Consider the following 144179-nt stretch of genomic DNA (forward strand, 5'->3'; position numbering starts at 1 on the left):
AGTATTCTGAAAACAGTCTTGCAGCATTGATTCTGTCCAGCGCCTCACTATTCTCTGTGTTGGTGGCTCCCTCTTGAGTTGCTGGTTGTAGGTGGGGAGTAGGAATGGCCGAAGTGGAATGGCTTTGTATGTGTCCCGGATACTTATACAGTTGAAGTCGGAAGTTTACATACACCTTAGCCAAATACATTTAAACTCAGTTTTTCACAATTCCTGACATTTAATCCTAGTAAAAATTCCCTGTCTTTGGTCAGTTAGGATCACCACTTTATTTTAAGAATGTGAAATGTCAAAATAGTGATTTATTTCAGCTTTTATTTCTTTCATCACATTCCCAGTGGGTCAGAAGTTTACATACTCAATTAGTATTTGGTAGCATTGCCTTTAAATTGTTTAACTTGGGTCAAACATTTTGGGTAGCCTTCCACAAGCTTCCCACATTAAGTTGGGTGAATTTTGGCCCATTCCTCCTGACAGAGCTGGTGTAACTGAGTCAGGTTTGTAGGCCTCCTTGCTCACACACGCCTTTTCAGTTCTGCCCACAGATTGTCTATGGGATTGAGGTCAGGGCTTTGTGATGGTCAATCCAATACCTTGACTTTGTTGTCCTTAAAGCCATTTTGCCACAACTTTGGGGTCATTGTCCATTTGGAAGACCCATTTGCGACCAAGCTTTAACTTCCTGACTGATGTCTTGAGATGTTGCTTCAATATATCCACATCATTTTCCTGCCTCATGATGCCATCTCTTTTGTGAAGTGCACCAGTCCTTCCTGCAGCAAAGCACCCCCACAACATGATGCTGCCACCGCCGTGCTTCACGGTTGGGATGGTGTTTTTCAGCTTGCAAGCCTCCCCCTTTTTCCTCCACACATAACAATGGTCATTATGGCCAAACAGTTCTATTTTTGTTTCATCAGACCAGAGGACATTTCTCCAAAAAGTACGATCTTTGTCCCCATGTGCAGTTTGCAAACCGTAGTCTTGTCTTTTTTATGGCGGTTTTGGAGCAGTGGCTTCTTCCTTGTTGAACAGCCTTTCAGGTTATGTTGATATAGGACTCATTTTTCTGTGGATATACAGTTAAAGTCGGAAGTTTACATACACTTAGGTTGGAGTCGTTAACTCGTTTTCAACCACTTCATCTGTACAAACAATAGTACGCAAGTATAAACACCATGGGACCACGCAGCCGTCATACCGCTCAGGTAGGAGACATGTTCTGTGAAAAGTGCAGATCAATCCCAGAACAACAAAAGTATCTACAGTTGAAGTCGGAAGTTTACATACACCTTAGCCAACTACATTTAAACTCAGTTTTTCACAATTCCTGACATTTAATCCTAGTAAAAAATGCCCTGTTTTAGGTCAGTTAGGATGGTCATGTCTATGCTAATATGGCAAAAATAGCTAGCTAGCTGACCAACAACTGTAACAATGTATTTGAGAGACAACAAGAGCTCATTGAGCAAATGTATCTATATCTTCAATAAAACATAGGAGACGAAATATAGTTTACATGTTGTCAACAATCTAAACCAACCCCGTCTGTTTTGCCCCATAGTTGCGAACACGTCGATTTGTTGCTAAACAACCAACCGGTCTATACAAACACTGTGGCGTCAAATATGGTACGTCAAATAGGGAATAGTAGCCTAACTGAAATTACTGTAGGTCTATATCCTCCTACATAGTCTAATATGAATGAAGCATTTCTTCCAGTAAAATAATACGCCATGTAAATGTGTGCTCCGGAACAGGAGTGGAGAAATGTAATTTATTTATTTCAGCAACTTCAGAGAATTAATGCGCGGATAGGTTGTTTCACTATCAACGTCATAAAAGCTGATAGCATTTTAACTAGAGGTACTTACGGTTCCAAAAAGTTGGACCTGTTCTGATATGTACCTGGGGATTTCCCACCCGGACCCGATGTGCATATATTACATTTTTAAATATAGAGACCCGTTCCAAATGGAATCGAGGACAACTAGACACATTCCGTAGAGACTAGGTCGGATCCAGATCCCATCCAAGTGTAGAAAGCAGCAGAAAACTATTTTTTTAAACTACTTTATTAACCGGAGCTGATAAATCGCGAGAGGGAGAGAGGCGCTAGCTAACGTTAGCTAGCTAGGCTAATTGAGGCTGCAGTGCATGCACTTTCTCATCCTACAGTTACAAAAAACAGCTCCAATCAAATAGTAAGTAGCAGCGTACCTGGCAAAGGCAGAGATTTGATTTCTTTATGCTCACTTTCATCCATTGTACAGGACGCGAACAGGTGACTGACGTTTCGATGTCAAGCTGAGGTCTTCCTCAGTGACCTGACCATTGCACTTAGCTCTTATTTATAGCCCATTGAGACACAATGTAATATATATATATATGATAATGTTTTAAAGTAAATGGCAAATTATAGCACAAAATAATAAGATGAATAGTATGTCTCGTTAATCAATAGGACATGTCAAAATATACATAGATTATATTTTGGTGTCTGTGAATCCGGAGACATTATAGAAACGAGGACAGTGAAAGATAATTGTTTAGCCCCTTTGAATCCACAGTGTCTAAGCAGTACTGCCAGAATGGCTCTCTTTGTTTTAGTTAACGTACAATGTCACCACCTCTTGGTGTAATTTGGCTGTGTTCTATGGCTACAAAGCGTAGGGAGGAAGGTGAGCCATGGTTGGCTTCAATGCAGTGGCACGCAATAGCATAGTCTGTGTTTTTATTTCGAATAGCAGGCTCATCAATCCACCTCCAGGCCACCTGAGGAAGTTCAGTCAGAACCGCAACAAGAATATTCAGTGATCAACATATCACCAGGGTCTCTCACTGATGCCCAGTAAAGGACTCTCTTTATCACCTTCTGATAGGATAGATCATTTTACATTAAAAGTTGACACTTTCAAATGTATTTGCCAATTACATTTAAATAAGTTATTCTGTACTAATATGCATTTGGTAGCATCCAGCTACCAAAGATGGGTGACACTTGGCTCCCAGGCCTGCCCAATGGTAATTACAAGTGTGGCCACTGTGTATGTTGTGACAATACGACCAACACTGAAGTTTTTTACCAACCGAGAACATGTAAAGCATACAAAATTCAAAGCTTCATTAACTGTAGCACCACAAATGTCATATACATGCTCAAATGCATCTGCGGGTCTGCTTATAAAAGTAGCCACCCTTTGCCTTGATGACAGCTTTGCGCATTCTCTCAACCAGCTTCATGAGGAATGCTTTTCCAACTGTTTTGAAGGAGGTCCCACATATGCTGAGCACTTGTTGGCTGCTTTTCCTTCACTCAGCGGTCCAACTCATCCCAAACCATCTCAATTGGGTTGAGGTCGGCTGATTGTGGAGGCCAGGTCATCTGATGCAGCACTCCATCTCTCTGCTTCTTGGTCAAGAACTTTTGACTGGTACTGTATGCTTGATTGGAAAATGTGGTCGGAGACTTCCTCCCTGCGCTTTGTAGCCCTAGAGCACGTCTACATTTCACCAAGATGTGACATATGTAAACTAAAACAGAGAGCCATTCTGGCAGTACTCCTTAGACACTGTAGATTCAAAGGCGCTAAACTAACATTTTTCACTGTCCTCGTTTCTATAATGTTGCCTTTATTTTTTGGGGTCTCTGTGTCTCCGGATTCAAAGACACCCCAATATCACTTTTGTATATTTTGACATAGCCTATTGATTAACGAGAAGTCAGCAAGTTCATAAAACAACGGCGGAGAACACTGAGCGGGAGAGCATGCTCTCGAAGACGGCGATAGGAACAAGGCATCCGACACTGATAGTGTTATGAAATGTATTTTTCCCAGGCTTGGGGTCGATGAGGTGGAAGGAAGGAAGTAGATTACGAGTGTGAATCTGATGAAGCTAGCAACCATAAGGGAGATGGTGCGTCGAGGAAGATTGGCGTCAAGTACGAACATAATGAGTTGTACTCCAGTCGCTCTGGGGGTGAATTGGAAGTGTGTAAGAATGAATTACCTGTGTTGGCAGGTGTGAAGATCTCAGAACGCGAGCTTCATGGTAAAGATGAATCTGGTTCGGTAGGAGTGATTTTTGGAGAAAGTGCACCACTCAGTTTTGGCTGGACCATATGTGCTTTCAGGTTGGGTGCGGTTGAATTGGTGAAGGTAACCTGAAGTGGACTTGTGATGATTGTGTTTCTTCCATCCAGAGGGAGCAGGTGCCACGCAAATGGGAATGAGACCTGTTCTCGCTTTGCTCTCAGGAACAGTGTGCCATTGAAAGGAGTGAGTGATTACTGTGAGGGTGGAGCTGGATCAACTAATGTTGAAGGTTCCCGGTGTCTGTGATGCCCGCCGCAGACCCGGTGGCGAGTGTGGGGAAACAAAGAGTCACTGCCTGTTCTTTTAAGTTTTGATGCTGAGTTGTTACCCGACAAAGTAATGTTAGGATATGTCAGTTATCCTGTAAGAGCTTTTGTGCCGATTCCACTACGATGTTTCAGGTGCCAAACTTATGGTTGTTTCAGCAGTGTGTAGGAGGGAGATTCCTAGATGTGAGAAGTGTGCAGGAGGGCATGGGACAAAGGATTGTGAAGTATTGGTGAAAGAAGCAGTGTGTGTTAACTGTATGGGTGCCCATGCTGGGGATCAGAAGTGCAAGAGAAGCAGGTGGAGGTTTCCAGGCTCAGAGTTGTACAGAAGGTGTTTGCTGAGACAGTGAAGAAAGTACAGGAAGATGGGTCAAGGGTGAGGGATCCTAAGAGGCTCCCGGTGAGTAGTAGACTTTTGCCCGAATGGAATATGCTTCAGGAAGGTTGGCCTTTTTAGCGTTCGTTGGCAAGGTTAACTGTACTGCAAATCAGAGAAAATAGTTGTGGCAGCTGCAGAGAAGCACTTGGGTTTGAGATTGTACTGCAGAAGAGTTACAGGGTGTGTTAAATGGTAGTGTCCCGTCAACCTGGTGTATGATCAAAATAGTGGGTTTTTAACGAGTATAAGGTTAGTTGGCAGGGTAATTTATTTTCCCCTTTTTGTATCAAAGTATAATACATTTATACTCCAGTACAATTCATTGGTGGCCAGAAATGCACCATTAATATTGGATGCCAACCGCCGTTAAACCTCACCGAAGGAGGTTCCTAATGCAGAGGACAAGCTCCCTGTGAAAAAAAAATACCAGTCCAACCATGTTTTGCACGATGTAAGAAAAAAAAAGACTCGCTAAGGTTTTTCGGTTGTTTAACATGTCATTTTCTTAACCAATCTATGGGGAGCCTGGAATAAAATAGAAACACTTAAGCACAGGCCCTTGTCTGAATTAGTTTTACCAAAAAAAAGGGCATTTTCTATCGCCCTATTTGCGGGGTCCCTCAGATGGACGGTTGCGGATGAACGAATAGCTGACCCATTCGTCACTAAATGCTACTTGTACTTGATGAAACACAGGCATGTTATAGAAAAAGATGTCCAATTTGACAATTTTCACCAGCTTTTTAACTGGGTTGAGCGGCCGCCGGGGAGGGGAAAACCTGTATGTCCTGCTAAGCCACAAACTTGAGGACTGGTTTGTTTGGGGGTGGAAAAAAGGTAATGACGCCGATACAGTGGAAAGCTTTAATCATTAATTTTATTTTGCACTGTCACCCAGCAATCACGTACAGTATACACAGTTTAAAATAGGTTTTCAAAAATAAAATGTTTCATAAGTCAAGCCATTTACAGTTAGTACATGGCAAACATCAGATTAGTACAGTTCTTCCCAAACAAGGAAGTAAGTTTGACAAACTTCCAATGAACCTAGAAAATAATCCTATTAAAACAAATATAGCATTTAAAAAGCTTGATTTAATTCTCTACAGTGTAATATTGCCATACAAATACAAGCATTACTTTAGGCAAAAAGGAATATGCAGGGTGGCCAAAAATACAATTCCCGGTCAAAACCAGATTGCTTGCCCTTTCTAGGGACAGAGACTAGTTTAGCCCTTCTTTGGTCTAGGTCATCATGTAGCTCATGAATGGGGGAAACATGGTCATAGAGCAATTTCATTATTAATTATAATTTGGGTGATCAGTGGAGCTCCAACACCAAGTGGCTGGATAATCGTCTCATTAACAGTGAACATCAAATTGAAATAGTAGTTTGAAATTAGCATTCATCTGAAATTAACATTGACTGAAATGGCATATACTTAACCCTTGAAATGTATACATTGGCCTTATTCAAGCTGATGGCCTGTGGTGTCCTAAGAAGATATACTGTATAATAGAGCATGGCAATTGGGACAACACTGAGTGGTTATACATGCAGTCCATCACCCATGACACCTACTGTACAAGCAGGTATAACCAACACCAAAGATGGTAAAGATTGTTAGCAGAGCTCCCTATTGAAGATGAATAAATCTGTCAGTATACACATTCATTGGTTACAGTACAATGACTGAAGCGCTTCATCCTACTAAAGTGCCAGAAGACATCTGCTCAATTAAGTTGATTTAAACTTGCCTATTGTATGAGCATTCCATTTAATTGAATGTTTTCCCGTGGTGTGTACATGCAACGGAATGGGGGTCAGGGAAAAGCTAATCTGACTGCATTTCCAAGTGAGCAATAAAACAAATTGAGAGATTTCCAGAGGCATCAAGGACAAATACATTTTTTTAGTAGAAATAATTGAAGTTTAGATGGTATGATACACTAACATGTTTCCTCCTTGGCCTAAATTATATAAGATAATGCAGGACTTCTATACATGGACAGATTGCTGCTAATGTTGGCGTGTGTGTGAACCGTCAACCTACATGCGTATCAACCTCTGTATATGTATGCATGTAGACCAGAGGGCTTCCCCCTCCTTACACCAGGACTTTGGTCATGAAGGTGGTGGCGAGGGCCAGGTGCAGGATGCTCATTCGGGGCAGACCCGGGGCAGCGTTACACAGGTCAGAGCTACAGCAGGTCTTGTTTACGCTGTAGACTGTGGTGTTGGACATGGAAGAGAACGTGGTTTCAGTCACCTTGTTGCAGTTGTTCCTATTCAGGCAGCCTTTTGTATTGATTTCCATAACTAGCTGTGGATGAAAAGACAGAAATAATGTGGTGCCTCAACTTATTTACTTGGGCATCGTCGTGCCAAGCGGCACGTAAACCAACAAACTAGGAATCGTAAGTGGTTTTCCATAAGCTTTTTGCCCCAAGGCAGAATTCTGACAAGTGAAATTTTAGCATCTCCAAAGGGATGGTAGCAGGTTGTCTTCCTTCCTTGTTGGCTTCTGAAGAGGACAGAGGTGCTTTAAAAAGGTGTAAAAACAGACTAAAATAAATAAATTAACCTTACTGTTGTACTGGTCTTTGTAGCACAAACTCACTTGTCTTTTACCAATTTTGCTGATACTGTAAGCTGCTTATTGAGGAAAGTTCGTACTTGCAATGACTGCTATATATATGGTTGTTTATCTACCGGAGTTGAACGCACTAAGTCGCGCTGGATAAGAGCGTCTGCTAAATGTAAGACACCTATGACCCGTGTCAGCTAGTCCTTACCTGCTTTTCCGACACCGCTGAAACATTGCTCCTCGGCATTGCAGGTGACTTTGGTCTGGAAGAGGTTCAAGATGCAGATATCACATTTGAAGCACTGCAGAGCCTGGCCTGGGATGAGAACGCAAGATAAATAAAAACTAAGCAATAAATTACCATGCTCAAGTAAACATTCTTTTAGATTACCCCCTCGACCTAATGCGTGTTGATGCAATCCTTTAACATTGGATGGGCCAAACGCAACGGTTCAGCCGTTCACTCTCCCCGGTTTTGTTCACTTCAGTGGATGAAGGGCCCAACCTGCGTAGGTACCATTATGGTTAGTCATAGAAGGGCATGGTTGTTTGAATATTTGTTCACTACTCAAAACAAAGGCTGATGCTGAATGACTGCAACAACCATAAATTCAACCAATTAGTTGTAAGTCCCTGAGCAAATTGACTTATTCAAATAACCCTCCCAGACACACACACACACACACACACACCTACCTTAGGAGTTCAAAACCTGTCCAAGTCGTGTGTGACAAACTCATCCCATGACTGGGCCAGTAAACAAAACAGCGTATGTATACGCCAGTGTGTGCACGTCACCTACAAAATGTATGCCTTTCCATGAAAGTGGGAAAACATGGTGTGGCCTTCAATTATCAATGTCTGGTGGACAAAACAAATAATTTAAGCAATTTTTGATTGAGCCAAGGAACATTGGGTTGCTTAGAAAGGTTGTAAAAGCACCATGCAGAAGCCTGCCCCCCCCTCCTTCCCCTCCCAAACACTGGTTTCGGTCACACCCAATTGCAGATGAGTTCAGACTCGGGTTACAAAGAAAGTGCCACTCCTCATTTAAAAAACCCCACCAAACTTCCATTGAATGTGAGTGGATCCCCACAAGCCAACCAAATGACTCAACTGCTTGGGTGTCATGTTCCACACAAAAGTACGTGTACACCTTCAAATTAGTGGATTCGGCCATTTCATCCACACCCATTGCTGACAGGTGTATAAAAGCGAGCACACAGCCATGCAATCTCCATAGACAAACATTGGCAGTAGAATGGCCTTACTGAAGAGCCCAGTGACTTAATGTAGCACTGTCATAGGATGCCACCTTAACAAGTCAGTTCGTCATATTTCTGCCCTGCTACAGCTGCCCCTGTCAAATGTAAGTGCTGTTATTGAGAAGTGGAAACATCTAGGGGCAATAACATCTCAGCCACAAAGTGGTAGACCACATAAGCTCACAGAATGGGAACCCCAAGTGCTGAAGCACGTAAAAATAGTCTGTCCTCGGTTTCAACACTCACTACTGAGTTCCAAATTGCCTCGAAGCAACGTCAGCACAAGAACTGTTAGTCGGGAGCTTCATGAAATTGGTTTCCATGGCCAAGCAGCCACACAAACCTGAAGATCACCATGCACAATGCCAAGCGTCAGTTGGAGTGGTGTAAAGCTTGGCGCCATTGGACTCTGGAGGAGTGGAAACGCGTTCTCTGGAGAGATGAATCACGCTTCACTATCTGGCAGGCCGATAGACGGGTTTGGGGCTACCAGGAGAACCATCTGCCCCAATGCATAGTGCCAACTAAAGTTTGGTGGGAGGAGGAATAATGATCTGGGGATGCTTTTCATTGGTCGGGCTTGGCCCCTTAGTTCCAGTGAAGGGAAATCTTAATGCTACAGTATACAATGACATGCTAGATGAGTCTGTGCTTCCAACTTTGTGGCAACAGTTTGGGGAAGTCCCTTTCCTGTTTCCGCATGACAATGCCTCTGTGCATAAAGCGAGGTCCATACACAAATGGTTTGTCGAGAGGGTGTGGAAGAACTTGTCTGGCCTGCTCAGAGCTCAACCCCATTATACACCTTCGGGATGAATTGGAACGCCGACTGCGAGCCTGGCCTAAATTGGCCAACATCAGTGCCTGACCTCAGTAATGCTCCTGGCTGAATGGAAGCAAGTTCCCGCAGCAATGTTCCAACATGTATTGGAAAGCCTTCCCAAATTATAGTGGGGGGGGGGGAGAGACCAACTCCATATTTATGCCCATGGTTTTGGAATGAGATGTTCGATGAGCGGGTGTCCACAGTTTTAAATACACTACATGACAAAGTGTCATTGTGACCTTACAGACATTGATTCAGCTTTTATACAACTTTATTAAAGCCACTCAGTGTATCAAAACATCTTGTTTCCATGTGATCTGATCATTCAATTATTGTTTGAATTCCATTCTTTAGGTTCAAATATGAAATAAGGTGTCTTTCCGACAAGGACATCCTTGAGGGAATACCCAGAGAACGCAGACAGGACAGATGTAAGCGCACAAGTAAACTTCCACTTGTCAAAAACCTTCCCACTCAATGCAGAGGCTGCATTTACAAAAGCAGCCAAATTCTGATATTTTTCCACTTATTGGTCTTCTGACCAATCAGAGCAGCTCTTTTGACAATTGTTCTAAAGAGCAGAGTTGGACTGCCTGTGTAAACTCAGCCTAAGTGACGGTTTCCCCAGACACAAATCAAGCTTAGTCCCCATGAGTGAAAACAATCAATTGTCCTCAATGAGAATGCCAATTCCCCTACCACTACAGTACGTACAACAACTTACAGGCTCAGCTCCTGGAAGCACGCCAAACAAGTTTGCCATACTGTGCATAGTAACGTACGGGCCTACATAACGTACATGAGTCATGACATGATGAATGTTTTTCCGTCAGTCTTGGGGCCGCGCCTTGACATTAACCCCTTCACAAATCCAGTCCAACCCGTTGCCCAGTCTCTCCCATCGCCCCACCAATCTGTCACCGCCTCACACAAACAGGTGACAGTCGGGTTGCGCAAACAGAACTGCCACTAGGCTTACACAGTTGGCTGCATTCCTGCCACAACAGGTCATTTACCGACGCAATGAGGGGGTTAAGGATGAGCGCAAAAGCCTTGCTCGGGCACGCAAGAGCATGGGAAGACGTGATGAGTCATATTGGAAAGGACTGAGGCACCATAATGGTCATTGTCTGATTCTATATTTGTCATCATGGAGATTAGGAGGAATGTTCACCACACAAGCAACCTCTTAATTGTTTTCACCATCTCTCATTGTCGCCTTTTAAGAGGACAGAGACCACTGAGTATGAGTAAACAGTTGCTCATACAACCCACCCCCCAAAAATGTTCCAACAATGATGTGGCCTATGACTGTCAAAAGGTTATGCTTTAAGGCAGACTGGACTTCATGATGCATGTCCTAAACATATAGTATAAACAATATGGTTTGTGTTATACCACATAAGGAGAATTATTATTACATGGACAAAGTGGAAGGCAGACTGATAAATACAAGATCACCATGTCACGAAATAGTCGTCATGGGGAGTTTTATTAGCCTGTAGCAAAATTCAAGCATCTTAAATTCCCCCAGCCGAAAGAAAACTCCTGGTGGGCCTATACAGTATTGCATGGATTCCATTAGAACTACCAAGCCAACAAAAACAGACATGAATCAGTTGTACAGTCCTCAGCCCCACGTATGTTTTTGTATTTTGTCGGGTGTCATTTATGTTCTGTAAGGAGTTTTACGCAAGCAGCGGTGTAAAGTACTAAGTTGTATCTGTTTGGGTATCTGTACTTCACCATTTATATTTGAAAATTTACTTTACTACAATCCTAAAGAAAATTGACTTTATTCCATACATGATCCCTGACACCCAAAAGTATGTTACATATTGAATGCTTAGCAGGAGAGGAAAATGGTTCATTCACACACTTAAAAGGGAAAATCCCTGGTCATCCCTACTGCCTCTGATCTAGCGGACTCACTAAACACATGCTTTGTTTGTAAATTACATCTGTGTGTTGGTGTGCCCCTTGCTGTCTAGTTTGCTTAATATAAAAAAGGAAATTGAAATGATTTATACTTTAGCAATTACATTTACTTTTGATACTTATGTAGATTTAAAACCAAATACTTTTACTCAAGTAGTATTTTACTGGGTGACTGTCACGTGAGTCATTTTCTATTACTTGAGTAAAAGTACAGTATGACAACTGGGTACTTTCTCCACCACTGGACGCAAGGCAACATTCTGTGAAAACAGACAAAATGTAATCTTAAAAAAGTTACCCAAAGTAAACTGGTAGCATAAGGAAACATTCTCCCTGTGTTACTGTCGGACAAACACTGTCACACCATTGTACAAAAACACTACATTTGCAGATCCTCATCTCATCAGGCTTATAAATGAGACAAAACAGACTTGATAGATTTCTAAAATGAGTACCAAAGTTGTCCACCTGATGACAATGTTGCCTGATGAGACTTCCATGGTGTCCTAATCTAGAGCCTTGACCAGGCACCATTCAAGGCTTTCAACAAACATTGTGTATTGAATTCCAGTGAACGAAAGGTAGATCAGGATTCAGTAAAATTACCTATCAGGTTATTCAGGTTCAGGACAATTGGTTACGCCACTCCCAGTTCTAAGGCCCGCCGTGAAATACAGTGCAACAAAACAATTGAAAAGGGGAGGACAGTGGCTTTATGGATGTGATGATTCTATTAATTTTAAGTGGTCTCAACTGAGCAAGTCTCATCTTATTTAAATAACCTGGACATATAGTACACAAAATATTTGCTTATGCGCTAAAATCCTTCACAAATAAAGCCTGGAACTACTCCAATGTTCATTCCAACCTTTATTCAGTAAAGCCGAGCAAAAGCCAAAGTATTTAGTATTGTTTGCCTTTCCCAATTTATTCGTTTCCCCTAAACGTTCTCAAAAAAAAAGTTACTTTTGGTAATGTAGTGTTTTTGTCAAAAGTATGTAAATACCCAATAAATTACGGAGTTTATATATGGTGTGCGCAACTCCTCATTTTCATAGTTGACACCTGCTCGTCAAACATATCACTCCAAAATAAGGGGCATTAATATGGAGTTGGTCCCCCTCTGCCGCTATAACAGCCTCCACTCTTCAGGAAAGGCTTTCCACTAAATGTTGGAACATTGCTGTGGGGACTTGCTTCCATTCAGCCACAAGAGCATTAGTGAGGTCGAGCACTGATGTTGGGTGATTAGGCCTGGCTTGAATTTGGCTTTCAAATTCATCCCAAAGGTGTTCGATGGGGTTGGGGTCAGGGCTCTGCAGGCCAGTCAAGTTCTTCCACACCGATCGACATTTCTGTATGGACCTTGCTTTGTGCACGGGGGCATTGTTATGCTGAAACAGGAAAGGGCCTTCCCTGAACTGTTGCCAAAGTTGGAAGCACAGAATCGTCAAGAATGTCATTGTAGCGTTAATAAATTCCATTCACTGGAACTAAGGGGCCTAGCCCAAACCATAAAAAACAGCCCAAGACCATTATTCCTCCGCCACCAAACTTTAGTTTAAGATGGCATCCTACGGCGGTGCCACGTTGAAAGTCACTGAGCTCTTCAGTAAGGCCATTCTACTGCCAATGTTTGTCTATGGAGATTGTGTGGCTGTGTGCTTGATTTTATACACCTGTCTGCAATGGTGTGGTTAAAATAGCCAAATCCACTAATTTGAAGGGGTGTCCACATACTTGTGTGTATATATAGTGTACCATAATTCCCGTTGTCAAATAAAATGTTACCTTGGTGTCAGCAATGCACACTCGTTCTACTCCATGTCCCTGAAAGGTTTAACCTCAAACTCTGACGCCATCTGGTGGCATTTTCTAAACTATACATATTGTATACTGCCCTCAAAGTACATTTCAGTTTTACAAAAGTCCTACAAACACATCCTTAGTACTGTTAGAAAGGTAAGAACTGTGGGATTCAGATAAGGTATCAAAATTTGCAAAACTAGTTTATTGCACAAATTCAGGTAGGCCCCTCCTATTTGGTTCCTAGTGAATACACCAAAGAGTATTTCACTGAACAACACCGAGCCAAAAGAGTAAGCCAGCAACATTCTCATACGGTCTTAGTTTCGCCGACAAAAAAACTTTAGGGGAAACTATGCAAATGTATGAAATCATGTTCTGAAAATATTTGGTAAAAGTTAGAAATGAGGACAGAAATTGTCATTTTGATTCTTGCTTATTCACAATTCAGGAAGAACTCCGTCAAGGTAGATGATTGCAGAAAATCATATAGTACGGTTGTGGTTTGAAACCTGAGATGGGACAAAGGCTTGCTTAGCCGAACTAAGGTATTTAAAACTATGGGTCATACATAAAACAGCAAGCCTTTAAAAAAAAAAAATCAGATGCATAAAGTGGACAGGTTCTGACGCGCAATCTAGGCGTGTCTAATATGCCTGGATCTGTGCCTAAGGGTTTGACAAACCACACATACCAACCGTAAACATCAAATAGGGTGGAATGAATTCACCTAAAATAAAATGTACAAGAGCCACCAGGTTAGGAATAAGGGAGTGTCATGGGAAATTAAAGGTATAGTTCACCCAAATTATGAAGTTTCCTTAGCCTGTTAGCAATACATGTTATTCTTTACCAGAGGGATTTTTAAAATGTATTTTATTTCACCTTTATTTAACCAGGTAGGCCAGTTGAGAACAAGTTCTCATTTACAACTGCAACCTGGCCAAAATAAAGCAAAGCGACAAAAACAACAGAGTTACACATGGGATAAACAAATGTAGTCAATAACGCAATACAAAATCTATGTACAGTGTGTGCAATTGTAGTAAGATTAGGATATACTACAAGCCACCAAGGTCTGATAACGGATGGAAAATGATTGAGGATAATAGCGGACAATATTGCCACTCCTATTTGCCATATCTTCAAGCTAAGTCTACTAGAAAGTGTGTGCCCCTTCAGGCCTGGAGAGAAGTAAAAGAATTCCCGCTACCCAAGAATAGTAAAGCCCCCTTTACTGGCTCAAATAGCCGACCAATCAGCCCGTTATCAACCTTTAGAAAACTTTTGGGGAAAAAAAATAGTGTTTGACCAGATACACTATTTTACTGCAAATAAATTTACAGACTCATCACGCTTATAGGGAAGGACATTGGACAAGCACAGCACTTACAAATGACTGATTCCCTGAGAAAATTATAAAACGATTGTGGGAGCTGTTTTGTGGCTTTTGACATTATCGATCATAGTCTGCTGCTGGAAAATCTTGTTATAGCTTTACACCCCCTGCTATATTGTGGATAGAGTTACCTGTCTAAAAAGAAGACAGAGGGTGTTCTTTAATGGAAGCCTCCAACATAATCCTGGTAGAATCAGGAATTCCCCAGAGCAGCCGTTTAGGCCCCTTACTTTACAATGACTCAACCTTCTTGCCATTTGTGCTGTTGTCTGTGCACAATGTTTGTACCATGTTTTGTGCTGCTACCACGTGTTGCTGTCATGCTATGTTGTTGTCTTAGGTCTCTTTATGTAGTGTTGTCCCTTGTGGTGAGTTGTCCTACAAAGTTCGGTGTCACTTAAATATTCTTGTTTGTGAAAAAAGCTTTTGTCCATTAAAATAACATCGCTTGATCAGAAATAGTGTAGACATTGTTAATGTTGTAAATGACTGTTGTAGCTGGAAATGGCAGATTTCTTTATGGAATATCTATATAGGTGTACAGAGGCCCATTATCAGCAACCATCACTCCTGTGTTCCAATGGCATGTCATGTTAGCTAATCCAAGTTTATCATTTTAAAAGGCTAATTTATCATTAGAAAACCCTTTTGCAATTATGTTAGCACAACTGAAAACTTGTTCTGATTAAAGAAGCAATAAATCTAGCCTTTAGATTATTTAGTATCTGGAGCATCAGCATTTGTGGGTTCTATTACAGGCTCAAAATGGCCAGAAACAAGGTACTTTCTTCTGAAACTCAGTCTATTCCTTCTAGGCAGAGTTCCTCTGTTATTTTGCCCATCTTAATCTCTATTGGCCAGTCTGAGATACGGCTTTTAGTTTGCAACTCTGCCTAGAAGGCCAGTATCCCGGAGTCACCTCTTCACTGTTGACGTTGAGACTGTTGTTTTGCGGGTACTATTTAATGAAGCTGCCAGTTGATGACTTGTGAGGCGTCTGTTACTCAAACTAGACACTAATGTACTTGTCCTCTTGCTCAGTTGTGAAACCGGGGCCTCCCACTCTTGCTATTCTGGTAAGAGCCAGTTTGCACTGTTCTGTGAAGGGAGTAGTACGGAGTTGTACGAGATCTTCAGTTTCTTGGCAATTTCTCGCATGGAATAGCCTTCGTTTCTCAGAACAAGAATAGACTGACGAGTTTCAGAAAGTTTTGTTTCTGGACATTTTGATCCTGTCATCGAACCCACAAATGCTGATGCTCCAGATACTCAATTAGTCAAAGGCCAGCTCTCATCAGCACAACAGTTTTCAGCTGTGCTAACAATGGCATAAGGTTTTTCTAATGATCAATTGGCCTTTTAAAATGATAAACTTGGATTAGCTAACAATGTGCCATTGGAACACAGGAGTGATGGTTGCTGATAATGGGCCTCTAGATATTCTATAAAAAATGTGCCGTTTCCAGCTACGATAGTCATTTACAACGTCTACACTATTTATGATCAATTATGTTATTTTAAATGAACAATTAAAACATTTTCCAAAAACAATGACATTTCGAAGTGACCCCAAACTTTAATGGTAGGGTATAATTTTTAGTCCCAGCCCCCGTAGGCAGCCTTCTGGCCGTCATTGTAAATAAGAATTTGTTCTTAACTGACTTGCCTAGTTAAAGGCTAAATAAAAAAAACACTATACGTCAGCTACTACAGCGACTTAAGTCACTGCAACATTTAATTTTAGAGTGGGTGGCAAGGAATACATTAGTCCTAAATATTAAACTTAAAGCATTGTATTATGAATTACAACTAAATATTGTAATTCATAATGTGGCAATTGAGCAAGTTGAGATTAAACTACTTGGATTAACCCTGGATTGTAAACTAACATGGTCAAAACATGATACAACAGTAGCTAAGATAGGGAGAAGTCTGTCCATAAAGCACTGCCTTCTTGACAACACGGTCAACAAGGCAGGTCCTACAAGCCCTGGTTTTGTCACACCTGGACTACTGTCATGTGGTCAGGTGCCACAAAGAGGGACTTTGAAAAATTGCAACTGGCTCAGAAGAGGGCAGTGCGGCTGGCCCTTAAATGTACACGGAGAGCTAGCATTAATGATATGCATGTCAAGCTCATGGCTCAAAGTGGAGGAGAGATTGACTTCATCACGGCTTGTTTTTGTTAGAAATGTTGACAAGCTGAATGTACCGAACTGTCTGTTTAAACTACAACCTTGTCCATAGACTGTTTACAGTTTAAGGAAACCAATTTTATTCTGTAATTTGGATTAACTATCCATTTAACCATAAATAAGTGACATTCCTTTATAAAGCATTGATATCTGCTGACCATATGGTCCTATATAGTCAATAAGGTTTAAGTCAGCCCAGGTTTACAAGCCCAAGATGTACTCGGTACCGTTACTCCTTAAGATCCAAGGACCTTATGTTATTTTCAGAAGTAGACTGGCTCTGGCAGCCAAAAACTCAATTTAAACCTGAATTGATTCTCAATTGCAATAAGGTTCAAGAAACAAAGCCCTTTACTTTCATATCACATCCAAATAATTTTACAAATGCAAAACACACTTACTGTACACAGTTCTAACAGTTGCTGCCAACAGTATTTTTCAGTGACAACATTTTTCTGGCAGCCTTCATCCTTTACACACAGGTGTTCTGGAACATGCTAGATAGCTCATTAGTACAGGTGGTCCGGTGTAAAGGTGTAAACACACACTGTAATATGGAGATATGGCAGTGTGGGAACACTGACCCTATAAAAAAGGTGTGAATCAATTTAACATTTTGTTTTTTAAAATTATTTATTGTTAATCTGAAAGGTTCTTATGCTTTCAATATCAAACTACAAGTCATGCGTATTAATGTTCAGACCAAGCGTTGGGGCTCGTAAGAGCCAATGAACACTGATTGGCACATGAGTTCTGTTGCTCATTAGAAAAAATGGATTTCAGTCTTCCTGACCAATATCTTGTTTGGTTATTGATGTTTGCCCCCCTTGAGACACTGTAGGAAAGCTATTTCACTTCCTCAAAATCACAAGAATGAATTTAACATAAACAATCTAATTGTAGTTTTGACCAAGGATGTTTATTGGCACAATTTCACATCTAACTAAGGTGTTTCGTGCAGCATTTCTCAAGTTACAAAATGTGTGCAGTGTGTTATGTAAACAGAGCTGCAAGTCTGTCTCACTATGTTAATATTTGAAGAGAAAATCAACCATGTTAGTGGGCAAATGGACATAAACAAATCAAAACCACCTCTGGCCTACTGGCCCCCCTACCTCTGAGGAAGCACAATTCCCGCTCAGCCCAGTCAAAACTGTTCGCTGCTCTGGCACCCCAATGGTGGAACAAGCTCCCTCACGACGCCAGGACAGTGGAGTCAATCACCACCTTCCGGAGACACCTGAAACCCCACCTCTTTAAGGAATACCTAGGATAGGATAAAGTAATCCTTCTAACCCCCCCCCCCCCCCTTAAAAGATTTAGATGCACTATTGTAAAGTGATTGTTCCACTGGATATCATAAGGTGAATGCACCAATTTGTAAGTTGCTCTGGATAAGAGCGTCTGCTAAATGACTTAAATGTAAATGTAAAAACCAAACCTTAATTTACCTGGTGTGATGGGTGTTCCAAACTGTTTTAGACAAGATTGACTTGTCATCCCATTTACACTTTGTAGTCAATTTTAACACGAAAATAATTGACTCAGATGCCACAGGCTGTTTTCAAAGGTATTCATTGTTTATTAAAGGCAGCCGCTTCTTTAACAACTCTTCTGTGCAGAACAGTGGAGGACCATCCTCATTGAATTTCATAATTGTTAAACGTATCTAAAAAGGATAACTCAAAACTATACAAAATATATTCACGTCACCAAATTGATTAAAACTCTTTTGCAATGGTCTACAGCAGCCTCAACAGCATGCTGTTCTAGGGTAGCACAATGGTGTAGCCGGAGGTCAGCTAGCTTCCGTCCTCCTCTTGGTACATTGACTTCAATACAAAACCTAGGAAGCTCTTGGTTCTCAACCTCTTCCATAGACTTATACAGCAATTATGACAACTTCTGGAGGACGTACTCCAACTTATCAGAGCTCTTGCAGCATGAACTGACATGTTGTCCACTACAGCTAGCTATCACTGCAGTGCATAAAATGTGTTGAGTAGTTGACTCAGAAAGACAACAGTTTCAATAAAAACATTTTTTTTTAAATTAACAAAGTTCCACTTAGCTAGCAAATGCAGCTAGCTAGTTGTCCCCCTGCTGGACGGTTGAGCTAACGTAGGCTAATGTGATTAGCATGAGGTTGTAAGTAACAAGAACATTTCCCAGACATATCTGATATGGGCAGAAAGCTTAAAATCTTCTTAATCTAACTGCACTGTCCAATTTACAGTAGCTAATACAGTGAAAGAATACCATGCTATTGTTTGAAGAGTGCGCACAGTTATGAAATCGAAAATGTATCAATTATGTTTGGGCATACTTGATACAACATTGAACAGAAATGCAATGGTTCAGTCTAAAACTTTGCACATACACTGCTGCCATCTTGTGGCCAAAAAAAATGAAATTGCACCTAACCTGGAATAATAAAAAAATAAAAACATGTTTTTTTCCCTTGTATTGTCTTTACCAGATCCTAATGGGTTATATTCTCCTACATTAAATTCACATTTACACAAACTTCAAAGTGTTTCCTTTCAAATGGTATCAAGAATGTGCATATTTTTGCTTCAGGTTCTGAGCATGTCATTTGCTAACTGCTTACTGACTACAAAGGCACATTACTGCATGATTGTAGCGGGTTTACTAATGTATTAGTTCAAATTAGCTATGTTGACTAGGACATTACTTTAGCTAATAAGGGGACAATGATGTAGGCTGTGTGTAGCAGTTATGACATGGTTTGGCTTGGAAAAGTTTTTTGCTAGGTCACATACAGCTGATGTGTTGTTCATTTAAGTCCACAAACGAAGGGGAAAGGTCAGAGTAGAGTGCATTGAGACTACAATGGCTACTATCAAAGTGAACTGTGTTTAGAGGTCGACTGATTAGGATTTTTCAACACCGATACCCATACCGATTATTGGAGGACCAAAAAACCCCGATACCGATTAATCGGCCGATTTAAATAAAATATATATATATATATTTGTAATAATGACAATTACAACAATACTGAATGAACACTTATTTTAACTTAATACATCAATAGCCTCAAATAAATAATGAAACCTGTTCAATTTGGTTTAAATAATGCAAAACAAAGTGTTGGAGAAGAAAGTAAAAGTGCAATATGTGCCATGTAAGAAAGCTAACGTTTAAGTGCCTTGCTCAGAACATGGCAACATATGAAAGCTGGTGGTTCCTTTTAACATGAGTCTTCAATATTCCCAGGTAAAAAGTTTTAGGTTGTAGTTATTATAGGAATTATAGGACTATTTCTCTCTATACAATTTGTATTTCATATACCTTTGACTATTGGATGTTCTTATAGGCACTTTAGTATTGCCAGTGTAACAGTATAGCTTCCGTCCCTCTCCTCGCTCCTACCTGGGCTCGAACCAGGAACACATCGACAACAGCCACCCTCGAAGCAGCGTTACCCATATAGAGCAAGGGGAACAACTACTCCAAGTCTCAGAGCGAGTGACGTTTGAAACGCTATTAGTGCGCACCCGCTAACTACCTAGCCATTTCACATTGGTTACACCAGCCTAATCTTGGGAGTTGATAGGCTTGAAGGGGTGGGTATAATTTGTGGAACGTTCCAACAGGAATCTGTCCCAAAAATAAACATGAGTGAAAAATGCAATGAAATAGACCACTCCCTATCCGGTATCTTATTCTGCCGCTATACAACTTTGTATGCGTTGTTTTTGGGCAACCTTGTTATTTACGAAGTTTTTGGAATATATTCCTGTTGGAACGTTCCACAAATTATACCCACCTGGGTTGAAGTCATAAAGAGCGCAATGCTTGAAGCACAGCGAAGGGCTGCTGGCAAAACGCACGAAAGTGCTGTTTGAATGAATGCTTACGAGCCTGCTGGTGCCTACCACTGCTCAGTCAGACTGCTCTATCAAATCATAGACTTAATTATAATATAATAAACACACAGAAATACGAGCCTTAGGTCATTAATATGGTCCAATCCGGAAACTATCATCTCGAAAACAAAAGTTTTTTCTTTCAGTAAAATACGGAACCGTTCCGTATTTTATCTAACGGGTGGCATCCCTAAGTCTAAATATTCCTGTTACATTGCACAACCTTCAATGTTATGTCATAATTATGTAAAATTCTGGCAAATTAGTTCGCAACGAGCCAGGCGGCCCAAACGGTTGCATATACCCTAACTCTGCGTGCAATGAACGCTAGAGATGTGACACAATTTCATGTTAGCAGGCAATATTAACTAAATATGCAGGTTTTAAAAATATATACTTGTGTATTGATTTTAAAGAAAGGCATTGATGTTTATGGTTAGGTACATTGGTGCAACGACAGTGCTTTTTTCGCAAATGCGCTTGTTAAAATCAACACCCGTTTGTCGAAGTAGGCTGTGATTCAATGATAAATTAACAGGCACCGCATCGATTATATGCAACGCCGGACATGTTAGATAAAATAGTAATATCATCAACCATGTGTAGTTAACTAGTGATTATGTTAAGATTGATAGTTTTTTTATAAGATAAGTTTAATGCTAGCTAGCAACTTACCTTGGCTTCTTGCTGCTCTCGTATAACAGGTAGTCAGCCTGCCATGTAGGCTCCTCGTGGAGTGCAATGTAAGGCAGGTGGTTAGAGTGTTGGGCTAGTAACCGAAGGTTGCAAAAACGAATCCTCCCTGAACAAGGCAGTTAACCCCCGTTCCTAGGCCGTCATTGAAAATAAGAATGTTCTTAATCTGACTTGCCTAGTTAAATAAAGGTGTACATTTTTTTAAATTAAAATCGGCCCTAATTAATCGGCCATTCTGATTAATCGCTCAACCTCTGTTTATGCGTGGTTAGGGGTGTATTCATTATGCCAATTCTGTTAAAATGTTTCTTCAACAGAAAAACGAAGCGGGGATTAAAAAAACGGAATTTGTCCAATAGAAACTCGTTTGCAACTGTTGGACTATGGATTACACCCTAGATAAACTAGATACAGGCAAGAGTCACTGTCCAATAATTTCTCGACCTGTTGTAAACTTTTCATAGGCTTGGTTGTTGCAACCTCATGATAGGTTTAGAGAAAATGTAGTAGCCTAGACCTATCGATGTTACATTGAACTGGGTGAAAGGAATATGAATAACAGTCATCCAACATGCTGTAATATAAATAAGGTCATGCCCATGAAAAACAAATCGTCCTCCCTCATAAAACGACACTGACTGCCACATGAGACTCCTTACTCCAATGACTTAAGTGTAATGGTACTGAGAGTCATGAACAAGGGCTTGGGCTACAATGTTACCATTTCTAGAAGCGCATCATGCCAACAATAATCACTATTTAGCTAAGACAAATATGATTGATTAAATCAGCTTCAGATATTAATCTGAAATGTTTCATTGATGGCAATTGAAGACTCAAATAAAGGCCGCTTCATTACTATCACTTCAATGAAGTGGTATGATTTAAAACTGTTCAAAAAGCTGTTGAACATTATTTTATTGTAACCAGTTTATGGAAGAATCTGAGCTTTTTATTATACTTTAAATTTCCATACAATTATAAAGACCAAAAAATATATATCTCACACACAGCATTTTCAGTTAGCATTATAACAAATAGCAGCAGATAAAATTTCATAATACTGTTATATATTTTGAGCTTTTCAGATAAACTTGTACAATTATTTTTTGCCCCTTTCCCGCTCTTTCTATGATACGAGGATCCGACCTTTCAAATGCAAACAATTAGGCTGATTTTCAGATCTTTTTCCACTAGTAATTGGTCTTTTGACCAATCAGACCAGTTATTTTGCCAATAAATTGGGCAAAAGATGAGAATTTGGCTTTTTAAAGACATCCACGTTTCCTAATTGGCTGTAAAGTTAACCTATTGATATGATAAAATACAGGTTAGCTTCGAATGATGAAAAGGATTGTCGAATATCGTTTAGTCTAAACAATTCATTACACACATATCGAAGATTGTTTTAGGTATCAAAATGATACCTAAATGAGACAAGCAATTGTTTCTTACCAACTGAAAAACACAGGCCAACTGCGAAAATGCTGAGAATAATTCTGTTCATCGTTGAAACAAAAAAAAGAAGTTTCGCAGGTGCTTCTATCCTTGCCTCTATTGACCATTAGCGATGTGCTAAAAACAACAAAGCTGATCACCAACTTGCTATTTATAATCTCCCTCCCATCACCACAGCCACGTCGCCGTTATACAAGGTAGAGGTAGGTATCTTGGCCACGTTCAGTTGCAAAACATCCTGAACGTTGCAGATAGACATTCCACGAATAGAGCCGACGTGATTCCTTATTCTACATGGAGCAGGGCGGTGCACATACCTTTGAGGGGAGCATGTGCCCAAAATGACCCCCCTTAAAAACGTTTATAATTCATATCTGAAATTCACAGCATACCAAATGCCACCGTAGGCAATTATTTAAAATGTTACATTTTTTATTATAGGCATATTTATTTCTGCAACAACAGCTCACTCATCATCACAAATTGTAAGTAAGCTATTTTCAGTGCCTCCTAAACACATGATTGACATTGGGAAAAGAGCTGATCCTTGACTACGACTTGCGGGCACTTTGGAGATTGGAGTGGCAAAGGGGCGCCCTATCTATGCACATGACTGTGTTGGAGAGGCATGTTTGTTCTACATAGCATATTTCTTTCTGAATGTTCCAACACGTTGCTTCCTGCTGAACACGCCACAGCTCTCACCACACCCTAATTTGCCCTCCCCCCTCTGCACAGGTGATGGTGGTGCTCAAGAGACAATAAGCAATGTTATTTCGTTAGGGGGAGTCAAACTCATTCCATGGAGGGTCGAGTGTCTGTTTTTCGTTATTTCCTTTCAATTCGTGTCCAATTAAGACATAAACAACCAACCTAACTAATTAGTTACTTTAATTGATAAGGGGAGGAATGAAAACCTGCAGACACTCGGCCCTCGGTGGAATGAGTTTGACACCAGTGGTTTAGGTCATAGTTCTGTCAAAAGAATTATGTTGGCATTTTTTTGCCAGTTTGAAAGTTCTGTATCATATTTTCCAAGACTAGCCTACATTAAATACACACGTAGGTTATGTCAATCGGTGGAGGCCGCTGAGGAGAGGAAGGCTCCGTAATAAGGGCTGGAATGGAGTCAATGGAATGGTATCAAACCCTGGTTTACATGTGGTTGATACCATTCCGTTGACTCCATTCCAGCCATTATTATGAGCAGTCCTCCCCTCAGCAGCCTCCACTGATGTCAATAGCCTTAATCTACCTGTACTGTCCGGAACAAAAAACAATCAATCAGTTTGTAAAGACTACGAACTCCCCTGTACTTTGTCAGAGTAACTAGAAGGGTACACTAGTTGTATACCTGGCTTTCTCTTGAGACACAACGCTCATCTCCCCATCCTTTTACGAATGTTATTATGCCCAACAGAGCTTAATGCCAACCTAGTAGGCGAGAGGTCAGTATATAGGCATTATGCATGAGGAATCAGACAAAATAGGCCTACGTTATGTTAATGGTATTACTATTTTTGGTTCCAATTAGTCTGCTGAACGGAGAAGTAATCTAAATGTTGGGAAAGTGCATAACCTATGGAAAAAAACAGAAGTGAGCAAACAGGCCCAAATAGACAGTTTCAACTACACAAAAATGAATATATTTCAATTGAAAGACATTGGTTGTGTTATTTTCTGTGTCATAGTTTTTCCCCCCAATATCTTTCCCAATATCTCAGGCTGCCTATCCTGTCTGAAATGTGTCTGTGTTGTTCTGTGAAAGAGCAGGGCCTGAGTTTCTTACTGTGCGTGTGACCATTGACCGTTTATATATATTTTTGAAATTCTAAAAAGGATTACATTTGAAGGTTAGCTCTATTGGAATATTCATATTAGAATGATTTGCCAATCATAATATTAGCTGTACGTCTATATCCTTTGGAGGTGTGGCAGTTTGTTCTTTAAACCACAGTGTTTATGGTAAATACAGCTAATATGTAGTACATCTAGTTCCCTCCCTGTACGTCTATATCCTTTGGAGGTGCGGCAGTTTGTTCTTTAAACCGCAGTATCTATGATAAATACAGCTAATATGAAGTATATCTATTCCCCTCCCAGGATGTACATCATAGGCCTGCCATACGATCACTATAGAATCTATAATGATGTTATGGCAGGCCTATGATGTACATACAGGGAGGGGAATAGAGTGGGCTTACCTACCTCCAATGTCAATGTGTGGAATTTTCCATCAGCAGTAGTAAGTCTCAAATATGCGTGCGTGCGTGCGTGCGTGCACGCACGCACACACACACACACACACACACACACACACACACACACACACACACACACACACACACACACACACACACACACACACACACACACACACACACACACACACACTGCAATATAATAAGCTATGTGCATGCCAATTCAACCTGTGCCAACATGTTAGAACAGATCACTGTCTGAAGGAGTCTGGTAAGAGACAATCTTCCTCCAGCACTGAATGTTGGAGTGATCAGAGAAACACAATTCTTTCAGTCATTGGCTTGGCCATCATGCCCCAAATGAGAGCATTCCGCAATGCATGGTTGCTATTGTGTTTTGTTTGCTTGTTATTCTGGCAACCCATTGGGCACAAACTGGTTCAATCAATGTTGTTTCAACGTAATTTGTCAACGTATTGTGATGTGGAATCTATGTGGAAAATATATTGGATTTGAAAAAAGTAATCAACTGTTTTGAGGGTGAAATTTCAACCACAGTATTACGTCATTATGGTAACCAAATTTCAACAGACCAACCTTGTATAAAATATGTTGAATTATTACATTTAAAACAATGTCAGATTTTCAACATTATATCCACTACAGAAACAAAACTATAAGCTGGACAGCACCTCCAACTGGAGAATTGATCTATCTACAGCTACCTCTTGGTCTCCCACCAAAGGTTTTAACCAAGCCCTGCTTAGCTATGATATTATTACCAATGTGATATTGTGAGAATGATTGTTGAGAGATCTCCATTTAAAAATGAATTAGATTCACTGTTGCTAGGAAGACATTCCAAAGTGTAGGTTTAACAGAGCAAATGAAATGTGACCATACTTTATCAATTATCAATGATGCTATTTAGGCCTATATATAATTTGCTCTTGTTTCAATTCAACCCATAATTTAACTAAAAATAGACAATCCAATAGACCTAGGGTTTCAAGCTCTGGTTGATTTCAAATGTAATGATATTTAGTGATATTCAATTGTGTTTGGTTGTCAATGCAACCAAATATCAACATTTGAAGTAGATGTATCTTCTGCTTGGATAGTTCCATATGTGCCACTGACTTGCTTAAATCCCATTTTGTCTACAATTTACAAAATTGATACTGTATGTTGGATTCATGTCTCCAACTCATCCAAAAAGTAAAAAAATGGGATTAAAGTGGCTCAGATGGAACTTTCCAAGCAGTAGGTAGATCTCCTTTAAATGTTGACATTTGGTTGCATTATCAACCAAACACAATTCAATATTACTTTTGTAATACAGTAAATAGCCTGAAGTTATCTTACAAACGAATGTCACATTCAATCTTAAAATGAGTAACACATCCATGGCCACATTGAGGTTACTGTAACTATACATTTAGTATTAAGTAATCATATATGTTCAAAATAGCATGCATAGGTCATCGCAGGTCTGTGGAGATCTTCACAAATGCTGTTGCCTAATAATCTGCGCAGAGTCTCGAACAGCATTGATCATTTGCACCTTGTACTTTTAATGTAATCTCAACTGCAATACAGGTCATTTGTTTTGCTATTAGATGAAGCACAATGATATCACATTAACAAAACATTAACAAAATCACATTTAGAAAATATCTGACATTGTATTCCCATTTGAACTTTGCTGTACTTTTAAATGGTTGAAAGAGCAGGGATAGACATTTGGGTGACAACTTAACCACAAATCATACATTGTTGTTATTTTAGATGGTTGAAAGCATAGTGATAACACATTTTAAATTCGACAAACTTTCCGCTGTCTTTTTGAGTGGGTGAAAATAGGTTGTAATCTCATTGATCAACGTCTCAACAAAATATTACCAAATGATCCACATTGAAATGACATAGTGTGCCCAGTAGGAAGTCTGGTCTTGCAGTCTGAGCAAGCATCTCCAAATTGTGCTCATGATATGTCAGTCTTTCGTTCTAATCTTGATCAGATTTTCAGGTTTGAGTCAGCAAAAGACAAAACAGTTAGTAAATGAGTTAACAGTGACTGACAGAGTGACTCCCACCAATGTAACTGGAAAAGCAAATACTGGTAGCTTTTAAATAACCTGTTGAGTTTATCTTGAATCATTGTTTTCTTCTGCAATTTAATAAATTGTGTTTGTGTTACTATGTGCATTTGTGTGGTAGGTGACTTTGAGCAGGAATGACTGTGTGGCTTTAATGGGCGTTTCTGTGTCTCCTCTTCAGGAGCAAAACAGTTATGAAATGCCTTCCTCAAAGTCATTACTTCAAATCCTAAAATAAGGAGTTTGTTTTGGCCCGGGAGAATGTAGTCTTTGTTTTAGTCACAGATCCCAGAGTCTCCGACATGTTTCTCAACTGTTGTCATTGATGCAAAGGGTGTTTGGGAGTAAACAGCAATGCTAATCTCTATTCTGATCAGTCACTGCAGCAGGAGAAAACCCAGGAGTTATATAACACAAGAGAGAAAGAGAAATAGGCGTATGGAAAATATTGGAGAGTTAGAGCTATTGATTGTAATGTAATTGTGGACAAGAATTTCCAGAAACTGCAGCTGGCTGAAAATGTAAAAATGAACAATTGTAAGAAAAAGCATACTGTATATGTTAGGACTAGATATATATAAAAAAATGGAGGATGAAAGGGTGCGGTGAAGCCAGCAGGTGTGGTTGAGGGAACATTTCACATATCTGTGAGAAACAGGCATACTGTAGTGGAGATGTTGCAATCACAGTCTGCCTTGCTGTTAGACTAATCTTTTCTATGATCAACGTTCCAACATCAGACTATGCATGCATTCCCATACAATACAACATATGCAAGCACACATACAAACACACATAGACTAAACAATCTTTTGAGGATCCTTTTGACGCCATTCATACAAATTTAATCACTGTTATATTTTGGAAGTTACAGTATGTTGCCCAATGCAATCTCTTGAGTGCACTGCCCAGAAAGCATACACTTAACAAAATGACAATAGAAAAATAATGATATCAGTAGGAAACGAAGAGGAAACTTGTTGGCCTTCTGCCCAGTGTGCCCAGGGTGTGTGAGGAGAGACCAAAGGAGGGACAGGTCCTTACTTCTGATGCTGTGGTCAAAACTCCTGAGCCATGTGGTCAAAACTCCTGAGCCATGTGGTCAAAACTCCTGAGCCATGTGGTGACCTCTCCCACTCTCCTCTCCCTTGGAAAAAGTGACGGAGTCAGGGCAGTCACATGGTTGCGTACTGCTCATTTTACTAAACACCCTTTGACTTTTGTTGCGTTAAAGCCCGAGTTAAAAATGTATACAAATTGCGATTTTTTTTTATTACAACACACAATACCCCTTAGTTACAAAGTGGAATTATGTTTTTTGAAATGTTTGTTTAATTCATTCAAAATGAAAAGCTGAAATGTCTTGAGTCAATAAGTATTCAACTCCTTTGTTATGGCAATGTCACGATTCTCTAAGACAGAACCCAGAAGCAGACCAGGACAAGGTGAGTAAAATGAAAGTGAGTATTTATTGGTAGTCTTGATGTGTATATTGAGTAATCCAGGAGATGGAGCGGCAGCGGAGGTGAGTCGATGAGAGTAAATGGGTTGATCCAATGAAGTCACTGTATCCACCGACGGCCAGGCAAGGGACTTGAATGTTCCGGGAGAATGATTGTAGACAGAGTAAACGGGAGTGAGTAACCAGCAACAAGTACAAAACAAACTCAGGAAACATGAGGCTCATACGCTGGCACAACATACTGTTCGTTGCTAACGATCCGGCAGGGAATGGATGTCAGCTCAGGGCTTAAGAAGAGGTGATGATCAGGACCAGGTGTGCAGAAGGTTGATTGATGAGATGCAGGTTCGGGTAATCACTAGATCTCCCGCCTAACTTCGTTGCCTAGCAACCAGACAGGGTGCGTTCAGGAACCTTGGACAACACTCCAAACAAAAAAAAGTCAGCTCAGGCAGAAACAGACTCAGGAAGCGGGATTCCTGACAGGCAAGCCTAAATAAGTTCAGGAGTAAAAATGTGCTTAACAAGTCACATAATAAGTTGCATGGACTAATAGTGCAACAACAGTGTTTAACATGATTTTTTTATGAGTACTTTTATCTCTGTACCCCACACATACAATTATCTGTTAGGTCCCTCGGTCAAGCAGTGAATTTCAAACATAGATTCAAGACCAGGGAGGTTTTCTAATGCTTCACAAAGAAGGGCACCTATTGGTAGATTGGTACATTTTAAAAAAGCAGACATTGAATATTCCTTTGAGCATGGTGAAGTTATTATTTACACTTTGGATGTATCAATACAACCAGTCACTACAAAGATACAGGCATCCTTCCTAACTCAATTGCCGGAGAGGAAGGAAATGACTAAGGGATTTCACCATGAGGGAAGGGGGTTACCTAGTCAGATACACAACTGAATGCATTCAACCGAAATGTGTCTTCCACATTTAACCCAACTCCTTAATCCGAGAGGTTCGGTGGCTGCCTTAATCGATGTCCAATCATCGGTGCCCGGGGAGCACTTGTTGTGGGAGTTATCTGTCTTGCTAAAGAGCAGAACAGCAGATTTTCCCACCTTGACGGCTTGGGGATTCAAACAAGCAACCTTTCGGTTACTGTCTCAACACTCTAACCACTAGGCTACCTGCTGCTTAGGCCAATGGTGACTTTAGAATCATTACAAAGTTTAATGGCTGTGATAGGAGAAAACTGAGGATAGATCAACAACATTGTAGTTTCTCCACAATACTAACCTAAATGACAGAGTGAAAATAAGGACGCTTGTACAGAATAAAAATATTCCAAATCATGTATCCTGTTTGTAACAAGGCACTAAAGTAATACTGCAAAACATGTGGCAAAGCAATTAACTTTTTGTCCTGATGTCACAAACGTTTAAAGGAGCGGACCAAGGCGCAGTCCGTGTTGAGTTCCACATCTTTATTAAAAGTGAAACTTCTCAACAAAAACAATAAACAAGCAATGAAACGTGACGTAACATAGTGCAACAAGCACATACACAAACAATATCCCACAAATGCAGGTGGGAACAGGGACACCTTAAGTATGATCCCCAATTAGAGACAACGATAATCAGCTGCCTGTAATTGGGAACCATACTCAAACCCAAACATAGAAATATATCGACTAGAACACCCCCTAGTCACGCCCTGACCTACAACACCATAGAGAACCAAGGGCTCTCTATGGTCAGGACGTGACACCTGAATACAAAGTGTTATGTTTGGGGAAAATCCAATACAACACATCACTGAGTACCACTCTCCATATTTTCAAGCATAGTGGTGGCTGCATCATGTTATTGGAATGCTTGTAATCGTTAAGGATTGGTTGAGTTTTTCAGGATAAAAAATGATGGAGCTAAGAACAGGCAAAATCCTAGAGGAAAATTTGGTTCAGTCTGCTTTCCACCAGACACTGGGAGATGAATTCATGTTTCAGCATGACAATAACCGAAAAACACAAGGCCAAATCTACACTGGAGTTGCTTACCAAGAAAGACAGTGAATGTTCCTGAGTGGCCAAGTTGCAGTTTTCACTTAAATCTGCTTGAAAATCTATGGCAATGACCGACAACCAATTTGACAGAGCTTGAAGAATTTTGAGAATAATAAATGGCAAATGTTACAGTATGTGAAATGTCTCTGAAGCCACACCCTGAAACACAGCTACTCTCCTATACTGCCAGAAGTGAAATCTAAGCAAGCCTAAATATCTTATATTGAGTGATGTCACTTAGAATTTTAAAAAAGATATTGGTTTTTCGTAACAAGCTAAATTAATAAGATACAAGTAATGTATCTTATTTCAAGATATTTTTGAAGATATGACCTTAATACGATGATTAAGGTCAAATATCAAAAATAAATATTGTGAAATAAATGACTTGTATTAAGCCTTTTTTTCGAATAAAATAAGCAAAATATTTGCCAATGACATATAGATAATTTAGCTTGGTACAAAAAACGAAAACACTAATATAAGATATTTAGTCTTGCTTAGATTTCCCTTTTTGCAATGTATCTCTATCGCTCCTGAAAATATGTGTTTTTCCTTTTAAAGATGCTCTTTACTTCTCTCACAGATTTTTTTACCCATCTGTTTACCTCCTTACCTCATGTTAAGAGGTTATTTTTTTATTTGTTTCACAAAGATTTCACATCTGTGGTTGTAACTGGGGACCAACCTGAGTATTTTGTTTTCAACCTTAGAAAATAAAATAGAACAAAAAATGTGCCCCCATCAACAGTATCTGATACTCTGTTTATGATCATGACCGACAGGAAAATACTGCTTTATTGCTTGTCTGAATTGAAGTTACCTGAAGTTACAATTAGGCTAGCGGTTTTGACTGAATGTAACCTGTGGCGTAAAATCGAAAATTTGGTCATACGCAAATATCTAAGCTACAATGAAAGACTGTATTGTTGAAACAATTCTCAATTGTCTTTGCTTCTCACAAACTACTTATATTAAAAACAATTGAGATGACAGCTGTTTTGCACTGTTTGCTATGGTTTTAGCAAGAGGGCAATATTTTATTAATGTCGTGGTGTCCCACCCTAGAAAGCTATGACCTTTGGCTTTCACCTGAAATTGTTTGTTTATGCCCGAGAAAACAACACTTTTCAACCCATATAATCTAGTACACAATAAAATAATAATAAAACATATAAAAATATGATGGTATGAATTTTTTTTTACTATTGTGAATAAGCCTTTTCATATTTTATAATATGCAAATATATGGTTATACTCTGTTTTAGGAATATCTAGACAAAATATTTCACATTCTTTATTACTTTACCAAACATATCATGGCATTAGTGAAAGTAAAAATCTGTAAAATTTGGGAACGTCTAAATCAATATTCGGGCCATTTAAACAGGGTGCGTCCATCCTATAGACCAGGGGAGAAGGGCTATGTAAAGGGCTCAATTTTGTCGTTCTGAGCATTTGCAATGTGTCTGCCTCCGACGTAAAAGAAATGTTTTACTTCCACACAAATGTACTTCTTTACTTATTTTAGGTTTCATGAAGTGTGTAGGTTGCATTCTTTATCGTACAGCTATGAAAGTTATGTATTTAAACCCGTCTGCTCGAGGCAAATTCAGCGATTACTTTGCGTTGTCGGTGCAGTGAAGCAGTCGAGCTGGATAAATGTTTTTCTAAGGGCCGCCCCTTAAATGGATGTAATGATGCAGCTGACCACCACAGGAAGGCAAATACACGTTTATTCGACAGAGGACGGGTACATGGTCGTAGGAAGGTCTGGATGGCTGTCTTCTGACTTATAAAACTGTGGGAAATCAATAAAATAAGTTATTTTTATTTATTTCACCTTTAACCAGGTAGGCTCGTTGAGAACAAGTTCTCATTTGCAACTGCGACCTGGCCAAGATAAAGCGTAGCAATTCGACACATACAACAACACAGAGTTACACATGGAATAAACAAAACATACAGTCAATAATACAGTAGAACAAAAGAAAACAAAAAGTCTATATACAGTGAGTGCAAATGAGGTAAGTTAAGGCAATAAATAGGCCATGGTGGCAAAATAATTACAATATAGCAATTAAACACTGGAATGGTAGATGTGCAGAAGATGAATGTGCAAGTAGAGATACTGGGGTGCAAAGGAGCAAGATAAATAAATACAGTATGGGGATGAGGTAGGTAGATAGATGGGCTGTTTACAGATGGGCTATGTACAGGTGCAGTGATCTGTGAGCTGCTCTGACAGCTGGTGCTTAAAGCTAGTGAGGGAGATATGAGTCTCCAGCTTCAGAGATTTTTGCAGTTCGTTCCAGTCGTTGGCAGCAGAGAACTGGAAGGCGGCCAAAGGAGGAATTGGCTTTGGGGGTGACCAATGAGATGTACCTGCTGGAGCGCATGCTACGAGTGGGTGCTGCTATGGTGACCAGTGAGCTGAGATAAGGCAGAGCTTTACCTAGCAGAGACTTGTAGATAACCTGTAGCCAGTGGGTTTGGCGATGAGTATGAAGCGAGGGCCAACCAACGAGATCGTACAGGTCGCAATGGTGGGTAGTGTATGGGGCTTTGGTGACAAAACGGATGGCACTGTGATAGACTGCATCCAGTTTGTTGAGTAGAGTGTTGGAGGCTATTTTATAGATGACATCACCGAAGTCGAGGATCGGTAGGATGGTCAGTTTTACGAAGGTATGTTTGGCAGCATGAGTGAAGGATGCTTTGTTGCGATATAGGAAGCCGATTCTAGATTTAATTTTGGATTGGAGATGCTTAATGTGAGTCTGGAAGGAGAGTTTACAGTCTAACCAGACACCCAGGTATTTGTAGTTGTCCACGTATTCTAAGTCACAGCAGTCCAGAGTAGTGATGTTGGACGGGCGAGCAGGTGCGGGCAGTGATCGATTGAATAGCATGCATTTAGTTTTACCTGCATTTAAGAGCAGTTGAAGGCCACGGAAGGAGAGTTGTATGGCATTGAAGCTCGTCTGGAGGTTAGTTAACACAGTGTCCAAAGAGGGGCCAGAAGTATACAGAATGGTGTCGTCTGCGTAGAGGTGGATCAGAGAATCACCAGCAGCAAGAGCAACATCATTGATGTATACAGAGAAGAGAGTCGGCCCGAGAATTGAACCCTGTGGCACACCCATAGAGACTGCCAGAGGTCCGGACAACAGGCCCTCCGATTTGACACACTGAACTCTATCAGAGAAGTAATTGGTAAACCAGGTGAGGCAATCATTTGAGAAACCAAGGCTGTCGAGTCTGCCAATAAGAATGTGGTGATTGACAGAGTTGAAAGCCTTGGTCAGGTCGATGAATACGGCTGCACAGTAATGTCTCTTATCGATGGAGGTTATGATGTCGTTTAGGACCTTGAGCGTGGCTGAGGTGCACCCATGACCAGCTCTGAAACCAGATTACATAGCGGAGAAGGTACGGTGGGATTCGAAATGGTCGGTATTCTGTTTGTTAACTTGGCTTTCGAAGACCTTAGAAAGACAGGGTAGGATAGATATAGGTCTGTAGCAGTTTGGGTCTAGAGTGTCACCCCCTTTGAAGAGGGGGATGACCGCGGCAGCTTTCCAATCTTTGGGAATCTCAGATGATACGAAAGAGAGGTTGAACAGGCTAGTAATAGGGGTTGCAACAATTTCAGCAGATCATTTTAGAAAGAGAGGGTCCAGATTGTCTAGCCCGGCTGATTTGTATGGGTCCAGATTTTGCAGCTCTTTCTGGATATCAGCTATCTGGATTTGGGTGAAGGAGAAATGGTGTGGGCTTTGGCGGGTTGCTGTGGAGGGTGCCGGGAAGTTGACCGGGGTAGGGGTAGCCAGGTGGAAAGCATGGCCAGCCGTAGAGAAATGCTTATTGAAATTCTCAATTATAGTGGATTTATCGGTGGTAACAGTGTTTCCTAGCCTCAGAGCAGTGGGCAGCTGGGAGGAGGTGCTCTTATTCTCCATGGACTTTACAGTGTCCCAGAACTTTTTTGAGTTAGTACTACAGGATGCAAATTTCTGATTGAAAAAGCTAGCCTTAGCTTTTCTAACTGCCTGTGTATATTTATTCCTAACTTCCCTGAAAAGTTGCATATCACGGGGGCTATTCGATGCTAATGCAGAACGCCACAGGATGTTGTTGTGCTGGTCAAGGGCAGACAGGTCTGGAGTGAACCAAGGACTATATCTATTCCTAGTTCTACATTTTTTGAATGGGGCATGCTTATTTAAGAGGGTGAGGAAGACACTTTTAAAGAATAGCCAGGCATCATCTACTGACGGGATGATGTCAATGTCATTCCAGGATACCCCGGCCAAGTCGATTAGAAAGGCCTGCTCGCAGAAGTGTTGTAGGGAGCGTTTGACAGTGATGAGGGGTGGTCGTTTGGTCGCAGACCCATTACGGATGCAGGCAATGAGGCAGTGATCGATGAGATCTTGATTGAAAACAGCAGAGGTGTATTTGGAGGGCAAGTTAGTTAGGATGGCATCTATGAGGGTGCCCGTGTTTACGGATTTGGGGTTGTACCTGGTAGGTTCATTGATAATTTGTGTGAGATTGAGGGCATCAAGCTTAGATTGTAGGATGGCCGGGGTGTTAAGCATGTCCCAGTTTAGGTCACAGAGTAGCACAAGCTCAGAAGATAGATGGGGGGGCAATCAATTCACATATGGTATCGAGGGCACAGCTGGGGGCAGAGGGAGGTCTATAGCAAGCGGCAACAGTGACAGACTTGTTTCTGGAAAGGTGAATTTTTAGAAGTAGAAGCTTGAATTGTTTGGGTACAGACTTGGATAGTAATACAGAACTCTGCAGGCTATCTTTGCAGTAGATTGCAACACCGCCTCCTTTGGCAGCTCTATCTTGGCGGAAAATGTTATAGTTAGCGATGGAGATTTCAGGGTTTTTGGTGGTTTTCCTAAGCCAGGATTCAGACACGGCTAAGACATCTGGGTTGGCAGAGGGTGCTAAAGCAGTGAGTAAAACAAACTTAGGGAGTAGGCTTCTAATGTTAACATGCATGAAACCAAGGATTTTACGGTTACAGAAGTCAACAAATGAGAGCACCTGGGGAGTGGATCTAAGCACTGCAGGACCTGGATTAACCTCCACATCACCAGAGGAACAGAGGAAAAGTAGGATAAGGGTACGGCTAAAGGCTATACAAACTGGCCGTCTAGCACGTTTGGAACAGAGAGTAAAAAGGAGCAGGTTTCTGGGCACGATAGCATAGATTCAAGGCATAGAGTACAGACAAAGGTAAGGTAGGATGTGAGTACATTGGAGGTAAACCTAGGCATTGAGTAATGATGAGAGAGATATAGTCTCTAGAGACGTTTAAACCAAGTGATGTCATCGCATATGTAGGAGGTGGAACAACATGGTTGGTTAAGGCATATTGAGCATGGCTAGAGGCTCTACAGTGAAATAAGACAGTAATCACTAACCAGGACAGTAATGGACGAGGCATATTGATATTAGAGAGAGGCATGCGTAGCCAAGTGAACATATGGGTCCAGTGATTGGTTGGGCTGACTGGGGACACGGCGATTCAGACAGTTAGCAGGCCGATGCTAACAAGCTAGCAATTAACAGACCGGGTTAGCAAGCAAGCAGTTGGCAGACCAGGGCTAGCAGTTAGCAGACCGGGGCAGGCATGCTAGCAGTTAGCAGATCGGGGCTAGCAGTTAGCAGACCGGGGCTAGAAAGTTAGCCTTTGGGGGACGTCGTGATGGGGGTAAGTCTGTTTTTGCCTCTTCGTGTGGTGACGTCGATAGACCAGTCGTGGAATTAGTAGGGTTCCAAGTAGCTCTAGATAGCTAGCGGGCCGGTTAGCAGAATGGGCCTTCAGAGGACGTCGCGCCTGAGGGGCCTGTTGGAATCCTCTGGCAGATTATGTTGGTATTCCAGTCGTAGAGGATCGGCGGGGTTCCGTGCCCCCTACCGGCAGTAGAAGGGGTCCGGATATTGTAGCCCAGGAGTGGGCTTCGGTGGTAGCACAGGAGCCCTGGCCGAGCTAGCTTCAGGCTAATTGGTGCTTGCTCCAGGATGGAAACGCTAGCCAGGAGTAGTCACCCGGGATTGCAGTTTGCTAGTTGCGAAGATCCAGATGAAAATGTTCAGAGTTTGCGGTAGGAATCCGGGGAAAAAATATATAAAATAATAATAGGTCCGTTATGCTCTGGTTTGAGTCACGTTGTTCGAACTGGCGAGAGCTTTCCGAGCTAAAGGTTAGCTGATGACCACTAGCAATGGTTTGCTGACTGGTAGCTGGTAGGTAGTTAGCTGGCTAGCTTCAGTTGAGGGATTCCAGATCCGAAGTAAATAGAAAGACTTTAGAAAAAAAACAGATCCACGCCACATTGGGTGAGGTGGGTTGCAGGAGAGTATTTAGAAGTTGAGGTTTAGGAAAATATTTTAAATAGATATGCGAAGAAAAAATGTAAAAAGATATATACAAGAGACACGACAGGACAAAGACGTCTGACTGCTACGCCATCTTGGAAATCTCAAACGTACATATTTTTAAAAGTAATTCTAGTGCCTGATTTTGGGGACTGTCAGCTTAATAAATAACCTATCATGCTTCAGTTCACACCTGTGCACACACCTGTGTATGTGAGTTGAGCGGAGTCAGGAGAGGAGCGTTCCCAATTTGACTGGAGTGCTGAGCGAGATTCCCAAAGGCTGGAGCATCGGCCTTTTAATCCCCTCCAATTTCAGTAGCGCTCACTTAATTAGCTCAGGGCATGCCTGGCCCAGCATGCATTTGTAGTCTACTTGTGTGCTGGTATAGCCCCTTGCTTTAGCTACCCACTAGTGATGGGTCGTTCGCGAACGAGTCAGCTTCTAAGAGCCGGCTCTTGTTGGTGAACGTTGGGAGCCGGCTCGCATATCAGAAGAGCCAAATCTATTTTTAAAAATATACAAATTTAGCATATGAATAATCAAAATATTTAAATGAATAGAATGAACTAATTCAAAGAACGAAAAAATACAGCAAATAATTTAGGCCTAAATGCTCAAGGGCACACACATTCGTTCTGACTGTCTGCCCAGACTAACAGCCTCACCTGTGGTTCCTGTCAATCAGACACGCAATGTCAACCAATGAACCAAAGATGCGTGAGGGAGGGCCGAGCCAACTCACTCACAGTCACACACTTAGCAGCCGAGGAGAGAGAGGAAAGACAGCTGTGAAAACAACAGCTGGAAACAGCTGTTGTTTTCAGCTGGAAAACAGCTGGAAAATGCTGGAAAATGAGCCCAACAGCTGGAAAATGAGTCGGAAGCACAGTAACATTTGGATGCATTTTAATAATGTAGACAACGTTAGAGCACAGTGTAGAATTTGCCAAAACAAAATCTCATATAAAGCCGGTTATATGCACAACCTACACCGGCATATGTGAACTGTGCACCCAACTGTGAAGCTTGCTATAGCGGAGCTTCGAGAAACTAGCGGGCCTGCTAGTGATAGTGGTGGAGCCAGCACCTCCACACGTGGAGATGTATCCACTCAGTCAACTAGGCCTGCTAGTGATAGTGGTGGAGCCAGCACCTCCACACGTGAAGATGTATCCACTCAGTCAACTAGACCTGCTAGTGATAGTGGTGGAGCCAGCACCTCCACACGTGGAGATGTATCCACTCAGTCAACTAGGCCTACTAGTGATGGTGGTGGAGCCAGCACCTCCACACGTGGAGATGTATCCACTCAGTCAAGTAGGCCTACTAGTGATAGTGGTGGAGCCAGCCCAGTCAACTAGGCCTGCTAGTGATAGTGGTGGAGCCAGCACCTCCACACGTGGAGATGTATCCACTCAGTCCAGTAGGCCTACTAGTGATAGTGGTGGAGCCAGTACCTCCACACGTGGAGATGTATCCACTCAGTCAAGTAGACCTACTAGTGATAGTGGTGGAGCCAGTACCTCCACACGTGGAGATGTATCCACTCAGTCAAGTAGGCCTGCTAGTGATAGTGGTGGAGCCAGCACCTCCACACGTGGAGATGTATCCACTCAGTCCAGTAGGCCTGCTAGTGATAGTGGTGGAGCCAGTACCTCCACACATGGAGATGTATCCACTCAGTCCAGTAGACCTGCAAGTGATAGTGGTGGAGCCAGCACCTCCACACGTGGAGATGTAGCCACTCAGTCCAGTAGGCCTACTAGAGATAGTGGTGGAGCCAGCACCTCCACACGTTGAGATGTATCCACTCAGTCAAGTAGGCCTACTAGTGATAGTGGTGGAGCCAGCACCTCACACGTGGAGATGTATCCACTCAGTCAAGTAGGCCTACTCCATGACCCACAGCAATGCAGTCTTCTATGGACCAGTTTATGCCAAAATCTATGTCTGTAGCAAAACAAGGCCAAATTGATATCGCATTGGCCTAAATGATTGCCATCAATTTCCAGCCATTTTTGATCATGGAGGACAGAGGTTTTAGAAATTATAGCAATAGTCTAAATCCAATGTACACAATTCCAAGCAGGAAAACCCCTTCAAAATCACTTATTCCACAACTGGCTTCAGTGCGGGAAAGAGTCCAAAAAGCTACTGCAGTTTGCCTTGACTGCTGGATATCAAGGGTAACCACTTCTTACATGTTGGTTACATGTCACTTCATTGAAGATTTTTCGATGTCTAGCTGCCTTCTGGACTGCTTTGAGTTCAGCGACAGACACACCTCAGAGAACTTGGCAGAGGAACTGTTGAGAGGGACCAGAGAATGGCAAGTAGATGGAAAAGTGATCTGTTGTGTTAGCGACAATGCAGCTAACATAACCAAAGCCATGAACATTTTAAAATGGACCCATCATCCATGTCTTGCCCACACAATCAACCTGATTGTAAGAGATGCTCTAAAGGTGATGAAGCCCACAGTGGACAAAGTGAAAGCAGCTGTGGAATACTTCCATAGGAGCACAGTCGGTGCTGAAAAACTAAAGTCTTCACAACGCCAGATGGGGATGCCTGAGCTGAGGCCTAACTAGACGCACTACAAGGTGGAATTCAACATTTTATATGTTGAAGCGGTTTCTTGAGTCAAAGGATGCCATCATCTCTACCCTGGCCATTGTCAATGCACCTGTTGATGCTCTGACCCAAGAGGAATGGGAGGTGGTGGAGGAGGTGTGCAGAGTCCTGGAACCCTTTGAGCAGGTCACTGTGGAGATCAGCGGAGAGAGGTACAGTAAGCAGTTATTACTACATCATTATTTCATCCAGTATTATATATGTATATGAGCAGTAGATGAGAATGTAGTATCAGTAGACAAAACATGAACCTGAACTAATAAGTTACTGTTCTCTCTTTTCAGCTTTGTGACAGCCTCAAAAATGATACTCCTGTGTAAGGGTCTGCAGCGAATCACAGCCAGCCGCCAGAGAGAAGCAAATGTAACCACAGGATATGTGACAGAGTTGATGGACACCCTGTGTTCATCAATGCACAAAAAGTTCCACAGAATGGAATATAATCACGTGCTATCAGAAACCGCTGCACTTGACCCCAGGTTTAAGAAGTTAGCCTTCAGTGATGCCAGAACGATTGATGAGGCTCTTCAAAGAATAACCTCAGCAGCAGGGAGGGACAGCCCCAGCAGTCAGCTGGCTCAGGCACCAGGGCAAGAGGAAGAAGAGGGATCAGATGGAGCAGAAGCACCATCAGTAGTGCCACAAACGTCTGCTGTTTGGATGCTGTTTGACAAGAGAGCAACTGGGGATGCAGCACGAAGGAATCCCTCAGCAGATGCCATAATGGAGGTCCGATCCTATTTGGAGGAGCCCCTCCAAAGATCTGCAGATCCTCTGAGCTGGTGGAAGAACAAGGCCTCTGTCTACCTACGGCTTACTAAAGTCATGACAGCGAGACTCTGCATAGTGGCCACATCCGTTCCCTCTGAGAGGGTCTTCTCAAAAATGGGACAAATAATTACTGAGAGAAGAAACCGCATCAGCCCCTCGAAAGTGAGGCAGCTTGCATTTCTGAATGCAAATCTCTCATTAAAGCAAAATATGGGCAGCATTGCTGTGTGCTGCTGGTTATAACATGGCAATAAAGAAGAGAGAGAAAAGAGGGACCAGTTTAATGTTTTAAGTGGGATGCTGCAGTTTTGCACATTGTTATTTATTTTTCTTTGATATGGTGCAATATTCTATTATGTTGTTCAGATTGTATTAGATTTGAATTGTTACATTTATATGCACTTTGTTAATATACATTAAAAAGTTATACTTTAAATGCAAATGTTTAATAGCATTATTTTCATAACAAATCAACACATTTTTAAATACAGTGTGGTTAAGGTAGAGTATGATTTCATTTTATAATTTAATTAGATTTTTTTTTAACACCAATCATACTGTTTGACTAGAAAAAATACAATATATATAATTTTTAATTGCCGTTTGGGAGCCAAAAGAGCCGGCTCTTTTTGGCGAGCTGAGCCGAACGAGCCGAATGCCCATCACTACTACCCGCTCTAGAAATTGTTCAATTATCTAATATTATAGAAAGATCACACATTCATGCAGCTGTGGCGGTGTCACGTTGTCTTTATCCATACCAAATGCTGCTGCTATCGATAAGCCTTTTACTTGAGAGCTCTCACCTCTTTGCCAGGTCTCCCTCGACCAAATGATGTTATTTTTGACCTGGTAAAATAACCTAACAGTTGTGTGCACTCTCACCTGATATAATTGTGTGGTTCAGTGGCAGATTTTCAAAAGAAAATAGACATATAGTATATCATCAGCAATTCTCAATCAGATGAGATACACAGCTCACCCAAATTGTATTTCATTATTTTCTTAAATCTTCTCTAGGCCCTGAAACCCCCTGTCCCCAGCAGAAAAGACCAGGAAGAAGTTTTGGCTTAAGGTACAACTTCCTATTGAAGAAATGTAAGAGAACTCAATGTCATATTTAGAGTTACTGACATGAATAGAAGCATATACACGCAATCTATCAAATGTATTTTATAAAGCCCCTTTTACATCAGCAGTTGTCAGAAAGTGATTATACAGATACCCAGCCTAAAACCCCAAAGAGCAAGCAATGAAAAAGTAGAAGCACAGTGGCTCGGAAAAACTACATATAGATAGGCAGGAACCTAGGAAGAAACCTAGAGAGGAACCAGTGGCCAGTCCTCTTCTGGCTGTGCTGGTGGAGATTATAAAGGAGTGCAGCCATTTAGGCCAGATCGTTCTTCAAGACATTTAAACGTTCATAGATGACCAGCATGGTCAAATAATAATAATCACAGTGGTTATACAGGGTGAAGTAGTTCAGCACCTCAGGAGTAAATGCCAGTTGGCTCTTCATAGCTGAGTAATTAGAGGTTGAGACAGCAGGTCCGGTAGAGAGACACAGGATCAAACAGCAGGTCTTGGACAAGGTAGCACTTCTGGTGAGTCCTGAGCAGGTCAGGGTTCCATAGCCGCAGACAGAAACAGCAGAGACTGGATCAGCAGCACGACAAGGTGGACTGGGGACAGGGCTAGCCAGGAGTCATCAGGCCAGGTAGTCCTGTGGCATTGTCCTAGGGCTCAGTTACTGCATCCTTTATTTTATTTGTGTTTTAATTTGTGTAGACTAAAGCCCAGAAACACACACTTCATTTAGGTTAGTGTAGTCAAGGCTTTGTCACTAAAATAATATTGTGCTTATCTTTCAGATCTGTCAACCAAGCTCGCTGGGTGACAGGTGAGTGTTTCCACCAAGCTGTTCCAGTCCTGGAGTGGAATGCTGGAACTTCCAGAGGCTTGTAGACCTGAAGCATTGTGATGTGGTCCAGGTAATTATCACACACACACGTATCTGTTTTGTTGTATAATTATTTCCACTTAAGAAAATTGTTCCTCTCTCTTTTAGATCTGACATCCCTATTATTTCAACCACAGCCCTCACAGCTGCAGTCGTCTGCCCCTGCTATACTGGTCACGACAGGTGATACAGGTAATTATCACATACATGCATATTCGCCCTCACTTGGTGCTCTATTCAATCACATCCGCTTTAGCCGACATCTGCATAGCGGTTGTTTTGGCGTTGTGAGATGTGGAACTGTGTTAGAGCTGTCAAATTCACAAGTGGCTCTTGGCATTTATACCTAAAGCGGACTTTGCCATTGGCTCCACGGAGTTGCATTAACAGAAATCTCATGCAGCCCTGTTTACAAGTTTGAACACTGGAATTTGAGATGTAATCTACACCTCGATTAGGCTGATAGAAATCCTCATTATTTTGTTTAATGATTTTGAATTTGACCATCATTATTTCTATATAGCCTACACTTTCTCGAACACGTAACGCAAGTAAGACGGTTGAAGTTTCGTGACAATGATCAAGAGCAGCTGCTTACCGATTTGACAGATCGCCGGATAATGCTTGATCTGATTGAATCTAGGCCGTTTAGTTGTAGGATTATTGACAGTTAAGAAAATTGTGCCTCTCTCTTTTAGATCTGCCACCAGGTTTTCAGCTGCAGTCACACCAGTCCTCAGCTGTGGTATTTCATTTACCGGCTGTACCAGATCCTACTACACTGGCCATGAAGGGAGAACATTTTGAGGATTCCCAGATGGATACAGGTAATTCAGAATTATATTACATACACAAACGTTCACTCACACCAACAAACATGTTGTTGAGCTGTATATTTACTGTCACTTTGTGCATCTCTCTTTCAGATCTGCCATGCACTTCACCACTGCCCTACAGCCTCACCCAGAAATGCATACACTGGGCCTAGCAAGACTGACAAAGCAGAGATGGGTGGCTGACAAGGAAAATTAAACACAACATACACACACACACACACACACACACACACACACACACACACACACACACACACACACACACACACACACACACACACACACACACACACACACACACACACACACACACACACACACACTCACTCTCTCTCTCTCTCTGTCACACACACTCACACACATTATCCCCAATGTATACGCAATGTATACACTGACTCGGTGAGCGAGTTTATTAGCAAGTGCATCAGTGATGTTGTACCCACTGTGACTATTAAAACCTTCCCTAACCAGAAACCGTGGATTGATGGCAGCATTCACGCAAAACTGAAAGCTCGAACCACCGCTTTTAATCACGGCAAGGCGACTGGAAACATTGACCAAATACAAACAGTGTAGCTATTCCCTCCGCAAGGCAATAAAACAAGCAAAGCGTCAGTATAGAGACAAAGTGGAGTCGCAATTCAATGGCTCAAACACGAGACGTATGTGGCAGGGTCTACAGACAATCACGGATTACAAAAAGAAAACCAGCCATGTCACAGACACCGACGTCTTGCTCCCAGACAAACTAAACACCTTCTTTGCCCTCTTTGACGTCATTACAGTGCCACCGACACGGCCCGCACCCAAGCCTGTGGGCTCTCCTTCACCGTGGCCAACTTGAGTAAAACATTTAAAAGTGTTAACCCTCGCAAGGCTGCCGGCCCAGACATCATCCTTAGCCGCATCCTCAGAGCATGCGCAGACTAGCTGGCTGGTGTGTTTACGGACATATTCAATCAATCCCTATCTAGTCTGTTGTGCCCACATGCTTCAAGATGGCAACCATTGTTCCTGTTCCAAAGAAGGCTAAGGTATCTGAACTAAATGACTATCGCCCCGTAGCACTCACTTCTGTCATCATGAAGTGCTTAGAGAGGTTAGTTAAGGATCATATCACCTCCACCCTACCTGATACCCTAGACCCACTCCAATTTGCTTACCGCCCCAATAGGTCCATAGACGATTTAATCACCATCACTCTGCACACTGCCCTATCCCACCTGGACAAGAGGAATACCTATGTAAGAATGCTTTTCATTGACTACAGCTCAACATTTAACACCATAGTACCCTCCAAACTCGTCATTAAGCTCGAGACCCTGGGTCTCAACCCCGCCCTATGCAACTGGGTCCTGGACTTTCAGACGGGCCGCCCCCAGGTGGTGAGGGTAGGAAACATCTCCACCCTCCTGATCCTCAACACTGGGGCCCCACAAGGATGCGTTCTCAGCCCTCTCCTGTACTCCCTGTTCACCCATGACTGCGTGGCCATGCACGCCTCCAACTCAATCATCAAGTTTGCAGACGACAGTACAGTGGTTGGCTTGGTTACCAACAACGACGAGACGGCCTACAGGGAGGAGGTGATGGCCCTCGGAGTGTGGTGTCAGGAAAATAACCTCTCACTCAACGTCAATAAAACAAAGGAGATGATCGTGGACTTCAGGAAACAGCAGAGGAAGCATCCACATCGACGGGAGAGTAGTGGAGAAGGTGGAAAGTTTTAAGTTCCTTGGCGTTCACATCACAGACAAACTGAAATGGCCCACCCACACAGACAGAGTGGTGAAGAAAGCGGTACAACGCATCTTCAACCTCAGGAGGCTGAAGAAATTTGGCTTGTCACCTAAAACCCTCATAAACCTTTACAGATGCACAATTGAGAGCATCCTGTCGGGCTGTATCACCGTCTGGTACAGCAACTGCACCGCCCACAACCGCAAGGCTTTCCAGAGGGTAGTGCGGTCTGCACAACGCATCACCTGTCAAACTACCTGCCTTCCAGGACACCTACAGCACCCGATGTCACAGGAAGGCCAAAAAGATCATCAAGGACAACAACCACCCGAGCCACTGCCTGTTCACCCCGCTACCATCCAGAAGGCGAGGTCAGTACAGGTGCATCAAAGCTGGGACCGGGAGACTGAAAAACAGCTTTTATCTCAAGGCCATCAGACTTAAACAGCCATCACTAACATGGTGGCTGCTGCCAACATACAGACTCAAATCTCTTGCCACTTTAATACATTTAATAAAGGTATCACTAGTCACTTAAATAACGCCACTTTAATGATGTCTACATATCCTGCATTACTCATCTCATATGTATATACTGTATTCTATACCATCTACTGCATCTTGCCTATGCAGTATGCCACACTGCCATCGCTCATCCATACATTTATATGTACATATTCTTATTCATCCCTTTACATTTGTGTGTATAAGGTAGTTGTTGTGAATTTGTTAGATTACTTGTTAGATATTACTGCACTGTCAGAACTAGAAGCACAAGCATTTCGCTACACTCACATTAACATCTGCTAAATGTGCATGTGACCAATAAAATTTGATTTGATGTTAATAAGTTGTAATTACTTGTTTGTTTTATTTTATGGTGTAACTCGGGCAGTTGTTGTTGCCATCCTATACCTGTCCCGCAGGTGTGATGTTCGGATGTACCGATCCTGTGCAGGTGTTGTTACACATGGTCTGCCACTGCGAGGACGATCAGCTGTTCGTCCTGTCTCCCTGTAGCGCTGTCTTAGGCGTCTCACTGTATGGACATTGCAATTTATTGCCCTGGCCACATCTGCAGTCCTCATGCCTCCTTTCAGCATGCCTAAGGCATGTTCACACAGATGAGCAGGGACCCTGGGCATCTTTCTTTTGGTGTTTTTCAGAGTCAGTAGAAAGGCCTCTTTAGTGTCCTAAGTTTTCATAACTGTGACCTTAAATGCCTACCGTCTGTAAGCTGTTAGTGTCTTAACAACCGTTCCACAGGTGCATGTTCATTAATTGTTTATGGTTCATTGAACAATCATGGAAAACAGTGTTTAAACCCTTTACAATGAAGATCTGTTAAGTTATTTGGATTTTTACAAATTATCTTTGAAAGACAGGGTCCTGAAAAAGTGACATTTCACTTTTTGCTGAGTTTATAATAATCCATTTACAGTAACATTCAATGCTATTATCAGAGCTGATTACACAATATCACAATGTTTTTTGAGCATGTTCTATGTGTCTATGTATACTGGGGCAATTTGTCACGTGAAGATTTGCCTCAAGGTCATTGAGACAACTTGCCCCAAACTGACATGTGTGCTAATGTTGGCTAAATCTCAAGGTTAGCTCAACATAGGACTGCAGCTATAGTATCGAAAGATACATTATTGTCTCCTCTACTCAGTGCAAAATTATAATTTTGAGCATTCATACCTAACAAAGTTTTATTGAATAAAATGTAAAGTGCCAATTTTTTACTTTTGAAGGGGAAAAATAAGAAATTTGTGCTCACCTCAGATTAGAGTGACCTTGACCACATGTGAACAGGAAGTTGACCATAGAACATGTAGTCACACAAAGTAGCTATTTGATTTTTGAGATAGCGCCTCTAGTGTTGGAGGTATGAACAGTTTGACAACTTACCCGTGTGACAACTTACCTCGTTCTCCCCTACCAATTTGTTTTTCTCTGTCGCCCGTGTATTTCAATAATAAATAATTAGATTTTTCGATTGTGTTAACTGTGGGATTGATTGATTTCTACGTTTTTAGTATACATTTTTACAAGATGAGTGATGAGAAGAGAATAAAAAGTCCAGCCTTTTGGGTATCTCACTACATCCCCATATGCCATGTCTTGAAATATGCAGACAGACGGATTAAAACTACGTTTACATTGTAATACTTCTGACAGCCAACTTTATAGCCCCGCCCATAACTGTTGGACTTTATAACATTCCCAGCAAGCATCGATGATTGAGTCATTATTCGTTTTACACTTAAGACATGACTCTGCCGTTGTGCTGTATAATTTATAAATTTTGACTCTTAAATTGCATGTATTTGAAAATATCTACAATGGTCAGTCCAATATTGCTTTTTACATTTGTCATGGAAATAAATGTATTTCCTGTTACCAAGTCATTTAAAGGTTCTATTCCTTTAGTTTTCCAGGGCTTCCACCATTTTAATGTAGTCAACTGGTTGGGACTTCCAACTTCATTGGCTAATCTCTCCTGATGACCCTTTTGGGGTCATGTCCAACCGGGTCATCAGGAGGAATCAGCCAATCGTGAAGAGGAAAATGTACTACTTCAAAATGGAGATTGCCTCAATGGCACTGCCCATGCTGTCACAGATGCTATAATGGTACAGATACAAAGATGAGTGTTCAATCTATCTCTAAGGAAATTATATAACTTCCCGTAAATGTATAAGCCCTGTATGAAATGTCTCAAACATGTGACGCACCACGTTGCCAGGAATTAAGACACACACAAAGTAAGCCCTTAGAATAGAATTGAGGTTGGACGTATAGCTGTTAGTCATACATTCACACCTCAGAGCATGTGCTTGCTCACCGGTATGCACATACATGCTCTCTCTCACACACAAATACACAGTCTTGCGCATCAGCTATAAGCCCTTTGTGACTACTGCCTTCACAATGTATAGTATACAATCACAGATCAGACAGCTACAGTTACCTAATTTATACATAAACCAAACACAATTGTATGAAAAGAGAAAATGTTTATTGAGAATTCTGAATCCTGGTCACTCTTCCACGGTTGCAAAAAAACACAGACATACAGTACCAGTCAAAAGTTTGGACACACCTACTCATTCAAGGGTTTTCTTTATTTTTACTATTTTCTACATTGTACAATAATAGTAAAGACATCAAAATTGTGAAAAAACACATGGAATCATGTAGTAACCAAAAAAGTGTTAAACAAATGAAAATATATTTGAGATTCTTGAAAGTATTCACCCTTTGCCTTGATGACAGCGTTGCACACACTTGGCATTCTCTCAACCAGCATCATGAAGTAGTCACCTGGAATGCATTTCAATTTACAGGTGTGCCTTGTTAAAAGTTAATTTGTGGGATTTCTTTCTTTCTTAAAGCGTTTGAGGCAATCAGTTGTGTTGTGACACGGTAGGGTTGGTATAAAGAATATAGCCCTACTTGGTAAAAGACCAAGTCCATATTATGGCAAGAACAGCTCAAATAAGCAAAAAGAAACAACAGTGCATCATTACTTTAAGACATGAAGGTCAGTCAATACAAAACATTTCAAGAAATTTGAAAGTTTCTCCAAGTGCAGTTGAAAAAACCATGAGCGCTATGATGAAATTGACTCTCATGAGGACCACAGGAAAGGAAGACCCAGTTATCCTCTGCAGGAGAGGTAAGTTCATTAGTTACCAGCCTCAGAAATCGGCAATTAACTGCACCTCAGTTTGCAGCCCAAATAAATGCTTCACAGTGTTCAAGTAACAGACACATCTCAACATCAACTGTTCAGAGGAGACGGCGTGAATCAGGCCATGGTTGAATTGCTGCAAAGAAACCACTACTAAAGGACACCAATAATAAGTAGAGACTTCCTCGGGCCAAGAAACACGAGCAATGGACATTAGACTGGTGGAAATCTGTCCTTTGGTCTGAGGAGTCCAAATTTAAGATTTTTGGTTCCAACCGCTGCGTCTTTGTGAGAGAATGCCAAGTGAACGGATAGTCGATAATCTCCGCATGTGTGGTTCCCACCGTGAAGCATGGAGGAGGTGAAATGGTGTTTTGCTGGTGACACCGTCTGTGATTTTCTTTGGGAATTCAAGGCACATTTAACCAGGATGGCTACCACAGCATTCTGCAGCGATACGCCATCCCATCTGGTTTGCGCTTAGTGGGATTATCATTTGTTTTTCAACAGGACAATGACCTGAAACACACCTCCAGGCTGTGTAAGGGCTATTTGACCAAGGAGAGTGATGGAGTGCTGCATCAGATGACCTGGCCTCCACAATCAACCAACCTCAACCCAATTGAGATGGTTTGGGACAAGTTGAACTGCAGAGTGAAGGATGAGCAGCCAACAAGTGCTCAGCATATGTGGGAAGTCCTTTTTTATTTTATTTAACTAGGCAAGTTAGTTAAGAACAAATTCTTATTTACAATAACAGCCTACCCCGGCCAAACCCTAAGACGGACAACACTGGGCCAACTGTGCACTGCCCTACAGCCTGGAATCGAACCAGGGTCTGTAGTGATGCCTCTAGCACGGAGATGCAGTGCCTTAGACCGCTGCGCCGCTCAGGAGTCCTTCAAGACTGTTGGAAAAGCATTCCAGGTGACTACCTCATGAAGCTGGTTTAGAGAATGCCAAGTGTGCAAAGCTGTCAAGGCAAAGGGCAGCTACTTAGAAGAATCTAAAATCTATTTTGATTTGTTTCACTTTCTTGGCTACTACATGATTCCATGTGTTATTTCATAGTTTTGATGTCTTCACTATTAATGTAGTAAAATAAAGAAAACCCTTGAATGAGTAGGTGTGTCCAAACTTTTGACTGGTACTGTACATTCATTATAATCTTGACAAATCCATCCTTAATGTTCTGAAATCAAAACATATATCAAGCATTCTACTTTTTGCCACAAGGACTCAAACGTACATGTGCAGTAGGGTGATGAAACCCCTACTACATCACAAACAAAAAACTTCTCCCAAATAGAAGCAGATTTTCTGTTGCTATATTTGACATAAATATTTCTACTATGTGTGGAGGGTCACCAGTCAAGTCAGTGCAGTTGTGGAGAGAGATGTGTCCTGTTGTAGTGATACTAGCCCAGCAACATGTGACAGAGCTGACATTCTCACAATGCAGTACCAGCACAAACAGGACTGTTGTTTTGGGTGACGCACACAGAGACAGTAGGTAGGTTGGTATGTCTTTTCTGGGTCATTCTAGACCATTTAATTCAATTCAGGTTTATTCGTGTCTATCCTACATCACACATATACAAATTCAAAGCTATAATGTGTCCTAGACTCGCACTTCCTGTAAACCACAAATCACAGCGTGCGTCTCTCTGTTTAAGGCAAATTTGACAGAACACTATTGTGAATGACCACCTTGACACACTGGCCTCAGTGAGTGTCACACAATAAAATAGTGATACAAGCCTGAGTGTGTGCCTTGGTAAAACAATGGTTTACAGAAGCAGGTGAGATGGCGACACCCTTAGTGACAGATTTTGTCCTTATCAACCAAGCAGTCTCTGTGAGAGCCAGCCAGTGTACATGCGTATGGGGGTAGAGCAGGGATTACTGTTCAACCAGTGGTGACGGTCTACCACGACCCTTTACCAAACCGTGCCAAAGACAGGACAGAAAAAAACAGAACATGGCGAGAGTTCATCGTGGCAAAATAGGGTAATATCACAAAAGGAAACAGTAGCGTCAAATCCAATAACATCCATGGACTTTCTTTCCCTCCCCCTTTTCTGTTTTGGCACTGGTGAGTTTGGTAACAGACGCATGTAATTCTAAGTGTGTGCGTGTGGGTTTGGGATAGAACCTGTGCGTTTGTCTCGCTCACATTTAACTTTTTACACATTGTTCTCAAACGTCCTAACCTAAACCAAATAATAAAGTCTACAGGACGGGGAGGAAGCATCTGTATGGAGCTTGGTGCAGCTGACCCGTCCCCTCATAATCATCATCTTCTCTCCCTTCTCTTTCTCTCTGGGCTTTAGCGGATGGCTTTGACAGGGCTCTTGAAGCTGGAGGCTGCTTGCAGCTGGAGCTGGTAGGCCATGGGGTGAATCTTGAATCCATAAAGCCTGTTGTGAGGACATGAGAATTCATTACATCTTGATGAGCGTGTGATAGGGGTCTATGAAGAGATTCTATTACGGTAGCACTTATTTTACATGACTGTTTCCTATGGTATGTACCTGATATTTATTAGGAAATGATCCGCTATGAGTAGAAATTGATCTAGGACTTGCTTTCAGTGAGTTACGTGGGAATGACATGAAAAGGCACAACCCTATTTTAGGGTGACACAGTTGTACTGACCTTGGCACAAACTGGTTGGCAGGCCTCTTGGGCCTGTACTCAGGGTGCACCATGAAGAGCATGTGTGGGAATCCAGTGCCGAAGTAGGCCCCGTCCGTGTGGTGGTGCCGGGAGGACTTGGGCGTGTACACGTCCATACACTTAGGGCAGTACAGCTTCACCATAGCCTCGCCTGGGATATCTGACAGACCTAGGGAGGGATAGGGGGAGAGTTTAGAGACGTTACTGGTCTGAAGTTATTATGAAATGCTCGAGGACACACTACTGTATTCATCCAGGTGTCTTTTGGAAACAAGATTAGATTTGACATGGATCATAATACATTCAAATCTTACACAGAGGATTCAACGATACAGTACACGGAGGATCTGTGTCGCATAGTTTGGGTTAAGAAAGCAATGTGGCTGGGTACCCAGAATTGTTTTTGTCTTTGGCACACGAACATTCAAAACCAAGATACAAATGTTGCTCTTTGAGATTAATCAAAACGACCCTTAAGTCTTATACAGTCAATAACTTGTCTCCACACTAGGCGTGGGTGGTAATGGTTGAAACAAGACATACACACACTCACCAATGGGCAGCATGGGCTGGTTCTCACAATAGACGCGGGGGCAGTAGCCAAAGTCCCCCTGTTGATACTTCTCCAACTGAGAAAGAGAGATAAATGGAGAATGTGAAAAACATTTCAGGAGAAATGCTGCATACATGTGATATGCAGCCTTTCAACAAACATTGGAAACAGAGAAAGGTAGTTGCTGTACCATCTGAGCGATGCCCCTGTTGGTGAGGATGTATCGTGCATGGATCAGCCCGTAAAGCATCTCTGCTGCCTGCTCTATGAGGTCACTCTGATTGGGGTTGTCCTCCAGCTCCTCATCTGTGGAACATAGAGTGGAGGGTAGAGCTTATAAGAGAGGGGAAGAAGCCACTCATATGTTCTGATTTAAAGATTACTCACAAAAGCATAATTGTGAACATAACTGTGACGTCTTTACACATGCTAAAGATATCGGCATCCCAAAAATATTGAATTGGGCGTTTTAGTGCTGGGCTAGAACAAACGCCTGCCACACACTATAACTCAGGATCAGGGTTAGTGACCACTGAGGCAATTTAGTGTGCATACACAACTTTAACACTGGGGTGATGCAACCATAATATTTGTATTCTGATCTAAATTGTGTGGGATGTTCTGTACTTCCGAGTGCAGTAGAGATGGTTCTGGAGTTGGGCTGACCTGGTTCTAGGTCCAGGATCATGTCCAGGGCCTGGCGGTAGTGGGGAACCTGCTCATTGAGCCCAGTCAGGTTGAACTTGTCCTGGATGTAGTCCTCATCCACCTGCCAATGGAGGAGAGGACAGAAGCGGTGACAGAAGTTAGCGACAAATGCCAGACCTATTCATGCTTGAAAGTGAGTTTGTGTAGTGAGGGGTGGCTGTGAATAACAGGATTTTACTCGAGCACTACTCAACTCACCACCTGCCTATCAGTACCTTGGTTAGCTGAATCAGGTGTGTAGGGCTGAAGCAAAAACCTGCACTTCCAGGATAAAGGATTGGCCACCCGTCTTAGCTTACATTCACTTTTTGGTCAATGAGTTTGGCTATATTGCCCTGGGTGCTGTTAGATACTGACCTCACAGAAAAACTCGTTTCCCCTCAGTCCACAGAACCAGGAGATCCATGACACTTCCTCTGAACTGCTCATCTCGGGAGACTAAAGGGTAAAGACGTTCAACAACAGAGCCATTCAGTCATGTGAAAACGGCGGTTGATAGTTCAGCAACACAAAGATATCATAGGTAGCTAGCTACAATAAGACAAACATAATTATATCAAAACCATAAGAGCAATTAGCTAGGTAACTAGAAAACGTTAACTGTAGGTTTACCTAGTTTGCTACCGTTACCGCGCAAATGTGTAGTTAACGCTAACTAGCTAAATCATTGGTGACGTTAGTTGACATTGGAAGTGTACGAAATAAGGATATTACCCATGAAAATACCTATGTTACATCAACAATCATAATTAGTGGCGTACCCAAGAGTTTGCTAAATGACCAGCAGAAAATGATAGCTAGCTTAGTTACATCATTAGCTAGCAGCTAACGTTAAAGCCAGGTGGAAATTCAATATGGCGCATCGTCCAAACTAGGCCGCATTTTAATTGGATCAGTTTTCAGTCGCAAGTCCTCTTAGCTATAGCATATCTCACGTTAATACATGTAGTAATTCTGGTAACTTACCCCGTCTTTAATGGGTTTAACGCCAGTAAAATATAAGAAACGTAATATTCAGTGTTGTAAATAAAATGGACACCACCTCCCAGTAAACCGCTGCAGTAGGCGTTTTCGTTGTAGGCAAATTGATGACGTTCAAATTCAGAGACTATGGGTACTGTAGTTTTGAAGTCCTTCAACAACAATATTAAGAGAAAGGCAGAAAAACAGAGGTTTCATTGCGTTGTGATTTTAATATATTGTCCAGTATAAAATGTAGGATGGGAACAGAAGTTATAATTTCTTCTTATATAGACCAGAAACTCTCAATCTTCTCTGGTAAACCATCAGTGAGGGCAGTCCAGAGCGGATAGATACGATTTGATTTGAATATCAAATGTATTTGTCACATGCGCCGAATACAATAGCTGTAGACCTTAGTGAAATGATTACTTACAAGCCCTTAACCAACAATGCATTTTTAAGAAAATACTGCCAAAAAATTAAGCGATAAGAATAACAAATTCCTCATCTGCTTGTAATGACTTTTTACAGATTATATGCCTTCGGGGTCTTTCGTGAATCATGCTGTAACAAAGATGGCCACGTTCTGTACATTTAACATTTACATTTAAGTCATTTAGCAGACGCTCTTATCCAGAGCGACTTACAAATTGGTGCATTCACCTTATAATATCCAGTGGAACAACCACTTTACAATAGTGCATCTAAATCTTTTAAGGGGGGGTTAGAAGGATTACTTTATCCTATCCCAGGTATTCCTTGAAGAGGTGGGGTTTCAGGTGTCTCCGGAAGGTGGTGATTGACTCCGCTGTCGTGAGGGAGCTTGTTCCACCATTGGGGTGCCAGAGCAGCGAACAGTTTTGACTGGGCTGAGCGGGAACTGTGCTTCCTCAGAGGTAGGGAGGCGAGCAGGCCAGAGGTGGATGAACGGAGTGCCCTTGTTTGGGTGTAGGGCCTGATCAGAGCCTGAAGGTACGGAGGTGCCGTTCCCCTCACAGCTCCGTAGGCAAGCACCATGGTCTTGTAGCGGATGCGAGCTTCGACTGGAAGCCAGTGGAGAGAGCGGAGGAGCGGGGTGGCGTGAGAGAACTTGGGAAGGTTGAACACCAGACGGGCTGCGGCGTTCTGGATGAGTTGTAGGGGTTTAATGGCACAGGCAGGGAGCCCAGCCAACAGCGAGTTGCAATAATCCAGACGGGAGATGACAAGTGCCTGGATTAGGACCTGCGCCGCTTCCTGTGTGAGGCAGGGTCGTACTCTGCGAATGTTGTAGAGCATGAACCTACAGGATCGGGTCACCGCCTTGATGTTGGTGGAGAACGACAGGGTGTTGTCCAGGGTCACGCCAAGGCTCTTAGCACTCTGGGAGGAGTGGCTTTGGTTTTATATGGCTTGCAGTACCCAGTCAAGGGCTTAGGATAGCACTAAGACCAATAACCGTCAAAGCTCTAAACGGGAGTGAAAATCTCCCAGCCCTTGTTAAGACTTGCAGGACTTTATCCCACATCATCTCAATGCAACCCAGACACTTTAATTAGGCTAAAGCCTTTCTAGGTGGGAAGGCCTCGATCCTACAAACGCTTGATTAACAGCTAAGCGCTCTATCCAGCAAGCACCCATCCATAACTGAGCAGTATTTCCCAATCAAATAAATTGCAATGTCCTATCCTCCATACACTGATCATCAATCTGCAAGACCATGATGTACAGTACCAGTCAAGTTTGGACACAGCTACTCATTCAAGAGTTTTTCTTTATTTTGACTATTTTCTACATTGTAGAATAATAGTGGACATAAACTATGAAATAACACATATGGAATCATGTCTTCAAAGCAACCACCCTTTGCCTTGATGACAGCTTTGCACACGCTTGGCATTCTCTCAACCAGCTTCACCTCGATTGCTTTTCCAACAGTCTTAAAAAGGAGTTCCACATATGCGGAGCACTTGTTGGCTGCCTTTCCTTCACTCTGCGGTCCAACTAATCCCAAACCATCTCAATTCCATAGTTTTGATATCTTCACTATTATTCTACAATGTTGAAAATAGTAAAAATAAAGAAAAACCCTTGAATGAGTAGGTGTCCAAACTTTTGACTGGTACTGTACATGCATATCAGTGCAGAGAACCACCTACCATTGCCCAGGTGCTGAAATTAATAAAGATTTAATTTGTGTCAACTTCTTCACATGGGGGCAATTCATAATAAACTCAAGACAAAACCAGATTTTCCATTAAAACAAAAGTTTATTCTCTGTAATTTTATTATAATAAGACACTTCTCTGCTTGTACATTGCTCCCTTGAACTTAAAAAATGGCAACATTTGTGGGAATGTAAGTTGGGGTAGACAAAAACGTTGATATATACACATGTATATATTGGTATGTTACGGTTCCATTAATAAACCATAAATTATAGAACAGCTTTAACCACTCCAGGTACCTTGGTAATGCTGTAAATATAGTACAATCTTTGAGGCTTTCAAGAATACACTGTTTTCTTTAAACATGGATACATACAATATGAGCACATCAATAGTAAGAGTTAAGGAAGGATGCAGGGCTCATAAGCCTGTGTTAAGTGTATGGCTACCAATGTTTTTTTTCTTCACAGGCAAGGCAAGCTGCACCCATGGATGTGGTAATGCTTAGTAGAAGTCAGTGGAAAATAAAATGTACCCACTTCATTTTTGCCTACCTTGGTGTATGGCAAAAATGGCAGTATACCCAAGTAACTGATTATGTACTTAATTTGGATAAACATATACTTTAATGTATATACATAAATGTATAAGAAAGAACTGTAGAATTGTCTTAATATAGTTCTTAAAACTAAGTGTGGGCAAACAAGGCAAAAGTGTTTGCCATTCACATGACCTCCCCCCCAAAAAGTATACAGACACCAGAAATGCATGCACACACAAATGCACACTCAAATGCCCTACTCAAAACATCCCAAAGCTAATCTTAAAATGGTGGCTGTCAGTAAACAAACAAACCCCAACTTACAAGCAGTGAAAAATGTATGCAGATAAATAAAATAAAGTTATAATCTTATCCATTTCAACTTGGATGCCGCCCCCATCAAATTTTCAAAACAAGCTGTAAGCCATTTTGTGAATCTGTCAGTCTACATCAAAAGTTCTAAACCCATGTATTCCCTGTAACACTCTAAGAGAATAGTATTATACCTTGCAAATGTATTTGGACATTTGAGAAATCAGTGGTGTGACATCACCTTGGCCATTTTCCACCATAGTCCAAGATTCAGTTCAATTGAGCTATATAGTTGCCACCGAGGTTTTGGAAAGGTTGTCTTGAAATAATGTACACTTTGAAAATACTTCCTCAATATGGAGCTCTTGCCAGCCCGACTTTTGTTACAGGGGTCTCTTCTACAGCACAGTGCAGTTGTATTTGAGTAGAGCGCCTTCCTACATTGAGTAGGACAGCATGAATATAGTAGTACAATACTCTTGATGGCCAAACTTAGCACTCTGGAACCAGAGTACGACACCTGCTGCATAATGTAACAAATCTGTTCAATAAAAATACACCAACAAGTTTTTTATACTAATAGGAGTGGACTCATTTATCAATTGAAGAAAATAAAAAAATTCGAAAAGAAAATAGTCAAACGGTATCTTAAAATAAGAGCATATAACTTTATATTTCTTTCTCGCAACATGACTTGCATTTTCATTGAACAAATGTTTCCCTGACCAGAAGTTTCATGTGAAAGTATCTTGAGAAAAAAAATTGCCTCCACAGAAAATGTATTTGTTTTATTTTTATATAAAGCATTCAAGCTATTAATTCAGTGTTCTTAGGGTAAACAAACTTGATGAATAGGAGAATCTTTCTTCCGCAAAACGTCCTTTTTTGCAGTGTATATAACAGGGCTCTCCAACCCTGTTCCTGGAGCACTACTGTCCTGTAGAATTTCACACCAACCCTAATCTAGCACACACGTTTCTCAAAATTAGCTAGTTGATAAACTGAACCAGGTTAGTTACAACTGGGGTTGGAGCGAAAAACTACAGGAGGGTAGCTCTCCAGGAATAAGGTTGAGACCCTTGGTATAGAACGTCTGTAGCTTGTGAGAAGAGAATGCTACGTTGAGAGGACCTTTTATCTAACAGGAACAAAAGAGCAACAGAAAGTAATAAGAGCAGGTCAACAATAACAAAATCACACCGTCTAGTTCTGAACAAGCAGCAAAGACATTGATATTAGAGACAACAATCAATGTGAGGAGAGTGTGGATGGGTGAGCAGTAGTACTTCAACTGGCCTGTTGTGGCTGTCACAGTAATTAAAGAGATGTACTTGTTCGTCGGGAGATCAAAAACTCAGAGGGAGGTGGGGGGGGTATTGTATAAAAAGTTATTTTAAAGACCTGCTTTGCAGAAGAAAAATACACACCCCTAACTTTTTAAGGGGGGGGGGGGGGGCTGAAACAAAACTGACAAGAGGCAAAGAGGGGAAACAAAACAAAGTTAATTATTTTGTATAAATCTATGGTACAATTGTTCTCGTTAAAATAAGAACCTGCACCCCCCCACCCCACGTGGGAAAATATAATGCAGATAACTGCCCTACAGAATACCACCCCAGCCCAAAGCGTGGTAGAAATATACACAGGTACATAAATATAAAAATCTGCCTTCTCCTGGTTAGCCAATTTATCCAACATGTTTATCATGACATGTTTAACATATCATACTGCATACACACAAACTACTGCGCGTGATTGTGTATGTCTGTTATATGTCATATTGTGCTTGTAAATGCAAACACGTGTGTTGTTTTTTAAAAAATGTTTTCGGTCAAAAGGTGTGTGTTCAAAACGAACAAGCGTGTCTGCTGATCCTAAATCGGGGTGGAATTCTGAAGGGTGGTGGTGGGTACAACTGAAAAGGGGGGAGCAGAGTGACACTTTACAATAACGGACGGTAGATAGTAGATGGATGAAGAGCGAAAGAAGCCTAACGTGTGTACATTGTCTCCATAACTATGTATTGAACAATAATGTGCTAATATGTTAAGGGACGAGAACAGAGAGGCTGAAGGAACGACAGACAAAGGGATAAATAACAGTGGGGCGGGGTGGATGCATTTGAAATGTTTCCAGATCTTCCACTTCACTTCCTGTTTTTGGGGGAGGGCCAGTTTCCACGGCGCTCGCCGCGTTGGCCCCCTCCGTTTCCGGCTCCGCCTCCACCACCACTGGGCGGGCCCCGTGGGCCTCTTCCTTCTCTTCCCTCTCTTCCTCCAGCATTGACCCTCCTGTTCTGTCGCTCCATCCCGGGACGCTGGCTGGAGAAGCTTCTCTTGTTGGCCGCCTGCTCTTTCGCCGTCATCTCTCGCTCAACGACCCCTCCTCCTCCCCCGCCTCCACCACCTCCTCTTCCGGGTGGGTGATGATGGTGATGGGAGGAATAGGACTTGCCCCCTCCTCCCTCCCTCTCCCGGAACTCAGTGAAGTCACTGCTCTCAGAGGCGGTCTCCCACTCCTCATTGGCCTGATCGGAGTTCTGGTTGGAGAAGTCGGGGGATTTGGCACCCCCTGCTGGGTTGTGGTGATGCTGAGATTGGGCCTGGCCGGAGATGCCCTGGTTGTAGTGGTGGTGGTGGTGACTGTTTGCATTAGCACTTCCAAGATGGCCACCGGTACTGTTGTTGCTGTTGTTGGTAGCCGTGGTCGCATTGGGGGCATCGCCGGTTGTGGGCGCCGCGATGGGAGTGCCGTCAGTGACATCCTGAACATAACTCTGTCCGGGCGAGGAGGGTCGTCCTCCTCCGATGATCCCGACTCCTCCGTTGATGCGAGCGGCGTTCTCTCGCTCCTTCAGCCGCCGGAAGCGTGGTGGCTTATCCTGTTGATGCTGGGAGCGCCCGTGGCGACGGCGTCTCGGAGGGCGCTCAAAGCCATCACGCGGGACGCGAGGGAAGCCACGCCCATCCGGCCCAGAGAGAGGGAGTGGAAGGGGCCCGCTGGAGTTGGTAGTGGGGTTAGCCATGGATTGCTGGATCCCAACTCCTCCGTTCTCTGTGGAGCCCTGTGGGGCTGGAGTAGGTGCAGCGGGGATAGACTGCGGAGGGGTTGCTCCTCCCTGATTCTGAGCTTGGCTTCCGTCCGCTGCCTTCTCCTTCTTCTCTCCACTGGTTCCACGACCCGTGTCTTTAGGTGCGGCCGACTGCATTGGGGCCTGATGCTTGCGGACCGAGGATGAGGACTTGGAGGCCCAGCCGTGAGGGTCGGCCCTAGATCCTGACCTGTGACCTCCAGCCATTCCTCCTCCACCACCACTTTTATAGATACCTCCTCCCCCGCCACCTCCTCCCCCGCCACCTCCCCCCCCCTGCCCCTCCTGGAGGGCACACCTCTGGGGGTGAACACCCGGGCATGGGAGCCTCTGGGTGGGCCGGAGCCGCTACCGGTAACGTTATCTGTGCCGCTGCCGTTCTTGGTGCTGGACTTGCGGTCTTCTTTGTCCGACTGGGCTAGGTCGCTGGCGGCACTCTCGCTGCCCGTCTCTGACCCCCTCTGCCTCCTCCTCTTTGGGACCTCCTCATATTCAGAACCCTCGCTGCGGGTCTCGCTCTGATTACGGGCACGCCCCGGGTTGGCCTGCGACCCCCCTCGGCCGCGCCTTCCCCCCCAATGCCTCGTCGTAGCCTCCGCCGGATCGGTAGTCTCGGCTGCTCCTGCTGCCCGCTGCCCTGCCACGGCTAACGCTGCCAGCCCCGGCCATGCCCGTGTAGGTGCCTCGGTAACCCCGGCCGCGCCCGTAGAACTCGCCACCTCGCCCGACTCTGCTGCCACGGGCCGAGACGCTGTGGTAGGACGCACCACCGCCCCTCTCGAAGGAACGCTCTCTGTCCCGCCTGTTAGAGGGGTGGCCGGAGTACCCTGATGAGGGGGTAGAGTTGACCCCATTTTTGGGCCCCTTACCCACTCCTCCTCGTTCGTTTGCTGCTCGATCCTTCCCTCCATTTCTGGGTTTAGGACCGGTCTGAGCCGGCTCTTCTTTACCAGACACTGCAGCGAAGCTCTGTGGGCCGGAGGATCCTTCCTGCTTGACTGATGAATGGCCTCCATCTTGTCTTTCGTCTTTGTCTTTTCCGAAACCTCCGCTGGTCTTTTCTCCTCCCTCGCCCTCCCCTCCTCCCTCTCTCTTCAGCACAGGCCTCTTGATAGGCCCCGCCCTCTTGTTGGTGTTGCCGCCTCCCGATTGGCCACCGGCGGGTTTGTTGTGGTCAGACGCTGTTGGGTGATTGGATGAATCCTCCCCTCCGCGGGAGTTTCCACCCATTGCTCTCCTGTTGTGTGAGGAGGGGACCCCTGTGTTGCTGCTGCCAGGCCTTGGCCCCCACTGGGTCTCAGTCTTGTGTTCCCTCCCGCCTCGCTCCCTCTGGTTGGGCTTGGGGTCACGGTGGTGGTGCTGCTCCTGGCCCTGCCTCTGCTGCTGGGACTGAGGATGGGACTGCTGAGATGTCACAGAGGGCTGAGAGTGGCTGTGGACAGGGCCCATCTTATCCTGCTTCATTTCTCTGCTGCTTCCTGCTTCATGTCTCTGCCCGGTTTCTGTGTCGGCCTCGCGCTGAGGTGGGAGGTGATGCAGGACCGCCTTTCCACTGCCGTCCTCCCTGGATGAGGAAGAGGAGGATGAGCAGGAGGAGAGGGACGGCTGTTGGAGCAAGGGCGAGGGGTCACCCTTCTTCGGGGCTTCGCCTCCTCTCTCGCTGCGGCCATTCTCGGGCTTGTGGAGATGGAGGGGGAAGGGGGCTTGATGTTGTTGATGACCATGGTGTTGAGGGTGGTGGGAGTTGTTATTCTCCAGGGGGGAGAGGTCAGTGCGCCCGTTGCGGTCGTAGTGGGGGCGAGGGGCCCCCCAGATCTGGCCCTGTTGCTGGCCGCCCTTGTGGCCCTGGCCCTCATCCTGGTGGCTGAAGCCTCCGCCACTCCCCCTTTGTTGCTGTTGCTGGTGGGGGGCCATGCGGGAGCCCTGGTCGTGGAAGTTGCTGTAGTTGCCCCGGCCTCCCATGTAAGACTGGTGGTGGTGACTGCCTCCTCCCTGGCCCCCCACCTGAGTGCCCACAGGTGGTGGGGTCTGGTTGGAGGAGCCCAAGCCAGAGTTGGGCTGCTGGATGGGGCCTAGCCCTCCCTCTCGCAAACCACGGACTGGAGGGGTGTCACTCCTAAAATAAAGACCAGAGATTTTATAAAAGACACTTACGGAAACCGCATCCTGTACTTACAACACTGACTCAATTCAAATATTTATAATCTAATGTGATTTCAACTAATATATATTTTCCTATTCAATCAGTATTGTATGATCTGACAATTAAAGGGATACTTCAGGATTTGGGCAAAGGGGCCCTTTATCTACTTCCCCAGAGTCAGATGAACTCAAGGATACCATTTTTGTGCCTCTGTGTCCAGTATTAATTTAGAGGTCGTTTCGCAAGCCAATGCTAACTAGCGTTAGCACAATGACTGGAAGTCTAATGCTAGTTCGCAATTGCGCTAGAGGTAGCTAGCAACTTCCTTTAAAAAGTAGGCAGAGAAATAGTTTCCACACGTAAATCTGACTCTGGGGAAGTAGATTAGTAGTATCCCTTAAAATGATTGTGATTGACATTTGACCACCCCCATCTTACCTAGTCCCATTGCCACTGACATTGTCCTCTTCCAGAGCCTGCTTCTGTCTCAGAGGGGAACTCAGTCCCCTGCCTTCGCTGCCCGCGGGGAACACCTCGGGCCCCCAGGCCAGTTTGGGGTCCATAGGGGGCGTCCCACGGTGGGGGTGTCCCGGGTGCTGCTGCCTGTCAAAGTTGTCCGAACCAGAACCTCCCGAATCGGAGCGCTCTCGTCCCATCATCCCTGCAACAGAGATGCGTCACGTTAGAAAAGTCACACACAATTATTCAAATTTTGGCTGAAAACCTGGTGCTATTTCTTATAGCATTTTAACTTTATTGCATTACCATAATCTCTATGGGCTAAATCCTACATTTAAATCTGGTTTGCACAAATCTGCCATTGACCTCAATAGAGGATTTACAATGTTTTGTTCCTTCACGAAACTAAGTTCCATGCAAATTCAGATTCAGCTCTATGACAATATGCCTACTCCTTAACCACACTACCATGAGTACCCACCTGCGTGTTGCATGTTGGCCGGATAGTAGTCCATGGGCCCTGGAGGGCGACCCTGCATCATCCGGGGGTCCATGTAGGGCATCATCATCCAGCGGGGGTCAAAGTTCATGGGCAGGGGGCCGCGGCCCATGGAGCCCTGTGGAGGGTACTGCAGGGTCCCAGACTGCTGCTGCTTGGGACCCTGGGTCTGAGGGGTGGCCCCTGGGCCCTGCTGCTGAGGTGACTGCTGAGGCTGCTGGGGCGGGAGCTGCTGCTGACTCTGTTGGGCTGCTTGGCTGTGCTGCTGCTGCCACTGCTGCTGCTGCTTCATCAGCTGCTCCTGAAGACACCAAGTGGGCGAGATATTATAATAAATAAATAAGCCATTTAGGAGACCCTTTATCCAAAGTGGCTTAGTCACGCGTGTAGGGCTGAGACATATATCAAGTTAATTCAATTCATTAGAATGTATGTTTTAGCGCAAAAAATTCCAAATGCATGCATCGGGAGAATCAAATTATTTAGTTTCTCGATTTTATGAGCGTTTATGTTCGCTTGTTCTTATCTTGTCTTTTTGGTCTGGTCTCCTTAGTTTCTTTTGTGCTGAGTGCACCTTCCCACTCAAACACATACACCAAGCCCCTCCCCCTGCCACTCGCAACAAAGATGAAAGATCACTTTTTCCTCTCTGACAACAAGCCGTTTCAACTCACCATTTGCATTTGCGCTTTGGTCCAACAGAATCGGTCATACTCTATGTACACTGAAACACATGGAGAAATTTACTGTAATAGAGGAAAATGTAACCTTGTGTCTCAACTCCAAAAAAATGACAAAGAGCAGAGCCTCTCGAGTGGCGCAGCGGTCTAAGGTACTGCATCACAGTGCCAGCGGCGTCACTACAGATCTTGGTTCGATAACGGGCTGTGTCGCAGCCAGCCGCGACCAGGAGACCCATGAAGTGGCACACAATTGGGCCAGCGTCGTCCGGATTAGGAGAGCGTTTGGCTGGCCGGGATGTCCTTGTCCCATCGCACTCAAGCGACACCTGTGGCGGGCCGAGCGCATGCACACTGACACTGTAGCCAGGTGTACAATGTTTCTTCTGACACACTGGTGCGGCTGGCGTCCAGGTTAAGAAAGCATTGTGTCAAGAAGCAGTGCGGCTTGGCGGGGTCGTGTTTAGGAGGACGCATGGCTCTCAAGCTTCAAGTTCGAACGGGAGTTGCAGCGATGGGACAAGACTAACTACCAATTGGATATCATGAAATTGGCGAGAAAAACCTGCAAAACATTTTTTTTTTTATACAAACATTAATAAAACTACAAAAATAACTGAAATATCACATATACATAAGTATTCAGTCCCTTTGCTATGAGACTCGAAATTGAGCTCAGGTGCATCCTGTTTCCATTGATCATCCTTGAGATGTTTCTACAACTTGGGAGTCCACCTGTGGTAAATTCAATTGATTGGACATGATTTGGAAAGGCACACACCTGTCTATATAAAGTCCCACAGTTGACAGTGCATGTCAGAGCAAAAACCAAGCCATGAGGTCAAAGGAATTGTCCGTAGAGCTCCGAGACAGGATTGTGTCGAGGCACAGATCTGGGGAAGGGAACAAAACAATGTCTGCAGCATTGAAGGTCCCCAAGAACACAGTGGCCTCCATCATTCTTAAATGGAAGAAGTTTGGAACCACCAAGACTAACTAGATTTGGCCACCCGGCCAAACTGAGCAATCGGGGGAGAAGGGCCTTGGTCAGGGAGGAGACCAAGAACCCGATGGTCAATCTGACAGAGCTCTAGAGTTCCTCTGTGGAGACTAGAGAACCTTCCAGAAGAACAACAATCTCTGCAGCACTCCACCTATCAGGCCTTCACAGTAGAGATGCCAGACAAAAGCCACTCCTCAGTAAGAAGAACATGACAGCCCGCTTGGAGTTTGCCAAAAGGCACCTAAAGGACTCTGACCATGAGAAACAAGATTTCTCTGGTCTGATGAAACCAAGATTTAACTCTCTGGCCTGAATGCCAAGTGTCACGTCTGGAGGAAACGAGGCACCGCTTATCACCTGGCCAATACCATCCATACGGTGAAGCATGGTGGTGGCAGCATCATGCTGTGCGGATGTTTTTCAGCGGCAGAGACTGGGAGACCAGTCAGGATCGAGGCAAAGATGAACGGAGCAAAGTACAGAGAGATCCTTGATGAAGTCCTGAGTGCTCTGGAGCAGGTTTTCAGACTGGGGTGAAAGTTCACCTTCCAACAGGATAACGACCCTAAGTACACAGCCAAGAGAAAGCAGGAGTGGCTTCAGGAAAAGTCTCTGAATGTCCTTGAGTGGCCCAGCCATAGCACGGAATTGAACCCAATCGATCATCTCTGGAGAGACGTAAAAATAGCTGAGCAGCGACGCTCCCCATCCAATCTGATAGAGCTTGAGAGGATCTGCAGAGAATGGGAGAAACTCCCCAAATGCAGGTGTGCCAAGCTTGTAGCGTCATACCCCAAAATACTCGAGGCTGTAATCGCTGCCAAAGGTACTTCAACAAAGTACTGAGTCTGAATACTTATGTAAATGTCATATTTTAGTTTGATATTTTTTATTAATTCACACAAAAAAAATGTTTTGGTTTGTCATTATGAGGTAGTGTGTGTAGAATGATGATGGGGGAAAAAAACTATTACAGCCTTATTCTAAAATGGATTCAACGTAACAAAATGTGGAAAAAGTCAAGGGGTCTGAATACTTTCCGAACGCACTGTATATTGCTATTCATTATAATTGAAAAGGAAAAAAAAAAACTAAAAAAAGGTGTTATATCAGCACTCTTACTCAGACTGAATTCAAAACAGATTATTTATAGCGTTTGTTGTATTGGGACTGCAGCCATAAAATGGAGCCACAAAAAGGTAGTGGTAAATTCCTCAAACTGGCACTCTGGGAAGGTTAAGCCAATCTGAAATGCAGCGTCAAGGACAGAACAACTACTCTTGTCCCACATTGATTTGGTTTGTATTGATCGGGGGTTATTTTCTGGGACAATGAATGGAACGGTTTGCTTGCTTTGTTGAATGGAACTCCAATTTGGGATGTGAAAGGGACAATATATACCCCAAATACGTCGATTTGACTGGGCTTCAACCCCCACATGTATGTCTCAGCTCTTGTCTACGTCACATCAGGTTTAACAGATTTTACATTACATTTAAGTCATTTAGCAGACGCTCTTATCCAGAGCGACTTACAATTTGTTTTTATTTTATTTTTTTACTTACAAAGATTTGATTTTATTAGGATTTCTTAGTCCAAATAGTCCTCATCTTCGATGAGTCCTTAACCTCTCTAGGGTAGGTGGCACCAAATCGTCCCACCTACGCAACAGCCAGTCTAATCCCGTGGCGCGATATTCAAATACCTTAGAAATGCTATTACTTCAATTTCTCAAACATATGACTATTTTACACCATTTTAAAGACAAGACTCTCCTTTATCTAACCACACTGTCCGATTTCAAAAAGGCTTTACAACGAAAACAAAACATTAGATTATGTCAGCAGAGTACACAGCCAGAAATAATCAGACACCCATTTTTCAAGCTAGCATATAATGTCACATAAACCCAAACCACAGCTAAATGTAGCACTAACCTTTGATGATCTTCATCAGATGACAACCCTAGGACATTATGTTATACAATACATGCATGTTTTGTTCTATCAAGTTCATATTTATATCAAAAACCAGCTTTTTACATTAGCATGTGACGTTCAGAACTAGCATACATACCCCCGCAAACTTCCGGGGAATTTACTAACAATTTACTAAATTACTCACGATAAACGTTCACAAAAAGCATAACAATTATTTTAAGAATTATAGATACAGAACTCCTCTATGCATTCAATATGTCTGATTTTAAAATAGCTTTTTGGTGAAAGCACATTTTGCAATATTACTATAACAAAAATGTTATTACCTTCGCTGTTCTTCGTCAGAATGCACTCCCAGGACTTCTACTTCAATAACAAGTGTTGGTTTGGTCCAAAATAATCCATCGTTATATCCAAACAGCGGCGTTTTGTTCGTGCGTTCAAGAAACTATCCGAAATGGTAAATCAGGGTTACGAGCATGGCGCATTTCGTGACAAAAAAATTCTAAATATTCCATTACCGTACTTCGAAGCATGTCAACCGCTGTTTAAAATCAATTTTTATGCAATTTATCTCGTAAAAAAGCGATAATATTCCGACCGGGAATCTGCGTTTCGGGTAAATAGAGGGAAAAAAAGAAAGACAGGGGCGACCAGTGCACGCGCCTAAGCCCACTGTCCCCTGATCGGCCACTTGACAAAGGCAATAATGTGTTTCAGCCTGGGGCTGGAATGACGACATTCAGCTTTTTCCCGGGCTCTGAGAGCCTATGGGAGCCGTGGGAAGTGTCACGTTACCGCAGAGATCCTTTGTTTTGGAAAGAGATGTCAAAGAAAGCCAATAAATGGTCAGACAGGCCACTTCCTGTAAAGGAATCTCTCAGGTTTTTGCCTGCCATATGAGTTCTGTTATACTCACAGACACCATTCAAACAGTTTTAGAAACTTTAAGGTGTTTTCTATCCATATCTAATAAGTATATGCATATTCTAGTTACTGGGTAGGAGTAGTAACCAGATTAAATCAGGTACGTTTTTTATCCGGCCGTGTAAATACTGCCCCCTAGCCCTAAGAGGTTAAACTTAAAAATACAATTTACAAAACAGACATAATACAATGACATATTGACATGTAAAGAAAAACCATATTTACAAAAGTAAATAAGAAAGAATAATTTTGCTGCACTGAAATCTAGAAATTATACACCCACAAACGTGCCATCATCCATAGCACTAAGCCATTAACTTAATTGGGATAGGGGGCAGCATTGGGAAGTTTGGATGAAAAGCATGCCAAGAGTAAACTGCCTGTTACTCAGGCCCAGAAGCTAGGATATGCATATAATTGGTAGATTTGGATAGAAAACACTCTAAAGTTTCCAAAACTGTTAAAATAATGTCTGTGAGTATAACAGAACTCATATGGCAGGCAAAAACCTGAGAGAAATACAACCAGGAAGTGGGAATTCTAAAGTTTGTAGTTTTTTAAGTGAATGCCTATCCAGTATCCTGTGTCTGTGGGGTCAGATTGCACTTCCTAAGGCTTCCAGTAGATGTCAACAGTCTTCAGAAGTTGTTTCAGGCTCCTATTGTGAAAGGGGAGAGAATAAGACCACTCAGAGCAAGTGGCTCAGCTGAAAGCCATGAGTTGTTTATCGCACATGGCCGTGAGCGAGCCGTTCGTTCTCTTTCATTTCTAATGAAAACGGTATTGTCCGGTTGAAATATTATTGAATATTTATGATAAAAAGATCCTAACGATTGATTATAAACATCGTTTGACATGTTTCCACAAACTTAAATGGAACTTTTTTGACTTTTCGTCTGGATGTTGTCGAGCGCGCTTTGTGCCTTTGGATTACTTAACTAAACGCGCAAACAAAACGGAAGTATTTGGACATAAAGAGGGACTTTATTGAACAAAACAAACATTAATTGTATAACATGGAGTCCTAGGAGTGCCACCAGATGAAGATCAAAGGTCAGCGATTCATTTAATTGCTATTTCTGACTTTTGTGAGTCCTCTCCTTGGCTGGAAAATGTCTATGATTATGTTAGGCGCTGTCCTAACATAATCGCATGGTGTGCTTTCGCCGTAAAGCCTTTTTGAAATCGGACACTGTGGTTGGATTAACAAGAAGTTTATCTTTAAAATGGTGTATAATACTTGTATGTTTGAGGAATTTTAATTATGAGATTTCTGTTGTTTGAATTTGGCGCCCTGCAATTTCACTGGCTGTTGTCGAGGTGGGACGCGTCCCACTAATCCCAGAGAGGTTAATTAGTCATGCCAACATATGCAGTGTTAGTAGAATGTATTTTTCAATAAGCATGCGGATTGGCTGTGATCAAATCATTATTTCCCATGTAGTCCCATATTTGTTTACTCACAATACCCTCTAATATCTTACTGAGTGAAGGGAGTAGACTGATTGGTCGACTATTGGCAGGCGTAAAGGGTTCGTTGTCTTTCGGGATTGGACACAGTTTAGCATGCTTCCATACATTTGGAAATTAACCCTTTTCCAGTGACCAATTAAATATGTATTTCAATCGAGCTGCAATCTGTGGAGCAGCAGAGCGAACCAAATGTAGTCCTTAAGATCATTACCCATAAATGTACATTTGGTAATGACTTCTATTGGTTATTGGACTGACCTGTTGCTGCCTCTGAAAGCGGGGAGGCAGGGACTTCTGGTACTTGGAGAAGCCCTGTCCGGGGAGGGCACTGGCTTGGCGACCTGCTCCTCCTCCCATGCCCTCTACCTTCATTGTGTCTACCACTCCTCCACCACCACCTCCTCCGCTGCGGATGTGAGCACTACCTAGGATCTCCTCCTTCCCTTCCCCAGGCACCAGGACCTCCAGAGGGGGCTGCTGCAGCTGGGGAGTGGGGGGCTGGGGATACACCTGGGCGTCTGGATGGAGGAAGGGGAGAGAATACAGCAATGATATACCACTGGTTGTTGGAAGAGGTAAGCAGATGTGAACGAGCACAAGTAACATGCTATCAAATTTGAAGGAAGGTCAACAGAGGTACTACTGTGAATTTAAGATGCGATAAATCAACAACTTCAAAGATGCACAACTGTTTGGCGAAATCCATATTAACCTTTTGTCTATGGCCCAAACAGACTTTGTTTTAGAGATATCCACATCAAACGGCTAACCAAGTTGAACTATGTAGACAACACCAGGTTGCCGTGTCAAAACTAAGGCTGTTACAGTGACCGCATTTCCACCACACCGGCAGTCACGAGTCATGACCACAGTCAAATTCCACGTGACCGTTTAGTCACAGTAAATAGGCTTCTCCAAAACTGCCCTCTGGTGCCGCTGATAGTCATTAGTAGCCTACCAAATTTGCAAACCACCAGTCGCTAATGGCCTGGTACTCAGCGCTCTATTGTCCCCCTCTAGTCACACTGACATCAATGCAAATGCATTTGAAAATAAAATCAAACACTTCATGATGGCGCCGGAAGACATGGCAGCTGTTTTACGGGCGCATAACCAATTGTGCTATTATGCGTTTTTTTTCTTTGCGTTATTTGTAACTTATTTTGTACATAATGTTTCTGCCACCGTATCTTACGGCAAAAAAGAGCTTCTGGATATCAGGACAGCGATCACTCACCTCGGATTAGACAAAGATTTTTTATTCAACAAGCAGGACGCATAGGCTATACTTCAGACACCCGACAAGGCCGACATCCCCGTTATTGGCAAGAGAAGGAGACGCAGGTACAGAGGACACAGAGCAGGGTGCCTCGTAAGGATCCGGAGAAGGCGAGTGGGAAAGCTGCCTGTACGTTGGCAAGTAATACTGACAGTGGACAATAAATTAGACCATGTACCATCACGAATATCCTACCAACAGGACATCAAAAACTAACATCTTATGTTTCACGGAATCGTGTCTGAATGATGTCATGGATATTCAGCTAGCGGGATACACGCTGCACCGGCTAGACAGAACAGCACAATCCAGTAAGACGAGGGGGGGCGGTCTATGCATATTTGTAAATAACATCTGGTGCACGAAATCGAAGGAAGTCTCTAGATTTTGCTTGCCTGAAGTAGAATATATTGTGATAAATTGCAGGCCACACTACTTGCCTAGAGAGTTCTCAGCTATGCTTTTCGTGGCTGTTTATTTACCACCACAGACCGATGCTAGCACTAAGACCGCACTCAGTCAGCTGTATAAGGAAAAAAGCAAACAGGAAACCGCTCACCCAGAGGCGGTGCTCCTAGTGGCAAGGGAATTTAATGCAGGGAAACTTAAATCAGTTTTACCTCATTTCTATCAACATGCTAAATGCTCAACCAGAAGGAAAACAAATTCTAGATCACCTGTACTCCACACACAGAGATGCAGACAAAGCTCTCCCTCGCCCTCCATTTGGTAAATCTGACCACAATCCTATCCTCCTGATTCCTGTGTACAAGCAAAAATTAAACCAGGAAGCACCAGTGACTTGGTCAATAGAAAAGTGGTCAGATGAAGCAGATGCTAAACTACAGGACTGTTTTGCTAGCACAGACTGGAACATGTTCCGGGATTCTTCCGAAGGCATTGAGGAGTACACCACATCAGTCACTGGCTTTATCAGTAAGTGTATCGAGGATGTCGTCCCCACAGTGACCGTACGTACATACTCTAAACAGAGGCCATGGATTACAGGCAACATCCACATTGAACTAAAGGTTAGAGCCGCCGCTTTCAAGGTGCGGGACTCTAACCCGGAAGCTTATAAGAAATCCTGCTTATGCCCTCCGACGAACCATCAAACAGGCAAAGCGTCAATACAGGACTAAGATTGAATTGTACAACACCGGCTCTGACGCTCGTCTTATGTAGCAGGGCCCGCAAACTATTACAGACTACAAAGGGAAGAATTGCCTCGCGGCTTCTTATTGATACGAGCCTACCAGACAAGCTAAATCATTTCTATGCTCGCTTCGAGGCAAGCAACACTGAAGCATGCATGAGAGCATCAGCTGTTCCGGACGACTGTGTGATCACGCTGTCCGTAGCTAATGTGAGTAAGACCTTTAAACAGGTCAACATTCACAAGGCCGTGGAGCCAGATGGATTACCAGGACGTGTGCTCCGGGCATGTGCTGACCAACTGGCAGGTGCCTTCACTGACGTTTTCAACATGTCCATGATTGAGTCTGTAATACCAATATGTTTCAAGCAGACCACCATAGTCCCTGTGCCCTAGAACACTAAGGTAACCTGCCTAAATGACTACAGACCCGTAGCACTCACATCCGTAGCCATGAAATGCTTTGAAAGGCTGGTAATGGCTCACATTGACACCATTATCGCAGAAACCCTAGACCCACTCCAATTTGCATACCGCCCAAACAGATCCACAGATGATGCACTCTCCACAGCACTCCACACTGCCCTTTCCCACCTGGAAAAAAGGAACACTTATGTGAGAATGTTCTTCATTGACTACAGCTCAGTGTTCCAACACCATAGTACCCTCAAAGCTCATCACTAAGCTAAGGATCCTGGGACTAAATACCTCCCTCTTCAACTGGATCCTGGACTTCCTGACGGGCCGCCCCAGGTGGTGAGGGTAGGTAGCAATACATCCACCACGCTGATCCTCAACACTGGAGCCCCTCATGGGTGCGTGCTCAGTCCCCTCCTGTACTCCCTGTTCACCCACGACTGCGTGGCCAGGCACGACTCAAACACCATCATTAAGTTTGCAGACGACACAACAGTGCCTGATCACCGACAACGACGAGACAGCCTGTAAGGAGGTCAGAGACCTGGGCGGGTGGTGCCAGAATAACAACCTATCCCTCAACATAATCAAGACAAAGGAGATGATTGTGGACTACAGGAAAAGGAGGACCGAGCACGCCCCCATTCTCATCGACGGTGCTGTAGTGGAGCAGGTTGAGAGCTTCAAGTTCCTTGGTGTCCACATCACCAACAAACACCAAGACAGCCATGAAGATGGCACGACAAAGCCTATTCCCCCTCAGGAAACTATAAAGATTTGGCATGGGTCCTCAGATCCTCAAAAGGTTCTACAACTGCAACATCGAGAGCATCCGGACTGGTTGCATCACTGCCTGATACGGCAACTGCTCGGCCTCCGACAGCAAGCATGACAGAGGGTAGTGCGTACGGCCCAGCACATCACTGGGGCTAAGCTGCCTGCCATCCAGAACCTCTATAACAGGAGGTGTCAGAGTAAGGTCCTAAAAATTGTGTAATACCCCAGCCACCCCTGTCATAGACTGTTTTCTCTACTACGGCATGGCAAGCGGTACCGGAACGCCAAGTCCAGGACCAGCAGTTTTTACCCCCAAGCCATAAGACTCCTGAACATGTAATCAAATGGCTACCCGGACTATTTGTTTTGTGTCCCGCCCCCCCAACCCCTCTTTTACGCTGCTGATACTCTCTGTTTATCATATATGCATAGTCACTATACATTCATGCACATATTACCTCAATTAGCCCGACTAACCGGTGCCCCCGCCACCCCTTCTTTTACACTACTGCTACTCTCTGTTTATCATATATGCATAATCACTTTAACATTTACATTTACATTTACGTCATTTAGCAGACGCTCTTATCCAGAGCGACTTACAGTAGTGAATGCATACATTTCATACAATTTCATAATTTTTTTTTGCTGGCCCCCCGTGGGAATCGAACCCACAACCCTGGTGTTGCAAACACCATGCTCTACCAACGGTCGCCTAGGATAGGGGGGCGCTACAGCGATTTTTGAAAAAAATTCGTGCCCATTTTAACCGGCCTCCTACTCAAACTCAGAAGCTAGGATATGCATATAATTAATACTTGTGGATAGAAAACACCCTAGAGTTTCTAAAACTGTTTGAATGGTGTCTGTGAGTATAACAGGACTCATATGGCAGTCAAAACCCCGAGACCGATCGTAACAGGATGTGGAATTCTGAATTGCGGACTCAACTTCATCACTTTGCCTATAAATCACACCGTGAGCAATGGTTCATTGAGCACTTCCTATTGCTTCCACTAGATGTCCCCAGTCTTTACAAAGTGGTTTGAGTCTCCTACTGTGAAAACTGACTGAATGACACGCTGTGGAACGTGGTCACATGAGGAGGGCCATCACCATTATGACGCCGGCTCCCCTGGCTACCCTCCCCTTTCGAAACGTTTAGAAAGACAATGCAATCGTCCCCCTTGAATCTTATTGGAGCTGTGGTTGAAAAAGGCCCGAAAGATTGATGTTATACAACGTTTGACATGTTTGAACGAACCCCCCCCAAAAAAAATGCATTTTATTGAAAGAGGAGTCCCGCGGCCGACGGAACTTTTGGAGCAGCCTTCAGAACGCGCTAACAAGAACAAGCTATTGGGACGTAAAGGATTAACTTTTTCGAAGTAAAATACATTTGTTGTGGACCTGGGATTCCTGGAAGTGCTTTCTGAGGAAGATAATCAAAGGTAAGGGATTATTGACAATAGTATACAAGAGTAGATTTGATATGCGATTGTTCCAAGATGGCGCTGACCTGTAACGGTAGCCTATTTTTCTGAGTATCGCATCCCCTTTTATCGCAAAGTGTGATTACCCAGTAAAGTTATTTTTAAATCTGGCATTACAGGTGCTTTCAAGAGATATTCATCTATAAATCTTAGAATGACAATATTACATTTTAAAAATGTTTTTGAATAGTAATTTAGTAAATTGTAGCGCTGTTTCACCAGATGCATTTGAGGGAAAATAGTTAGTCAACGTCACGCGCCGATGTAAAATGCTGTTTTTATATATAAATATGAACTTTATCGAACAAAAGAATGCATGTATTGTGTAACATGATGTCCTAGGAGTGTCATCTATTGAAGATTGTCAAAGGTTAGTGCTGCATTTAGCTGTTTTTTGGTTATTTGTGATGCATGTGGTTGGTCGGAAAATGGCTATGTGGCTACTTTTACGATATACTCTAACATAATCTAATGTTTTGCTTTTGCTGTAAAGCCTTTTTGAAATCGTACAACGTGGTTCGATTCAGGAGAGGTGTATCTATAAAACGATATAACATAGTCCTATATTTGAAAAAAGATATATATTAAATTTCGTTATGCTAATGGCGATAGGATTTTTCGCTGGATGTCCGTCCCGGAGCCCGCCCAGAGGTTAACCATACATACATGTACATACTACCTCAATTAGCTCGACTAACCGGTGCCTGTATATAGCCTCGCTACTGTTATTTTTCACTGCCTTTATTTCTTTACTTATTGCTCACCTAATATCTATTTTTTACTTAAAAATTGCACTGTTGGTTAGGGCCTAGAAGTAAGCATTTCACTGTAAGGTCTACACCTGTTGTATTCGGCGCATGTGACAAATAAACTTGAGAGCCCATAAGCCCATGTTGCGCAACATTTCTATGGCAATTGCATGAGAAAACAGTTTTGATGATGTCTATTTAAAAGAGGATACCATCAGCTTTCTATAGGCTAGGCCTACTACATGTATATTATTTAGTATATGTAAAGACAAGATTACATTTAGAATAGTCCGATGGGTGACTTGTGAATGATGCCAAGCATGTGCAGTCTAAGACAAGAAACAGCGCATGACTTGTTCATATCATAGTCACATGCATCAGGTAGCCTAGACCATAGGCCTACATGTTTTGATAAGGTTTGTATCACGACTATAATGCCCAAATAACGCTAAACATAGCCTATAGGCCTAGGCCCCCTGAAACACAGTTGGAGAGCATATAGCCTAGTGAAACATGTGTTCTTATAGGCCCAGTCACTGTGCAACCGTGTGTGAAAAAAAAACATGTTCTGGCTGGCCACTATTTAAAAGAAGATCCCAGCTTTCTGGTGCTGCTATATTATTTATTACTCAACTCTTAAATGTAAGCACGTTAATCTGCTTTACAACCGGTGAAGCCGGCAGCGTGAGATTCAAGGGGAAGCTAATTTTCACCATAGAAATGCACCTTTATAATAAAGCATTCCAAGCATCTGTAGATTTATTGAAGACAGCCTACTATTTGTAATGTGATGAACAGATTGGATAGTCACAATTTAGGCTAATAAAAAAACTAAAAACTTGATCACTGCTCGCAAAAAATGACGTTCAATGCATGGCTGAGCGCGTGTAGCGTAGGCCTAGGCTAATAGGCTATATCAGATTTCTTTGCACTGAAAAACGGTGGCCTTTTTATAAACACATTCAATGCTATTCTACTACACTTTATATGAATGGATACATTAGCATAATATTTTTTAACATGACAAATTACAGGGTAGCCTACTCTGACGACACTTACAAACAGATCAATAAAAACAACATTGTCCATAGGCTGGTGCCAATAAGACAGGCAATACTATTGTTCTCTCAATTAAATTGATCATTTTGATAACTAAAAGACAGATTACATCAATAACCATTTGCTTTCCTAACTATGATTTCCACCATTGTATTTTGAAACATTGCGATATGCCTGGCTGGGCCTCTACTTTTCGATGGCAGTCGCAACTCAATCATGTACTTGGCATTTGCCGCGCTGTCTTTCCTTCTGACTGTAGGCAATGAGATTTAAAACAATCCACAAATCATTTTTGAAGAAGAAGCTAATGATCCTCTGTGGCCAAATCATTAGTAGCTGATTTTGAATGATTTTATTTATTTCTGTCAGTGGTGTAATGTGCTCAAGTAAAATTACTTTGAAGTACTACTTAAGTCGTTTTTTAGGGTATCTGTGCTTTACTAGTTATAACTTTTACTTCGCTATGATCCTAAAGAAAATGTACTTTATTCCATACATGTTCCCTGACACCCAAAAGTACTTTGAACGCTTAGCAGGACAAGAAAATGGTCCATTCACGTACTTATCAAGAGAACATCCCTGGTCATCCCTACTGCCTCTGATCTGGCGGACTCACTAAACACACATGCTTAATTTGTAATGATGTCTGAGTGCTGGAGTGTGGTCCTGGCTATCGGTAAATAATGTTGTCTGGTTTGCTTAATATCAGGAATTATACATTTTTCATACTTTTACTTTTGATACTTAAAACCTGTTGGGGCTAGGGGGCAGTATTGAGAATTTTGAAAAAAATATGTGCCCATTTTTAACTGCCTCCTACACCAACTCAGAAGCTAGGATATGCATATTATTAACAGATTTGGATAGAAAACACTCAGAATTTTCTAAAACTGTTTGAATGGTGTCTGTAAGTATAACAGAACTCATATGGCAGTCAAAACCCTGAGACAAATTCTGACAGGAAGTGGATACATGATGTGTTGAATTACTTTTAAGCCTATGCCATTGAAACACACAGGGGCTTATTAATCATTGAGCACTTCCTACGCCATCCACTAGATGTCACCAGTCTTTACAAAGTGGTTTGAGTCTTCTACTGTGAAAACTTACCGAACAAGAGACTTGGAACGTTGGTCATAAGCGGATGGCCGATACTGCTCTGGCGCGCGAGTGCATGTTTGGGTACTCTCGTTCCAATACGTTTTAAGAGAATGCAATCGTCCGCCTTGAATATTATTGAAATTCTGATTGAAAAAGGCCCTAATGATTTATGCTATACAACGTTTGACATGCTTGAACAAACGTAAATATTATTTTTTCCCTCTTTGATGAAGACAAGTCCGGCGGGCGTCGTTCATGTTTTTGAGTAGCCTACAGGATGCGCTAACAACACAGAGCTTTTTGGACATCAATTATGAGCTTTTTCGAACAAAACTACATTTCTTATGGACCTGGGATTCCTGGAAGTGCCTTCTGATGAAGATAATCAAAGGTAAGGGATTATTTACATAGTATTTTTGATTTTAGATGTCTCCAAGATGGCGCCTAGTCTGTATCGCAAAGCCTATTTTTCTGGGTGCAGTGCTCAGATTATTGCAAAGTGTGATTTCCCAGTAAGGTTATATTTAAATCTGGCAAAGCGGTTGCGTTCACGAGATGTTAATCTATAATTCTTTGAATGACAAAATATTTTACCAATGTTTTCGAATAGTAATTATTTAATTTGTTGTGCTGATTGACTGGCGGTATTGGAGGGAAAATATTTCCTCAACATCAACGCCATAGTAAAATGCTGTTTTTGGATATAAATATGAACTTGATAGAACAACATGCATGTATTGTCTAACAATGTCCTAGGAGTGTCATCTGATGAAGATTGTCAAAGGTTAGTGCATAATTTTAGCGGGTTTTCTGCTTTTGGTGACGCCTGTCTTTGCATTGACAAAACATTACACAGCTATTTTCAATGTACTGTCCTAACATAATGTAACTTTATGCTTTCGCCGTAAAGCCTTTTTTGAAATCGGACAACGTGGTTAGATTAAGGAGATGTTTATCTTTCAAAGGGTGTAAGATAGTTGTATGTTTGAGAAATTTGAATTATGACATTTAATTGTTTTCAAATTTGGCGCCCTTGATATTTCACTTGCTGTTGATAGGGTGTACCAGGGGTGGGACGCTTGCGTAGTGTAACGTTTGAATCACAATTAAAGTTGCATAAATAACTCTAAATTAAGCATATGAGGTCCTGTTTCTTTGTTAACCACTCAACACAGAATAACCGCATGTGCGCACTTCTTCGGAAATCATTTGGTGAAAATATCCGTTCTATTTTATTCAACTATGTTCAATTGTATTTTTCTTACTATAAAATAATGCCACAGGAATTATAAGAAAATCTTGTCTGCTAAATGAACAGGTGTAGATCAGGGCCTAACATAAGAACGACTCAGAATATGCTATTATGTTCTTCTGAAATAGGCAAGATTTTTTTTCTTATCATGTTTCTTTAGACCTGCCTAAAATAAATAATGGATTTATTGTGATGGTGTAGGCTATATTAAATTAATTTATTTGACTTTAAAATGTAGATGTTCCAAAGGCTCTGTATCATTGGCTTGTAGGCTATGCATGGAAGCCAGGAGATGCTAAACATGTTTAAGTTAATCAACGGTCAATTACCGTGAGGCCGGCAGTTATTTGCATGGCAATCACCGGCTGACAAAATGTAATGACCGCCACAGCCCTATTCAAAACTCACCAGTAATGGAGTCATAGCTGCTGTTGCTATTGGCCCTCTGTCTGTCGGTGGGACTGGGCCCTGGCACTAGGTCCCTGGTCAAAGCCTGGGCAGCCAGGACAACCAGGGGGGGCTCGTCATGGTCCACGCAGGGGGAAGGGGGCTGGCTGAGGTTAGGGGAGGAAGCCGAGGCCGATAGGGAAGGGCTGGGGCTTCCGGCCGTGGCGGAGTTGCCGTCCAGACTGGGGGGCTTGGAGCCTCCGCTGCTCCCACCACCACCCTGCTGCTGGGCCTTCTCATCCAGCCTCTTCAGCTTCTCAGCACAGGCTGCGCGCCGCTCTTCCTCCATCCTTCGCTCCTCCTCCTCGCGGCGCCGGCGGGCACGTTCTACGGCGGCCGAGATCTCCGAGGAGGACTGCTTCCTGCGCTGGCGCCACGTCTCGTCCTCGTCTTCGCCAGGGGGCGGGGCTAGCAGACTAGCTGTCTGAGGTGGAGGGGTGGGTCCTCCAGGGACGGGGGAAGTAGCCTGCTGCTGTTGGAGCTGCGGGGAGGGGGCGGGCTTCCCGGGGGCCAGGGAGGCACAGACAGTTCCGGGGGCTACCACCGGGCCGGACTGATTAGGAGAGTTGCGGTCCTGGGAGAGGAGAAAATGGAATGAGGACACACACACGACCACAATCTTGGCTGCATTATGAAAATAAAACTTCCCTAAGATGGTATGAATAACTCAAATTAATAACTGAACCGCAAAAAAGTGTGTGAAAATGCTGTGCGGATATATACTGAGTATACAAAACATTAGGAACACCTTCCTAATATTGAGTTGTCCCCCCCTTGGCCCTCAGAACACTCAATTCGTTAGTGCATGGACTCTATAAGGTATTGAAAGCCTTCCACAGGGATGCTGGCCCATGTTCACAGGGATGCTGGCCCATGTTCACAGGGATGCTGGCCCATGTTCACAGGGATGCTGGCCCATGCTGACGCCGATGCTTGGGTCAAGTTGGCTCGTTATCCTTTCAGAGGTGGACCCTTCTTGATAAACTTGGGAAACTGTTGATCGTGAAAAACCCAGCAGCGTTGCAGTTCTTGACACAAACCGGTGTGCCTGGCAACTACTACCATACCCCGCTCAAAGGCACTTAAATATGTTTTTCCCATTCACACACATACACAATCCATGTCTCAATTGTCTCAAGGCTTAAAAATTATTTTTTAACCCGTCGCCTCCCTTTCATCTACACAGACTGAAGTGGATTTAACAAGGGACATCAATAAACGATCATAGCGTTCACCTGGATTCACCTGTCGGTCTCATGGAAAGAGCAGGTGTTCTTAATGTTTTGTATACTCAGTGTATATACACGAGGCCCTCTCTCTCCCCAGGTAGGCAGATACCTGTCGGTAGTAGGAGTAAGGCCCCTGTCCCTGGTGGAGGAGAGGCCCAGGTGGGGGGGAGGGCTGCTCCCGGGGGCCACCCAGTCCAGACCTACGCCCCTGTAGTGTACAGGCAGTCACAGGTTACAGTTAGCCATTACGCTAATATCCACGTCCTCAAAGCAATCCTGCTTTTTACTATAAAATGGTCACTGTTCACTTGCATATTATCCCTGAGCTGCCTCTGAACGCCTACTAGACTAGCCGTACCTGGTAGGTGGCGGGGGCAATTTGGCCCCCCCAGCCGCTGTTGCACCCCTCCTCAGCCCATCCTGGATTGCTTGAGGGGAGTGGGGGGCCATCGTGGTCGGCATTGGAGGGAGGGGTGCAGCTGGTGTCCCTGTCCCCTCCGCTGTCAGAGGCTCGGGAGCGCTGGACCACCTGAAGGGGACCTTCTTGAGACCTCTGTATCTCCCTGGGGAAGGAAATAAGAGACGACACGTGTGTCACGTCAAAAGCAATTCCACATGCAACAACTCATTTCATGAATTCGTTATTTTCTGGCTCCGTCATTTATTAATTCAGAAACCATTTATGTGGGTGTCTTGGTCTAGATGGCACAAAGGAGGATTGCGAGCAGAGAACAGTACAAAAAGTTTGAAACGGTCAAACTGTATTTCCCACACCATGTCTTTCTGTTATGTTGGGCAGCTACTGTGGGACATACCGTGGGCCGTTCTTGCTCTCGCTTCTTTCCCTCCTCTCGGGTCTCTCGTTCCTCTCCTCATCTTCTTCTCCTTCATCGTCGCTGAACTTTAACTTGGCTGAGTAGTCGATCTCCTCATGTGCCCCTGTTTGACAGACCAAATGGTTCAGAGTAGAAGCACAATGGAACGCATTTGTACCGCTGACATCCTCAACCATTTTTAGGGGGGGTAGATCAGCTTTAATATTGCAGATAAATTGTGGCTTCTATCAATGTAATTTCCTGCACAATTTCCAATCCCCCATATATATTTATTAATTTCCCCTAATACGACCACCCCTCCCCTAATTGGAGTAAATTAACGGACACTTAGGCTTTTACTTCCTGCTTATACATTTCACTACACAGTATATTTTACATGAGTTATTTCTTTTTTCTTTTCCCCCCACCCTTCAGCTACCCTCAACTAGGGCTGGGCGATATGACGATATATATCGTGTGACGATAGAGATAATATGAAACGATAGAAAAACGTCTAACGTTTATTTCATTGTGTCGCAAATCACACTCTTTACGCAATATGTTTCGTCAATTGGACGCTTTGCGGTACACGTGTGGAAGGAAATTTGCAACAAACAAACAAACATGGAGGAGCGTGAACGTGACACAGAGCTCGTAGCTAAAAGACGGGCCACTTAGGTCGCATGGACGTGGTTTGGGTATGAAAAGTCTAACACGGAGCAGAAAACCACCCTCTACAAAATATGCCGCCGGCCAGTCCAGATAACAGGCTCAAACACCACTCACCTCTTTTACCAACTATGTAAGAATCATGTGAAACAGTACGGAGAGTCTACGGATGAGACCAAAAAAAGTTGTTTGCAGCACTTTGCTTGAAGGAGTGTTTTGTTTACTCGTTATATTTTATATTTATTTGTGAGCCTTAATTTGCTGCTATAGTTTAAACTTGAAAGTGTTCCATGTTTACATTTGGTATTTTATAAACCAATATTTGTTAGGCCTGTATTAATTTGTTTGCTGCTACAATACGAACAGTTCTACTATTAAAGAGTATTATTTATGTTTGGCTTGGATATTTTAGACCATTTTCACATTTTAGGCCTATTTATTTTGATTGCAACTATAGTTGAAGTGTTTTCTATTTGCCTCTGTAGATTTCATACATTCATATTTTGTTACATGCTTAATTGAACATTTGCACAAAGGTTCCCAATAAAAGGAGAAATCAAATATGAGTAAGTACCTTTATTTGTTGAGTATAATTCAAAATACAATAAGAATTAGGCCTTTACATGTGGTCATTTTATCTAAACTATTTATTTATTGAATTAACAGAAAATGTGTTATATAAAATGACCTATATCGGGATATGAGATCTCATAACGCCCAGCCCTACCCTCAACCACTCATCTATCTCTGAAAACCATCTAGTTTTGATTTCTAATTGCCAGATATTTTTTAAACTGTGCTGTTTCACAAAAGTTCTGAACCTTTATTCTCATAGCTTCTACAGAATAATTATATTATTGATCGATTGACTATTACTTTTCAAATCCCCAAGCAGTGCAATTTGCAAAGTTAAATCCCGGTAAATGTTGCAATTCCTGAACCTGTGACCAAAAACAAGCTACATAAAGGCAGTACCAAAACAAGTGAACTAATGATTCCATCTCTTTGCAACAAAATCTGCAGAGCAGGGATGGTTTTGTCCCCCATATAATGAAATTCTACCAATAGAATGTTCTCTACTAATTTAAATTGAAAAACTAGGTTTTGAAACCGGTGTCATTTTATGTATCACTTGATAAACCATGTGCCATGGAATCGGTACATCGAAAATCTCTTCCCAACTACTTTGCAACCTGTATGGCACAGCTGTAAAAATTTTGGTCCTTATATTAAAATGGTATTCTTTATCACCATTTTTTTTATTAATGCTGGGCTGACAGAAAAGTTCCTTACCTTTGCCCCCTTCCAAATGCCTCCATTTTTGTGGTAATACTACAATCAGTTGGTTGTAATTTTGGATAGAGCAAACATGTCCATATATTTTTGTTAACTGCATGTGTGACATAGGACTGGTGGAGACATAATTTACAAAGATACCGTTTTTAAAGATGTTTTTTTTTAATCAATTAGTATATTTCAGTTTAACCGTAACATTTGTTCTGTCTTTTCTGGTGGACTAAAGTGAAATTGCAACCAGATTTCTATTTTTAGTCAAACATATCTGTTTGGGCTTCTTGAAGTCAACTTGGTCTACAAATGATTTGTAATTAGGTTCCAACCATCCGCTCAAGAAAAAAATTGTCCCGTAGCTGAAACTAGTTGATGATCCCTGCTTTAGTGAGGTCCACCAATGCTTTAATATTTAATCATTTCTGCCCTCCAAATTCTTATTCATTATATAAATAGGAACGTTTAATTTTATCTGGCTTGCCATTCCAAATAAAGTGGAATATTTTTTGCTCATATAATTTTAAAAACAGGTTGTTATGTGTGAGCAGGACCATAAGTACACTGAACAAAAATATAAACGCAACATGTAAATTGTTGGTCCCATGTTTCATTTACTGAAATAAAATATGGCAGAAATTTTCCACACACAAAAAGCTTCTCTCAATGTTGAGCCCAATTTTTTTTGGTCCCTGTTAGTGATCATTTCTCCTTGCCAAGATAATCTATCCACCGGACAGGTATGGCATATCAAAAAGCTGATTAAACAGCATGATCACTAAAACTGGTGCACCTTGTGCCGTTATGGTATGGGCAGGCATAAGCTACGGACAACGAACACAAATTAAATTTATCGATGGCAATTTGAATGAACAGAGATACCGTGACAAGATCCTGAGGCCCATTGTCATGACAATAATCCGCCACCATCACCTCATGTTTCAGCAAGATAATGCATGGCCCCATGTCACAAGGATCTATACACAATTCCTGGCAGCTGAAAATGTCACAGTTCTTCCATGGCCTGCATACTCACCAGACATGTCACCCATTGAGCATGTTTGGGATGCTCTTAATCGACATGCACGACAGTGTGTTCCAGTTCGTGCCAATATCCAGAAACTTCACACAGCCATTGAAGAGGAGTGGAACAACATTCCACAGGCCACAATTAGATGTCACACTGCATGAGGCAAATGGTGATCACACCAGATACTGACTGGTTTTCTGATCCATAGCCCTACATTTTTTTAAGGTATCTGTAACCAACAGATGCATATCTGTTTTCCCAGTCATGTGGAATCCATAGATTAAGGCCTAGTGAATTTATTTAAATTATTTTCTTATATGAACTTTGAAATTGTTGCATGTTGCGTTTAAATTTAAACTGGGATGTGACCAGTTAACCTGTTTAGGATAGGGGGCAGTATTTTCACGGCCGGATAAAAAACGTACCCGATTTAATCTGGTTATTACTCCTGCCCAGAAACTAGAATATGCATATAATTATTTTATTTGGATAGAAAACACCCTAAACTTTCTAAAACTGTTTGAATGGTGTCTGAGTATAACAGAACTCATATGGCAGGCCAAAACCTGAGAAGATTCTATATGGGAAGTGCCCTGTCTGACCGTTTCTTGTCCTTCTATAGCCTCTTTATCAAAAATAGAGGATCTCTGCTGTAACGTGACATTTTCTAAGGCTCCCATAGGCTCTCAGAAGGCGCCAGAACGTTGAATGATGACTCTGCAGTCCCTGGGTGAAAAACAGTAGGGCTTTTGGAAAGTGGTCGTTCTGAGAACAATGACACGGGTGCGCGCGTGCATGTGAAGACTACTCCATTTTCTATTTTCAGTGTTTGAACGAAAACAAGGTCTCCCGGTCGGAATGTTATCGCTATTTGACGAGAAAAAGCGCATAAAAATTGATTTTAAACAGCGTTTGACATGCTTCGAAGTACGGTAATGGAATATTTTGAAATTTTCTGTCACGATATGCGCCGGGGCATCACCCTTCGGATAGTGTCTTCAACGCACGAACAAAACGCAGCTATTTGGATATAACTATGGATTATTTGGAACCAAAACAACATTTGTTGTTGAAGTAGAAGTCCTGGGAGTGCATTCTGACGAAGAACAGCAAAGAAAATTTTTCTTATAGTAAATCTGAGTTTGGTGAGTGCCAAACTTGGTGGGTGTCAAAATAGCTAGCCATGATGGCCGGGCTATCTACTCAGAATATTGCAAAATGTGCTTTCACCGAAAAGCTATTTTAAAATCGGACACCGCGATTGCATAAAGGACTTCTGTATCTATAATTCTTAAAATAATTGTTATGTTTTTTGTGAACGTTTATCGTGAGTAATTTAGTAAATTCACCGGAGGTTTTCGGTTTGTTTGCTAGTTCTGAACGTCACATGCTAATGTAAAAAGCTGTTTTTTGATATAAATATGAACTTGATTGAACAAAACATGCATGTATTGCATAAGATAATGTCCTAGGAGTGTCATCTGATGAAGATCATCAAAGGTTAGTGCTGCATTTAGCTATGGTTTTGGTTTTTGTGACATATGCTAGCTTGAAAAATGGGTGTCTGATTATTTCTGGCTGGGTACTCTCCTGACATAATCTAATGTTTTGCTTTCGTTGTAAAGCCTTTTTGAAATCGGACAATGTGGTTAGATAAAGGAGAGTCTTGTCTTTAAAATGGTGTAAAATAGTCATATGTTTGAAAAATGGACATTTGGGGATTTTTGAGGAGTTTGTAATTCACGTCACGCTCTATCATTGGATATTGGCGAGGCGTTCCGCTAGCGGCACATCTAGATGTAAGAGTTGATCAGGGAGATTTTTGTTCACAAATAGACAGGTATTGTCCTTTCCATCTTGCCAATTTTCTATAAAAAAGTATTGTAGTGAGATCATTACTTGCTTTCAGGATATGAATACCGAGTATGTCAACCTCACCTTCTGATCATTTTATTGGTAAACTAAAGAGTAATGTAAAAGTTGTATTTTTTAGCGATCCAATACGTAATATGGTACTTATCATAGTTCTGTTGTAATCCAGAGAGGGTAGAAGAATTATCTAGATTCTCTATGAGGCTGAGCGGGGATCCAGATTGCGGATTTAAAACAAAACATGAATCGTCAGCGTACAATGACACCCACAGTGGGTATCAGATGTATCCCCACTTGGATAAACCTGATGTCTCCCCTCCCCTACTCACAGCACTACTGGATCCATGAGACGCAGTGAAATGTGATGCCCACTTTGTTTCTCCATGTATTAGCAAACTCCCGCTATATTAGAATTGATGAATTTAAGCGGAATAGTAACCCTTGGGGCTGGCTTCCTTGTGGTGGTGGGGGGGTCATGCTCAATTGGCTTCTTTTGCCAAACAAAGTATTCTTTGCGATTACGGTGGAGAAATAGAAAGCTGTGTCACAATGTGTAATTTTCAAACATTATATTATTAATCATAATGCTTTCATAAAGTGCTACCCAGTCATAATTTTCAAATCTTGTTTAAGGAATGTTGTCATATCAGTGTACCTGCATTCTTCATGTGATGATTTTTAAACTTGCCACTGCTCTCTGAGCAGTATAATCAATAAATATAAGTGTTCATGAATCCTGACATCTCCCCTCTCTCTCGCTCTCTCTCTCTCACCTGCCCAGCCCTCATCTCCGTCCTGGTGGTCTAGTTCGTCTAGCTCCTTCAGGTCATCCTGCTTCAGGATGGAGGGTCGCTTCACCATCTCTCCTCCCCCGCCACGGGGACCGCCCTGGGGACGCCCGCGACCGTCCTGACCCTGCTGGCGAAACCTAGGAGGGGCCTCACCAGGCGGAGGGTACCCATAGGGCCCCTGAGGGCCGTAGGGAGGCGGGAAGGGCAGGTAGGGAGGGTACATCTGAGAGACAGAGAGAGAGAGAGTGATCCTGCTTAAGAGAGATACACAAAAGCAGTGGTGCAAAAAAGTAGAGATTGACAATAGACTGCTGCTACACAGGTAGCTAACAGGCTGAGAGCCCATCTGTGTGTACCTGTAACAGTGAGATGTTCTAACACCTTAATATACAATGGAAAACTTCGCTAACGAGATACCCACTGATGTACAGAAACACCTAATTAATATGACAGTATTGTCAAGACTTTGTTCCAAAACCAACAGAGCAAAGAAAACAGGATGGAAACACATAGAACTTCAGTTTTTTATTTGGTACATGACACGTTATACGACAAAGTGCTTTTAAAGTAATCACACACGCTTTATATTCGCAACAAGCCAGTTTGATGGAAACACAGCTGCCGGTAAAGTGTGCACATATTGTGTGTTAATATTAAGAACAGCCGTTTTCGCTTGAAAATCTTTTACAAATGGATGAAAAACTAGCTACTGAGATAATACAGTGCCCTCAAAGTATTCATACCCCTTGAATTATTCCACATTTTGTCTTATAGCCTGAATAAAAAAAATTATAAAATGTATTTTTTCGCCCTCTCACCCATCTACACACAATACCCTATATAGTGAGGAAAAAATGATTTTTTTGCAAATTTATTGAAAATGAAATACATAATTATCTAATTTACATAAGTATTCCTACCCCGGAGTCATGAGACACCATTGGCAACGTTTACAGCTGTGAGTATTCTGGGTAAGTCTCTATGTGCTTGGCACACCTGGATTGTACAATATTTGCACATTATTCCTAAAAAGATAATTCATGCTCTGTCAAGTTGGTTGTTCATCATTGCTAGGCAGCTATTTTCAAGTCTTGCCATATATTGCATGTTGATTTAAGTCAAAACTGTAACTAGCCCTCAGGAACATTCACTGTCGTCTTGGTAAGAAACCCATGTGCCCTTGTTTAGCTCTATTCCGTTTCTTTTTATCCCCCCAAAAAATCCCTACTCCTTGCCGATGACAAGCATACTTATAACATGATGCAGCCACCGCCATGCTTGTAAATATGAAGTGGTATTTAGTGATGTTGTATTCAAGACATGAAGTTAATTTCTTTGCCACGTTTGGCAGTTTTACTTTAGTGCCTTTGCAAACAGGCTTCCATCTTGTCATTGTCATTTAGATTAGTATTGTGGATTAACTACAATGTTGATCCATCCTTAGTTCTCCTACCACAGCCATTAAAGTTTTTCTATTTTATTACTTTTTACCCCTTTTTCTTCCCAATTTCGTGGTATCCAATTGGTAGTTACAGTCTTGTCTCATCGCTGAAACTCCCATATGGACTTGGGAGAGGCGAAGGTCAAGATCCATGCGTCCTCCAAAACACAACCCAACCCACAATCCACTGCTTCTTGACAATGCCCACTTAACCCAAAAGCCAGCTGACACCAATGTGTCATTAGACAGTTTTAAAGTCACCATTGGCCTCATGGTGAAATCCCTGAGCTGTTTCCTTCCTCTCCGGCAACCGAGTTAGGCAGGACGCCTGTATTTTTGTAGTGACTGGGTGTATTGATACACCATCTAAAGTGTAATTAATAACTTCACCATGCTCAAAGGGATATTCAATGTCTTTATTTCTTTTGCCCATCTACCAATAGGTGTCCTTCTTTGCGAGGCATTGGAAAACCTCCTGGATTTTGGGGTTGAATCTGTGTTTAAATTCACTGCTCGACTGAGGGACCATACAGATAATTGTATGTGTGGGGTACAGAGATGTGGTAGTCATTACGAAATCATGCTAAACACTATTATTGCAAACAGAGTGAGTCCCATGCGCTCTTATTATGTGACTTATTAAGCAACATTTTACTCCTGAACTTGAGGTTTTCCTTAAATGGGTTGAATACTTATTGACTCAAGACATTTCAGCTTTTCATTTTTTATTAATTTGTTAACATGAAATATATGAAAATCCACGTTGACATTATTGGGTATTGTGTGTATGTAATCCATTTTAAATTCAAGCTGTAATAACAAAATGTGGAAAAAGTAAAGGGGTGTGAATACTTTCTGAAAGCTACATCTATTGTGAGCACACATGCAGAGATCACACCAGGAGTAGACTTACGAATGGAGGCATGATCCCTCTGTACTGTGGGAAGCCAGGGCCCACGGGGGGCTGGGGCAGCACGGGGCTGCTGGCAGGGGGGTTCCTAGGCGGCCCATGGGACTGTGGGTTCTGCTGCTGGTGGAGAGGTGGGCCTGACTGGCCACCAACAGCAGCCCCCTCCATGACCAGCGCCACGCCTGGGCCACCCTCTGCGACCCCCTCCTCGGTGGGCGCCAGGGCGCGGCCCCCACCGTCCCGCCAACTCGTCATGTCTGGGGAGAGAGGGAAAAACAAGCAAAAGAGGTAAAAAAAACAGGAGGGAATAAATAGAAGCCACTTATACCAGCATTTGTATTCAGGAAAAAACACTGGACATGCAATGAAATCTTGCCATAACCGATGTCCTAGTTACAGAACTGTTCCCAAAATTGTGTCTTTCTTTCTTTCAGTTAGAGGAATCTTAGAATCAGGAGTGAATAAGCAGTGAGGTAATTCTCCAACCGGTAATCCTCCAACTGGGGATTCTGGAAAATGTGGGAATTTTAGGACAGTTGCCGGAATTTTGCAACGTAGTTGTGACTAATAGTGATTAAAAAAAATATACAAAGAAATTAAAAAAGATGCACTTGCTCTAACCACTGCTTATTCTGTTCTGTTGGTAGCCCTCTTCACTGTGTGGTCTATACAGAGATGAGCGTTACTCACTCGGAGGGCGGAGGCTTGGTCCGGGCCCATACCACTGATCTGCAGTGCCCTGTTCTCTGCCAGCTTTGTCCTGGTCTCCAGCCGCCTGCAGGGTGGGAAATTCCTCGCGAGAGAATGGCGACGGTTGGTTTGATCCCTTTCCACCTGTATGGTGCAAGAGAGGAGGGGTTACTCACAGTTAAATATCCAGACGTGAGTTAGTTAGGAAGCCATTGACGATGCAGTCAAGTCCGCTGAGACGTGACAGATGTAAAGTATGATACTCACCATCTCCTTGTGCTCCATGTGTAACACTGGCCTGAGCCCAGGACCTTGCCCCTGCGGCCTGGGCTGAAACCGGGGCGGGAACCGGAGGTGGAGCCTGAGAGAGACACAACAGCACAACAATAAGGACCATGGCGGTATGGAACCATTTTGTGTTTCAGTTCACATTGATATCGAGTTGGTGTGTACCTCTGGAGCTGGCGGGGTTCTCGGGCGGGTCGGTACAGGCGTCTGTGAAACCACAGGCTGCGGCAACTCCAGCTGCGGTGCTGACAATACATCGGTACTGAGAGAAGGAGAGAGAAACGCCAGATGGGTAAGTGTCAGACACGCCAGTCAGTCAGACAGACAATTGTGCCAATTACCGAGTTAGTAGGGGCCCATTACCGATGTTCCACGGCGGTATTGCTGGCATTTCTTGAGATATCATAGCATCTGTATATTCATATCACCATTAGAATATATTTATTCTGCAGCTGAAGATGGACACAATCCTGCTAATTCAGATAAATCATCAATATAGATGATAAATCGATTCAATTCAAGTTCTGGGCAGATGTAGACTTTAAACAAGAGACAATACCCAACCACGTTAAATAGTAAAGCTCAGTGAATAGAGAGCTGACAGAAGAATTTCGTATAGTGAAATCTATAGAGCGCCCCATGGGGAGTGTGCCAGGGGGGCCTCCTCCTCACCTCTTTGGGTCTGCTGGTTCCAGCTTGCTTGCCCATCCTGTGCCGTCTTTGGGAACTAGCGAGACGTTGGGGTCGTTGCCTTTGTTCTCCGCCTTCAGACTGGGCAGGCTGGCAGGGGGTGGCATGCGCCGCGCGGAGGCAACTTTACCAAGAGACTGCAGGCCATGGCGGGGGGGAACTGATGGGGGGAGGAAGAGAGAGAGGACACGAGGTCATTAGCAGAAAGACCACAGTAACTTGAGACCACTGATAACCAAATGGGAGGGGAGATGAGGTCATGAAAACAACAGTGGTTATTGCCGACAAGATGTAGGCGTTCGATAAAGACTCCGCAAGAACTGCAGAGAATTGAGTTACAACTAGGGCTGGGTGAGAAGGCCTAAAAAGCATAACTTAATTTATAAAAAAGACAAAAAAACATCTAAATAAGCTTTGTTGTAGAATGTAAAGGGTCAACTATTACTGCATGTCAAATAGTAGGCAAAAATCTAATGAATTCAGGGCTTGTGAAATTATACCCAGCTAAATATAAGCCTTTAACTTGCCTAGTTAGACAAAGGTTAAATAAAGATAAATAAGCCTTCCACAACCATGAGACCCACTAATAATTGAATTTGTCAAGAAGCCACTCCTACGTTGTCTTGGCTGTGTGCTTAGGGACGTTGTACTGTTGGAAGGTGAACCTTTGACCCAGTCTGAGATCATGAGCAGGTTTTCATCAAGGATCTCTCAGTACTGTGTTCCGTTGATCATTCCCTCGATCAACATTATAATACAGACACCGGCCTAGATACTAGCTAATATGGCTTGTCACCATGTATTGGAGTTCTCCCTTTCACTAACACAGTAAGACAGTAGTGTTCAAAATTGATCAAAGGGCCAGTCTAAATTAATAAACGGTCCGGATCTGGCCCGCGGGGCACCAGTTGAATAGCCCTGGAGTAAGGCCAAGCAAAGCATATTTACTATAACAGAGTTTACGTGATCAATGGGGGGAAAAAAACTACATAGGCATTTTATATGAAACAGAGCCAAATCCAAGTCAGGATTTACATGTGTAACTCCAGTTCTCATGAAGGATGTAAGCTACACACTCACTCCATCACCTGCTCACTCACACATAATATGCACCTACATTAATACTGACTCTACACACATACAAGCTGCTATTCATCTTTCTTATTTTCTGTTGCCTAGTCACCTTACCTCTGTACATATAGTGGAAAGTAGTATGAACCCTTTCGAATTACCTGGATTTATGCAAAAATCGGGCATAACATTTGATCTGACCTTCATCTAAGTCACAATAATAGAGAGTCTGCTTAAACTAATAACACACTCTAAATTATATGTTTCCATGTCTTTGTTGAACACAGTGTAAACATTCACAGTGCAGTGTGGGAAAAGTATGTGAACCCTTGGCAGCAATAACCTCAACCAAACACTTTCTGTAGTTGCGGATCAGACCTGCACAACAGCCAGGAGGAATTTTGGACCAATCTTCTTTACAAAACTGTTTCAGTTCAGCAATATTCTTGGGATGTCTGGTGTGAACCACTCTTGAGGTCATGCCACAGCATCTCAATCGGGTTGAGGGCAGGAATCTGACTGGGCCACTCCAGAAGGTGTATTTTCTTCTGATGAAGCCATTCTGTTGTTGATTTACTTCGGCGTTTTGGGTCGTTGTCCTGTTGCATCACCCAACTTCTGTTGAGCTTCAATTGGCGGACAGATAGCCTAACATTCTCCTGCAAAATGTCTTGATAGACTTGGGAATTTATTTTTCCACCGATGACAGCAAGCTGTCCAGGCCCTGAGGCAGCAAAGCAGCCCCAAACCATGACACTCCCTTCACCTTACTTTATAGTTGGGATGAGGTTTTGATGTTGGCTGTTTTTCTCCACACATAGTGTTGTGTGTTCCTTCCAAACAACTCAACTATAGTTTCATCTGTCCACAGAATATTTTGCCAGTAGAGCTGTGGAACATCCAGGTGCACTTTTGGAAACTTCAGACGTGCAGCAATGTTATTTTTGGACAGCAGTGGATTCTTCCGTGGTGTCCTCCCATGAACACAATTCTTGTTTAGTGTTTGACGTATCGTAGACTCGTCAACAGAGATGTTAGCATGTTCCAGAGATTTCTGTAAGTCTTTAGCTGACACTCTAGGATTCTTCTTAACCTCATTGAGCATTATGCGCTGTGCTCTTGCAGTCATCTTTGCAGGATGGCCACTCCTAGGGAGAGTAGCAACAGTGGTGAACTTTCTCCATTTATAGACACTTTGTCTTACCGTGGACTGATGAACATCAAGGTCTTTAGAGATACTTTTGTAATCCTTTCCAGCTTTATGCAAGTCATCAATTCTTAATCTTAGGTCTTCTGAGATCTCTTTCGTTCGAGGCATGGTTCACATCAGGCAATGCTTCTTGTGAATAGCAAACTCACATTTTGTGAGTGTTTTTTACAGGGCAGAGCAGCTCTAACCAACATCTCCAATCTTGTCTCATTGAGTGGACTCCACATTAGCTGACTCCTGACTCCAATTAGCTTTTGGAAAAGTCATTAGCCTAGGGGTTCTAGGGCTGGGTGATATGGCCAAAATATCATATCATAAGGTATTTTTCAAATTTTTGACAGTATTTAATGTTTTTGATTAATAAAAGTTCTACATTTGCTTCATGAGTAGTGGGTGACTAGGGTGGCAACACATATATTCTAAATGATTTCAGTGGGTCTTTCTCCATTCTGATTGAACAATATAAAACAATTCAACCTAAAATAATTCCTGCATTTCCATAAATTCCTGCACTCATTTGAGATCATTTCCACGATATGGGCAAAAATACTAGGCCTTATTTTTTACCAAATGTTGCCATGGCAATTTAGATCAAAAGACTTGGGTGATCTTTTGGAATCATGGAAATAGAATGTTTATTGTAATTCCATAGTTAGAATATAAATAATAGTGGGCACTTTGAATACAGTGTCATTTGACATGACAACGAATGAAAATGCCATGGACAAATTATTGTGACAGGGTAAGAACCAAAGTGATGTTCAGTGTTTCCTAGGGGACCCTATAATCTTTGGCTACATTAAATCTTTATTTATATAGCCAACATATTCATGCCTCGCCTATTCCTCTTTGATTTAGAAGATACTGTTGCACAAACAACATGCTGATTTAAGCCTCCACTAGCCAGCTAACTAGCGATTACCATTAGTGGCTAACACTATTTAGCTTAACTTGCTAAGAAAGTACAAACTAGCTGTTTGCAGATGTAAGAAACACAAACTAATATTGTAATTATTGAACGCTTATATAAAGATCAAAGTGAAAACAACATCGATGTCATCAACATTGTTGCATGTGCTGCATTGACCATGCAGACTGAACGAAAGTGTTTCGTGGTCAAGCAACAACAAATGTGCTCCTTGAGTGACGGGGTGGGACTAAGTCTGTGTGGAAAGCGGCAAGAGAGAGAGAGAACGGAGAGGGATGCCTCAAAGTAGCGGAGTAAACTATACAAATGGACGTTACACATGGCGTATCACATTTAACAAACCAAACATTCAAAATACCGTTATAGATGGTAAAGCAAAAACCCAAACCGGTCTGTGCATCAATACAGGTATATAGTCAAATACGGTATATCGCCCACCCCTAAGGGGTTCACATACTTTTCCCAACCTACACTGTGAATGTTTAAATGATGTATTCAATATAGACAGGACAAATACAGTAATGCGTGTTATTAGTTTATGCACACTGTGTGTGTGTGTATTGTTGTGACTTAGATGAAGATCGGATCAAATTTATGCAGAAATCCCAGTAATTCCAAAGGGTTCACATACTTTTTCTTGCCACTATCTACCTCCATCACACCAGTATCCCTGCACATTGTAAATATGGTATTAGAACTGACCCTGTATACAGTATGCTTACTTAGTTATTGTTTTCTTATTTTGCATGTATTTTTTTTCAAGTATTACATTGTTATTGATTATTGGGTTGAGTAGGGCTGTTACGGTGACCGTATTAGCTCCATACCGGTGGTCACAAGTTCAGTCAAATTCCACGTGACCGTTTAGTCACGCTAATTAGGCTTCTCCAAGCTCTGATGCTGCTGCTGGTCATTAGTAGCCTACCAAACTTGCTACCTGCCTGGTAGTCAGCACTATATTGTTTCCTCTAATCACTCTGACATCAATGCAAATGTTTCAGAAAATTTTACCAAACGCTTCATGAGATCTCATATTGTGTAAAAATAAAAACATTTCTATAGGCTATACAATTGTGTGAGAAAACAGAATGACGGCTTCTTTTAACCTCTTTGGGCTAGGGGGCAGTATTTTCATGTCCGGATGAAAATCGTGCTCAAAGTAAACTGCCTTTTACTCAGGCCCAGAAGCTAGGATATGCATATAATTGGTGGATTTGGATAGAAAACACTATAAAGTTTCCAAAACTGTTAAAATAATGTCTGTGAGTATAATAGAACTGATATGGCAGGCAAAAACCTGAAGAAAATCCATCCAGGAAATGCCATTATTTTGAAATTGTGTTTTTCCATTGAAAGCCTATCCACCAAAAAAAGGATATGACCCAGATTGCGTTCCCTATGGCTTCCACTAGATGTGAACAGTCTTTAGACATTGTTTCAGGCTTTTATTCTGAAAAAATGAGGGAGAATGACCAGTTTCAATGAGTGGATAGTGGAAAGTCCCCAACCTGTCTGGTGCGCGCTACCGAGAGCGTTGTTTTTCCCGTTCGTTGTTTTTCTTTTATATTGATGACGCTATTGTCTGGTTGAAATATTATTGATTATTTAGACAAAAAACAACCCGAGGATTGATTATAAACATTGTTTGACATGTTTTTACAAACTTTACTGGTACTATTTGGATTTTTCGTCTGCCTGTTGTGACTGCCTTTGAGCCAATGGATTACTGAACAAAACGCGCCAACAAAACAGAGGTTTTTGGACATAAAGATGGACTTTATCGAGAAAAACAAACATTTATTGTGTAATATGGAGTCTTGTGAGTGCAACCATATGAAGATCATCAAAGGTAAGTGATTAATTTGATCGTTATTTCTGACTTTTGTTACTCCTCTACTTGGCTGGAAAATGTTTGTATGGTTGTGTGTGCCGGGCGCTGTCCTCAGATAATCGCATGGAATGCTTTCGCCGTAAAGCCTTTTTGAAATCTGACACAGTGGCTGGATTAACAAGAAGGTAAGCTTTATTTTGATGTATTACACTTACCAATATTCAACATTCAAGAAAATATATTACTATAGTTTGAATTTGGTGCACTACAATTTCATTGGATGTTGTTAAATCGATCCTGCTAAAGGGATTGGCGCTTGAAGGGATCCATAAGAGGTTTAAAGGAGGATCCCATCAGCTTTCTAAAGGCTAGACCTACTAAATTTATTTCTCAACTTTCTAATATTAAGCACAGCCTACCTGGCTGACATGAAAATGATCCATGGGAAAAACATCCTATTTTAAGAGCATAGATTACATGTTTTTTTCCCCTTCCTGCCTGTTTCAAGACCGGTGCATGATAATGGTCCATTCTAAACCAAAACAAATTTCACACATTATTTAGTATATGTAAAGACAAGATTAAATCAAGAATATGTAATATATCATCACTTGTGAATGACGCCCAGCTTAAGGCAAGAAACAGCACGCCTTTTGCAACTTCTTCAAATCATAGTCACATGCATCAGGTAGCCTAGCCCACAGGCCTATATGTTTTGTTTAAACCTGTTGGGGCTAGGGGGCAGTATTTGCACGGCCGGATAAAAAACGTACCCGATTTAAACTGGTTACTACTCTTGCCCAGAAACGAGAATATGCATATAATTAGTAGATTTGGATAGAAAACACTAAAGTTTCTAAAACTGTTTAAATGGTGTCTGTGAGTATAACATAACTCATATGGCAGGCCAAAACCTGAGAAGATTCCATTCAGGAAGTGCCCTGTCTGACAATTTATTGTCCTTCTGTTGCATCTCTATCAAAAATACAGCATCTCTGCTGTAACGTGACATTTTCTAAGGCTTCCGTTGGCTCTCAGAAGGCGCCAGAAAGTGGAATGACGTGTCTCCTGTCTCTGGGCGAAAAACAGCAGGAGATTTTGTGAGTGGTCAGGCTGGGAACAGTGACACTGGAGATGCGCGTTCATAAGAATTCTCATTTTTTTTCTTTCAGCCTTTGAATGAATACAATGTCGCCCGGTTGGAATATCATCGCTATTTTACGAGAAAAATTGCATAAAAATTGATTTTAAACAGCGTTTGACATGCTTCGAAGTACGGTAATGGAATATTTTGATTTTTTTTGTCACGAAATGCGCTCGCGCGTCACACTTCGGATAGAGACCTGAACCCACGAACAAAATGGAGCTATTTGAATATAACTATGGATTATTTGGAACCAAAACAACATTTGTTGTTGAAGTACAAGTCCTGGGAGTGCATTCTGACGAAGAACAGCAAAGGTAATCCAATTTTTCTAACAGTAATTCTGAGTTTAGTGAGGGCCAAACTTGGTGGGTATCAAATTAGCTAGCTGTGATTTCCGGGCTATCTACTCAGAATATTGCAAAATGTGCTTTCGCCGAAAAGCTATTTTAAAATCTGACACTACGATTGCATAAAGGAGTTCTGTATCTATAATTCTTGAAATAATTGTTATGTATTTTGTGAACGTTAATCGTGAGTAATTTTGTAAATTCACCGGAAGTTTGCGGTGGGTATGCTAGTTCTGAACATCACATGCTAATGTAAAAAGCTGGTTTTTGATATAAATATGAACTTGATTGAACAAAACATGCATGTATTGTATAACATAATGTCCTAGGAGTGTCATCTGATGAAGATCATCAAAGGTTAGTGCTGCATTTAGCTGTGGTTTTGGTTTTTGTGACATATATGCTTGCTTTGAAAATGGCTGTGTGATTATTTTTGGCAGGGTACTCTCCTGACATAATCTAATGTTTTGCTTTCGCTGTAAAGCCTTTTTGAAATCGGACAATGTGGTTAGATTAACGAGAGTCTTGTCTTTAAAATGGTGTAAAATAGTCATATGTTTGAGAAATTGAAGTTATAGCATTTTTGAGGCATTTGTATTTCGCGCCACGTGATTCCACTGGCTGTTGACTAGGTAAGCGTCCCACCTAGCCCAGGGAAGTTAAGGTTTGTATCACAACTAAAGCGGACAAATAACTTCTTAAAATTAACCTGTTATGTATAGGGGGCAGTATTTTCACGGCCGGATAAAAAACGTACCCGATTTAATCTGATTATTACTCCTGCCCAGAAACTAGAATATGCATATAATTATTAGCTTTGGATAGAAAACACTCCAAATTTTCTAAAACTGTTTGAATGGTGTCTGTGAGTATAACAGAACTCATATGGCAGGCCAAAACCTGAGAAGATTCCAAACAGGAAGCGCCCTCTCTGACCATTTCTTGGCCTTCTTGATCATCTCTAACCAAAACAGGGGATCTCTGCTGTAACGTAACACTTCCTACGGCTCCCATGGGCTCTCAGAAGGCGGCAAAAAGCTGAATGGTGGCTTTGCAGGCCCTGGCTGAAAAACATTAGCGCATTTTGATAGTGGTCGATCAGAGAACAGAGACTGGAGGCGCGTGCACGAGGCAACCCCATGTTTTTATTCTTTCGTCTTTGAACGTAAACAACGACTCCCGGTCGGAATATTATCGCTTTTTTTTTACGAGAAAAATAGCATAAAAATTGATTTTAAACAGCGGTTGACATGCTCCGAAGTACGGTAATGGAATATTTAGAATTTTTTTGTCACGAAACGCGTCGGGCGCGTAACCCTTCGTCACCCTTGGATAGTGTCTTGAACGCACGAACAAAACGCCACTATTTGGATATAACTATGGATTATTTTGAACCAAACCAACATTTGTTATTGAAGAAGCAGTCCTGGGAGTGCATTCTGACGAAGAACAGCAAAGGTAATCAAACTTTTCTAATAGTAAATCGGAGTTTGGTGAGGGTCAAACTTGGTGGGTGTCAAAATAGCTAGCCGTGATGGCTGGGCTATCTACCTAGAATATTGCAAAATGTGCTTTCACCGAAAAGCTATTTTAAAATCGGACATAGCGAGTGCATAAAGGAGTTCTGTATCTATAAATCTTAAAATAATTATGTTTTTTGTGAACGTTTATCGTGAGTAATTTAGTAAATTCACCGGAAGTGTTCGGTGGGAATGCTAGTTCTGAACGTCAGATGCTAATGTAAAAAGCTGTTTTTTGATATAAATATGAACTTGATTGAACAAAACATGCATGTATTGTATAACATAATGTCCTAGGCGTGTCATCTGATGAAGATCAAAGGTTAGTGCTGCATTTAGCTGTGGTTTTGTTTTTTGTGACGACATATGCTAGCTTGAAAAATGGGTGTCTGATTATTTCTGGCTGGGTACTCTGCTGACATAATCTAATGTTTTGCTTTCGCTGTAAAGCCTTTTTGAAATCGGACAGTGTGGTTAGATAAAGGAGAGTCTTGTCTTTAAAATGGTGTAAAATAGTCATATGTTGGAAAAATTTAAGTTTTTGGATTTTTGAGGAATTTGTAATTCGCGCCACGCCTATCATTGGATATTGGAGCAGGTGTTCCGCTAGCGGAACGTCTAGATGTTTAAGCGCATTAATCCGCTTTACAATGGGTGTAGAGCCTAACTGGCATACACAGCGCGTGAGTTTCAAGTTTATAATGGTCCCGTGTGGCTCAGTTGGTAGAGCATGGTGTTTGCAACGCCAGGGTTGTGGGTTCGATTCCCACGGGGGACCAGTACGGGGGAAAAAAATGTATGAAATGTATGCATTCACTACCGTAAGTCGCTCTGGATAAGAGCGTCTGCTAAATGACTAAAATGTAAATAATAAAAGCATCACATGTGCAGTCACTTTTGAGAGTGGCGTTTCCCTGCTAAAGGAACATTCGCGCCTACTGCCGTGTGCACATTGCTGCGCTTATAATGTGAAGAAATAGCTTCATAGTTGATCTAATTTTTAAGCTAAACGTTCTGATCTGTTGTGTCATCCTCATTGCTTAAAAATTGGGGGGGTTTTGGATGGCAGTGGTTGCATTAATTTGGGATATTTCGCATCCCACAACTGTCCCAGACTATGTTTGGGAATATTTATTTCAAGATAGAGTAGGTCAACTTTTATACTATGGGGGATAGTAGATTGACATAGAATGCTTTTGCTGTTTTTCTGGTCTACTCATCTTGACAGAGAGCCATGTGAGTGAAAGGTGCTTCAGACCACGCAGTCGGGAGAATTTTTGTTTTATTTCACCAGGCAAGTCAGTTAAGAACAAATTCTTATTTACAATGACGGCCTACCCTGGCCAAACCCTAACCCCGTTGGGCAAACTGTGCTCCGCTCCATTGGACTACCAATCACAGCCGGTTGTGATACAGTCTGGAATCGAGCCAGGGTCTGTAGTGAGGCCTCTAGCACTGAGATGCAGTGCCTTAGACCACTGTGCCACTCAGAAGCCCCAAGGGAATTATAATTAGAGGTCGACTGATAATGCTGATACCGATTATTGGAGGACCAAAAAAGCCTATACTGATTAAATCGGCCGATTTTTATATATTCGTAATAATGACAACAATACTGAATGAACACAAATTTTTACTTAATATAATACATAAATAAAATCCATTTAGTCTCAAATAAATAATGAAACATGCTCAATTTGGTTTAAATAATGCAAAAACGCACTGTTGGAGAAGGAAGTAAAAGTGCAATATGTGCCATGTAAAAAAGCTAACGTTTAAGTTCCTTGCTCAGAACATATGAAAGCTGGTGGTTCAATATTCCCAGTTCTTCAATATTCCCAGTTAAAAAGTTTTAGGTTGTAGTTATTATAGGAATTATGACGTGTCGACTATTTCTCTCTATACTATTTGTATTTCATATACCTTTGACTATTGGATATTCTAATAGGCACTTTATTATTGCCAGCCTAATCTCAGGAGTTGATAGCCTTGAAGTCATAAACAGCGCTGTGAATCTACCATTGCTAAGAGCTACTGGCAAACGCAGTAAAGTTTGAATGAATGCTTACAAGCCTGCTGCTGCCTACCACCGCTCAAACAAATATTAAATAATAGACTTAATTATAATAAACACAGAAATATGAGCCTTTGGTCATTAATATGGTCAAATCCGCAAACTATCATTTCGAAAACAAAAAGTTTATTCTTTCAGTGAAATACGGAACCGTTCCATATTTTATCGAACGAGTGGGAACCCTAAGTCTAAATATTGCTGTTACATTGCACAACCTTCAATGTTATGTCATAATTATGTAAAATGCTGGCAAATTAGTTCGCAACGAGCCATGCGGCCCAAACTGTTGCATATACCCTGACTTTGCATGCAATGAACGCAAGAGAAGTGACACAATTTCCCTAGTTAATATTGCCTGCTAACATGAATATCATTTAACTAAATATGCAGGTTTAAAAATATATACTTCTGTGTATTGATTTTAAGAAAGGCATTGTTGTTTATGGTTAGGTACATTCGTGCAACGATTGTGCTTTTTCCGCGAATGTGCTTTTGTTAAAACATCACCCGTTTGGCGAAGTAGGCTGTGATTCGATGATAAATTAACAGGCACCGCATTGATTATATGCAACGCAGGACAGGCTAGTTAACCTAGTAATATCAACCATGTGTAGTTAACTACTGATTATGTTAAGATTTATTGTTTTTTTATAAAGATAAGTTTAATGCTAGCTAGCAAGTTACCGTGGCTCCTTGCTGCACTCGCATAACAGGTGGTCAGCCTGCCACACAGTTTCCTCGTGGAATGCAATGTAATCAGCCATAATGGGCGTCCAAAATGCAGATTACCGATTGTTAAGAAAACTTGAAATCGGCGCTAATTAAATCGGCCATGCCAATTAATCGGTCGACATCTATTTATAATTATTATATTCAGCCCAAGGGCACAACAGCCACGGATTTATTTAGGGGTCATTACGGCCACACAAAGAGGATGCCGCCGGGCAATTCGATGCATTATCAAGTGCTTGTCAAATTGTGAATGAGAGACTGATGAAATGTGTACAGCCTGCACAAAAAACAAAGCAGCGCTCAAGCCTTTCATGCAACTTTTTTAAAATAATCTTCAGTCGCATCATGCAGCCTTAGAATGTATTAAAAATCAAAACATTTAGCCCAATGTTCATATCACAACTAAAGTGAAATAACAAAATGAAGCATATAGGACCTGTTTCTTTGTTAACCTGTTGGGGGTAGGGGGCAGTATTTGCACGGCCGGATAAAAAACGTACCCGATTTAATCTGGTTATTACTACTGCCCAGAAATTAGAATATGCATATAATTATTGGCTTTGGATAGAAAACACCCTAAAGTTTCTAAAACTGTTTGAATGGTGTCTGTGAGTATAACAGAACTCATATGGCAGGCAAAAACCTGAGAAGATTCCTTACAGGAAGTGACCTGTCTGACAAGTTCTTGTTCTTCTTGGCTCTCTTTAATGAAAACTGAGGATCTTTGCTGTAACGTGACACTTCCTACGGCTCCCATAGGCTCTCAGAAGGCGGGAAACGCGTGGGGCGCGTAACCCTTATTTACCCTTTCGGATAGTGTCTTGAACGCACGAACAAAACGCCGCTATTTGGATATAACTATGGATTATTTTGAACCAAACCAACATTTGTTATTGAAGTAGAAGTCCAGGGAGTGCATTCTGACGAAGAACTGCAAAGGTAATAACATTTGTCTTATAGTAAATCTGACTTTGGTGAGGGCTAAACTTGGTGGGTGTCTAAATAGCTAGCCCTGTGATGCCGGGCTATCTACTTAGAATATTGCAAAATGTGCTTTCACCGAAAAGCTATTTTAAAATCGGACATAGGCGAGTGCATAGAGTTCTGTATCTATAATTCTTAAAATAATTGTTATGTTTTTGTGAACGTTTATCGTGAGTAATTTAGTAAATTCACCGGAAGTTTGCTAGTTCTGAACGTCACATGCTAATGTAAAAAGCTGGTTTTTGATATAAATATGAACTTGATTGAACAAAACATGCATGTATTGTATAACATAATGTCCCAAGATTGTCATCTGATGAAGATCAAAGGTTAGTGCTGCATTTAGCTGTGGTTTGGGTTTATGTGACATTATATGCTAGCTTGAAAAATGGGTGTCTGATTATTTCTGGCTGGGTACTCTGACATAATCTAATGTTTTGCTTTCGTTGTAAAGCCTTTTGAAATCGGACAGTGTGGTTAGATTAACGAGAGTCTTGTCTTTAAAATGGTGTAAAATAGTCATATGTTTGAGAAATTGAAGTAATAGCATTTCTAAGGTATTTGAATAACGCGCCACGGGATTCCACTGGCTGTTACGTAGGTGGGACGATTTCGTCCCACCGAGCCCAGAGAGGTTAATTAAACGGTCATGTACCGTGAGACCGGCAGATAATTACTTGACAATCACTGGCTGACGAAATTGACCGCCACAGCCATAGTTTTGAGTTTGCGAGAAATGCATTTCACTGCACTTGTGCATGTGACATTAAAATGGAAAACTAAACGCTAAAATGTTAAGTACTAAAATGTGGGTTATGTTTGCACTTCTAGTCAAGTTGGCCCATACATCTCATGTTGAAAAATGATTGCATAATATGACCCATTTATCATAATCGATATCAACAAATCCAATCACCTATGATGGATCAGAAAATGATCCGGACACCTCACGTCAACACCTGACATTGTTCCACACACTAACACACTACCTGGACAATGGAAACGAGAATACTCACCAACAGGCTTTTGTGCTTCAAGGCTCTTTCCTTTGTAGGTATCAAACAGGTTGAGAGACGCATACTTGGATTTGCCATCCTTCCCCTTTGCAGTTTGCCCAGAGCGCTCTGACATTGCGCTGTCCGCTCATTGAGTAAGGTGAGCCCTGAGACTGGAGGAGAGAAAGAGATGGAGACATTTGACACCATGTATGCGTCACTGAACGTGAAGGTAAACGTGGTGTTGAGTTGATGCAGGTTCTAAACAACAAAACGAGTCCCGATATCCAGTCTTTGCTTAGCAGTGTATGCATTACAAAGTTTGTAGTTTGGACAGACAGAGGGGGAGGACAGCGCTCAGAACAGGTCAATAACAGAGACCAATGTGTGAGCAGAGCTAGCACGTGAACAGTACATTGCCATGAACACGTCAACACAGGAAATACTGTACCAAGAGAATAATGCGATCCATGGCATAGTTGCCATGGTGATGCATTATAAATTACGTTCACTTTTTCTAGGTCTGCCTTGAGAGGGGTTGCCTCCATGGCAACACCACCAGGGTTCAGCCCATTTTACAGCTCACCAATAAAATCCACTGGGCTGACATCGGTCCAATTCATAAAGATTTGCCTACAGCTAGAGAGTTGTTCTATGTCTGCAAACGGATCAAATATTACAAAAACAATATCCGTCTTTGTAGGCGGCGCAATCTTGTTTGAGGAAAATGTTGCCCCCTTGTCATTTTACAAAGATGGAGGTAAATTACAAACTGCACAATGAGTTGATTATCAAATGAATTAACGCGCAACTTGGGCCCTCTGTAGCTCAGTTGGTAGAGCATGGAGCTTGCAACGACCAGGATGGTTTGTTCGATTCCCGGGACCACCCATACGTAAAAAATGCAGGGGGTCCGCGGTCAAATCTCAAAATATATACAGTCCCAGGAAAAGTTTGGTCACCCCTACTCATTCAAGGTTTTTTTTTCTAGAATGACCCAGAAAAGACATACCAACCTACCTACTGTCTCTGTGTGCGTCACCCAAAACAACAGTCCTGTTTGTGCTGGTACTGCATGGTGAGAATGTCAGCTCTGTCACATGTTGCTGGGCTAGTATCACTACAACAGGACACATCTCTCTCCACAACTGCACTGACTTGACTGGTGACCCTCCACACATTATAGTAGAAATATTTATGTCAAATATAGCGACAGAAAATCTGCTTCTATTTGGGAGAAGTTTGTTTGTGATGTAGTAGGGGTTTCATCACCCTACTGCACATATACGTTTGAGTCCTTGTGGCAAAAAGTAGAATGCTTGATATATGTTTTGATTTCAGAACATTAAGGATGGATTTGTCAAGATTAGAATGAATGTACAGTACCAGTCAAAAGTTTGGACACACCTACTCATTCAAGGGTTTTTCTTTGTTTTTACTATTTTCTACATTGTAGAACAATAGTGAAGACATCAAAACTATTAAACATTTGGAATAATGTAGCAACCCAAAAAAAGTGTTAAACAAATTAAAACATTTTTAGATTCTTCAAAGTAGCCACCATTTGCCTTAATGACAGCTTTGCACCCTATTGGCATTCTCTCAACCAGCTTCACCTGGAATGCTTTTCCAACAGTCTTGAAGGAGTTCCAACACAGGTGGAGCACTTGTTGGCTGCTTTTCCTTCACTCTGTGGTCCAACTCATCTCAAACCATCTCAATTGGGTTGAGGTTGGGTTATTGTGGAGGCCAGGCCATCTGATGCAGCACTCCATCACTCACCGTCTTGGTCAAATAGCCCTTACACAGCCTGGAGGTGTGTTGGGTCAATGTCATGTTGAAAAACAAATGATAATCCCACTAAGCGCAAAACCAGATGGGATGGCATATCACTGCAGAATGCTGTAGCAGCCATGCTGGTTAAGTGTGCCTTGAATTCTAAGTTAATCAGACAGTGTCACCAGCAAAGCATCCCCCACACCATCACACCTCCTCCATGCTTCACGGTGGGAACCACACATGCAGAGATCATCTGGTCACCTACTCTGCGTCTCACAAAGACGCAGCGGTTGGAACAAAACATCTCCAATTTGGACTCTAGACCAAAAGGAGAGATTTCCACCGGTCTAGTGTCCATTGCTCGTGTTTCTTGTCCCAAGCAAGTTTCTTCCTCTTATTGGTGTCCTTTAGTAGTGGTGTCTTTGCAGTAATTTGACGTGAAGGCCTGATTCACGCAGTCTCCTCTGAACAGTTGATGTTGAGATGTGTCTGTTACTTGAACTCTGTGAAACATTTATTTGGGCTGCAATTTCTGAGGCTGGTAGCTCTAATGAACTTATCCTCTGCAGCAGAGGTAACTCTGGGTCTTCCTTTCCTGTGGCGGCCCTCATGAGAGCTGGTCTCATCATAGCGCTTGATGGTTTTTGCGACTGCACTTGAAGATACTTTCAAAGTTCTTGAAATTTTCCAGATTGACTGACCTTCATGTCTTAAAGTAATGATGGCGTATCGTTTCTCTTTGCTTATTTGAGCTGTTCTTGCCATAATATGGACTTGGTATTTTACCAAATAGGGCTATCTTCTGTATACCACATGTTTTTTTTTTTTACATTTTAGTCATTTTGCAGACGCTCTTATCCAGAGCGACTTACAGTATTGAATGCATACATTCCATTTCATGCATTTCATTTTTTTTTTGTACTGGCCCCCCGTGGGAATCGAACCCACAACCCTGATGTTGCAAACACCATGCTCTACCAACTGAGCCACCCCTACCTTATCACAACTGATTGGCTAAAACTCATTACGGAAAGTATTTTCACAAATTAACAAGGTACACCTGTTAATTGAAATGCATTCCAGGTGACTACCGCATGAAGTTGGTTGAGAGAATGCCAAGAGTGTGCAAAGCTGTCATTAAGGCAAATGGTGGCTACTTTGAAGAAACTCAAATAAAATATATTTTGATTTGTTTAACACTTAGGTTACTAAATGATTCCATGTGTTATTTCATAGTTTCAATGTCTTCACTATTATTCAACAATGTAGAAAATAGTAAAAAATAAAGAAAAACCCTGGAAAGAGTAGGTGTCCAGACTTATGACTGGTCCAGCCACCCTAGTCATAAACAGTTCTCTCTGCTACCGCACGGCAAGCGGTACCGGAGTGCCAAGTCTAGGTCCAAGAGGCTTCTACTCCCAAGCCATGAGACTCCTGAACAGCTAATCAAATGGCTACCTAGACTATTTGCCCCCCCACTACAACTCTGTTATAATCTATGCATTGCCACTTTAACAACCCTACCTGCATGTACACAATTATCTCAATTACCTCGACACCGGTGCCCCCGCACAATGACTCTGTACTGGTACCCCCTGTATATAGCCCCGCTATTGTTATTCACTGCTGCTCTTTAATCATTTGTTTTTCTTATCTCTTACTTTTTTTCAGAATTTTTATTTTTTATGTATTTTCTTAAAACGGCATAGTTGGTTAAGGGCTTGTAAGTAAGCATTTCACTGTAAGGTCTACATCGGTTGTATTCGGCACGTGACAAACTAAATTTGATTTTGATTTGATTACTCTATGTTTACAGATGCAATTAACTTCGGCCAAAGGAATAAGTTTAAGGGGTGTAATACATTTTAGAGTAATAATATTACATTGCATACATTTTTTGGTCCTGCACAAAATGGGTCTGGGAGGCTCACAGTGATATTGGTATGCACAGTACTCTGCCAATTATAAATTGTTCAACTCAATATTTCTTGAATTGCCCCAAAATTGTATTTACATAAATGCATATTCTGTTAACTCATACCCAAATAATGTTGTTGACTGATCTTATAATCTTATGTGGCCAATGCATAAGTTAGATTAAAAAAAAAACACTTAAAAAACCCTAACCCAACTAAGCGATTAGTGCCTTTTTGAGGTCGGTTCGATGGCCTGAGGAGGATGAGCTGACCAATCAACGGTCTACTCGCATTAATATTGACCGGTAAACGCCCACACCATTCTGTTGTTGGGGTACGCCCACACACTATTCCAACACAGAAAAGGCTGCTTTTAAACATACTTAACTACAATTGTTTGGGTGGGAAAACTATTTCACTCATATTGTAATTAATTATAGGTCATATTTCATAGAATTACACTGGAGAGAACTATAAGCTTTAATATGGCAAAGTTCTCGCTCTGCCTCATGGAAAAATGTGTAGAATTGCAGGATTAGTACTGAGCGATTAGTGCCTTTTGAGGTCGGTTCGGTTTCAGTTAGATTATTAACAATAGAAAGATTTTCGATTTCAATCATATTTTTTAAACTTTAAATGCACTATTGGTTGAATGCTGTAGCGCAGAATAAAACAATAAAAGTCTCATGATGGATTATCACTTATTAACCATCAGTTATTCACATTACAGACCGGACAAGTAGCCCCCACTATGGAATATGGTCATCGTAGTTAATCAGCACGTTTTCTGCACTAAACTATGTAGAAAATTGGTCTGTTGGAAACTACAACACCTTACTGCATCGCACAGTTCGGCATGATCTGATTTATCTCGAGAAAGGTGCGTATTGAGATCACAGTAAAACAAATTAAATGGAATTTAAATCATTTTACTGCAGTCGGTCAATTAGATGTTTAAAAATCGTCTCAGCGCTCTGCAGGATATTAGCTTTAAAGCTGCGACAAAACATTTCGCTGCCCCATAACAAAATGTGTAGAATTGCAAGGAATTAGCTTGAAAACTGTAATATTTTCTCTCCAATGCCAAGAGGCGGACCATTAAAATGTTCCTTCCCAGGGCCCGAGACATCTCAAATCATGGTAAAGCACCTTGTATGTTATTTGTATCTCAAGTTGTGTTCTAATTATGAGGGGTCCCTTATTACTTTGCATCACAGAAGGGTTCCCCGGCCTCAAGAAGTTTGAGAACCCTTGTAATAGTGCACTGCAAACCACAAGAGCAACTGACAAGATAACTTGACCCATTTAAAAGACTGCAACAACATTATTAGAGACCGGCAAGCACCCACCATTAAATACACTACATGATAAATAAAGGATGTGTTCAATGCACATTTGTATGACGTTAAGATACGGGTTGCTTTAATGGGATCAATGTACTTTTAGTAATACTATTGTCCCAAACACTGCCAAATAGCAGCACACCTTGTGTGCCTCAATACCCCGATGAGATTAGAAAATTAGGTCGTGGGATGGCAGGCAAATAACATGTTGTTCAGGGATTAAGAGGGCAGATAAGCAAGCCATCAATGTAATACACCAGGAAAGGGCCTTGTAACGCATAAAGGAGTTCAGGGCCAGCCACAGCATGCCATCAGAATCATAACAACACACTCAAAGGCAAGGGTCAGCACAACCCAGTCCAAGTATACCGCTTCACCAAAAATAGTTACTAGCATAAACATCACATTGACTGTAGCCATAGTTAACTCTGAATAGCAATCTAATGCGGCCTTCATATTCACGTTGGGAGGGGGACTGCGATGTTTCGTAATGCATATCCAGATAAATTGCGGTGGTTAAAATAGTTTAGTTACAGTCCTCGTTGAATCACAGTGAATACGTCAATCAACTCAGTTTTTAATACTTTAGTATAGATTGTATAAAGCCCAATTTCTAGGAACTATGCGATTTGACAAATTATTTTATGAAGAGAACAAAACAAAATGGCGGTGCGGGTAGGCCATATGCATTATAATAAACCGGTTAGCAATTAAGCTAGCTAACGATACGATGCAAACATTGCATGTAGTTATGATCCACGCCGTGAAATACATGGGCTTGGCTGTTGTGTAACAAGATTATTGTATAATTATACAGTAGAACCAATATATCTAAATTAGTAACCTAGCCATCTGTAATAGATCTCTCTACATCTCGCCCTGCTATGAACCAAACCAGCCAGCTAATAGCTAGCTAACCAACACTATTGTCGCTAGCGAGTGACTGTTAGCCGATGCTAACGTTAGTTAACTAATGTTACCACATTAGCACACATCTCTTGCGGTTGCCATCGTTACATTTCAACTATAATATGGTTAGCTAGCTAGCTAATATTTTACATCAGGAAATACAAGATGTAACTACTAACCTGGTCTTGTCCCGACTTGTCTCGAGTTGTATCGCAGAATAATGTAATCACGTTAGCCCTCTGCTAACTAACGTTAGCTAGTTTATTGCTCACGCTGTCGCTGGCAAGTAACGTTTACCCTAGCTTGCTAGCAAAATTACCACTTTGCTAGCTCAAACTAGAAATTAATTAACGTTATAAAATAAGAGAGGGGATACTGGAGATTGATGTGTGTAAAGCGGCTTACTTGTACTCCTTTTTCTTTTTCCACAAAACCAATGAAAAATAAAAATATTACAGGAGCGCTTAATCCGTCACTACAAGAGCCGTCAACGGCTACTAGAGACGGTAGTGCAGAGGGGGTGGAGGGCACACAAAGAGGGCGGGGTCAAATTAACATCATGAGTCTGAATCCGCATTTTGTCCTATCAGATTTAACATTTTGGATTATTTCAACATTTGCATGGATTTAAATCACGCCCTATCCTACATTGTCAGGTCGTGTAGACATTTAGCTACATGATGTATTTTACAGCACTCTGATCAGCGAACTGTCTACTGTGTTTATCTTGTCTCACTGTCTGGTTGCTATTTATCAACACCAAAACAAAATCAAATGTGTGTTTTTCACTCACAATATAATGCAATTCAATAGTTTATGCCTTGCTCCTCTTGATCAGCTCTCATGCATGACCATAGCGTTAAAGGGGAAGTTCACTCATTTTAACGTGGCCTTAATTTCACTCTCTCTGTGCTTGTAATTGATCCCCCAAAACTGTTTTAACATTTTAATATATTTTCTTATTTTTATTTTGAGCACGATTTTTTTATCGAATGCAGAGACATTCAGAATGTGATTCTGATGTAATATGAGTGTTTTGGAGCTTTTTCTAACATGCTTTAGACACCGTTTCATAATGCATTGTAGTCAATGGCAAGTGATGACTCAAAAAGTGACAACCAATTTTCTCTGACCAAACAAAAAATAAACAAAATACAATTTGGGGGATCAAACTACAAGCACAGAAACAGTGAAAATAAGTCCACGTGAAATGGGCGAACTTCCCCTTAAAAAACGGTCAATAATATTAGTAATTCATTCATTTATTAGTAATTCATTCATTCAATTATTCATTAATATATTAGTAATTTCATTGATTAATTCATTGTAGACTATAGACTGGCAGCACTATCCTGATACAGTACAAAAGCTGTATCCATAACAAAACATTAATTGTTGATTATAACTTGTGGATGAAATACTGAAACTATTTCCATTCTTCAACGCTTTGAGACAGCATTTCAATGTCGGAATTTTGACCTAGATAGTTTGTGTGTATGCATTGATATGTAGGCTACTTGTGCCTTTTACATTTTTTTATATAGTTCTGTCCTTGAGCTGTTCTTGTCTATTGATATTCTGTATTATGTCATTCTGTATTGTTTTATGTTTTGTGTGGACCCCAGGAAGAGTAGATGCTGCTTTTGCAACAGCTAATGGGGATCCTAATAAAATACCAAATAGATGTGAAGCTTTTCGAGAATGCTTTTTAAATGTGAAACATGTATTTTGATGGAAGGTCTAAGATGTTAAGTAACAATTTCCTCTCTTCCTTTTTGAATTTAATGCATGGAAAAGATCATGTGTAGCAACATTCAGGTAACCTTAATTATCAAGGTCAATGTTTTTTTTTTTTTTAAGTAACTCAATTACTTTTACTCTGAGTAGCTTTTAATTTAGCTACTTTTGACTTTGACTTTGACTTTTAAATGTCAATTTTCTGCTACTTGAATAAAATGTAATTAAAGTAACAGAACTTCTACTTGAGTAGGATATTTCAGCACTCTTTCCACTTCTGACTTTGAGTGCTAAGAGCCTTGGCGTGACCCTGGACAACACCCTGTCATTCTCCGCTAACATCAAGGCGGTGACCCAATCCTGTAGGTTCATGCTCTACAACATTCGCAGAGTACGACCCTGCCTCATACAGGAAGCGCAGGTCCTAATCCAGGCACTTGTCATCTCCGTCTGGATTACTGCAACTCGCTGTTGGCGGGGCTCCCTGCCTGTGCCATTAAACCCCTACAATTCATCCAGAACGCCGCAGCCTGTCTGGTGTTCAACCTTCCCAAGTTCTCTCACGTCACCCCGCTCCTCCGCACACTCCACTGGCTTCCAGTTGAAGCTCGCATCTGCTACAAGACCATGGTGCTTGCCTACGGAGCTGTGAGGGGAACGGCACCTCCGTACCTTCAGGCTCTGATCAGTCCGTACACCCAAAGAAGGGCACTGAGTTCATCCACCTGTGGCCTGCTCGCCTCCCTACCTCTGCGGAAGCACAGTTCCCGCTCAGCCCAGTCAAAACTGTTCGCTGCTCTGGTGGAACAAGCTCCCTCACGACGCCAGGACAGCGGAGTCAATCACCACCTTCCAGAGACACCTGAAACCCCACCTCTTTAAGGAATACCTGGGATAGGATTAAGTAATCCTTCTAACCCCCCCAAAAAATGTTTTTTTTAAAAGATATAGATGTACTATTGTAAAGTGGTTGTTCCACTGGATATCATAAGGTGAATGCACCAATTTGTAAGTCGCTCTGGATAAGAGCGTCTGCTAAATGACGTAAATGTAAATGTAAATGTAAAATAATTTCATGTTCTGTGAGTTCTATCTATTTACCATGCATGAACAGTTTCATTATGTCAAGATGGACAGTAGACCAATTCATGAAGATTACTAAAACGTATGCAGATGATAGAGAAGCTTTCAAGTGGGGTAATTTTTGTACTTTTTTCTTCAGTGGTCAACGCTTAAAGTATTTATTTTATGAATCGTTTTACTCACCTCCATTAAGTTTTTTTTGTTGTTGCATTAACTAGCTCTATGTAACATAAACACACAGTAATCATTGCAATCAAGACATTGATCTTGAAAGGGAATTTGTTTGGATAGAAAACAAATCAACCTTGAGTTTGGTCATAAAAACCACTAAAGTTAATCATTAGTGTTACACCAGCTTTCGCTTTGGCTCCCCCTCCTGTCCAGCTCAGGTGTTCGGAGTCGCTGGCCTTCAAGCTGCTGCCGAACCCAAAATACCCCTGACTGCAGTGTGCAATTCGGGGCCTGGCTCAATGTGGGCAGAGTCCCACGTTTGACCCCACCCACCTTTTTCTTGCCCATCTGAGGTTTGACAGTCACACACTGAGTACAAACACACACACGTTTGTGCAAGGCACACGTTGAATACAGACGTATTTCATTTTTGAAGATCTTAAGAAATATTATAGAGTGGTACCAGCAGATGTGTTGTAACACTTTTTGCTTTATGCTATATTTTGAGACAAGCTACTGATATTGTTGCAGTGAACATACTTAAGTAAGTCATGTACTGTTAAAATTGTGTTGATAAATGTTATAACTTTGTAATTATATTATTTAATTGAGCATATACACACACACAGTTGCTACCTGTCCTGATTTATACTGCTATTTACTTTCCTCATGAAAATGGAGACAGACTATACCATATAGACATACTGACAAGCTGAATGTGCTTTGTCCATTAAGTTATACCAGCTCCTGTAACGGGCGTCATATAAAGGGGACCAAGGCGCAGCGTGTTGAGTGCTCATCTTGAAGTTTAATGAAAAGTCGAACACTTTACAAAATAAACAAAATGACAGCCGACAGTTCTGTCAGGTACTTAAACGAAACAGAAAACAACCACCCACGAAAACAAAGGGAAAAACAGGCTGCCTAAGTATGGCTTCCAATCAGAGACAACGATAGACAGCTGCCTCTGATTAGAAACCATACCCGGCCAAAACATAGAAAAACAAAACATAGAATGCCCACCCACCTATCACACCCTGACCTAACTAAACAGAGAAAACACAGCTCTCCTAGGTCAGAGTGTGACAGTACCCCCCCCCCCCCCAAAGGTGCGGACTCCCGGCCGCAAACCTGAACCTATAGGGGAGGGTCCGGGTGGGCATCTATAATTGGCGGTGGCTCTGGTTCAGGGCGTAGCACCCCCACCGACCGCTGATCCCCCTGCTTCTGTGTGTCCGGAGGACCCAGACCGTGGATCATCGCCGGAGGCTTTGGGACGCCAACCGCCGCTGAAGACCCTGGGCTGCGGACCACCGCTGAAGACTCTGGGCTGCGGACCGCCGCTGAAGACTCTGGGCTGCGGACCGCCGCTGAAGACTCTGGGCTGCGGACCGCCGCTCAAGACTCTGGGCTGCGGATTGTCGCTGGAGGCTCCGGACTGAGGAGCGTCGCTGGAGGCTCCAGACTGAGGAGGGTCGCTGGAGGCTCCGGACTGAGGAGCGTCGCTGGAGGTTCCGGACTGAGAAGCGTCGCCGGAGGTTCCGGACTAGGGACCGTTGCTGCAGGCTCCATGCCACGGATCATCAATACAGGTTCCGTGCCATGGATCATCACTGGAGGCTTCGTGCCATGGATCATCTCTACAGGCTCCGGGCCATGGATTATCCCTACAGGCCTCTTGCCATGGATTATCCCTACAGGCTCCGGACCATGGATAATTTCTACAGGCTTCTTGCCATGGATTACCTCTGGAGGCTTCGTGCCATGGAACATCCCTACAGGCTCCGGGCCATGGATCATCACTAGAGGCTTCGTGCCATGGATCATCTCTACAGGCTTCGGACCATAGATTATCACTGGAGGCTTTACTCGTGGAGCTGGAACAGGTCTCACCGGACTGGAGAGACACACTGAGGACCGGGTGCTCAGAGCAGGCACCGGCCGTACTGGGCTATGGAGGCGCACTGGAGGGAGAGTGCGAGGAGCAGGCACAGGACGTACTGGGCTATGGAGGCGCACTGGAGGGCAGGAATGCTGAGCAGGCATACTCCTTGCTGGCTGAGTGCCAACCTTAGCACGACAATGGTGAGGAGCTTGCACCGAGCGCACCGGGCTGTGAGTGCGCATGGGCGACACAGTGCGCATCACCGCATAGCACGGTGCTTGTTCAGTCACTCGCTCTCCACGGTAAGCACGGGGAGTTGGCTCAGGTCTTAAACCCGCCTTAGCCAATCTACCTGTGTGCCCCCCCCACAATTTTTTTTTGCTGCTGCCTCTCGGGCTCCTGTTGCTTTCTTGCCCGTTCCTCCCAGTATCGCCGTTCCGCCCTCGCTGCCTCTATCTCCTCCTGCGGGTGGCGATACTCCCCCGGTCTTGTCCAAGGTCCTGCCCAATCCAAGATCTCTTCCCAGGTCCAGTCCTCTGATCCACACTGCTTGGTCTAATCTTGGTGGGTAGTTCTGTAACGGGCGTCAAATAAAGGGGACCAAGGCGCAGCGTGTTGAGTGCTCATCTTGAAGTTTAATGAAAAGTCGAACACTTTACAAAATAAACAAAATGACAGCCGACAGTTCTGTCAGGTACTTAAACGAAACAGAAAACAACTACCCACGAAAACAAAGGGAAAAACAGGCTGCCTAAGTGTGGCTTCCAATCAGAGACAACGATAGACAGTGGCCTCTGATTGGAAACCATACCCGGCTAAAACATAGAAAAACAAAACATAGAATGCCCCCCCACCTATCACACCCTGACCTAACTAAACAGAGAAAACACAGCTCTCCTAGGTCAGAGCGTGACAGCTCCAGTAAAGAGATCAGAGATTCGGGTGACTTCTACGTCATCTTTACTAAGCAACATAACACAATTGAAACAATTAACACAGCAGACAAAAACAAGATTTGACCACTCTTCAAAAATGGCTTCACTCCTGCTCCTCAAAAGAGACAAAGACAGTTATTCTCTTGTTGTCAACTGCCTCCACGTAGAACATCTCATAATATCTCTGTAACTGGAACATGAATGGTTCCTTGAGAATATTTTCCTCTTCATCCAGGCCATCATACAACCGTAGTTCTTTAAGCATCGCCAATCCAAAATTAAATCTAGAATCGTCTTCCTATTTCGCAACAAAGCATCCTTCACTCATGCTGCCAAACATACCCTTGTAAAACTGACTATCCTACAGATCCTTGACTTCGGCGATGTCATTTACAAAATAGCCTCCAACACTCTACTCAGCAAATTGGATGTAGTCTATCACAGTGCCACCCGTTTTGTCACCAAAGCCCCATATACTACCCACCACTGTGACCTGTATGCTCTCGTTGGCTGGCCCTCGCTTCATATTTGTCGCCAAACCCACTGGCTCCAGGTCATCTATAAGTCTTTGCTAGGTGAAGCCCCACGTTATCTCAGCTCACTGGTCACAATAGCAGCACCCACCCGTAGCACACGCTCCAGCAGGTATAATTTACTGGTCATCCCCAAAGCCAACTCCTCCTTTTTGCTCCTTTGCACCCCAGTATCTCTACTTGCACATTCATCTTCTGTACAACTATCACTCCCTTGTTGAATTGCTAAATTGTAATTATTTTACCACTATGGCCTATTTATTGCCTTACTTCCCTAATCTTACTACATTTGCACACACTGTATATAGACTTTTCTATTGTGTTATTGACGGTACGTTTGTTCATCCCATGTGTAACTCTGTGTTGTTTGTGTCGCACTGCTTTGCTTTATCTTGGCCAGGTCGCAGTTGTAAATGAGAACATGTTCTCAACTGGCCGATCTGGTTAAATAAAGGCAAAATAAAATAAAAATAAATAAATAAAAAATAAGGGTTGTAATGCGGTCTTCCCTGTCCATCCCAATTACACTAGGGAGGGAAACAGTGCCTTTAAATGTTTGGCGTACACACCACCTTGCTGCCTCTAGGGTGTCTCTTAGAAGAACATCTGCTTCCTTGAAGAAAAAGGAAGAATAAATATTAAGAGTAGTGCCTCATTGGGTGATCAAGACAAATTACACCCCACTTTCACAATACCACCATGCAAACAAAGCCACTATTACTAAAGAGGGTTTTCAGTGATATCTATAACTACTCAACAAGTCATCACAACTATTATATCTTGCCATGCATCAAGCCTTCAGCAATACACAGTAGACTACATACCCAGTTCACAGCTCCCAGTTCGCCGTGCATTTTGTTTTCAGTATCGTCTAGAAAGAAAACGGATTGTGGACATTAAGTAATGGAAGGCCCTTACTGTCTACTCAGACTCAGCATATGCTAGTGAGGTTTGGAGAGCAAGAGGGTTTACTAATAGGTCTGGCTTATGGCTACATATTTTGTCTGGCATGTCCTGTTTACCATCAACCATGATCTCTACTATTTGCCGATTGGCTCATGGTGTGAGCCATTCGTTAAAGGGGGATATTGTGGAGAAGATTGCGGCCCAATGGTTTTGCCCAAATTTGAATCAATACGTGAAACAGTTCATTTATCATTGCGCAACATGTTTATTATATAACATAGACAAGGGAACTCCACTGCAACCAGGGAAGTTCCCCACTCCAAAAGGACCTTTTGTCCACCTTGTTATGGATTTCATAGACATGATAGAGCGAAAAGAAAGAAAGAGATACTGCCTGGTGATAATTGACAGGTTCATCAGGTGGGTGGAAGCATTTCCCACCACCAACTGTGATGCGCGAACAGTTGCAAAATTGCTAGTCAGGGAAATTATAGCCAGGTTCGGAGTGCCTGAGGTTTTGTCTGCAGACAATGGGACCCATCTCATAGGGGATGTGATTGCCCAAGTGGCCAAAATGATGGGTGTTGACCAGAAGTTTGTGTCCATCTATCACCCGTGTGTCACGTCCTGACCATGGTAAGCTGTTATTTTCTATGGTAGAGTAGGTCAGGGCGTGACAGGGGGGTTTATTCTATGTGTTCTAGTTCTATGTTCTTAGGTTCTAGTTTTTGTATTTCTATGTTGGTTTGTTTGGAATGATCTCCAATTAGAGGCAGCTGGTCCTCGTTGTCTCTAATTGGTGATCATACTTAAGTAGGGGTTTTTCTTCCTGGGTTTTGTGGGTGATTATTTTTGAGTAGTGTTCATTTCTCCTCTGCATCACAGTTTGTTGTTTTGTCTATTCTGTTATTTGATGTATTGCATAGTTTCACAGAGTAAATAAAATGTGGAACTACACACACGCTGCACCTTGGTCCTCTCCTTTTAACAGCCGTGACAAAATCACCCACCACCAAAGAACCAAGCAGCGTAATCAGGAATGGACCTGGGAGGAGATTCTGGACAGGAAAGGACCCGGGAGTCAGGCTGGGGAGTATCGCCGCCCGAGGGAGGAGATTGAGGCAGCAAAAGCAGAGCGGCGTTATTATGAGGCACTATACCAACCACGAGGCAAGTGCGAGAGGCACCCCCAAAAAAATGTTTTGGGGGGGCACACAGGGAGTTTGGCAGAGTCGGGGTGGAGACCTGAGCCAACTCCCCGTGCTTACCATGGGGAGCGAGTGAAGAAGCAAGCACCGTGTTATGCGGTGATGCGCACTGTGTCGCCAGTGCGCATTCACAGCCCGGTGCAATCTGTGCCCGCGCCCCGCATTCGCTGTGCTAGGTTGAGCATTCAACCAGGAAGGGTGGTGCCAGCTCAGCTCTCCTGGTCTCCAGTTTGCCTTCTCGGTTCAGGATATCCTGCGCCAGCTCTGCGCACTGTGTCGCCACTGCGTGTTCACAGCCCAATTCGTCCTGTGCCGGGCGAAAGTAAGCATCCAGCCAGGACGGGTTGTGCCAGCTATACGCTCGAAACCTCCTGTGCGCCTCCACGGCCCAGTGTATCCTGTGCCTGCCCCACGCATCAGGCCTCCAGTGCGCCTGCCCAGTCCGCACTGGAGGCCTGATGCGTGGGGCAGGCACGTACCCGGCCTCCAGTAAGTCTATCCAGCCTGGTACGTCCTGTGCCTGGTCCTCGCACTCGCCCTGAGGTGCGTGTTACTAGTCTGGCGTCACCTGCATCAGGCCTCCAGAGTTTCCGGCGACAGTTCCCAGTCCAGAGTTTCCGGCGACAGTTCCCAGTCCAGAGTTTCCCGCTACAGTTCCCAGTCCAGAGCTTCCGGCGACAGTTCCCAGTCCAGAGCTTCCGGCGACAGTTCCCAGTCCAGAGCTTCCGGCGACAGTTCCCAGTCCAGAGCTTCCGGCGATGTCCTACAGTCCGGAACCTCCGGCGACGTTTTACAGCCCGGAACCTCCTGAGGCGGCCTGCAGCCCGGAACCTCCTGAGGCGGCCTGCAGCCCGGAACCTCCTGAGGCGGCCTGCAGCCCGGAACCTCCTGAGGCGGCCTGCAGCCCGGAACCTCTGGCGGCGGCCTGCAGCCCGGAACCTCCGGTGATGATCTATGGTCCAGTGGCACAGAAGCAGAGGGATCAGCGGGCGGAGCGGGGGTTACGCCCCGAACCAGAGCCGCCTCCTCTACTGGAGGATGCGCTGGATGATAAGGTTCTGGGTACTGCACCAAAGCCGCCATAGACACTGGTTACCCTCCCTACCCCTCCTTTTTTTTTTTTTTTTTTGTAGTTGCATTCGGAGTCTGCACCTTTGGGGGGGGTACTGTCACGTCCTGACCATGGTAAGCTGTTATTTTCTATGGTAGAGTAGGTCAGGGCGTGACAGGGGGGTTTATTCTATGTGTTCTAGTTCTATGTTCTTAGGTTCTAGTTTTTGTATTTCTATGTTGGTTTGTTTGGGATGATCTCCAATTAGAGGCAGCTGGTCCTCGTTGTCTCTAAATGGAGATCCTACTTAAGTAGGGGTTTTTCTTCCTGGGTTTTGTGGGTGATTATTTTTGAGTAGTGTTCATTTTTCCTTTGTTGTTTTGTCTATTCAGTTATTTGATGTATTGCATAGTTTCACAGAGTAAATAAAATGTGGAACTACACACACGCTGCACCTTGGTCCTCTCCTTTTGACAGCCGTGTCACCGTGGAGTAACGGGAATACAGAGAGGGCTAATTAAATGATCAAAGGGGGGCTTGCAAAAGCCTGCCATTCCACAAAAATGAGCTGAGTGGAATGTGTGCTCCTTGTCCTCATGAAAATCCGCAGCAGCCTTAACAAAGCTATTGGGTGTACACCTTATGAGATGTTAACAAGATGACCAATGAACACCCCAGGGGGGAGACCTATTACTGACCGACAGATAGAAATAACTGAGACACAGTGTGACCATCTTGAGTACATGAAGGAACTAACCTCTGTTGTAAGTTTTCTCCACTCTCACACTAGGAAAGCAAACAAGGTTCACCCAGGTGAAGACCCTGATGGGCTTCCCATAAATGTTGGAGACTGGGTGAAACTACGAGTCCATTAAAGAAAATGGAACCAGCCAAGATGGATGGGACCCTTCCAGGTGACCATGGCAACAAAAGAGGCTGAGATCCACCGATGAGGAGGGGCCAGAGGAGAAACAAGGAAGACCACAGCCAGAGGGCCGAGACCAAAGGACAGAAGAACCAACAGAGGGTTCAGCCACAGAACCTGAAGAGTCATCAGATGTCACCATCATACACACACACACTATGGTTGTGAAACAAGAAAATCACAACCATGGAAACACACATGCAAGGTATTTATTGCTCTCCAAATCCTACTCGTTTCCTTTGTGGACGGGGATTTGGAGAATAATAAATGGGTGAAAACAGTGACATACATAGGATTACAGGGGAAGGGGAACACATCTGGCACACAGGTAATGATTTTCCAGAAACCCACCTCCACAACCTCTCTGTGGGAACCCAAACAGTAGCAATTGGAAAGAATGATTTTGGATGTGGATTGTTCCACTTTATGCAAAGGAACAATACCAGGGTTCAACAAAGAAACAGCAATTATACTATTCTGATGTTGGTCACTAGGGGGAAGGAAGCAGCATGGGAAGGTGGATTATCCAATAAGACAACAGGTAATAGTTCAGATGCAGCTAAATAATTTAATGAGGGTGGGCCCATTGAAACTAAATGGCCAAGGTGAAAGAAGGTTCCTGGAGTACAACCAGGTAACATTTCCCAGCTGATTAAATGCATAGGACCTCCAAAAGTACAATGGCGGGAATATCTGACAGGTAGTAGATGTTGTGTTGACAGGATTAAAACCCACAATAACTCCCCCTGCTTGTATCTGCAACTCAGGGAATGTGGATGTAGGAAACCCCACTAATTGCCTGTCTTACACAGGCCTAAAAACAGATACCAGTAGTTTTGATGTGCTTGATGGGCAACAATTGATAACCAGGGTGAACATGTCCAACATAGGAGAAGGCATGGGGACACCTCCGGATCATCTCTGGATCTGTGGGTGTAAGGGCTACATTTCCCTCCCTCTGGGATGGAAAGGGTGTTGTTATCTGGGGAAAACTAAACTGACAACAGCAACATTACCTGCTTCTGTGCTGCTGAAGAGTTCTTTGCAAATTAGTTTCAGATCGAATGGCACAGCTAAAAGAGCAGAGGCTCAAAATAATGAGGCTTATGGACATGGTATGTAGAGATGTCTCAGGTAGAGATGGCAGCCCTAGTAATCTTTCCAGGTGCAGGAGTTGTAGTAATGGGTAAGTGGATTAACAATTTGACATACTCCATGCAGGCCCTTACTACTTTGACCGTACAGGATTTTACTCAGTTGTCACCAGATGTGCAGAATTTGAAGGCAGTAGTGACCAGACATGAAATGGCTCTTGATTGGAGGAAGAGGGTGGGCCCTTGGAATAGACAATGATGATTACTGTGTCATGCTGCTCCCTGACTCCTCTGATAATATGACAAACATCATTAGTAACCTGGTTAAATTAGGAGATACTCTGGGTAGAGCTAACAACACCATCTTTGAACAAATTGGAAACTGGTTCAATGGTGCATTTGCAAACGTGCTGGGTAAGGTAATGATGTTTCTGTCTGCCATGTTTGTTCTGCTTCTAGTACGGTTATTGTGTTTTGCTGTTGCTTTCTGTATAATAATGTGCTTGGCTAAAAAGACTGGTGAACATTTGGGGATCATGGTACTACAAACTCAGAATGTTGATTTGAGTCACTATGTTGTAAATGATTGGAATGACACAGGTCTTGATATTGTACCTGCTTATCTGGAAGATGACTGAGGGTGAGGGATATATTTTTGTCTGAGACTCTGGGTGAGTCTCAAAGGGGGGAATGAAGGGTTAAAGTTGATTTTGGGGTTCTTCTAAAGACCCCCACCATTGATTATGTTGTTATTAATTTGCTTACGTGCCATTGTACTTATGCTCACTGTATAGCTGAATATTGAGGCCTCTGTCTGTGTCTAGCTCTCTGCCAAAACCTGCAGCCCCGCGTCTGTGAGAAAAGGTAGGGAAAAGGGACTGAGGGTGATAGCGAGACACAGAGAGACAGCTTCTGTTTTTCTTTGAAACAAGGGCAGATTTGCATACTGCTGAGACAGATTCTCAGAAACCTTGTGTTTAGAATAACTTGTTCTTTTAGCTGCACATGCAGGGTTTGAGGTGTGATCTCGGGTATATAAGATGCTGTCTTTCTTTTGTTCGGGGCAGAACTCAGGAGAAACATAAGCTGTATGTTGATCTTTGACCTCTGTCTACGGCTGTATTCTAATTAAAATATATTCATGTTATATATGCACATTGAGTATTCCTTATTTGTTAAGTAAATAGGCATCGGTGAGTCCGACAATCTGTAGGGTGCGGTGCCGGCCAAGTTGCCGGGTCCTTGTCAATCGTGGGCAGGAGGTAGGGTGGGGTGTGGTGGGAAATTACTAATTAGACATACTATGCTGTTTTTTACTTAGAGAATTGTTTGTAAAATGCTAGTGTTTTTTTTACTGATACAAACTTGACTTGTGTGACTTCATCATAAGTCTGGGCGTACAAATAAAAGCCATTTCGGGGCGACCGCAGTATGTGACATCCCGTTTTCACTATCTGCAGGAATTAAGCTGTGTGAAAACTTGCAGGAAACGACAATAGTGTGAGCTGTGGCAACATCAGCTGTCTTAATCTGCACAGACAAGCTAATCCCCTTTTCGGGGCGACCGCAGTATGTGACATCCCGTTTTCACTATCTGCAGGAATTGAGCTGTGTGGAAACTTGCAGGAAACAACAATAGTGTGAGCTGTGGCAACATCAGCTGTCTTAACCTCTATGGGCTAGGTGGGACGCTAGCGTGCCACCCGTGGTGCACTCCATCAACAGCAGGTGCATTTCAAGAGCGGCAAATTTGAATCCAAATAAATGTCAAAATTCAAATTTTTCAAAAATACAACTATTTTACACCATTTGAAAGATAAACATCTCCTTAATCTAACCACGTTTTACGATTTCAAAAAGGTTTTACGGCGAAAGCATACATTTAGAGTATGTTAGGACAGTACATTTACAAGAGTTGTGTGTAATGTTTTGTCAAGTCAAAGACAGGGTCACCAAAACCATAAAACCAGCTAAAATGATGCACTAACCTTTTACAATCTCCATCAGATGACACTCCTAGGACATTATGTTAGACAATGCATGCATTTTTAGTTCTATCAAGTTCATATTTATATCCAAAAACAGCGTTTTACTATGGCATTGATGTTGAGGAAATCGTTTCCCTCCAATAACCGGCAGTCAAGTCAGCGTCACAAATTAAATAATTAAAATTAGAAAACATTGGTAAAATATTATATTGTCATTTAAAGAATTATAGATTTACATCTCTTGAACGCAATCAACTTGCCAGATTTAAAAATAACCTTACTGGGAAATCACACTTTGCAATAATCTGAGCACTGCGCCCAGAAAAATACGCGTTGCGATACAGACTAGACGTCATGTTGGGGAGATCTAAAATCGAAAATACTATGTAAATAATCCATTACCTTTGATTCTCTTCATCAGATGTCACTTCCAGGTATCACAGGTCCATAACGAATGTAGTTTTGTTCAAAAAAGCTCATCATTTATGTCCAAAAATCTCCGTCTTGTTAGCACATGATCTAAGCCAGCCGGACTTCTCGTCATGAACGAGGGGAAAAAATATATTTACGTTCGTTCAAACATGTCAAACGTTGTATAGCATAAATCATTAGGGCCTTTTTAACCAGAACATGAATAATATTCAAGGTGGACGAATGCATACTCTTTTATAACGTATTGGAACGAGGGTACCCAACATGAACTCACGCGCCAGGTGTCTAATGGGACATCATCGTTCCATGGCTCTTGTTCGGTCAGATCTCCCTCCAGAAGACTCAAAACACTTTGTAAAGGCTGGTGACATCTAGTGGAAGCAATAGGAAGTGCCAAAATATTCCTCAGCCCCTGTGTTTTTCAATGGGATAGGTTTAAAGTCAATACAACACATCAGGTATCCACTTCCTGTCAGAAAATGTCTCAGGGTTTTGCCTGCCAAATGAGTTCTGTTATACTCACAGACACCATTCAAACAGTTTTAGAAACTTTAGAGTGTTTTCTATCCATATATAATAAGTATATGCATATTCTAGTTACTGGGTAGGATTAGTAACCAGATTAAATCGGGTACATTTTTTTTATCCAGACGTGCAAATGCTGCCCCCTAGCCCTAACAGGTTAATCTGCACAGACAAGCTAATCCCCTTTTATACACTATGTTCCCCGCCCCTGTTTCCACACATCTGCTAATTGCCAAGTACACAAAGAGGTTGTTCTTTTCTATAAAAGCTGAGGCCCAACTCTGTTTGTTGGGTTTTTAACTCTGCACTATTGAGTAATCATTAACTGCTCCAGATTCGCAAATCTTATAATAAAGTTGCTGTTTGAAGAACCTACAGTCTCTCTTGATTTAGTTATGGATCCATAACAAATTACTATGGGAATAAATATCACTGATTTACAGAAATATTGGAACAAAGTTGTCTAATGAAAGCAAACAATTTAGAATCCTCCAATCCTGCACAATATTTTCCATTCCATCCCAACGGAAACACTGAGGGTTTTGTTTCTCATGGAATAGAAAGACCATAATATTATTCTAATTAATTAAGCAAGTACCAGTCAAAGGTTTGGACACACCTACTCATTCCAGGATTTTTCTATATTTTTACTATTTTTAACATTGTAGAATAATAGTGAAGACATCACAACTATGAAAAAGTTAAGAACAAATTTTTATTTACAAGGACAGCCTACTACTTCCTCCCAATCGGGGGATTAAATCCTGGTCTCCAGTCCGCACGACACAGGGATTCTTTAACTAAATAGCCCAGTACTGTACTGCCGACCGTCACGTTGTACAGCGCCATATTTTCTGTTCCATTCTAACAGAAACCCAGAGGGTTTTTAGTTTTTCATGGAATAGAAACAGCATAATATTAATCAAATTAATGAAGCAAGTACCAGTCAAAAGTTTGGACACACCTACTGATTGCAGGAATGTTCTATATTTACTATTTTCTACATTGTAGAAGAATAGTGAAAACATCACAGCTATGAAATAACACCGGTCTCCCGCATGCCCTGCATTCTGTAGCACCTGCTCTCCCTTATGAAAGGAATTAGGCACTTTCCCATGTTTACTACAGTAAATATTGTAAACTGCACAGTAACCTAATAAACAAATGAACACATTTTGTGAATAAAATAATAATTAAAAAAATTATCTTTCAAAATGCAGATGTTGATTTAGTTATGGATCCATAATGAATTACTATGGGAATACATGTCACTGGTTTACAGTAATATTGGAACAGAGTTGTCTAATGAAGGCAAACAATTTAGAATCCTCCAATCCTGTAGCCTACTCCCGACCGTCACGTTGTACAGCACCATATTTTCCATTCCATCCTCATTTTTCTCTGAATAGAAACACCATAATATTAACCAAATTTCTTAAAATCAATCCCATATACTATGTTATTACAAAAAGGTTTTAAATTCTCTGGTAATGCCAATACGGAAAACTATCAAATGCTTCTCAAAGATGCCCTCTGGTGGTCAAACTAGCAATAACTTGCTGAGAATTAAATGACGTGCCACAGAATGCTGCGACAGCACGCAAGGTGTGCCACAGTATGGCACAACTTTTAAAGGAGGAACCACTGCAGGATGTTGCATGAACCCGAAAAGGCTGATACTGATCCAGATTATGATGTTATGAACTATTTGAAAATCCATGCAGAGCTGGGTCCAGATGAACCTGACACCTCACCAGCTGTGGCTATCGGAATGCTCCAAACACCTGTCTGAGCCAGACTATGCAGAGGTATGTGTCTGTGTGATATGTGAATGGCTTGACAGATCTTCCTTTAAATTTATCGTCACTAATACAGATTTGTTTATATTGAGCATTCCAGATTCAGCAGGTGGAGGACATGCTTAATCAGGAGGATGATCTGGAAATTCTGACAGTGGGGTCATTGTTCCTGACATCCCATGTCTACTGAGAATCTTGCTGTGCTGCAACGTCAAGAGAACCCTACCACTGACTCCTCATCTTTTGGTCAGGACATATACATGCATGCTCTTCAATTAGTTATGAGTCTTTTCAGGTGCAGTCCTCCCACACTGTGTAGGATATTTTTTTTCCCCAGTGCCACTCTTGATAATGGCAAACATTTTGGTTTTTTTTGGAGGAAGGTGAAAAGATAGCAGGCCCAGCTGTCAAAGTGAGAGAGTAGGCTATTCTGGATAGAGCAGGTACTTTCGTGTAGTCTTTTTCTTGTGAGGTTTTCTGTCCTCAGATATAGAGAGCTGTTAAAGCCTGTCTGCAGATTAAGTCCCAATGAAGAGCAGCGGTTCTCAGTCCTGGTCCTGGGGACTCAAAGGGGTGCACATTTTTGTTTTTGCCTTAGCACTACACAGCTGATTCAAATGATCAAGTCATCATCAAGCTTCAAGTGGTATTTATATATTTATTTGTGACGCTATCCTTGATATGATCCTGCTATTGTCACACGCTGCACATCTATCCATCTATCCATCCATCCATCCATCCATCCATCCATCCATCCATCCATCCATCCATCCATCCATCCATCCATCCATCCATCCATCCATCCATCCAATGTTATCATGGTTTGTTATAAGGGATATTATACTTATATTATACAGGAAGTATTATTAAAGAGATGCTATACATTGAAATACAGACAGAGATGTAGTAGTCCCAGAGTTAATGATCCAAGGTCAGTTTTGCATTTCACCTCCTGATGATTATGACTGTAGTATAAAAAAAACAAAGCTTAATCATGCTGTCTCTATTCATCTGTCTCTCGTCTGCAGGTATGTTTTGATGTGAGAGAGGAAGCCAGTCCTGTCATCGCCACCTCACCCGTCTTAAGATGACCTTCGGGCCGACTGGGGGCCCAAGGCTGGTTAGGAGACACCACTAGAGACACTATGTAATTGTGATGAACTGAGAGAATATTAGAGTAGCACTGTAATTCATTAATTATATGCTGTCTTCCCTGCTCCTGTTTTACCTCTTTCCTTTTCTGTCTTCTACACCACTCTCCCCACCTCCTCTTTCTTTATAATGCACACAATATGTGCTTTGAAGTACACATCAGCGGTTTCCAGCTACTAGTCATTTACAACATTAACAATGTCTACACTGTATTTCTGATCAATTTTATGTTATTTTAATGGACATTTTTTTTTTGCTTTTCTTTCAAAAACAAGGACATTTCTAAATGACCCAAACTTTTGAATGGTAGTGTAAACATTCATACATATATACATCCACACTTGTTTTTAGAATATACCTTCCTTTATTATTCACCGCAAACCCTACCACCACAATAATAACACTTAGGCTTCTACTTCCAGCTTATACACATTTTACAGACAATCTATTTTACAATAGTTATATTTGGTTTGTTTTTAGTTCTGGCCTTCTTCTATTTCTGATGTCCATCAAGTTTGATTTCTATTTGCAACTGTGCTATTTCACAACATTTCTGAACCAAAAATTGCAAGCTTACATCGCGGGACTTAGAGGTACCCGGCGTCACGACTTCATTTCTCCAGACCACCACAAGGGGGAGTTAGAGCACTCATTATACATTTGGGTCCCAAGGTTTTTATATGACCAATCATATCGAGTGGTTCCAATGACAAATTTGACATGAGCCACCTGTCCCTGGTGACTTTCTTCAGCAAAGATGGCTGACAAAACATTACGACATGAGTATGAATTTGTAATTTGTGTTGTTTAATTGTTTTAGGGACTCCTGAGAAAATCAGTAAACCAGGCTGTCATCTTATGAATCAGTGGATGTAAACAATCTAGCTAGCTAAAGTATTTACTGCAAATTAAATGTACAATTGTGTAAGCTTGCCTTGCTTATATTTGCCATGCAATGCAGCTGAAGTAACATAGCTAGCTAACTATTTATTTGCTTATTGTGTAGTGGAGGATGAAAATAACTGTATGCCTATGGATGTGTAGCTAGCAACAGTATGTAGCCAATCTGTGTCTGGACCCTAAAACCTTTGGTATGAATATTAGTTCAGAACCTATCTAAGAACCTGTTGCCTATGGATTGAGTAGAATATAATAACTTTATTGTGCCAAGGATGCAAGTCCTATATACACATGTACTGTAGTTATTACCACGCATGAGATCCCCACATTGTAGCCTGTACATTGAATATATCCACTGGTCATGTACTCTTCCTTGGTAAATAAAGGTGCGGTTCAGATATGAATCTCTGTGAGATATTCTTTTTCAGTCATATCTAATACCAGGTGTATCAAACTCCATTCTTTGAATGATGCTGTGTCTGCATGTGTGTATTACAATTAAAAAAACAGTACACCACACTTCCTATGCATATCTAACTCCCTTCATCTGCATTAATCTGAGGACACAGGATAGGTGCAGTATTCCAATGAGATAGGTGTAGTATTCCATTTCAACCAGTGGAGAATGTGAAACGCTTTATTGAAAGTTCATTATCCAGGTGTTATAAATACACGCATTATAAATATTATAATTGTAATGCTGACGCTCCAGATAATCAACTAGTCTAAAGAAGGCCAGTTGTATTGCTTCTTTAATCAGAACAGCAGTTTTCAGCTGTGCTAACATAATTGTAAAAGGATTTTCTAATGATCAATTAGCCTTTTAAAATGATAAACTTGGATTAGCTAACACAATGTACCTTTGGAACACAGGAGTGATGGTTGCTGATAATGGGCCTCTGTACGCCTATGTAGATTCTCCATTAATCAGCCATTTCCAGCTACAATAGTCATTTACAACATTAACAATATCTACACTATTTCTGATAAATTTTATGTTATTTTAATGGACATTTTCTAAGTGACCCCAAACCTTTGAACGGTAGTGTACATTTTACGGACACACGTGTATTTTACAATAGTTATCTTTTGTTTTTTAATACCATCCTTCAGCTACCCTCAACCCCTCCCATGTATTGCTTAAGACCATCAATTTTTTATTTCTATTTGACATTTTTCAACTGTGCTTTCATGTTTCACAAAAGCTATGAACCTTTCTATTCTCATAGTTTTTACAGATTGCAAATTAAAGAAACATTTCTGCAAAAAGTATTATTATTGATTGATTTACTCTCTTCAAATCACCCAGCAGTGCTATTTGCAGAGTTAGCTCTAAGTAAATGTTGCAACTCTTCAGCCATTCCTGGACCTGCAACCAAAAACAAGCTACATATGGGCAGTACCAAAACAAATGATCTAATTATTCTGTCTGTTTGCAGTCAAATCTGTAGAGCTGGGATGGTTGTATTCCCCATACAGTGCATTCTGAAAGTATTCAGACCACTTCACATTTTTTGTTACAGCCTTAATCGAAGATTATTTTTATGGATAATAGTTTTTTTTACTCATCAATCTTTGGAGATTGGAGACCCTTCCAGAAGGACAACCATCTCTGCAGCACTCCACCAATCAGCCCTTTACGGTAGAGTGCCCAGACAGAAGTCACATGACAGCCCGCTTGGAGATTGCCAAAAGGCACCTAAAGGACTCTGACCATGAGGAAACAAGATTCTCTGGTCTGATGAAACCAAGATTGAACTGTTTGGCCTGAATGCCAGGCATCACATCTGGAGGAAACGAGGCACCGCTCCTCATCACCTGGCCAATAACATGCCTACGGTGAAGCATGATGGTGGCAGCATCATACTGTGGCAATGTTTTTCAGAGGCAGAAACTGGGAGACTAGTCAGGATGGAGGGAAAGATGAACGATGCAAAGTACAGAGATCCTTGAAAACCTGCTCCAGAGCGCTCAGGACTTCAGACTGGGACGATGGTTCACTTTCCAACAGGACAACGCCCCTAAGCACACGGCCAAAACAATGCAGAAGTGGCTTTGGGACAAGTCTCTGATGGTCCTTGAGTGGCCCAGCCAGAGCTCGGACATCCTGCACCTTTATCGCGGGGGATGCCAGTGTCTGCGGCCACAGTGTCTACTACTACGATTTAGAAGTCTGCAACCTTCCGGCCCTGCTCTGATTATGTGGGGCTTCTCCATCTGTCGGAGGCCTGCACCAGGGGCCGGGAACAACGGGCTCAAGTTATCCTGCCTCTCGTCCATCCATAAAGAGTACTCCGAATCCTGTGAAGCGTGTGGAGTGGGCGGATTTCCTCGTCCCTCTCACCAGCTGTGATTTTGAGCAGCTCAATGGTGGGAAATGTGACCGTTCCTGGTGCAAAAACAACATCCTATCCTGGAGCTCGCGTAAAAGAAATTACTATGCTGCTTCCGAATGTACTACTTCAGGACATGGAAATAGATTCTATCGTAGTCTATGTGGGATTTAATGACATTATGAAGGGCAGCTCTGAACAGTTGAAACTGGATTTTAAAATCTGATTGACTCTCTGATAGACACTAACAAAAGACCCATCATATCTGTCCCTGTGCCCTCTCTGAATCGTGGCATTGAACGCTTTAGCAGGATTCTTGCTCTTCACAACTGGCTATGTAAAATTAAAGCTCAATGGGTGTAACTTTGGTTGACAATTTCGATTCCTTTTGGAAACAAAACACATTTTAAAAGGAGGATGGGATCCACCCAAATCATTTGGGTTCCTGGAACCTTTCACAGCATTATACGGCTGCGTTGAGACCATGACTTATCTATGAGCCAAGCCCAGCTCAGCTAATCCCAACCATTGTGACACAAAGTTGTCATAATGCTTCAGGAAATGTACATTACACCAGGGGCGTTGGTAGACACAATGTATGTCCCTCTTACTGCCCTGAATGCCTCTGCTGATCCTACAGCTATTGTATGCAGTAATCATGTGACTATGAACCAGATTTATGTGTTAGCACTGAGGCGGTGTGCCCTAGGAGGAAGTCCACTGTGTGCAGCTCATCCTGCACTAACATAAATAACATGAGCATATCTACTTCCGGTAAGCTTCCCAGTAAAGCAATGAAAACAAGTAAACATCCCAGAATAAAACTGCTCAAAATAGCGCACGTAACCTGTCTGGGAACCTGGGACGTTTGCGTCCCACCCTAGTCAACAGCCAGTGGAATCGCGTCTCGCGAAATACAAATACCTCATAAATGCTATAACTTCAATTTCTCAAACATGTGACTATTTTACACAATTTTATAGATACACCTCTCCTGAATCGATCCACGTTGTCCGATTTCAAAAAGGCTTTACAGCAAAAGCAAAACATTAGATTATGTTAGGAGAGTACCCTACCAAAAATAATCACACTGCCATTTTCAAAGCAACTAGCATGCATCGCAAATACCCAAAACACAGCTAAATGCAGCACTAACCTTTGACAATCTTCATCAGATGACACTCCTAGGACATCATGTTACACAATACATGCATTTTTTGTTCGATAAAGTTCATATTTATATATAAAAACAGCATTTTACATCGGCGCGTGACGTTCAGAAAATATTTTCCCTCAAATGCTTCCGGTGATCAGCGCTACAATTTACAAAATTACTATTCGAAAACATTGGTCAAATATAATATTGTCATTCAAAGAATTATAGATTAACATCTCGTGAATGCAACCTCATTGCCAGATTTAAAAATAACTTTACTGGGAAATCACACTTTGCAATAAACGAGGTGCTATGCTCAGAAAAATAGGCTAGGCGATACAGGTTAGCGCCATCTTGGAGTCATCTAAAATCAAATATACTATTGTAAATATCCACTTACCTTTGATTATCTTCATCAGAAGGCACTTCCAGGAATCCCAGGTCCACAACAAATGTAGTTTTGTTCGAAAAAGTTAATAATTTATGTCCCAATAGCTCCTTCTTGTTAGCGCATTCCGAAGGCTACTCAAAATGTATGAGGCGTGCGGGACTTGTCGTCATGAATGTGCAAAAAATATATATTTACGTTCGTTCAAACATGTCAAACGTTGTATAACATAAATCTTTAGGGCCTTTTTCAATCAGAGCTTCAATAATATTCAAGGCGGACGATTGCATTGTCTTACTAAACGTTTCGGAACGAGAGGGTACCCACGGGCGCCCGCGTCATAGTAGTAATGGCCCTCCCTCTATGACCAACTTTCCAGGCCTCTCGTTCGGTCAATTTTTACCGGAGAAGACTAAAACCACTTTGTAAAGACTGTTGACATCTAGTGGAAGCCTTAGGAAGTGTTAAATGAATCCTAACTCACGGTGTGTTTCATAGGCAAAGTGTTGAAGGTGATTCCACAAATCAGATTTCCACTTCCTGCATGGAATCTTCTCAGGTTTTTGCCTGCCATATGAGTTCTGTTATACTCACAGACACCATTCAAACAGTTTTAGAAACTTTAGAGTGTTTTCTGTCCAAATCTACTAATTATATGCATATTCTAGTTACTGGGCAGGAGTAGTAACCAGATTAAATTGGGTACGTTTTTTATCCGGCCGTGAAAATACTGCCCCCTATCCCAAACAGGTTAATGCAGCTGGTGGCTACACCAGATACTGACTATTACTTTGGATTTTGACCCCCCCCCCCCCCCCTTTGTTCAGGGACACATTATTCCATTTCTGTTAGTCACATGTCTGTGGAACTTGGTCAGTTTATGTCTCAGTTGTTGAATCTTGTTATGTTTATACACATTTTTACACGTTAAGTTTGCTGAAAATCAATGCAGTTGACAGTGAGAGGATGTTTCTTTTTTTGCTGAGTTTATTATAGTGAAATAATACCATGCTATTGTTTGAGGAGAGTGCACAATTTTGAACATGAAAAGTTATTAATAAACAGATTAGGCACATTTGGGCAGTCTTGAACAGAAATGCAATGGTTCATTGGATCAGTCTAAAACTTTGCACATACACTGCTGCCATCTAGTTGCAAAAATCTAAATTGCACCTGGGCTGGAATAATACATTATGGCTTTTCTCTTGCAGTTCAAAGATGAATGTACAAACAAATTGTTGGTTATTTCTTGTATTATATTTTACCAGATCTATTGTGTTATATTCTCCTACATTACTTTCACATTTCCACAAACGTCAAAGTGTTTCCTTTCAAATGGTACCAAGAATATACATATCCTTGCTTCAGGGCCTGAGCTACAGGCAGTTAGATTTGGGTATGTCATTTTAGGCGGAAATTGAAAAAAGGGCGGATCCTTAAGAGGTTTTAAGTGTGCTATTTGGCCAAAATATTACTACAGTATGTTGATTTCACTTTCCACGTGAAATGTGTATCTAATGATTGTTATTAATAAAATACCTGCATGTCTCCATTTGGGTTCAATCCCTTTTGTACGGAAAGGAACCCAAGTGGCATTGACAAGAGGTGAATGGCCATACCTCTCCTCACTCTCCCTACACCATGCCGTTATCTAGGTAACATACAGTGCATGACACCGCTCAGTGAACCACCTGTCCTTTTTTCGATGTGATCTAAATACACTTATAAAGTCACAAATATAGGATATATTCTATATGAACATATTCAATAAAATTATCACGTAAAATGATCTGTTAGCCTTAATTTATAATTCTATATTGTCACTATATCTGTCAAATAACAAAATAATATTGTACTTGACAGGCTACTGTGGAATTGTAATGGTCATAATGACATTTACCTTTTTTTCAATAGACAGCCAGCATGAGAAATGGAACCTCTGCTGTTTCTGACACTCATTTCTCAGCCGGAACTTGGGTTTCTTAGAGACAGAAGTAAATATAATTAAGAAGCATCATTAAGAAACATCATGAACACAAGCTGAATGGTTCTACGGGCAATACAGCTGTAGAATACTGGAACAATTCTAAAATACTGGAGCTAAGGTGGCTGACAGTTTTGCCCCCGATTGGATGCTAAAGGACAGCTTGACCCAAGACAGCTTTGATGCAAAAAGGGCAGATTGATGACAGATGTCATGGCCTCCTAGACATGATGTAAAATCCACAGATGCAAGTAAGACCATTATACACTATATGAACTATAACAACAGCAGATTTTGCAAAAGTCTTCAACAAAGTTTACGGTGGTACCAAAGTGCCCTTTTCAGCTAGGAGTCAGAGTCCCTTATCCCCTGGGTCTGTAGCTTCATCTACACAAGGAAGCACTAAGGCACCATTTAACAATGGCAACATCTGACCTGTGGAGTGACTCAAGGAACACTTCTTGGACCCCTTATCTTCCTGGCCCTCATTGAAAGTGCACTTCAGAAGTTCGATTACAGGTGGAAATACATTGATGACATGAACATTACAGGTGTATTAGGGTGGGGCAGCTCTCCAGCCTTCAACATGGTATAGACAATATGTTCTGCTAGGTGGATGAGCACTCCATGCAGCTTGACCCAAAAAGTGCAAACTCCTGATGTTTGCTTTACAAACAACCCACCCTCTATGGAACCCATGTATCTAAATGGACACACTCTGCAAACAACATCTGAAATTAAACTGCTGGCATCCAGGATGACCTGAGGTGGACCAGCAGGTGGAAAAGGATATACAGAAACTCTTTGTGGTTGTCTGTGGTTCAGTTGGTAAAACATGCCCATGACGCATGCAATGCCTGGATCGTTGGTTCCATACCCAAACCCAGCCTAGTCAACATCTACATCATGAACTTTGTGCCTGTACTAGAATACAGCATCACACTAGTCACCTCAACCATGACTGGACAATTTCAGTGAATTGAGAAGCGAGGTTGCTGGAATATGCTTAGAACATGGTACAGCAGCTACACATCAGCTCACTCAACCCTCAACCTCTACCCACTGATTGAAAGAAGAATCTGCGTCCAGTTTGCCCCTAATCTCCTCCAGTCTGACAACAGGTACTTCCCTACCACAACCAATCATCATAACTGTTGTAAGAAAAATAAGCCACTCACAGAAACTCAGATCTGTCAGAGCAAGAACTGAATGATCTCAAAGATCATCCATCCCCTACATGACTCAATAATTGAACAGCAACTTATAACATCCAAAACATTAGTTCCCTTAATATATGCTGCATGTACAGTGCATTCAGAAATTATTCAGACCCCCTTGACTTTTTCCACATTTTGTTACGTTACAGCCTTATTCTGAAATTGATTAAATTAGATTTCCTCATCAATCTAAGCACAATACCCAATAATGACAAAGCGAAAACAGATTTTAGAAATTTTGGCAAATTTATTACAAATAAATTGCTGGCTGGCTGGCTAAACTGAGCAATCGGGAGTGAAGGGCCTTGGTCAGGAAGGTAACAGAGTTCCAGAGTGCATCTGCAAAGATGGGAGAACCTTGCAGAAGGACAACCATCTCTGCAGCACTCCACCAATCAGGCCTTTATGGTAGAGTGGCCAGACAGAAGCCACTCCTCAGTAAAAGGCACAAGACAGCCTGCTTGAAACTCTCAGACCATGAGAAACAAGATTCTCTGGTCTGATGAAACCAAGATTGAACTCTATGGCCTGAATGCCAAGCGGCATGTCTGGAGGTAACCTGGCACCATCCCTACGGTGAAGCGTGGTGGTGGCAGCATCATGCTGTGGGGATGTGTTTCACCAGCAGGGACTGGGAGACTAGTCAGGGTCGAGGGAAAGATGAACAGAGCAAAGTACAGAGAGATCCTTCATGAAAACTTGCTCCAGAGCGCTCAGGACCTCAGACTGCGGCGAAGATTCACCTTCCAACAGGACAACAACCCTAAGCACACAGCCAAGACAACACAGGAGTGGCTTTGGGACAAATCTCAAAATGCCCTTCAATGAATTCACAACACACTAAGTGTGTGCCCTCAGGCCCACACTCCACTACCACATATCTACAATGCAAAATCCATGTGTACGTGTGTGTATGGTGCGTATGTTATCATGTGTGTGTATGCATGTGTCTGTGTCACACCCTGTTTCACCTGTCTTCATAATTATCTCCACCCCCGTCCAGGTATCGCCCATCTTCCCCATTATCCCTGTGTATTTATACCTGTGTTTATACCTGTTTGTCTGTTGCCAGTTCGTCTTGTTTGTTCAAGTCAACCAGCGTTCTGTGTCTCAGCTCCTTCATTTTCCAGTCTCTCTTTTCTCGCCCCCCCTGTATTTGACCCTTGCCTGTCCTGACTCCGAGCCCACCTGACCACTCTGTCTGAACCTGAGCCTGCCTGCCGACCTGTACCTTTGCTCCCCTCTGGATTACCAACCTCTGCCTTACCCTGACCCTGAGCCTGCCTGCTGTCCGGTACCGTTGCCCCACCTCTGGTTTATTGATCCCTGCGTGCCTTGACCTGTCTATTGCCTGCCCCTGTTTGGAATATTAAACTATTGTTTATTCGACGTGGTCTGCATCTGGGTCTTACCTTTATACCTGATACTGTGCCTATGTTTGTGTTGCTTCACAGTCCCCGCTATTCCATAAGGTGTATTCTTACCTGCTTTTTAAATCTGATTCTACTGCTTTCATCAGTTACCTGATGTGGAATAGTTGTACTTTGCGCATCTCTATGTAGTACTGTGCGCCTCCCATAGTCTGTTAAGGACTTGGGGACTGTGAAGAGACCTCTGGTGGCATGTCTTGTGGGGTATGCATTTGTGTCCGAGCTGTGTGCTAGTGTTTTAAACAGACAGCTCGGTACATTCAGCTTCTCAACCTCTTACCAAAACAAATAATGATGAAGACAATCTCTCTTCCACTTTGAGCCATGATAGATTGACAAGCATGTCATTAATGTTAGCTCTCCGTGTACTTTTAATTGCCAGCCATGCTGCCCTGTTCTGAGCCAACTGCAATTTTCCTAAGTCCCTCTTTGTGGCACTTGACCACATGACTGAAAAGTAGTCTAGGTGCGACAAAACCTGCCTTGTTGATAGTTTTATTAAGAAGGCAGAGTAGCGCTTTATTATGGACAGACTTCTCCCCATCTTAGCTACTGTTGTATCAATATGTTTTGACCATGACAGTTTACATACCAGGGTTACTCCAAGCAGTTTAGTCACCTCAACTTGCTCAATTTCCACATTATTCATTACGAGATATAGTTGAGATTTAGGGTTTAGTGAATGATTTGTCCCAAATACAATGCTTTTAGTTTTGGAAATATTTAGGACCAACTTATTCATTGCTAGCCATTCTGAAACTAACTGCAGCTCTTTGTTAAGTGTTGCAGTCATTTCAGTCGCTGTAGTAGCTGACGTGTATAGTGTTGAGTCATCTGTATACATAGACGCACTGGCCTTACTCAAAGCCAGTGGCATGTCATTAGTAAAGATTGAAAAAAGCAAGGGGCTTAAACAGCTACCCTGGGGAATTCCTGATTCTGCTTGGATTAAGTTTGAGAGGCTTCCATGAAAGAACACACTCTGTGTTCTGCTAGACAAGTAACTTTTCATCCACATTAAAGCAGGGGCTGTAAAGCCATAACACATACATTTTTACAGCAGCAGACTATGATCGATAATGTCTAAAGCTGCTAAAAATATAGCCCCCACAATCATTTTATCATCAATTTCTCTCAGCCAATCATCAGTCATTTGTGTAAGTGATGTGCTTGTTGAATGTCCTACATAAGAGACGCAAATGGCATTTGCTGTATGATTGATGAGGATCTCCATATTGCAAATGTACGGTCCCTTACTAGATGTCCGTGAATGTTTTTAAAATAGGCCGACGGCCTCAGGGCCAGATCTTCCGGGAAGTCATCAAATGAAGTCTCTCAGACATTTGGTTTCCGTTTAATACAATTTCCAGCAGATGGCGACTGGCTGCTTATTGCAAATGGACAAAACATCACCAAAGTGACATGGTCATTTCTCCTAAATGGAAAAGACTTCAAAGACGAAACTCGGTGAGCACAGGATTGGCCTAATTGGCTTTTAGCCCAGAACCAAGATGGCATCGAGGCCTCAATGCTTTTTGAGTTAACCTCTCTTGGGTAGGGGGCAGTATTTTCATGGCCGGATGAAAAACATACCCAAATTAAACTGCCTACTACTCGGGCCCAGAAACTAGAATATGCATATTATTAGTAGATTTGGATAGAAAACTCTCTGACGTTTCTAAAACTGTTTGAATGATGTCTGTGAGTATAACGGAACTCATATGGCAGGCAAAAACCTGAGAAAAATCCAACCAGGAAGTGGGAAATCTGATGCTTGTAGTCTTTTCAAGTCATTGCCTATCTAACACACAGTGACTTAGGGTTCATTTTGCACTTCCCAAGACTTCCACTAGATGTCAACAGTCTTTAGAACCTAGTTTCAGGCTTTTGGAGTGAACAGAGAGCGAACAAGAAGGCCGGGAAGTTGGTGACTCAGAAAATGACATGAGTTTGTGGCGCGCATTCACGTGATGAGGTAGCTGCGTTCCATAACGTTTTTCAAGACATCCGGTTGGAATATTATTGAAGTTTTATGTTAAAAAGGCCCTAAAGATTGATGCTATACAACGTTTGACATGTTTCAACGAACGTAAATATAACTTTTTTGACTTTTCGTCGTGACATTTTGGCCGCGCTTCCTACATTTGGAGTAGCTTACTGAACGCGCTAACAACAAGGAGGTATTTGGACATAAATTATGGACTTTATCGAACAAAACAACATTTATTGGGGACCTGGGATTCCTGGAAGTGCCTTCTGATGATGATCATCAAAGGTAAGTGAATATTTACAATGCTATTTATGATTTTAGATGACTCCAAAACGGACTCAGATTATTGCAAAGTGTGCTTTCCCCGTGAACCTTTTTTGAAATCTGTCACAGCAGTTGCATAAAGGAGATGTTTATCTATAATTCTTTGAGTAACAGTTTAACCTCTCTAGGCTAGGCGGGACGAATTCGTCCCACCTACGTAACAGCCACGGCTATCCTGTGGCGCGATTTTCAAAACCTTAAAAATCCTATTACTTCAATTTCTCAAACATATGACTATTTTACAGCCATTTAAAGATAAGACTCTCGTTAATCTAACCACACTGTCCGATTTCAAAAAGGCTTTACAACGAAAGCAAAACATTAGATTATGTCAGCAGAGTACCAAGCCAGAAATAATCAGACACCCATTTTTCAAGCCAGCATATAATGTCACCAAAACCCAGAAGACAGCTAAATGCAGCACTCACCTTTGATGATCTTCATCAGATGACAACCCTAGGACATTATGTTATACAATACATGCATGTTTTGTTCAATCAAGTTCATATTTATATCAAAAACCAGCTTTTTACATTAGCATGTGACGTTCAGAACTAGCATACCCCCCGCAAACTTCCGGGGAATTCGCTAACATTTTACTAAATTACTCACGATAAACGTTCACAAAAGCATAACAATTATTTTAAGAATTATAGATACAGACCTCCTCTATGCACTCGATATGTCCGATTTTAAAATAGCTTTTGGTGAAAGCACATTTTGCAATATTCTAAGTACATAGCCCAGGCATCACGGGCTCGCTATTTAGACACCCGGCAAGTTTAGCACTCACCATAATCATATTTACTATTATAAAAATGTCATTACCTTTTGTTGTCTTCGTCAGAATACACACCCAGGACAGCTACTTCAATAACAAATGTTGGTTTGGTCCAAAATAATCCATCGTTATATCCGAATAGCGGCGTTTTGTTCGATGCGTTCCAGACACTATCCGAAATAGTAAAGAAGTGTCACGCGCTTGGCGCAATTCGTGACAATAAAATTCTAAGTATTCCATTACCGTACTTCGAAGCATGTCAATCGCTGTTTAAAATCAATTTTTACGACATTTTTCTCGTGAAAAGCGATAATATTCCGACAGGGAATCTCCTTTTCGGCAAACAGAGGAAAAAATCCCAAAGGCGGGGGCGGTCGGGTCACGCGCATAAGCTAGTGTCTCTTGATGGGCCACTTGAGAAAGGCGATAATGTGTTTCAGCCTGGGGCTGGAATGACGACATTCTGTTTTTCCCGGGCTCTGAGCGCCTATGGACGACGTGGGAAGTGTCACGTTAGAGCAGAGATCCTTAGTAAATGATAGAGATGGAAAAGAAGTTCAACAAATGGTCAGACAGGCCACTTCCTGTAAAGGAATCTCTCAGGTTTTGACCTGCCATTTGAGTTCTGTTATACTCACAGACACCATTCAAACAGTTTTAGAAAATTTAGGGTGTTTTCTATCCATATGTAATAAGTATATGCATATTCTAGTTACTGAGTAGGAGTGGTAACCAGATTAAATCGGGTATGTTTTTTATCCAGCCGTGTCAATGCTGCCCCCTAGCCCTAACAGGTTAATATTTTATCAACGTTTATGATGAGTATTTTTGTAAATTGTTGTGCTGATTCACCGGCAGTATTGGAGGCAAAATATTTTCTGAACATCATGCGCCAATGTAAAATGCTGTTTTTGGATATAAATATGAACTTTATCAAACAAAACATACATTTATTGTCTAACATTGAGTCCTAGGAGTTTCATCTGATGAAGATCGTCAAAGGTTAGTGCTTAATTTTAGCTGAATTTCAGTTTTTTTTGTGACCCCTCTCCTGCTTGGAAAATGGCTGTGTGGTTTTTCTTGTGTTGTCGCTGTCCTAGCATAATCTAACTTTATGCTTTCGCCGTAAAGCCTTTTTGAAACCTGTTATGGCTAGGGGGCAGTATTTTCACGGCCGGATAAAAAACGTACCCGATTTAATCTGATTATTACTCCTGCCCAGAATCTAGAATATGCATATAATTATTAGCTTTGGATAGAAAACACACCAAAGTTTCTAAAACTGTTTGAATGGTGTCTGTGAGTATAACAGAACTCATTTGGCAGGCCAAAACCTGAGAAGATTCCTTACAGGAAGTGCCCTGTCTGACCATTTCTTGCCCTTCTTGATTATCTCTATCCAATACAGGGGATCTCTGCTGTTACGTGACACTTCCTACGGCTCCCATGGGCTCTCAGAAGGCGGCAAAAAGCTGAATCGTGGCTTTGCAGGCTCTGGCTGAAAAAAAGTAGCGCGTTTGGATAGTGACCGGTCACAGTACTATGAAACTCAGGCTCGTGCACGAGGGGATCCCATGCTTTTATTTTCTCTCTCTTTGTACGTATACACGCTTTCCCGGTCGGAATATTATTTTTGTCATTTAGCAGACGCTCTTATCCAGAGCGACTTACAAATTGGTGCATTCACCTATAATATCCAGTGGAACAACCACTTTACAATAGTGCATCTAAATCTTTTAAGGGGGGGGGTTAGAAGGATTACTTTATCCTATCCCAGGTATTCCTTGAAGAGGTGGGGTTTCAGGTGTCTCCGGAAGGTGGTGATTGACTCCGCTGTCCTGGCGTCGTGAGGGAGCTTGTTCCACCATTGGGGTGCCAGAGCAGCGAACAGTTTTGACTGGGCTGAGCGGGAACTGTGCTTCCTCAGAGGTAGGGAGGCGAGCAGGCCAGAGGTGGATGAACGGAGTGCCCTTGTTTGGGTGTAGGGCCTGATCAGAGCCTGAAGGTACGGAGGTGCCGTTCCCCTCACAGCTCCGTAGGCAAGCACCATGGTCTTGTAGCGGATGCGAGCTTCGACTGGAAGCCAGTGGAGAGAGCGGAGGAGCGGGGTGACGTGAGAGAACTTGGGAAGGTTGAACACCAGACGGGCTGCGGCGTTCTGGATGAGTTGTAGGGGTTTAATGGCACAGGCAGGGAGCCCAGCCAACAGCGAGTTGCAGTAATCCAGACGGGAGATGACAAGTGCCTGGATTAGGACCTGCGCCGCTTCCTGTGTGAGGCAGGGTCGTACTCTGCGAATGTTGTAGAGCATGAACCTACAGGATCGGGTCACCGCCTTGATGTTGGTGGAGAACGACAGGGTGTTGTCCAGGGTCACGCCAAGGCTCTTAGCACTCTGGGAGGAGGACACAAGGGAGTTGTCAACCGTGATGGCGAGATCATGGAACGGGCAGTCCTTCCCCGGGAGGAAGAGCAGCTCCGTCTTGCCGAGGTTCAGCTTGAGGTGGTGATCCGTCATCCACACTGATATGTCTGCCAGACATGCAGAGATGCGATTCGCCACCTGGTTGTCAGAAGGGGGAAAGGAGAAGATTAATTGTGTGTCGTCTGCATAGCAATGATATGAGAGACCATGTGAGGATATGACAGAGCCAAGTGACTTGGTGTATAGCGAGAATAGGAGTGGGCCAAGAACAGAGCCCTGGGGGACACCAGTGGTGAGAGCACGTGGTGCGGAGACAGATTCTCGCCACGCCACCTGGTAGGAGCGACCTGTCAGGTAGGACGCAATCCAAGCGTGCGCGGTGCCGGAGATGCCCAGCTCGGAGAGGGTGGAGAGGAGGATCTGATGGTTCACGGTATCAAAGGCAGCAGATAGGTCTAGAAGGATGAGAGCAGAGGAGAGAGAGTTAGCTTTAGCAGTGCGGAGAGCCTCCGTGACACAGAGAAGAGCAGTCTCAGTTGAATGCCCAGTCTTGAAACCTGACTGATTAGGATCAAGAAGGTCATTCTGAGAGAGATAGCAAGAGAGCTGGCCAAGCACGGCGCGTTCAAGAGTTTTGGAGAGAAAGGAAAGAAGGGATACTGGCCTGTAGTTGTTGACATCGGAGGGATCGAGTGTAGGTTTTTTTCAGAAGGGGTGCAACTCTCGCTCTCTTGAAGACGGAAGGGACGTAGCCAGCGGTCAAGGATGCGTTGATGAGCGAGGTGAGGTAGGGGAGAAGGTCTCCGGAAATGGTCTGGAGAAGAGAGGAGGGGATAGGGTCAAGTGGGCAGGTTGTTGGGCGGCCGGCCGTCACAAGACGCGAGAGTTCATCTGGAGAGAGAGGGGAGAAAGAGGTCAAAGCACAGGGTAGGGCAGTGTGAGCAGGACCAGCAGTGTCGTTTGACTTAGCAAACGAGGATCGGATGTCGTCAACCTTCTTTTCAAAATGGTTGACGAAGTCATCCGCAGAGAGGGAGGAGGGGGGGAGGGGAGGAGGATTAAGGAGGGAGGAGAAGGTAGCAAAGAGCTTCCTAGGGTTAGAGGCAGATGCTTGGAGTTTAGAGTGGTAGAAAGTGGCTTTAGCAGCAGAGACAGAAGAGGAAAATGTAGAGAGGAGGGAGTGAAAGGATGCGAGTGAAAGGATACGAGAAAAATGGCATAAAAATTGATTTTAAACAGCGGTTGACATGCTTCGAAGTACGGTAATGGAATATTTAGAATTTTTTTGTCACGAAATGCGTCGTGCTCGTGACCCTTATTTACACTTCGGATAGTGTCTTGAACGCACGAACAAAACGCCGCTATTTGGATATAACAATGGATTATTTTGAACCAAACCAACATTTGTTATTGAAGTAGCAGTCCTGGGAGTGCATTCTGACGAAGAACACCAAAGGTAATCAAACTTTTCTAATAGTAAATCGGAGTTTGGTCAGGGCTAAACTTGGTGGGTGTCTAAATAGCTAGCCGTGATGGCTGGGCTATCTACTCAGAATATTGCAAAATGTGCTTTCACCGAAAAGCTATTTTAAAATCGGACACCTCGATTGCACAAAGGAGTTCTGTAGCTATAATTCTTAAAATAATTGTTATGTTTTTTGTGAACGTTTATTGTGAGTAATTTAGTAAATTCACCGGAGGTTTGCGGGGGGTATGCTAGTTCTGAACGTCACATGCTAATGTAAAAAGCTGTTTTTTGATATAAATATGAACTTGATTGAACAAAACATGCATGTATTGTATAACATAATGTCCTAGGTGTGTCATCTGATGAAGATCATCAAAGGTTAGTGCTGCATTTCGCTGTGGTTTTGTTTTTTGTGACATTATATGCTAGCTTGAAAAATGGGTGTCTGATTATTTCTGGCTGGGTACTCTGCTGACATAATCTAATGTTTTGCTTTCGCTGTAAAGCCATTTTGAAATCGGACAGTGTGGTTAGATAAAGGAGAGTCTTGTCTTTAAAATGGTGTTAAATAGTCATATGTTTGAAAAATTGAAGTTTTTGTATTTTTGAGGACTTTGTAATTCGCGCCACGCCTATCATTGGATATTGGAGCAGGAACATCTAGATGTAAGAGGTTAAGGAGAAGTGTATCTTTAAAATGGTGTAAAATAGTCGTATGTATGAGAACTTTGAATTATGACATTTTGTTGTTTTGAATTTGGCGCTCTGATTTTTCACTGGCTGTTGAATAGTGTGATCCGTGGGTGGGACGGTAGCGTCCCTGCCCAAGAGAGGTTAAGGCCCATTTTCTGGGATTAAAGGTCAAAAACAAAATAGAGTGCTAATTTCACCGCTTCAAGTCAAAGTACATGAACCTAAGGTGTCAGAAAAAAAAGAACCAGCCTTTTAGCTATCGTAATTTACGAGAAATCGTACAATGTACAATTGGTGATGGTTAAAGAAATTAGTTTTCTTTTTCAAAAAAGTTACAGATCCTGTCAAACTTTTGGGCCTGCTCTGAAATATGTGATAGTTGGCTTCTAAACGAGTTGGACAAAGTGGGTTTGGTGTCAGTTTGTATCAGTTTGGTGTCAGAATGATATCTTATTGACTGATGGACGCTGACTTGCTGGCTGACTTTTCTCCATTTGCAATAAGTTTAAACAGTGATGAACCATCACCAAAATGACAGACTGAAATCAACACTAAAAGTGATGGAAAATGGCATCACCATAATCTCTAGGCCGTGCCGAGTTCAACGAGATGCCCCACTTGATCGTAGCTCGCTCGGTCTGACCGTAGCATACGTGCAAAAAAAGTAGGCCCAAAATTA

The 144179-nt window shown here is 42.4% G+C and overlaps 3 protein-coding genes and 1 long non-coding RNA gene across 6 annotated transcripts; 1 reads left to right on the forward strand and 3 right to left on the reverse strand.

Moving 5' to 3' along the window:
- Positions 1-5603: 5603 nt before the first annotated feature.
- On the reverse strand, positions 5604-23068 carry LOC106588217 (sperm acrosome membrane-associated protein 4). Of its 2 annotated transcripts, none has more exons than XR_006762370.1 (3): positions 22807-23068; positions 7542-7649; positions 5604-7069 (listed from the first exon to the last, which is right to left on the reverse strand). XR_006762370.1 is itself a non-coding variant. In XM_045709555.1 (3 exons), the coding sequence occupies exons 1-3, from the start codon at positions 22856-22858 to the stop codon at positions 6854-6856; spliced, it is 378 nt and encodes a 125-aa protein (XP_045565511.1). In that variant the 5' UTR covers positions 22859-23067; the 3' UTR covers positions 5604-6853. The 2 variants fall into 2 exon arrangements, 1 of the variants encoding a protein (XP_045565511.1); XM_045709555.1 differs by having other exon boundaries at positions 5604-7066; positions 7537-7649; positions 22807-23067.
- Positions 23069-41943: 18875 nt separating this feature from the next.
- LOC106588152 (uncharacterized) lies at positions 41944-43434 on the forward strand. The gene is made up of 4 exons (XR_001324594.2): positions 41944-42396; positions 42474-42557; positions 43064-43192; positions 43292-43434. It is a non-coding gene; the product is annotated as an uncharacterized lncRNA (long non-coding RNA).
- A 6721-nt stretch (positions 43435-50155) lies between these two features.
- On the reverse strand, positions 50156-53806 carry LOC106588218 (casein kinase II subunit beta). 2 transcript variants are annotated; one of them, XM_014176991.2, is made up of 7 exons: positions 53548-53806; positions 52939-53019; positions 52501-52642; positions 52064-52179; positions 51874-51949; positions 51300-51489; positions 50156-51061 (listed from the first exon to the last, which is right to left on the reverse strand). In XM_014176991.2, the coding sequence occupies exons 2-7, from the start codon at positions 53008-53010 to the stop codon at positions 50971-50973; spliced, it is 687 nt and encodes a 228-aa protein (XP_014032466.1). In that variant the 5' UTR covers positions 53011-53019; positions 53548-53806; the 3' UTR covers positions 50156-50970. The 2 variants fall into 2 exon arrangements, with proteins under 2 accessions (XP_014032466.1, XP_014032467.1); XM_014176992.2 differs by having other exon boundaries at positions 52540-52642; positions 53548-53805.
- A 1967-nt stretch (positions 53807-55773) lies between these two features.
- LOC106588219 (protein PRRC2A) lies at positions 55774-109504 on the reverse strand. Its single transcript, XM_014176994.2, is given in 18 exon segments — positions 55774-59893; positions 59896-60195; positions 60197-61751; positions 62217-62439; positions 62719-63037; positions 69018-69277; positions 78451-79063; positions 79828-79926; positions 80077-80281; positions 80534-80657; positions 86165-86405; positions 88537-88790; positions 89224-89367; positions 89491-89584; positions 89677-89773; positions 90184-90361; positions 103062-103213; positions 109167-109504. Coding segments are annotated over 17 exon segments (6024 nt in total). The 5' UTR covers positions 103177-103213; positions 109167-109504; the 3' UTR covers positions 55774-58690.
- Positions 109505-144179: the final 34675 nt, after the last annotated feature.

Source organism: Salmo salar, chromosome ssa27, assembly GCF_905237065.1.
Source record: "Salmo salar chromosome ssa27, Ssal_v3.1, whole genome shotgun sequence".
Taxonomy (NCBI): domain Eukaryota; kingdom Metazoa; phylum Chordata; class Actinopteri; order Salmoniformes; family Salmonidae; genus Salmo; species Salmo salar.

Coding starts and splice junctions, on each gene's coding strand:
- LOC106588217 (XM_045709555.1), bottom strand. CDS start 22,858: ATGAACAGAATTATTCTCAGCATTTTCGCAGTTGGCCTGTGTTTTTCA. Junction 7,650..22,806: donor TGGCCTGTGTTTTTCAGTTG/GTAAGAAACAAT, acceptor TTCTCATCCCAG/GCCAGGCTCTGCAGTGCTTC. Junction 7,067..7,536: donor GTGTCGGAAAAGCAGGTAAG/GACTAGCTGACA, acceptor CATCCACAGCTA/GTTATGGAAATCAATACAAA.
- LOC106588218 (XM_014176991.2), bottom strand. CDS start 53,010: ATGAGCAGTTCAGAGGAAGTGTCATGGATCTCCTGGTTCTGTGGACTG. Junction 52,180..52,500: donor CATCTCTACTGCACTCGGAA/GTACAGAACATC, acceptor TATGTTCCACAG/ATGAGGAGCTGGAGGACAAC. Junction 51,062..51,299: donor GCCAACCAGTTTGTGCCAAG/GTCAGTACAACT, acceptor TCCTCACAACAG/GCTTTATGGATTCAAGATTC.